Genomic DNA, 144,179 nt, shown 5'->3' on the forward strand with positions numbered 1-144,179 from the left:
GGGCCAGTGTGTTTCGTATTTCTCCAAGAGGGGATAAATATTAAATTTCATTCAGACTCCATTTTTGTTGCACTAATAATGTATCTGAGTATGAAGCTTTGATTTTGGGTCTCCAAATAGCACAAAAGAGGGATCAAATCCTTAAAGGTGCATGGAGACAATGAGTTGATTGTAAATTAGATTAAAGATCAGAGCACCACCAAGAACATCCTTCTCAAGCCCTAAAAACATAGAGCATGGGACCTAATTAAAGGTTTTGAGGCCTTCAATATTTCATGTCCCTATAATTCAAAATAAACATGTTGATAGATTAACAGAAATTGGTGCCCAACATGACATCCCATCTCATGTTGTAGCAAAAAAAGAACAACAGATCAAACTTGTAGTGAGACCTGCAATGCCTGATAATCAAGTAAATTGGCAGGTCTTTGACTCTACTCAGCAGATTGTGAGCTTCCTACAAGATGAAGCAGAGTTCTCACACAAAAAATAAGGCATGATGCAGGACCAGTATGGAGATCAAATTATGCAACTAAGCTCAAACAATTTGCCCAAGGGACTTATTACCTTGGAGGGTATCTTCAACACTGATGATTAGATTAAAGGGAGAGCAATGAACCTAGCCACAAAGAAAGGATCTCAAACATTCTGACCCTAGCTTAGCTCAGCATACCATAGAATTCGACCCTAATGCTAAGCCTTTTAGAAAAAAGCAAAGACCTATAAACCCCAAAGTTGAGCCTTTGGTGAGAAAGGAATTATCCAAGCTTATAGAATCTAGGATTATTTTTCCAATCAATCATTCTTCTTGGGTAGCTAATCTTGTTTCAGTTAGGAAGAAGAATAGGGAAATCAGATTGTGTGTAGACTTTAGGGACCTCAATAGAGCCTCCCTCAAAGATCATTATCATCTTCCTTCTATGGAACAAATTTTAGCCAAAGTTAGTGGCTCATAAAGATTTTCATTCTTGGATGGATACTCAAGGTATAATCAGATCCTAGTCCAATAATCAGACCAATTTAAGACTGCATTTACTACTAAGTGGGACACTTATGCCTATTGCAAAATTCCCTTTGGACTAACAAATGCAGGTGCAAATTTTCAAAGAGCCATGGATATGGCCTTTAAGGGAGTATTAGCAAAATTTATACTAGTATATCTTGATGATATTACTATGTACTCCAAGCATGCAGCGGACCATTTTTCTCACCTTGAGCAATTATTCAAAAAGTGTAGATAGTATGGTGTGTCTTTGAACCCCAACAAGTGTGTGTTTGCCATTGATCAGGGCAAACTTCTTGGACACATTGTATCCAAAGATGGTCTATACATAGACCCAAAGAGAGTGGAGGCCATTGTGTCTCTTCCACTTCCACATCACAAGAAAGGACTTCAAAGCTTCCTTGGAATAATCAACTTTGTTAGAAGGTTTATCCCAAACCTTGCAGCTTTGGTTAAGCCTCTCACAGCCATTCTAAAGAATGATTTTCCCTTCAAATGGACCAAATAAGGAAAGGAAAGCTTTGAGCATATCAAACAAGCTATTGCTCAAGATCCTACCCTGGTAAATCCAAACTATGAGAAGGATTTCATCCTTTACACCTTGGGAGGAGAATCAAGTATATCTATTGTCCTAACGTAGTTAAATCAAGATGATTTGGAGTAGCCTATAGCTTTTTTCAGTGAGGTCCTAAAGGATAATGAGCTCATGTATAGCTATGTGGAAAATAAAGTCATCACAGTGGTAAGATTATTAAAAACATCCTGATACATGCTTTCAAACAACAAGATTCAGCTCTTAGTCTTGCATGGAAGTGTGAAAGATTTCCTTCTCAACAAGGACATAGGTGAGAGGAGAGCTAAATGGACTATTAAGGTCATGGAGTATGACCTTGACATCAAAATTACCATGTTAGTGAGGGGAAGAGGAATCTATGAGCAGTTCAATTCATCTTTTGGAAAAGATTCACGGGTCTCCCTCTTGCTATAGGAGGAGGAACAAATAAAAAATCAAGAAAATGGGCAAGTTGATTGGTTCTAGAACATAACTTCCTTCCTAAGGGATGGAAGCTATCCTCCTCACTCTAATAGAACCAAGAGGAGACATCTTAGGTTGCATTCCATACCCTATGCTTTGGTGGATGGGATTTTATTCAAGAGGGATCTCACCAATGTCCTTCTAAGGTGCATCCAAGGAAATCAAACCTTCAAGTTGGTAGAAGAAATTCATAATGGGCCCTCAAGTGGCTATTTCTCATCAAGAACTACAACTATGAAATTCATAAGGGTGGGCTATTATAGGCCTTCTCTATTTGTTTATGCTCACAAGTGGGTTAGGGAGTGCAAAGAGTGTGCACTTTTTGCAGGTAAATAGAGATTAGCAACTTTGCCCCTTCATCCTATTTCTGTTGATCAGCCTTTTGCACAATGGGGGCTTGATTTTATTGGCCCTATCAATCCAGTGTCAAGTGCAAACAACAAGTGAATTTTGGCCACCACAAACTATTTCACAAGGTGGACAAAGATTGTTTCTTTCAAGGATGCAACTAAAAATTTGGTAGTTAAATTCCTTGAGGGGATTGCAACTATATTTGGAACCCCTTCCACAATTATATTAGATAATTCTAAGGCTTTTGTGGTATCTCAAATCAATATGTGGGCAGTCCACTGTCCAGCATGATGTGTTTCTGAAAACATCATCAAATTATTATCCCCAAGGCAACGGCTTAGATGAGTCTTCCAGCAAAAACCTCATTAGAATCATCAAGAGGACTCTTGAAGACAATCAAAGGTCATGGCACCTCAAGTTGGGAATAGCCCTATGGGTTGATAGAATAACTCACAAAAGAGCTTTAGGCAACTCACCTTTCATGCTAGTATATGAAAGGGAAGCAAGGCTTCCCTTATCCCTTGAGTTTCCATCTATAGACCTACCACGTCAATTGGAGCTCTTGGAAAATGATGCCCTATCAGTAAGATATGCAGAGCTTACAAAGCTTGAAGAGGTCAAAGATAGGGCTTTGCAAACCCTAAATGTCCATCAGGGATAGGTTATAAGGTATTTTGACAAGAAAGCCTTTTTGAGGACCTTCTAGGTTGGAGATTTTGTCCTAAAATGGGATGCTGACAGAGAAAAAGTAGGGAGAGACTCAAAATTTGATGCAATATGTGTTGGCATTTGCATGAAGATTGCATTAATGACATGTTATGTTGTCATTGATTTCAATTAACCGATAATGATATTGTTGTAATGTTCTTTCCTAACCGGTAGGAAGAGATAGTGAGAGGAACTGTAACTAGTGGGTAAGTTTGTGGAGTGAACCGGTATTGCTAAGTATTGGAGAGTTGAACCGGTAAACCCTACTTGTTGATTTGATAAACCCTAACTGATTAAGTTTGGTGAATTGGTTATATTAGTTTATGAGATGAGCGGTAATGATTATGAAACGTATGCATATTGTATGAAGAGAGTTTCAAAGTTTTTTTGGCATGTTGAGGTAACAATTTTTATCTAGGGAATGAGCAAGTATATTTCATGTAATGCAAAGCGCATGATGAGTTACTAAGTTCGATGAAGTAGTGAGCAGTCAAGGATTTCTTGAATGATGTGTAGAGATTGTTATGTAATCCAATGGTCATACTTGAACCGACTTGTTTGTAATCTCTATGAGAGAATTAGGTTTTTGTCATGTTACCGACCTAGTTGATTTGTTTAGTTTCAGACTTGGCAAAGTTTTAGTTAAGTGTGTGGTTGCCAAACCGGAAGATGTATCTGTGGTTTGAGTAAAGGTAGATAGGAGCATGAAAAGGATCTAAACAAGAAAGTGTAATGCTATTCAAATAGATCAGCAAATCCCTGTTGTTTTCTAACAATTACAGCAGTAAAATCCCCTAATCGAGTAAGCTCTAACAAGCTTGGTGTTATTCAAATCATCTAGCCAAGTGGTCCATTAGCTTGGATTTAAAATCCTCTATCGAGGTTATTCCTCATAGGGTATTGCTTCTAACAAGGCATTATAGTCAATCCCTTAACCGGGTGGTCCCTAACAGGATCTGTTCTTAACAAGACTTTTTGTAAAGCTTTAATAGGATTGACTCCTAATAGGGTGAACTTCAGAAGAGTTCAGATAGTTATCTTGTGAGTCTCATCTCACTGTGGTTTTTCCCATTTGGGTTTCCATGTCAAAAATATTGTGTCAAGTGGTGAATGTTTTTGTGGTTATGTTTTATTATGGTTGATTTGCTTAACTACTTAATCCACTTTGATAAGTCATGATAATCGGCAGCAATATGAAATGAAGTTTTACTTATGTCAGTTAAAGTATTTGAATGTTTATGAGTTTCAAGTTGTTTATTGTTAATCTATTGTAATAGACAATCGGTGTAACTTGACAGTGATATTGCATTGATAGTTCTAAGTTTACTTTGAGAAGTGCATTTTGAGATTGGTGAAGTTTATATCAATTTTTCTATCTACGGATTCACCTCCCCCCCCCACTCTCAGTAGTTGAGCGAATCCTTGTTCTTTCATCATACCATCAATTGGTATCAGAGCATCTCAGGTTCTCTAAGGTCTAAGCCTAACAACTTGAGGTAAAGATCTTGCAGAACATGATGAAGAAGGAAGGTCCTAAGTTTAATAGAGAGAACTATAGAATATGGAGTGATAGAATGAAAATTTATATCAAGTCTAGGAAATCAATACTAGGAACATGTCGGTACTCAATATGTTGCACCTAGTGGGATTATGACTGATGATCAAAAGAAAGAGCAACAAGAAAACAATCAAGCACTAGAGGCTATTATCAGTTCTTTTTCTGATGCAGAATTTGTTGATGTCCATGGTCTGGAGACTACATATGAGGTATGGAAGAAACTTGAAGAGATTTATAGCGGTGATGAACTGTGAAGATTGCCAAGGAAGAGAGTCTAAGAGGAAAGTTTGATAGCATACGGATGGCTAAAGGTGAGAATATCCAATAGTATGGTCAAAGGATAAAAGAGATAGTTGGTGAGATCAAGAGTGTTGGTGGTAAAGTGGAAGATACCATAGTGGTTAGTAAGGTATTGAGAACCCTACTACCGGTCTACGCTATCCGAGTTGCTGCCATTCAAGAGCTAAAGTCTATTGACAAAACTAAGGTAACCCTTGACTCCATCAATGGTATCTTACTACTTTTGAATTAAATGGTTATGATGGTAGTGTTCAGAAATCTGAGTCTGCATTTAGAGCTTCAGTTTCTAACCCATCTATGAGAAAAAGTAGAGATGTCAGTCACAGTTATGAACCTAGATCCAGCAGAAAAGTTGATGATGAAGATAGTTTGGTTGAGCTTGAAGCATTCTTGGCCAAGCGGTTGCCCAAAGGTACTGGTAAATATAAAGGTAAATTACCTTTGAAATTTTTTGCATGCAACAAGATTGGACACATTCCAGCTAATTGTCCTAATGGTGATAATGAGAACAACCGAGAGAAGTTCAAGAAGTACAAGGGAAAAGGCAAAAGAGATTGTCTTATTGTAGTTGATGGTGGTATCACTGATGAGGAATCTGATGGTGATGCTAATGAAGGCATTGTGTTTGTAGCCATTAAAGAAGAAACATCTAATCAAAAATCTTTAGTTTCTCGCATGGATAATTCTAATGATTGGATCATTGATATTGGTTGCTCACAACACATGACCGGTGACCAGAGAAAAATTATTTCTTTGATGGAATTTGATGGCGGAGTTGTAAGATTTGGTAATGACTCACCCTGCATAGTTAAAGGTAAGGGAGTTGTTTCTCTTAATGGCAAGAGCAGTGCAGATGATGTCTACTAGGTTGAAGGTCTAAAGGACAATATTTTGAGTGTTGCTCAACTCAATGACAAAGGATATCCATTGGATTTTAAGAATGGTATGTGCAAAATCTATGGGAGAAAAGGTGAACTAATTACAACCGGCAAGCAGACTAAAGGTAAGTTGTTTCACTTGAATCCTAAAGTCAGCAACTGTTTAATTGCTAAAGTATATGATAGTTGGCTTTAGCATAGGAGATTTTGTCATATAAATTTTGATAACATTATTAAAGTGAGTAAGTCCAAGAAAGTGAGAGGTTTGCCTCAATTGGACAAATTGTTTAATTCTATATGTAAGGAATGTTAGTTGGGAAAGATGACATCCTCAACTTTCAAAAAAAAATATTTTTCAACAGAAAATCTATTAGATTTGGTTCATACAGACCTTTGTGAACCAATAAGGACTAAAATTATTCAAGGTGACAGATACTTTATGATCTTCACTTATGATTTCTCAAGAATGATGTGGGTCACATTCTGGAAAGATAAAATAGAAGCATTTAATAAGTTCAAGGCATTCAAGGCCTTAGCTGAAAAGGAGAGTGGTAAGAAGATAAAGTGTCTGAGGACTGATCAAGGCAGTGAATTTACTTCTAAGGAATTCACTAGATATTGTGAAGAAAATGGTATCAAAAGGCATATTTATGCACCGAGGACACCACAATAGAATGGTATTGCAAAGAGGAACAACTGGTCAGTTGTTGAAGCAACTAGGATGATGTTGATACAAGGAGGTGTAGCGATAACTTTCTGGAGAGAAGTTGTCAGCACAGTTGTCTACACTATGAACTGGATTTTGGTAAAAAGAGGTAAGGACAAGACTCCTTATGAATACTGGTATGGTAGATCACCTAATGTTAGTTATTTCAAGATATTTGGCAGCAAATGTTTTATTAAGAGAGGTGACCATGTTAGCAAGTTTGAGGATAAAAGTGATGAAGGTATATTTCTTGGTTATTCCACCAAGAGTAAGGCCTACAAATGTTATAACAAACGGACACAGAGAATCATTAAGAGTGTTGATGTTCGAGTGGATGAATATCCTGAAGTCTCAGAGGAAACCAGTGTGGAGAAAAAAGATGAAGATCCTTGCATTTTGTTTTTGGAACTAGAACCTGTGAAACCTAAAATCAGTAAAGAGAATGTTGTTGTACCAGTTTAACCGGAATAGGTAGATTCAGAAGAAGATGATGATAATGAAGAAGATGAACTTGAAGATAATGATCATGTTATTCCAAGGTATGTGAGACTCAATCACAATCCTGACCATATTATTGGAGATAAGGAAGCTGGAGTGTTAACTAGAAGAAGAATCAGAGAATATTATTTCATGATCTCCACTATTGAACCTAGAACTGCTAAGGAAGCATTTGGAGATGATCATTGGGTTAAAGCTATGGAGGAAGAGCTTGAACAAATTGAGAAGAATAATACATGGACCCTAGTACCCTCACCGGTAAATAAAAAAATGATAGGTACTAAGTGGGTATTCAGGAACAACCTTAATGAAGATGGTGTTGTAGTTCGCAACAAAGCTAGATTGGTTTGCAAAGGTTATGCACAAGAAGAAGGAGAAGATTATGGTGAGACTTTTGCACCAGTGGCAAGACTGGAAGGTGTCAGAACTTTACTTGCATTTGTAGCACATAAGGGATTCAAAGTATATCAGATGGATGTGAAGTCAACATTTTTTAATGGAATACTGGAAGAGGAAGTATACATTGAGCAACCAGATGGTTATGCTTTGACTGATGAGAAAGATATGGTATGTAAGTTGCACAAAGAACAATATGGATTAAAGCAAGCATCGAGAGCATGGTATGAAAGGCTTCATACACACCTGATGAAGATAAGTTTTTAGAAAACCAGTGAAGATAGCAACATATATCTCAAATCTGAAGGAGATAAAATACTAGTTGGTGAAGTGTTTGTAGATGATATCATATTTGGAGGTAATGATGACATGAGAAATGACTTAGAAAATGAAATGAAAAGTGAGTTTGAAATGTCTCTAGTGGGAGAGATAAAATAAAATCCATAGGCTTGCAAATACAGCAAATGAAGAGTGGTATTTTCATCACACAGTCTAAGTATGTGAAAGAGGTATTAAAGACATTTGGTATGAGTGACTTTAAACTAGTTGGGACACCAATGGTTACAGGTTGTAAATTGTCTAAGGAAGATGAAGCCGCATCTTTTGATGAGAAGGAGTATAGGTCAATGATTGGAAAATTGTACTATGTTGTTCACAGCAGACCAGATATAGCTCATGCAATTGGTCTAGTTGCTAGATTTCAAAAGAATCCAAAGGAAACACATTTGATAGCAACCAAGAGGATTTTCAAATATTTGAAAGATACTGTTGACTATGGATTATGATATCCATATAAAGGAAACTTTAACTTGAAGGTGTACATAGATGCAGACTGGGCAAGTAATGTTGATGATAGGAAAAGCACAACCGGTCGAGCATTCTTTCTTGGAGGAAGACTTGTTTCATGGAGTAGCAAGAAGCAAAGTTGTATATCACAGTCTACTGTTGAAGTTGAGTATGTTGCAGCTTATATGAATTATACCCAGGCTATCTGGATGAGGCACATTTTAGAAGGTTTCAAGATGAAGTTTATAGAACCTGTAAAAATCTTATGTGACAATACTAGTGCCATAAATATTTCCAAGAACCCTATTTTGCACGCACGAACCAAGCATATTGAATTGAAGTATCATTTCTTGAGGGAAAAAGTGTAGAGTAAAGATGTGATCTTGGAGCATGTTTCTACCAAGGAGCAGCTTGTAGATATCTTTACTAAACCTCTGCCTAAGACTACTTTTGAGTATCTTAGAAGTAAGCTAGGGGTTGTACCCCTTCATGAGGTGAATTGAGCATGATGTAGAGTACATCAATCCTGGAGCTACTTATAGAATTTCATAGCAGGATTGGTGTAGAAGTAGAGTTATTCTACAGGGGGAGCATCAAGTTGCAGGGTGTTGATGCTGAATAGTGAAGTTTGATATTGCATGTTTTACTTTCAATTTGGCATTGTTGTCAAAGGGGGAGAAGAAATATGTGATTTTTGGGGAGATGAATTGTATGATTGACAGAGAGAAGGTATATAGCTGGTAGCTGAAGGAAGACAAGCTAAAGACAAGGAGAGTACATGGTAAAATGTAAACCAGGATTCCTATTCACAATCACAGCAATCAATGGTATTGATATTTTTAATCAATGGTATATATATTTGTATTGCCATCAATGCCAAATGGGGAGATTATTGGCATTTACATGAAGATTGCATTAATGATATGTTATGTTGTCATTGATGTCAATTAACTAGTAATGATATTGTTGTAATGTTGTTTTGTAACCGGTAGGAAGAGATAGTGAAAGGAACTGTAACTGGTAGGTAAGTTTGTGGAGTGAACCGATATTGCTAAGTATTGGAGAGTTAAGTCGGTAAACCCTACCTATTGATTTGATAAACCCTAACCGATTGTTTGGTGAATTAATTATATTGGTTTATGATCTAATGATGAGCGTATGCATATTGTATGAAGAGAGTTTCAAAGTGTTTTTGGTGCATTGAGGTAACAGTTTTTGTCTAGGGAATGAGCAAGTATATTGCATGTAATGCAAAGCAGGTGATGAGTTACTAAGTTCGATGAAGTGGTGATCAAGGAGCGGTCGAGGCTTTCTTGAATGATGTGTAGAGATTGTTATATAATCTAATGGTCATACTTGAACTGACTTGTTTGTCATCTCTATGAGAGAATCAAGTTTTTGTTGTGTTACCGACCTAGTTGATTTGTTTATAAGGTCGATGATTTGTTTAGTTTTAGAGTTGGCAAATTTTTAGTTAAGTGTGTGGTTGTCAAACCGGATGATGTATCTATAGTTTGAGTAAAGGCAGATAGGAGCATGAAAAGGATCTGAACAAGCTAGTGTAGTGCTATTCAAACAGATCAGCAAACCCCTATTGTTTTCTAACAATTACAGTTGTAAAATCCCTGAACCAGGTAAACTCTAACAAGCTTGGTGTTATTCAAATCCTCTAACCAGGTAGTCCATTAGCTTAGATTTCAAATCCTCTATCAAGGTTATTCCTCACAGGGTATTACTTCTAACAAGGCATTATAGTCAATCCCTTAACTAGGTGGTCTCTAACAGGATTTGTTCTTAACAGGACTTTTTGTAAAGCTTTAACAGGATTGGCTCCTAACAGGGCGAACTTCAGAAGAGTTCAGATAGTTGTCTTGTGAGTCTCATCTCACTGTGGTTTTTCCCATTTGGGTTTCCACGTCAAAAATATTGTGTCAAGTGGTGAATGTTTTTGTGGTTATGTTTTATTATGGTTGATTTGCTTAACTACTTAATCCACTTTGATAAGTCATGATAACCGGCAGCAATATGAAATGAAGTTTTACTTATGTTAGTAAAAGTATTTGGATGTTTATGAGTTTCAAGTTGTTTACTGTTAATCTATTGTAACGGACAACAGGTGTAACTTGACAGTTTAATCTTGACAGTGATATAGTATTGATAGTTCGAAGTTTACTTTGAGAAGTTGATTTTGAGATTGGTGAAGTTTATATCAGTTTTTCTATCTAGTGATTCACCTCCCTCTCAGTAGTTGACTAGATCCTTGTTCTTTCATCATACCATCAATATGGAGTGGTCTCTATGTGATTACAGGTTGCAAGGAGGATAATTCTTTCAATCTAGCAAGGCTAAATGGTGAGGACCTCCCTATTGCAGTAAATGGCATAAATCTCAAAGCATGTTCTTAAGAGATTTGCATATCCTTTTGTAAATACTATGAATATCTATAATTTATGTTCTTTTTCTTTCCATAAGTGCTCGTGCATAGGTTAGTCCCTTCTAATTGGCCAATTTTTTATCTTTTACGGATGTAGGGAGGGTTTCTTTTTTTTCTCCTTTTGTGACTCTATGCCTAATGGATACTTTTCAGACATCTGGTCTTTCCCTAAGAAATCTTAGAGCCCCCTCTGAGTCGCCAAAATATTGACCTTTCTTTGTCAGCTTAGTTGCAGATCCCATCTGAGAGAGTTCATTTTGTTGGCATATGTGCAGAGTGTAATGACATGATGATACTGTATGTTGTCATTGATGTCAATATGCTGAAGTGTGAACCAGTATATGTGAAAAAGTTAAGCGGTATGTTGGTTCAAGTGAAGCGGTATGTTGAAGTGTGAACTGGTATGTGGAAAGTTTTGTATCGGGGTTTCATTTGGTATGACTACCGGTTGGTAGTCTCAACTTCAAGGTTTCCGGTTGATGCATTCCAAGTCTGTGTGATTTGACCAACGATATCCTGTGATGAGTTAGCAATCTAATGAAGATCAAATTGTGTTACCACATCAGCCTTGTGCGCATGAAGGATTTCCTTGAGGATCTTGCATGAAGAAGATTGATTCTATCTACCTCGGGAATGTGCGAAGTCTCAGTAAATGGTGGAGAGCGCGTGATGGGTTATCAGCTTCCAGAAGTGACAAAGAACGAATGATGGAGAATGTCTTGAGATTTGTTCTAGATCATTTTACTCTATGAAATGTGATTAAACGTTTAGGATTGAAACAACTATATTGATAACCTAAATGTTTAGGGTTTAGGGTTTATGCCACCGACCTATCTGTTGTCTATAAGGTCAATGATGATTTGCATTGTCAAGTTGTTGGCAAATGTTATGTGTGTATCCAAGTGAAGAGATAATTGATTCTTGCCAGACCGGAGAAGTATGTTGATACCTACAAGAGTGTGATTGCAGAAGCAAAGGAACTAAAGTGGATCTGCATTGACATTGAGTGTTGTTATCAGATCAGAGTTTTACCTGTTGACTTCTAACCATTTCAGCAATTGGAAAATCCCTTAACCAGGTAGCTTTAATAGGATTTCTATAAATTCTTTAATAGGGTGACTCAAATTCATTGAGTTCTTCAAATCCTCTTGTGAGGTAACCTTTAATAGGGTTTTAATCTTTAACTGGGTATTTAGCCATCCCTTAACCAGGTGATCCCTAGCAGGATCGGTTCCTAGCAGAACCTATTGTAAAGTCCTTAACTGGACTAGGCTTCTAACAGATCAAACTTCAAAAGAGTTCAAAGAACAACTTGTGGGTATTCATCCCCACCGTGGTTTTTCCTAGTTGGGTTTCCACGTGAAAAATCAGTGTGTTATGTGATGCTTTTTCATGTGATGTCTTAGTGTTTTCTATCAAGTGGTAAAACATGTTGATCCAATGGTCATTATATTTCTGATGATGTATTACTTGTCTAAGCATATGGGTGAAGTGGAAATGAGATATTAGGTTGTGTGAAGATCTAGGTGTTACCATTTTATGTCTTTCATTGTCTTACTGCGTTTTACCGATGGTGCCCTGTTTTAGATTGGTGATATTGTTTACCAGTTAGTGCAATCTTTATAGTCAAAGTGGTTTAAGGAAGCTTTTGTCTATACTGATTCACCCCCCCCCTCTTAGTATTTGTTGAGTACTTACTATTCATCATTATTCATCAATTGGTATTAGAGTGTCCTCCAGGTCCTCTGTGTTGTAAGCTTAACCACTTGAGGAAAAGATCCTATTCTAATGATGAAGAGGGAAGGTCCTAAGTTCAACAAAGATAACTTTAAGATATGGAAGGATAGAATGAAAATATACATTAAAAGCATGGGTGCTCAACATTGGAGTTATGTTGAGAATACTTATGTTGTCCCTACCGGTACTCTCACCAATGATCAAAGAAGAGAAATTCAGGAGAATGGGCAAGTAATGCAAGCTCTTATCAACAGCCTATCTGATGTTGAGTTTATAGATGTTCAGGAAAAAGACAATCCCAAAGATGTATGGGATACTCTGGAGTCTATCTATGGCAGTGATGAGCATGTGAAGCAAGCTAAGGAAGAAAGCCTTAAAGGAAAGTTTGAAGACATGCGGATGGTTGAAGGAGAGACCATTCAACAATATGGGATAAGGATTAAAACTGTTGTTGGAGACATCAAGAGTGCAGGAGGTACAATGGATGACTCTACCATTGTTAGCAAAGTTTTGAGAACCTTATTACGGGTCTATGCAATAAGGGTTGCTGCTATTCAGGAGTTGAGATCTATTAACAAGACAAAGGTGTCCCTTGATTCTATCATTGCTAAGTTGACCACATATGAGCTAAACAGTTATGATGGCAGTGTTCAGAAGACTGATCCAGCCTTTAAAGCATCTGTTGCACTATCTAGAAAGGGTAAAGAAGCCAGTACCAGTTTTGAACCAAGACAAAGTAGAGATATGGATGATGAGGAGATCCTGATGGAATTTGAAGCTCTTCTAGCCAAGAAACTTCTTAAGGGAACTGGAAAATACAGAGGTAAGCTCCCTTTGAAATGCTTTTCTTGCAGTAGGATAGGACACATTGTTGTAAACTATCCTAATGGTGATAATAAGGACAAACCGGAGAGGTTCAAAAAGTTCAAAGGAGTAAATAGGCGAAACTATCTTGTTGCAGTTGATGAAGGTGTCACTGATGATGAATCAAAAGATGAAGAAAGCGAAGACATAGTATTTGTAGATGTTAAGGAAGATGTGTCAGACAAGAAGGCTCTTGTCTCCCACTTTGATAATTCCAATGAGTGGATTATTGGCAGTGGTTGTTCTCACCACATGAGTGGTGACCGGAGAAATTTTTTGTCTCTGGAAGAGTATGATGGAGGTGTAGTCCGATTTGGTAATGATGCACCTTGTATGGTAAAAGGCAAAGGGTCCATCTCTCTAAATGGAAAAAGCAGTGCTGATAATGTGTATTGCGTAGAAGGTCTCAAGCATAACCTTTTGAGTGTTGCTCAGCTAAATGATAATGGACACTCTAGAATTCAAAGATGGAGTATGCAAAATAAAAGGAAAAAGTGGTGAACTGATGGCCACCAGTATGCAGACCAAAGGTAACTTATTTCAGTTAAATGCAAACATCAGTCAATGTCTAATGGCTAAGTATGATGACAGTTGGATATGGCATTAGAGACTCTACCATGTAAATTTTTATAACATTGTGAAGGTCGGTAAGATCAAGGCAGTTAGGGGATTGCCTGTGCTGAACAAACCGGAGAATCCTTTGTGCAAAGAATGTCAACTGGGGAAAATTTCTTCCTCAACCTTCAAAGGTAAATCTTTCACAGCAAATAATTTACTTGATCTTGTGCATACTGATTTGTGTGGTCCTGTAATGCCCCTACCTTAGTCGGACTTTTAAAACCCGTTTGACCTTGATTGACTTCCTATGTGGCATTCTTGAATGGTAGGTTAACCGATATGCAATGTGTAGTTTAGATAATATAAATAAATTGTGCATACTTATTATTGTGCTTTTGCATCGATCCTTGTGTAAATGTAATTGTTTCCTAACTCCTGTGACAAATCTTGAGCTAACGCCTTCATTGAATATGTATATGTATATGTATGCTTGCGTGATTCATGAGTGCAGGAGATTGCAGGTACGACTCCGCCTAAGGCAAGGTTCATCTCCTTTGGGATTTGCAAGGTTGAGTATGCCTCCTTTATCTTTAGAATTTGGATTTGGTACTCATAAAACTCTCGTCTTGCCTTAGCCATGGTCAGGTGAGCGTCGTGTGTGGTTCGTGGGGCTCTCACTTTTCATTGGATTTCATGTCATGTGATTTGGTGGACTTCCTCGTGTTGTGTGCCTTGCACGAGGTAAGTGGAGTCTGTTGTTCTAAGTATTAAATTCAAATTTATGAGTAGACGTGCACATTAGTAATTTAGAAATTTAAATGGGTAGCTTCCTTTATATGATTAATCACTAATTTAAGGGATTGCTTTAATTATTATTGTAGCAAGCTTAAGGTATTTAACTTGGGTTAGTGTGTTCATTTACGCATTTGTAACATTTACGCATTTGTAATTGAGAAATTAGAATAAATAAGACTCTTGCATTAGATTAGTCATTTATTTAAAAATGTCGCTTTATTATGTTATAGCGAGTTAATTTAATAGCTAATTTTAAAATAATGAATTTAATGAGTTATGCGTTTTGGAAAGGAAAAAAATTTAAAGTCATTTGGGAGATAGAAATAAATTACTCATTTTTGCATTTTGGAAGAAAAAGAGTAAAATTTTATTATTTAAAAGGAAATTATTTTCTTTTCACTTGTAAAGTCGATATAGTATAAAAGTTTGATTTTTAGAAAATTAAATTAATCAAAACGCCCTACCCGGGTCAATAGTTTCGAAATGAGAAGTAGGCCTAAAATTTATAGTGAGAAATTAAAATTTAAAACACAATAAGAAATGGAAGCTTTTTAATTTTAAAGGAAAAATGAATAAGAAGGATTGAATAATGGTTTCCATTTGGACTTTCATTTATTTTATTTTAAAAATAAATGCCTAAATTCGAAATTGAAAATTAGGTCAAAATTAGGGTTTCTCATTTTTAACCTAGCTTGGGAAACATTTTGGGGGTTCTCTCTTTGGGGGATTTTTTTTTTGGAAAAAAAAGATGGAGGTGGGAAGGAGAATGTTGAAAAAAAAATGAAGTTCTCTTGCTTGGAGTTGCAGGTGGAGCTCTTCATCAAGATTCTTGCCCGGAATGCATTATGAGGTAGGAATTCGAATCTACCTTTTTATTTCTTGTTGGATAAAAAAAAGAGGATATTATCCATGGATGTTTTGTTGAAAGGTAGTTTCAGTTTTCTTTTAAAAGTTTGGTTGTTCTTGAAACAAATTTCCGTTTCTTAATAAATTTAGTGGCTTCAAACCTGATGTGGAGATATTTGTCCCATAATGGAGTTTTGGGTAAATCTGGAAATTGAATAGATCTGTGAAACACAAAAAAAAATTTTAAAAAAAAAATGAATGAGGCAATAATGGAGGATTTCATTCTTGTTAAATTTTTATGCAAAAAAAAAAAAAAATGGTTATTTCGGACTGTGAATCGAATCAAAAAATTAAACAAAAAAAAAATAACATAAAATTTGGGGTTTCGGGGGGGCAGCCGAAGCTCAACCCGCCCCTCCCCGCGCGCCGCTCACTGTTCCTTTCGGTGCCCACACACAGTGGGGGCCGAGGGGACTGCGTCTCCCATGGAGGCCACAGTCCCTCCCGGCGCCACTGTGTGGGGAGCTGAAGGGCCTGCGACCCCCACGGAAGGCGCAGAACCCCCGACTCCACTATAAGTGGAGGCCGAGGGGCCTGCGTCCTCCGTGGAGGCCGCAGCCTCTTCGGCTCAGGCTCGGCCGCCCTAGGGTTTCGCCGCCTAGGGTTTCGCCGCCCTTTGCTTTGTTTTTAAAATGTTTTTTTTTTTTTTTAAATCTTATTAGTATAGTTAAACATGAAATGGGGGTTTTCATTTTATAAAATGGGGAGATGTTATTGGTGTAAAATCTGTTTTAAGTAATATATTGTATTTTCAAAATGAGTTGGGATTTTATATTAGTATATATAATGTTTAAAATAAAAGAAAAGGGGATTTTACTTATTAGTATAAAGTTATCATAAGAACTAGTTTGGTATTAAAAAATAATGAGATGTAGTTTATACTCTAGCAAGTATGTTTAACCAAAAGGGGATAAAGGTATATATTTAAAATATATGCTAATATGGGTAACACCTATTTAGCATGTATTATTAAATATATATATACAGAATTATGGGCCTTAATATAGCAATGACCTTCATTGTAATTTTTAAACCCAAATGATAAATAACTATATGATAAAGGGTAAATTTAATGGAGGTGATGGTTTTTGATCCTTAAATGTATGCAATAGAAGCTAATTTAGCTCGGAAATGATTTCTTTCCTTTTCTTCATTCACTCATTATGTATTTGTTCTTCATAGAAAAAGGGGAAATTTTGTTTTGTGTCGTTAGAAAGGGGGCTAGACTATTGTTGTAAACCAACTTGTCATTAGTGGGTATCTAAGGGTTAATTAATCTGATTAGACGTTTATGTCAACTTGAGAAACTGTTGTAATTACCCGTTAACGCTTGAGCATGGCTTATTATTTTGGGAAAATTTGTTGTGTCTGTTATAATAGCACGGCTTAGCTAGACATGTTGGGCCCCCGTCATCTGATTGCTTTTGTCTGACCAACGTCGGTCAAGTCTCCATTTAGGATACCACCAGTTAAGAAACCCTTGCTCTTTTTGTTTTGATGTATTTGGTAAGATCCGCTTCAAAAGGGATCATTATGTAATTAACGTCTGAGGTGGTTGTTGTATATTGGTTGTATTCGCCTAAGTGGCAAAGATGTAAAGACTTATAAATTTTGTATTCCTAACGATATAATACCAAAGGGGTCTTGCAGTTGAGCAGACCCGGAGATGTAGCCCTTTAGGGGTGAACTCCGAGATCATATCTGTGTTATGCGATGTTGTTAGCTTACTTTGTTTTATGCTTTAAATTATCATGGATGGTTGTATCATTGTATAAGTATATGGTGGAAATTTAATGAATTTAAATCTAAGTGCTTAACATTATTTGTCTTGATAAATGTAGTTATTAGGTTCACAAAACATTGTAATTATGATTATGGAAAAAAGTATTTTGATAATGTGAATTAAAAGTTGTAATAGTGGAAAGAATCTTGCTAGATTACATCATTGGATTAACTTGTTATTAAGCATGTAAATTGAGCAAATGAGTAGGGGAAACCAAGATAGAATTAATGTTATAATTTCTAAGTTGGAATTTAAAGGGGTGATCAACATATAGGTAATTACTTTTATCTTCTTAAATGGGCAACGCCATGTTAATTAAATTCCACTATATGGGATGAATATATTTAGTTAATTATGTTGTAATTGTAACCAATAATCCTCACCAGATTAATTTTATAATTGGGTGAACTCAAGTAGATATCCATATTTTAACCCTTATAAAAAGAATCCCCTTATGATTGCTAAAATTGAACTAAAATGGGAAATAGTTGATTGGTTGCTTATACATTAAATCTTAGTAAAAGTATCTCTCTCATATTAACTTCATTTAACAAAAAAAGGAGTAATGTGTAATAAGATAATTGTATTTCAATCCTAATGGAAGAACGTCTCTATGAACTTATAATTCTAATCTTGAAATGATTAATATCACCTTGCTAAATATATCTTAATTTAAAGGATGAACTCATGTGTTCCTAATACATTTTCATCTTAATGAATTTATCCATCTATTAGTACTATCAAAACTTCAAATGAATTCTATGGCTACTCACATTTTATCTTTCATATAAGAATTACAACTCATTAGTTGGCTATGCACGAAATCAAATGAAGGGATGTCACTCTATTAATTGTAGTTAATTCTTAATGAATGAATCTCATCTGATTGACCATACTTTTAATATTAAAGGATGAAATCGATTGTGAATGGATACCTTAAACCCAATAGAATGAACTTCATTATATTAAACGCATGAACCTTTTGGAGGCCTCTTAATGTAATTATGAATTAAAGTGCAATGAATAAATAACCCCTCAATGGCCCCCTAACCACCCAAAGTAATTGAACGCTTCCTAAAGTTATAAGATGTCAAACCATTGAACACATATATAATCTAGATCTATGCATTATCTCGTAAGTAAGATATCCAGTTTAATGGATCTAATGACGCAAGTTGAGTTAGGTGTAAGGTTATGTAATCGCGTTGGGAAACCTCTTAGGATCATTTAACCTTCCGTTGTGTTATCTAGTTAGAGATAACTTTGAGATAACTTCAATCTATCTTAATATTGTAACGTTTCATTAACGCTCTTAATTATTATTTTTAAAAAAAAAAATTTACACTCTAATTGAGTGTTTTTAACTTAAACCCTTAGGGGTTTCCTGGCGGGGCATTACAGGTCCTATAAAAACTAGGAGTGTTCAGGGAGATAGGCACTTTATGATTCTTACTGATGATTGCTCAAGAATGATGTGGGTCACATTCTTGAAAGACAAGTCTGAATCTTTTAGAAAGTTTAAAGCCTTCAAAGCACTTGTTGAAAAAGAATGTGGTAAGAGAATCAAATGCCTTAGAACTGTCCAAGGAGGTGAGTTCACTTCTAGTGAGTTCAATATGTACTTTGAATACAATGGCATCAAGAGGCAACTATATGCCCCTCAAACTCCATAGCAGAATGGCCTAGCAAAAAGAAACAACCGAACTATAGTTGAAGCAGCCAGAATGATGTTGATTCAAGGGAAGGTTTCTCACACCTTTTGGAGAGAAGCGGTGAGCACTGCAGTCTACACTTTGAACCAGGTACTCGTCAAGAAAGGTAAGGATAAAACTCCTAATGAGTATTGGACCGGTAAGACTCCTATAGTGAGCTACTTTAGAGTGTTTGGTAGCAGATGTCATATCAAGAGGATTTAACACCAGAGGAAGTTTGATGCAAAATGTGATGAGGGAATATTCCTAGGATATTCCACCAAGAGCAAATCTCTCAAGTGTTTTAACAATAGGACACAGAGAATTGTCGAAAGTATCAATGTTAGAGTTGATGAAACCTCTAAGAAACCTGAGGAAACTGGCAGTAAGTAAGTGGTAGATGAATCAGTTGTAACCTTCTGGGAACCGGTTGCAAAATAGCCCAGTACTGCTCCTACACCGGTAGATGTTGATGCTGATGAAGATGAGGATGAAGAGGAAAAGCAAGAGGAAACAGTTAAGATCATTCCTAGGTATGAAAGTTGAATCATGATCCAAAGCAAATCATAGGAGATAAGGATGCAGGAATTCTTACAAGAAGAACGGTCAGAGAAAATTCTTGCATGATCTCTGAATTTGAGCCTAAAACATTTAAAGAGGCACATAAAGATGAAGACTAGATCAAGGCTATGGAAGAGGAACTTGACCAGATAGAAAAGAATGGTACATGGTCTTTGGTACCCAGACCTGAGCATAAAAATGTTATTGGCACCAAATGGGTTTTTAGAAACAAGCTGAATGAAGATGGAACAGTGGTAAGAAACAAAGCCAGACTGGTATGTAAGGGATATGATCAAGAATAAGGAGAAGAATATGGAGAAACTTTTGCTCCAGTAGCTATATTGGAAGGAGTTTGAATGCTTCTTGCATATGCAGCCTTCAAGGGATTCAAAGTGTATCAGATGGATGTAAAATCTGCATTCCTGAATGGAATACTTGAAGAGGAAGTGTATATAGAGCAACTAGATGGGTTTGCCCTATCAGAAGACAATGATATGGTGTGTAGGCTACAAAAATCCTTGTATGGATTGAAGCAGGCACCTAGAGCATGGTATGAATGTTTACACTCCCATCTTGTGAATATTAGATTTTAAAGAACAAGTGAAGATAGAAATATCTATCTAAAGTCAGAAGGAGATCAGATTCTGATCTTTGAAGTGTTTGTCGATGACATAATTTTTGGTGGAGATGACAAGATGAGTCATGATTTTGCAGATGAGATGAAGAAAGAATTTGAGATGTCACTAATCGGAGAGATTAAGTTCTTCATTGGACTACATATACAACAAATGAAAGACCGTATCTTTATCACTCAGTCTAAGTATGTCAAAGAGGTGTTGAAGACCTTTGGCATGGAAGATAGCAAACTGGTTGGTACACCGACGGTGATCAGTTGTAAATTGTCAAAAGAAGATAACTCAGTGTTGGTGAATGAGAAGGAATACCGATCAATGATTGGTAAGTTGCACTATGTAGTACACAATAGACCGGACATTGCACATGCAGTGGGCATTGCTACACATTTCCAGAAAAGTCCAAGAGAATCCCACTTGGTCGTAGTCAAGCGGATTCTTAGATATTTGAAGGGAACTATAGATTATGGATTGTGGTATCCTTACAGTAATGATTTCAATCTCAAAGTGTTTATAGATGTCGATTGGGTTGGTAATGTCAACGATCGGAAGAGCACAATCGGTGGTGCGTTCTTTCTTGGTGGTAGACTAGTCTCATGGATGAGTAAGAAGCAGAGTTGTATCTCTCATTCTACAGTAGAAGCAGAATATGTAGTAGCATTTATGAACTGTACTCAGACAATTTGGATGAAGCATGTATTAAGTGATTTCAAAGTCCCTGTATCTGAACTGGTGAGCATATTTTGTGATAACAAAAGTGCAATTAATATTTCCAAGAATCTGATATTACATGCTAGAACCAAGCACTTCGATCTCAAGTATCATTTCTTGAGGGAGAAAGTTCAGAACAAAGAAGTTGTATTGGAACATGTTTCCAGTAAGGAGCAGTTAGCAGATATATTCACCAAGCCTCTATCGAAGGCTACATTTACCTATTTAAGAGGTCAATTAGGGGTGTTGCCCCTTCAAGAGGTGAACTAAAGGTATGTGCTCCACATCAGTCAAGTATTGCATTGTCAAATCTTTTCAGGATTGGTGTGTTGAAGGATGCTACTCCTCAGGGGGAGCAGCATAGTGGAACATGGATGTTTGTGCCTCCACTTTGGCATTGTTGTCAAAGGGGGAGAAGATGTCAAGCGGAGAGATATCTTTGTATATTGCCATCAATGCCAAAGGGGGAGATTGTTGGCATATGTGCAGAGTGTGATGACATGATGATACTGTATGTTGTCATTGATGTCAATATGCAGAAGTGTGAACCGGTATATGTGAAAAATTGAAGCGGTATGTTGGTTCAAGTGAAGTGGTATGTTGAACTATGAACCGGTATGTGGAAATTTTTGTATTACGGTTTCATTTGGTATGACTATCAGTTGGTAGTCTCAGCTTCAGGGTTTTCGGTTGATGCATTCCAAGTTTGTGTGATTCGACCGATGACATTTTGTGATGAGTTAGTATTGCAATGAAGATTAGATCATGTTGCCACGTCATCCTTGTGCATGTGAAGGATTTCCTTGAGGATCTTGCATGAAGAAGATTGATTCTATCTACCTCGGGAATGTGTGAAGTCTCAATAAACGGTGGAGAGCGCGTGATGGGTTATCAGCTTCCAGAAGAGGCAAAGAATGAATGATGGAGAATTCCTTGAGATTTGTTCAAGATCATTTTACTATGTGCAATGTGATTAAACGGTCAGGATTGAACCGACTGTATTGATAACCTAAATGTTTAGGGTTTAGGGTTTATGCCACCGACCTATCTATTGTCTATAAGGTTGATGATGATTTGCATTGTGAAATTGTTGGAAAATGTTATGTGTGTATCCAAGTGAACAGATACTTGATTCTTGCCAGACCGGAGAAGTGTGTTGATACCTGCAAGAGTGTGATTGCAGAAGAAAAAGAACTAAAGTGGATCTGCATTGGCATTGAGTGATGTTATCAGATCAAAGTTTTACCTGTTGACTTCTAACCATTTCAGCAATTGGAAAATCCCTTAACTGAGTAGCTAAAATAGGCTTTCTGTAAATCCTTTAATAGGGTGACTTGAATTCATTGAGTTCTTCAAATCCTCTTGTGAGGTAACCTTTAACAGGGTTCTAACCTTTAACCGGGTATTTAGTCATACCTTAACCGGGTGATCCCTAGCAAGATCGATTCCTAGCAGAACCTATTGTAAATTCCTTAACCGGACTAGGCTTCTAACAGAGAGGTCTTCAGAAGAGTTCAAAGAATAACTTGTGGATATTCATCCCCACCGTGGTTTTTCCCAGTTCGGTTTCCACATGAAAAATCAGTGTGTTATGTGTGATGCTTTTTCATGTGATGTCTTAGTGTTTTCTGTCAAGTGGTAAAGCATGTTGATCCAATGGTCATTATATTTCTGATGATGTATTACTTGTCTAAGCATATGGGTGAAGTGGAAATGAGATATTAGGTTGTGTGAAGATCTAAGTGTTACCGGTTTATGTCTTTCACAGTCTTACTATGTTTTAGCGATAGTGCCCTGTTTTAGATCGGTGATACTGTTTACCAGTTGGTGCAGTCTTTGCAGTCAAAGTTGTTTAAGGAAGCTTTTGTCTATACTGATTCACCCCCCCTCTTAGTATTTGTTGAGTACTTACTATTCATCATTATTCATCACATTTTTTGCATATCCTACATGTTTTGCGCACTTGCATAACCTGTGTGTTATGTGCACCTGCATAACCTGCGTGTTATGCGCACTTGCATAACTTGTACATTATGCGAACTATATTGGTTGCATGCGGAGGGAGTATTTCATCTTTCAAGATCCATTTTCTATTTTTAGGTTGACTAGTTGCGGCAGTCAAATCACTTAAGTTTTTACCAGTTGGAGGGTCTTCTATCATTGGCAAGTCGGTTTCCCCTTGTCTATCCATCGGTTGGAGATATTTTTTAGGCCCAGCTACTCTCAGAGATAAAATGACTTTTGGGTCTTGTCAAAAGGCATTCTCTCAATGAAAATGATGACTTCCCCGCCACCCCACAGACATTTCAATGTGCCTAAGGGCGACTTGAGGGGTAGGAGACAAAGAGGCGGGTGATGTTCCCACTATCCTGCACAAGCAAATGACCAAGTGGAAAAGGCTCGTGGGATAGAAAAACAAGAGAATCAACAAGTCATCTCGCCATCCCTTAGGGAGTTTTGTGAGACAATTTGGCTGCAAGGCGGAAGGGCGAAGTTGCACACGTGATAGCGAGGGAACAATGAGGAAGTCTCTTCCCTGCTACCCCACAAGGAAGGATAAGGCACACAAGGGATCCTGTAGGGTAAACAAAGCTAAGGGAAGATAGTCATCCTGCCATCCCGCATTCCATTCTAAGGTGCCAAGGGGGCCTTGCAGGCTAAGAGCCACAAAGAGCGAAGGTGTTCCCCGTCACCCCATAGGCATTTCAATGTACCTCGAGAGGTTTTGCAGGGTAAGTAAACAATGGTAGGCAGATAGATCCCCACCATCTCGCAGGGTAAAGTAAAGGCCAAAGTGATGTGCGTGGGATAAGAGATGGGTAAGGGGCATGGTTATCCCGCCATTCCACACCGGTCAGAATACAAGGGATGATATCATGCGAGATAATAAAAGGAATTACAAGGGTAGTTTCCCCGCCATCCCGTGTGGTATGGGGGGAAACTTGGCGGTCAAGCATAGCAAAGAAAGTGTGGGCCCGGGGTGTCACGTTAGATATCCTTAGTCGTTAGATTTTCATAGGATGGGCAATTTAACGGTGATGTTTTAATCCTCTGTTGGGCCTATTGGGCACGTATGTGGCAAGATCTCATGTGTCCATCTGCGTGCGAGATCTCTTGATCGACGATGGATGTTCAAACTGTGGTGATCGTTAGAAATTTAAAGCTCTACAGGTGGGTGGTTGCCAACCCAACGGTCGACGATATTTTTTGCTCAGTCGATGCCTAATATCTGATCCTTTTTGCATATAACCACTGGAGATTTTCACCATTAGTCCAAATTGGAATCTATGGCTCGTTCTAAGACAAAATCCATGCTCATTCTTGGTAGATCCGATACTTTTTCACCCAAGAGTGTACTTGACTATGCTTATATGCCGGTGTTGCTTCATCGGCAGAGTAGTTTTGTTTCCTCCCGAATGATTAGAAATTCATAGATGAGATTTTGCACACAATTTGATCCCTTATGTTGATCATATCATTTGACCTGGTCTTCCTCCCTTTTGCAAATATTTTGTAACCTAACCCTAGGGGGGTTAGGGTTTTCAGTTGTAGTTTTAATTTGAGCTATGTCTCAACTATAAAGGCAATTTCTCTAAACTTTCTAGAGATCGTCTTCTTTCTTTCTGTAACAGAAAATTATGTTTCTCTGCGACTCTAAATTTTGTCTTGCCTTCGTATCAATAGATTTTCTTGTCTTACCTTTCTTCAGTTCTTTCAATTTGTGTAATATTTTTACCTTATTGTTTGAATGAATCCTACTTATTTCTTTGAGTTGGAGGTGATTGTGTTAATCCCTCTTCAGGTGTCATCTGTGAAGTATCTTGGTTCCTCTTTTTAGTTGTAGTTTTAAGTTGAGCTATGTCTCAACTATAAAGGCAATTTCTCTAAACTTTCCAGAGATCGTCTTCTTTCTTTCTCTAGCAGAAAACTATGTTTCTCTGCGACTCTAAATTTTGTCTTGCCTTCATATCAATAGATTTTCTTGTCTTACCTTTCTTCAGTTCTTTCAATTTGTGTAATATTTTTACCTTATTGTTTGAATGAATCCTACTTATTTCTTTGAGTTGGAGGTGATTGTGTTAATCCCTCTTCAGGTTTCATCTGTGAAGTATCTTGGTTCCTCTTTTCATCTTGCAAGAATTCTAACCTCCACTCACACTTGGATGATCAATTGGGATAAAATTTTGTCTATATCTTGGGTGGCTCTATTGATGTTTTGTGTAGTTATAGGCAGGGAGATCAAACTTTCAATCTAGGTGTGAACCTCATTTCCCTTCTTTCAAGCATCCTGTATTTCTCCCTTTTCCCTGTCAGACCAAGAGAATAGATATTTTAGTGTTGGGTTAGTCCAACACTTGCATCAACTTGAAGAGGAAGTCGGCCTTCTCCAAAGACTCAACCTCACTTCTACATGTCCCACAATTGGAGGTTTTTCAATGTTGCACTAGGTTGATGACTAGGATTTCTCATCAAGCGGGCGAACTTTTGTGACAACAAATCCTACAATCAAGTCAGATCTATCAAACCTAACAATAAAGATGGATGATAAAATTCTTAAATTTATGAAAACTCTAGAGAAGGTTCTATCAATTCAGGAAGAATATTTAGAAGATTTAGCCAATGGAAGCATAAGAAAATTAAGGGGAGAAATAATAGAAAAAGAAGAGAAAATTAGATTTAATTTGGGCAAAAAAAACTTTTCACTAACAAATAAAATGTCATTGACAAATGAGAAAATGAAGTGATGTTTTGAAGAGTACCAAGCCCCTGACTAAGACCCATCCCCTGAGTTGTATATGAGTAGCATAATTTTAGTAGAAGAAATATTGAAAAACAAAGAGACAAGAGAGAAAGAAAAAATAGTAGTGGTGTGGGAAGGAATTATTTAGAAAGAGTACTTTGGCATAAAATTAGCAAGAGACAAGTGCAGAGAGCATAAGCCTCATATAGTTGAGAGTCTAAACAAATAAAACAATGGGAAAAGTAGTTCACAAATGTGCAAACCTAGAACCAAAAGATGACAAAACAAAATGGAGTCATCAATCAAGATACTGGTATTATGAAAAGAAACAACAAAGGCTACAAAGCATGTATTCCTATTGGAATCACTATGGGAAAGATGAGAAATCAAAGAATACAAATCACGGTTGTAGACATCTAAAATTAATTAAATTAATATTTAATTAATTTAAGCCTATCCACGTAATTAATAAATTTAACTGTGTTGGTCCCTTTCTTCTTAAAATTAATTAAATCAAATTTAATTAATTTAATCACTATAGTCCTATAACTAATTTGTCAATAAATTAATTATTCCCCCATTCTTCTAAACTCATCTCAATCATTATTTCTTCCAAATCCCTACTTAATTAATTTCAATTAACTAAGCTAATCATGTGATTCCTACAAATCACCTTCTTAACCCTATCATTTAGCCTAATTAATACTTTCATAATCATGTTTATCATTATCCTCCAATTTTATATTCATCCACTCATTCTCTCTCCTCATGTCACATCCTCCTAACTTTCCCACTTACACCCTAATCCTTCATTAAGCCACCTAATCAATATCCTTAATCATTTGCACGTCCCTAATCACCTTGATTAGGGATGAGTCAACTCTTGTCATAAATGGTTTTTCCATCTCATCCTCCAATCTTAAATGCTACCCACTTTGATCCTTTCAAATAAATTCAAATTCTTTGAATCTCCCCATGCATCCTCTTCCCAAGGAATTTTTTATTCATTTTCTCATTTAGTCTTCCCACACATCTTTTAGTTTGGGATTTTTAATTCCTCACCCCTTTCTCCAAGGAATTTTTAATTACTTTTTCTCTTCCCAATGTACTTGAGGAGCTCTTCCCCATGTACCTTGAGAAGTGTGGAGACAAGAAATGGCTTTATGAAAAATCACTTGGATCTCCCACTTTATCCTCTCAATCCTCTTCCACTCTTTCTTTCAATCCTAGCCCTCCATTTCAAGATCAATCTTGGCCCTCCATTTTGGTCTCCTCCAATATGTAAATTGGAGTCTCCTTTCCCCACAAATCATCCACTTTTCATACATTCTTATGCTATCCATTTGATCCCATATCCACTTCTCATGCATTGTCATGTTGTCAATTTTAGTCCCAAGATCATCGATAGCACCATCATAATGTCCAAATCTTGCCTCACTTAGCCAATCCATTTTATCCTCACTTATCATTTGATTCAATCTCTTGTTGTGAAGTTTTAGGTATAATGGTTGTATTTGAATGTTTGTTGTTTTATGATTTATCTTACTAACCATTGCACTTGGATTTTCTTTTCCTCTTCATTTGGGCATGCACGGTGGGACCCATCTCATGTTTACTAATCTTGCTTTTTAGTGTTTTTGAAGTTTTTAGCCACAGGTCTCAGATCAGTGTCTACGTCTGCAAAAAGACGTCTCCAAGAGGAATTGACGTCTCCGCCAAAAAAAAATTGAATTTTTAACCCGCCTTTTTTGCATGTTTTGCAATTTAGCGTCTCCACCCAGTGTCTTTGGACACTTAACTTAGAACATTATTTTTGCATTTTAATATCTTAAAACATTAGAAATTGGTTAAAAAGAACAAAAACAACTAATTAGGCACTTTTGCTTTCTGGTTTTTAGAAGGATTTGCAATTTTTTAAGTTAATTAGTTAATTTTTGGGTAAATCGACACATCAACGTCTGCGCAGATGGTCGATATTTGCGCTCTGGTTCAACATTTGCATCAAACCAGATTTCCTTCTTAGATTTAAAATTCAAAAATTTAATTTTTTTGTCTTAGTCATTCTGTACTTTGGATATTTTGACGTCTGTGCAGATGCTTAATGTATGTACTTTAGAACAACGTCTGTGTGGATAATAAATTTGGTAGTTAGAATTTCAAATTTCAAATTTTCAAGTTCCTACATTTTATAATTTTGTTTCACAATGGGGCCTACTACGACGTCTGCGTAGAAGTTTGACGTTTGCACAGACATTCGGCGTCTACGCTTGTGCTTTGGCATTTGCACTGAGTCTTTAGGAATTTTTGGTTACTGATCTTAATTTTAGTTTTTGCAAGCACTCTCGTGTGTCCAAGGCATAATTTTGAAACTACTAATATGTTTGTTGCAACACGTTTATCCAAGACATAATTTTTTTTCCCACTAGCATTCGTTCATTTTCTTGTTTCCCTAGATTAAATAACATTTTATTTGTGGGATTAAAAAGAATCATTGTCTTCAGTGTCTTGTGTGCTTGCACACATGTAGGGTGGACCCATCATTGCACTATCCTCTCCCCTTGCCTTCGTGGACCTTGGGTGAAGAGAAAAGTGATCAACAACACCCACTTTTTTCTTTTTGTAGAGAGGGCTATTCTTGATTGGGGATTTCATCACCCCACAAGGGTAGTTCAAATTAGGACACATCAGGGATATCGACTCCCCCGACGTAATTTCAAGCGGGTTTTTTTGAGCTGCTATATAAATTAGTTGTTCAAGCGAGTGAAGTGTTGAGTAAATTCGACGTATGTGGAGGCCCCCTCTGCACCGATAAGCTCAATTAAAGCCTTAAGTGGCTTGCTTCAAGAATTTGTTGTTGTATTAGTGATCCCTTGAAATTACACTAAGAATTTTTTTGTAGTAGCCCAAATCCCACATTTGATGGTGCAAAGAGTTTAGAATGTACCCTAAAGTAACCTCGCATGTACCCTCTCAAGATAAGATAGGAACCCCTCGATTAAAAGATCTTCAGATCTTAAGGGTAAGAGAATCTGGTATTCTCGAGAAGTGAGTGTCGTGGAGTGGATCCACTGCTACCAAAATCTCTATCTATCTGCTTGTTTAAGGTATCACTTTGTGCGTGAGGCCCCATTGAATGGTTTCCACTTTCCAGCCTAGGTTGTATACTTTCAAGTGTCTTCATTTGTGCAAATCCAGTAATTTTGTTTGGGCTATTCTAGGCCCCCCCTCTTTCACATTTGTTATAAAGTGTTACGTTGGCCAAAGTGTATTCATTGCTTGATATCTCTTGCCAAGTCAAAAAATTCTAAAACTTCCCAAATTTAACTAAACATTTGACCAAACCCTTCAATTTTTACTTTGTCATTGTCAAACACCTATTTCATCATCTTTGTTCAAGCTAAATACCCAATCAATTTTCATTCATCCAAATGATCATCAATCCCCAATCAATATCTCTGGACAACCCTCCATCTAGTCTTGGGTAACCTTCCCCTTCTTCAACCTATCATCAATCCATTCTCCCATTATCATTTTCATTCCATCCTCAAGGAATTAGCACATCAAATTAATCAACTTTCCAATCCAAAGTCCCAATCAATCAATCATCAAACTTAATCAAACAATCAAATCAAATCATCGAATCAATCAATAAACCTCATTCTAAGGCTCACACTTTGTGAAAGTTTGATTTAGACCTTTATCTTTAATCAGTCATCAATTGGCTCTTGTGCTTGGGAAAGAATCTCCCTCAAGTACCTTTGCTTAATCATTTTGGGTTTATCAAAACCCTAATCCTTTTACCTTCTTTTGCTTAGGAATGTAAGGCTATCCTAAGTAGAAGAAAGCTTGATCAATTGTACCTTAATCCAAGGGTCTGAATTTTACCTAGCTTGGTTTTCACCTTGCTTTGTGGTCCACATCATCAATTTCACACCTCGTATAAGTCCTAATAAAAGGATCAAGGTGTCATCCTAATCCAAATCAATCTTGTTTTAATCCAAGGACCAATCCAATCCAATTAAATCAAACCCAATCCAATCCAAGAAAATCAAATCAAATCCAATCAATCCTCAATCCAATCCAAATTTGCTAAGTCCTAATGAATCTTTATCTAGCATCATCTCATCACTTTTCTTGATCAAGTCCATTCATCGAATTCCAACTTATCATCCCATTCTCATCATTTTAAGGTTACACTTGCATAGTCTGCACACGCTCACAAAAGCAAAAGTTGGCTATTATAAACCCACATTCAAGCATCATGGGTTGGTTTGAAGAAATGGTTATGGAAGTTCAAGGATCACCATATCAACCATGCCCATCTAGCTCATTCATGCCTCAAAGCTATCCAACTTCCACCTATTCATGTCTCCCACCCCAACCCCCTTACCAAGTCAATCCCAATTCATCTCACATTCCTTATCCTTCCCCTACCTTTGACAAGGGGAATTCATCTTATTCCCCATCCATGTCTTCATATTATCCCTCATCCACATACCCCTCTGATCCAATATGTGTATCTCTATCTTTCCACCCATCCACATCTCAATCGCCATCCTTTTATAACACCTCCATCATATCCACTCCCCATCTAAGTCCCTTGCACCATAGTCCTTCAAGCCTTAATCCCAATCCCCTAATCCATAATCCCAATCTTCCATCTAATACCAAACCTTTACATAATCGTAATCCTTCAAAATACACATCATCTCCAACCTCCAAGTCCTTTCTTCATAATCTTATCCAAGGAATACTAGCAAAGGAGACTAAATCCCCACCTCAAAACAAAGTTGCCCACTCCCCAAGTCCTCCATCCCCTATGAATCAATACAACCCTCAATCCGCTAAGCTTCATGATACCACCTTCCACCTATCTGCCCAAGTTGAAGAATCCACCTCTTCCTCCATCACACCATCCCCCCAACCCCAACCATGTCAAGCACTTGTTCCAGAGCATGCTAGCATAAATTCCTCTCCACCTCAGTATAAAAGCATCACTCCATCTCATTATCCCTTTCCATCTCAAATCCATGTATCCCCTCCATCCCATTGCATGATCCCCTTCCATCTCAAGATTCAATAATCCCTCCCACTCCACCAAATGATCCCATCTGAAGTCAAGATCAAGGTGTCCACTCCTCTCCATGTCATGATCCGAATCCATCTCATGATCCTAACATTCTTCTTAATCCCACACATGAGACTAATCCCCCACAAAATCCCACTCCCACACAAGATCCCATCACCCCTATCCATGCTATTCATGAATCCCATACCTATCAAATTGGCTCTTCCACCTTCATCCACTCTGGTTTCCTCCAAGAGCTTACGATCCCTTCTACATCCCATCCCCCTCAAAATAGACTCGCATCCTGTTTCCAAAATAATAAGTATCCCATTGGAAAAATAATTTTTTTTTAAATGAATTATCAAGGAAAAGGGTTAGGCCTCCATGAACAAGGCATATTGGAACCCCACCAAGTCAAAGAAAATACATATGGCCTTGGATACAAATCTCATGCTCAAGATGTTGGTGTATCTTCCATCCCTCCCAAATCCACAATTTCTTCATACAAATCAAAATCATACCATCCCCCATCTTCCACACCCATTTTGGGTCCTTGTGTTCCAACGCTAAACCCTTCAACCCTTCCATCCATCTTGGGTCCTTACATCCCTCCATCCACCACTCCATCACCTCAAATGATCCCTAAGAAAGATCCACAAAGGCACACATCCTTGAATTCCTTCCAACATTCTCCCTCTGTCATCCCATCCATAAAACCTCCAAGTCATCCATCCTCATGCACCCGTACCATTGCTGTTGGAAACAATTTGGATGCCAAATCTTAAATGCATAAATCCATAAATACACAAAAATCTAAGGATTGACATGTCCCCTCAAAAAGACATGCTCAGGAAAAGAAAAATATGATGCAAAAGAAAGAAAAATCCAAAAGGCCACAAAGGCCCAAAAAGGAAAAATCAAAAACTATGTGGATTCCCACACTACTCATAGAAGCAATGAATCTAACAAAGAAAAATCCAAATTAGCATCCAAACTAGCTAATCCAAAATCTTCCTCCATTCATAAGTCCTCCAGTCCTCCAGTCCTCCATCTAAAAATCCTCCCTCTACAAAATCCATTTTTAGCTCTTACATCTCAAAATCCACTATCTTAAGTCCCTCTCATCCCCTTCATCTATTTGGGTCTTCATGTCCCAAAATACACATTTTATCCTCCATCTAATTTAAAATCTTCTCCTCCATCTCTCCATTACCCTTCAAGGTGTGTGCCAATGTTGATCTTCCCAACATCCCCATCCATTTATCCACAAGTCTTCCAAAACCCCATCCATTATCCAACATCCATTTTCCATAATCCCATCCTTTTAATCCAATCCTTTTCATAAATCCTTATCCTCCTCCATCTCCTCATCTATTTCTACCAACATCTATAAGCATACCTCCATTTATCTCGGCTCAATGAAGCATATATTTAAGGGATATCATCAATGGAACTTGATGCTTGAGTTCTTCCTCTATCTTATCACCCATCCACTATCCTCCAAATCAGCTTATATACATCCACTTATCCTCATCCTTATCTATCCAAACTAATCCAAAAAAAAAAAAGGAAGCGAAAAAAAAAAGTAAAGAAAAGAAAAAATCCATCCAATGGTGAAAACCACTTCTTGTGGTGCCTTGGGTAAGTATCATGATGAAAACCTGGCAAACAAGCATCGTGAGTAATCTCCTCATTCGATCTTGCACTCTACACTTGAGGGAAAGCTTCATCCAGGCCATCCTACTATTCACATCATCAATACCCCTTTATCCTCTATCCACATCTTATCAAAGTTCATCATCCTTCCCTATCTTTGATCTTGACTATCGTATCCATATCGTCCATCTCATATCCCTCATCCTATCCAAATCCATCATCCATTCCTACCAATGATCTTGATTTAGCTAGAGGAAAAAATAATGTCCATGCATGCTTTAGAAACTACAAGCTTTAATTCCTCTACCATCCATATCCCTTACACATTATTCTTCCATCTCATACATTTTTATCCACCTTCCTTCCACCCTTAATTCCACTACCTCTAGTGTGGAGCATTTCCCTCCTTTGAAAGATAGTCCTTGAATCATAATCCACATGTCCTTCCTCCTTTCATCTTCCATCTCCTATACATGTCTATCCCCTCGATCCATCCATCTCTTATCCAATAAATCTCTCCATCCATTATATCCTTTTACCAAGCCTTGGTCCTCCCTTGTCATTGGTTCCCATTCATTTTTCTATCTAATCCATTTATCCACCATGCAATCCTATCATCTCCAATTCATTTAATTCCCTCCCATATTGTCCAATCCATTTATGAACCCCATCACACTGAGCTTTATCCAATCAAACTGAGATTTATCCCATTTACATTGAGTTTTTCCCATCTTTCTGAGCTTATATTGAATTGTGTGTCATCCAAACACCCATCCATGTTGTGCTAACCAAATCTCAATGGAAATCCTCTCGTCTGCAAACCCCGCACAACCAGCTTGTCTATTGTCATCAATCAATCTATCCAGACCTTGCCCATCGGGATGCATCCTTCCCATGTCTGGCAGTTTATCCAAATCCATCACCTACCCATCGGTATGTATCCTTCCCATGTTCAGCAGTCTATCCAAATCCATGTCCTACTCTTGGCAAGAGATATCAGTTAGCCATGTGCATTTTGTTTGCATGATTGAGCTTTTCGCTTTGATTTTTATCTTGTGTCCCAGGACTATATCTGTTAAGGGCTGCCTTGATCGTCCTATATCTTGGTATGTCTTGGTTGGTGTATAATGGGGCATAGTTTTGTGGTGTGGCGTGTTTGATGGTTTCTCTTATGTGATCCTATAGTCTCGCATTTACATCATCATGGTGTTTGAAAACCTATGTGCATTGAGATAACCTATTGTCTAAGAGTCTAGTCCACGCATCGGATATTCACAACATCCTGACTTCTATAGTTAGTTGTGTAGATAGTCTGTTGCAAAATCAAAACTAGGTTTTCTCTCCACATCTATACAACAAGAAATTCCATCCACTTACTTTCTTTCGTTCATTCATCTCATTTAATCCATTGATCTTGGAGACTCCAATTCATTCATTCCCCCTTCATCATTCTTATCATTTTTGTGTCCTTTCATCCTCAATCCTCTAGTCCTCTAATCTGTTTCGAGAGCACACCCGTGTTCTTTGAACCCTCATGTCCTCTAGAGGGGGCATACCACTACCTCCTCGTCATCCTTCCTCATCTCACCTATGACGGGGGCATCATGCTACTAGTCATTATCCTTTCCATCCACTATGTTTTATTCTTCTTTGATATAACATCACTTCATGACACTATATCAAAGAGAGGCAAAATGTAGACATCTAAAATTAATTAAATTAATATTTAATTAATTTAAGCTTGTCCACATAATTAATTTAATTGTGCTGGTCATTTTCTTCTTAAAATTAATTAAATCAAATTTAATTAATTTTATCACTATAGTCCTATAATTAATTTGTCAATAAATTAATTATATTCCCCCATTTTTCTAATGTCATCTCAATCATTATTTCTTCTAAATCTCTACTTAATTAATTTTAATTAACTAATCTAATCATGTGATTCCTACAAATCATCTTCCTAGTCCTATCATTTAGCCAAATTAATTCTTCCATAATCATTCTTATCATTATCCTCCAATTTTATATTCCTCCACCCATTCTCTCTCCTCATGTCGCATCCTCCTAACTTTCTTACTTACATCATAATCCTTCATTAAGCCACTTAATCAATCTCCTTAATCATTTGAGTCAACTATTTGCCATAAATGGCTTTCCCATCTCATCCTTTAATCTTAAATGCTACCCACTTTGATCCTTTCAAAGAAATTCAAATTCTTTGAATCTCCCTATGCATCCTCCTCCCAAGGAATTTTTAATTCCTTTTCTCATTTAGTCTTCCCACATATATCTTATTTTGGGATTTTCAATTCCTCTCCCCTTTCTCCAAGGAATTTTTAATTCCTTTTTCTCTTCCCAATGTACTTCAGGAGCTCTTCCCCATGTACCTTGAGAAGTGTGGAGACAAGAAATGCCTTTATGTCAAATCTCTTGGTTCTCCCACTTTGTCCTCTCAATTATCTTCCAATCTTTCTTTCAATCATAGCCCTCCATTTCAAGATCAATCTTGGCTCTCCATTTTGGCCTCCTCCAATCTATAAATTGGAGTCTCCTCTCCTCACAAATAATCCACTTTTCATACATTCTTATGTTGTCCATTTGATCCCATATCTACTTCTCATGCATTATCATGCTGCCCATTTTAGTCTCAAGATCATCCATAGCACCATCATAATGCCCAAATCTTACCTCACTTAGCCAGTCCATTTCATCCTCACTTATCATTTGATCCAATCTCTTAGCGTGTAGTGGAGAGCAATCCACACCAATCCACAATCCTACAAGGAACCAATCCAAACAAGCTAAGGAGGGGTGCATCCTTGGCTTCACTGAAGGCTCAAACTGAGGAAGAAAACAAGAAGTTTTAGGTATAATTGTTGTATTTGAATGTTTTATTGTTTTATGATTTATCTTACTAACCATCGCACTTGGATTTTCTTTTCCTCTTCAACGATTACTAGATTTTGCATATTACTTGCAGAAAGAGGGACTAGACTGGTATAAGAAAACCTATTTGAAGCATGAATATAGTTGGGATGAATTTAAACAATAAATTTTGGCAACCTTTGACACTATGCATATCCCTATAGAGAGTGTTAGAGAGTGTTGGCAAAATGAGGGATCTGCTGAAAGGAGAAGATGAATTTGTGAAAGCTTGTGACAAGAGATTTAAATAAGTTTTTCACAAATTGGAGGAACCCTAATAGAATGGCAAAACATTGAATGGTTTCTCTCTAGATTCCAGAGGGACATAAGAGTGGCATTAGATGGGAGAATATTTGATATTTACACAAATCTGATCACATTGGCATCGCATAGAAGCTCAGACATGGCGTAGACCAAATAAGGATAACATTAAAAAAACATTTTGAAAAAGTTTATAGTTAGTGATAGAGCAGTTAACAATACAAAATGGTATTCTAGCCAATGGAGAGATAAATAAAGCTAAAGAGATTTGGTGTACCTATTTCTCAAGAGAAGTCCATGTCTAAAGCAATTTCCCTAAAGTTCAAGGGGAGAGGACAATAGTTGCAGTGGAAGTGGAACTTAAAACAAAACTAGTTAAGACAAATCCATTATACTATGGAACGTACTGGGAATGGCCAAAAACACCTTACTAAAGGCTACCCTGCAAATCAGTTTCAAGTCCAAAAAAATGCAAATCCTCTAAACGCAAGGTGTCTCTTAAACCACAATTGTAATGTGGAAGATGGTAGAAACATGGCATATGTCAAAGGACATGCATAAGGTCCCTTATATAGTAATGATGCAGGATATAAACAGCCACAATGGAGAGATAACAGAAACGTTTATGCATTACAAAATAACCCATTGCAATGGTACATTTAAGATAATAGAAATGCTTATGCATTACAAACTAAGCCACCACAATGATACTACTAAGGAGGAAGAGGATGTGGAAAAAACAATCGTTAGAGAAATGATGCAACATGTTATAGTTGTGGGAAGGTTGGACATTATGCTACTGACTGTTGTACAAAGAAAAGGAAATGTCCATTTTACATAGATGATTCTTATGATATATGTCAAAGGACTTGTGTAATAATGATGGAGGATATAGATAGCCACCATTGAGAGATAATAGAAATGCTCATGCCTTGCAAAATAACTCACCACAATGATGCATTGAATACAATAGAAATTTTTATGCATTACAAAATAACCCACTGCAACGATAATACTGAGGAGGAAGAGGATGCAGTAGAAACAATCGCTAGAGAAATGACGCAACATATTTTTAACTATGGGAAGGTTGGACATTATGCTATTGAATATTGGACAAAGAACAAGAAACGTTCATTTTGTGGAGATAATTCTCATGATATATTTAAATGTCATGTAGCACAACAATATTTCCAAAATGCAAAACTGTGATAATGAAGTAATAATTTACAAGGACATAGACGAGGAAGGGTGATTAGAAGAATGCTACCACAAGGAATAAGAAGCTTTCAGTTAATAGATATTTGATCATCTAATTCATCTAATGAATAATATTTTGGAAAAGAACAACAACTATAAACCAAGTAAAGGAAAAAGTCTGGAACTAAAACTAATAAGGCTACAATACTAACTAGACAGGAGATTGATAATGGAAAGAATAAGAAAAGATAATTTGAAGAAGTTGGTGAGGAGTCAGGTCCAGAAGAAGATGATAATGTCTACTTTGTTATGAGCAAATAGCAACATGATAGAGTGGTGTAAAATTCTAAACAACAAATTATATAACAAAAAAATGATTCTATAGACTTCTTTTCTGAGGAAGAAGTAATGATGCTAAATAATTTGGCCTCTCTGGTCCAACAAAAAAATATCCTATTAAACTAATTGGGAAGTACTTGAATAAGCAAAAATAGAAACAAGTCCAACTCACGGAGGACTAAAATTGGAAGAATGGCCCTCTTTGAATTACCATACACCTTAATAATAGCATAGTTAATATCACTTTGGCAACCACTTGGGAGAGATTGGGCAGCCCCAAGTTGGCTAAAACACCAATGGATATCTTTTTGGTGCATCGATCTACAATGGAGACACAAGGGATTTAACAAAATATAGAAGTAAATATCAACGAACTTAAACAAATTGTAGATTTTGAAGTGGTTGAGATGGAAGAGCCTTTTAATACTTTTAGGGTATTGTTAGGCGTGAAGTGGTTTGCCAATTCTAATGATATTGTAGATTCAAGAAAAGAAGAGATATTGTGTTTGGCAATAAGATAATAGATATTCCATTAGGTCAAAGAGAAGACGAAACATATGTTGAAGAAATTTCAAAAGAAATAGAGAGAAGATCCAAGAATCATTTACTCTATATCAAATCTTTTTTACCCTAGAAGAAGAAGACCTCAATAGCTTCATTGAGCTCACATTGGATAGTCACAATGATAGCACTAATAGTGATGAAGTTCTTGATGCATGGATGCAAGGAGAATAGGAATTAACTTCTTGAAAGGTTTATGGGTTCCAAACCCACAAGCCCTCCATAAACCACTACAAGTAAATATAAGATACCACAAAAGAGGAAAAGAAACAAAAACCATTGCCCAAGTATAATGTCACCATATCCAAACCTAGAGAGCCCAAATCTGCACTATATCATAAACCGTCACTAGCCAAAAAATAAAGAATACATCTAAGACATAATCATGAGGGCATCCAGTCAATAATATACAAAATGCAAGTTCACTATAAAGCTTTACCATATTATCGAACAAGTCTGAGCTATCAAAGAATATCAAATAGGCCTCAATTTGAACACCAATGTCCTTGACCTAATAAAATGGGGGATTGGAAAAGAATAATTTAAAAATACCTCCACATAGTAAATTCTAGAGTTAGACCAATTATATTATATTGTCTCATAAATAGAGAAAAAATAGAAAGAGCTCACCAGAAAAAGAGCTTTAAGAGAATAAGGGGTAGAAGAAGATGGGAAAATAGTTATGACATTCAATGTACTCAACTAGAAAAAATCAATAAATATATTATATAACTATATTTCTCACTTTCACTCACTCTCTTATACTCTTGCTATTCTCACACACTCAAATCTCTACCCTCCCCATGAAACCCTAGCAAACCACCATCACACTACTACAATTTATATCCTTCGAGGATGGTTGCACCTATCTTTCTTGATATTTCTCAAAATCTTAGGCCCAAGTCTAAGAAATTCCCATACAAGGCAATGGAGATAATCCCTATAGAGGCATTTTCTAAAGTGCCTGCAAAGATGATATATAAGACATAAGAAAAAACATTAATTCCCCTCTCATAGAAATTGACCCCACTAAATTTGAAGCCTCGGGCTCACTCTATTCCAACCCAATACAAAACCTATCGGGTCTAATACAGTCACATCACAGAGAAAAAAATGGACATAAGGCAAGAATTCTCAAACTTCACCATACAAGAGGATTGGCTTTGCATCATACTTAGTATTGTGCACAATAAGTGCCTATATCTATACTGGACCCAAGGAATAACAAAATAATAATTTAGGGCGGTTACAGGCCTATAGGCGCAAGGAGAGGTCCCACTAAAGAAGGAAATCAAAAATGTGGAGGTCACAAAGCTAATAGGAACCACATATGATGGGTGAAACTTGAAGAACACAATCCAGTGGTCAAATATGCAACAATTAGCATCGCCTATAAGCTGTACTACATGAATAGAGAAGACTCCACCATCGTAACATCTATATACGTTGCTTACCAAATAGTCACGGAAGGAAAAATATTGACTTCTATGAAGTCTTGAGCCAAGAGTTGATAAAGAGCCTAGATTCGACAAAAAGGTCACACTAATAGTTTCGATATGGCATCTTTAATCATATCTGTATCATTTTACTTTATGAATTCATTATCAACCTTTACAGAAAAGGTGAGGCCTCCATCTCGACTAATAACAACTTAGATTCAAGATCGTCTCTAGCACTTCAAGGATGCCACATCATACACTTTAATATATTGGGGATTCTTCAAACCATTTCAATAAAAGATGTAGCAAAGAGAACATGTTTCATATGATATGGTCCAAAAATATATGAATATCATTATCTTCTTGGTCGATAAGGACTACATTGTTAGCAACAATCAAGAAGGGAGACTGAGAGGGGGGGGTGAATCAGTCTTCACTAAATCAAAGCAAATTAAACTTCAAAACATAAACTGATAGACTGCAACAATAACTGATAAGAAAATTAATAGCACAACACACAATACCAAGATTTTTGATGTGGAAAACCTGGTTAAGGGAAAAACCACGGTGGGAACCTACCCACAGTAAGATGATACTATGCAGTAGTATGTGAAAATATTACAATGGGGAATGCACATGCATTCAGGCACACTTCCTAGAGCTCACTGCTCAAAAGATATATGCCCAGAAGGCTACAACCCTTAGGGAAGTCTCATTGACTTATAATATAATTTGTACACAATCCAAAAGAAATAAACTGCAATGATAGCATCTACAAATGCCTGATGACAGCTTCGGTTAAGCACAATTATCTGCTCTGCAACACCAATCTCACCTCAACACTTCACTGAATGATAGCTCTCTTGTTCACACAATCATCTCTCTCTAATAATCCAGACATAATACCGACACCTAAATTACATAAGCATCTCACCTATATATACAAATAATCAACCTTGATAACAAGGTCAGCTAAACCCTCAACCCTCAACTTACAATTAAAAAAATTACATCACACGATACAAAGATTGACCATCGGACCAATATTATGATTTACATTACATAGCATGGACCTAATTCAAATTTCCAAATGATCAAATCCACTAGAATTCATGCCAAGATCAACCGTGACACACTACACCGCCAGAAACGTGCCGCATAACATAGAAATCATCACCAAATCATAGAAATCATAAAAAACTTGCACAACGATCAATGTGGATCGCCAAAATAAATAGGACACGACTAGGAAACACCAGCAAGCTCGTTAGAATCATTCGAAACAGTTGCACCAACACCTCTTTTCAAATCTTCATCGGTCAACATCTCAAACCTCAAGAACACAACCAATCAGCAACTGTCACAATGAAAGATAACTTGTGGAGCACCAAATCACAAACCATCTGAAATAAAGATTCACAAAATCATCCCAAACAATATTCCAAAGTCTCAACACAAGATCTGATCACATTGGAATATACAGGAGGAAATACCGAATTCTGGAAAACAGTGATCAGTAAAATCAAACTACAAAACTGGATCAAAAAATCTTCCCAAGCTCACCGAAATAAACCACAAGAATATGTTGACATCAATGACAACAAAATATCCTAGCAGCAACAATGATCAACCAAATCCAACAATCTCCCCAAAAATCCAACAATCTCCACCTTTGGCATTGATGGCAACATATGAATGTAAAAAATAGACAATGCAAAGAAAGAAGATATCACCAGCAAACTCCCCCTAAGATCAAGATAGATAAAGCAGTTTTTCACATGATCTCTCTCCCCCTTTGACAGCAATGCCAAAGAAAAAAGAAAAATCAAACTCTCAATACAAAATCATGAATCTCTCTCCCTAGGATAAAACCAAATCAACAGACTACTCTAGCAGAGGAGCAACATCAACTCATCAATCCGAATAAAAAAATAAGGCTCTGAATTCCACTAGATCGATGCAACTCAATGCATCTAATTCTCATCAGGAGGGATGGATACCCCTAACTTGTCTCTTAAATAGACAAATGTATCTACATGCAAAGGCTTAGTGAAAATATCAGCAATTTGTTCCTTTGTAGATACATATTCCAGCTTCACCTTCTGTTCACTGACTTTCTCTCTCAAGTAATTATATTTGATTGATATATGCTTAGTCTTTGAATGTTGCACCGGATTCTTAGACATGTTTATAGCACTGGAATTGTCACGGTATATAATAGTAGGTTCATCATGAATAACTTTGATTTCTCTCAACATTTACTTCATCCGAACTATCTGAGTGCAATTACTAACAGTAGCAATGTACTCATCTTTAGCAGTAGATAAAAATATTGAATCTTGTTTCTTGCTAGCCCATGAAACCAACATCTTGCCTAAGAAGAATGCTCCACTGGTAGTACTCTTCTAGTCATCAACATCACCAACCTAATTTGCATCAGTGTAGGCACACAGCATGAAATCATTATTCTTTGGATACCATAGGTCATAATTCACAGTTCCCTTTAGATATCTGAATATTCTTTTAACAGTAGTGACATGACTCTCCTTCGGATTGGCTTGATATCTAGCAGCCATACACACAACATGCATAATGTCAGGCCTAGTCTGAGTAAGATATAGCAGTCCACCAACCATGGATCTGTACAAACTCTGATTAGCTTTAGGAGACTCATCATTTTTAGACATTTACAACCAGTTACCATAGGAGTTCCAACTGGTTTGGAATCATCTAATCCAAACCTCTTCAACAGTTCCTTCACATACTTAGTTTGAGTTATAAAGATACCTTTTTCTTGTATGTGCAATCTGCAAACCTAAGAAACATTTCATCTCACCAATCATAGACATCTCAAATTTTTTTTGCATATCACCAACAAACTTCATACTCATATCATCATCACCATGAAAGATAATGCCATCAGCAAAGACTTCAACAATCAAAATGTTATCTTTTTCAATCTTAAAGTACAAAGTATTGTCAACAGCACCTTTGATAAATCCCAATTTTAGCAAGTATTTGTCTAACCTAGCATATCAGGCTCCAGGAGCTTGTTTCAATCCATAAAGTGCTTTCTTCAACTTACATACCATGTATCCATCATCCAACAATGAAAATCCATCAGGTTGTTCAATGTAAACTTCTTCTTCTAGATCACCATTCAAAAATGCAAATTTGGCATCCATCTGATATACCTTGAAATATTTATAAGTAGCATAAGCAAGCAACAATCTAACAGCTTCAATTTTGGCAACCGGAACAAAATTTTCTTCATAATCAATCTCTTCTTACTATGAATATCCTTTGCAGACCAGTCTGGCTTTATTTCTGACTACTTCACCAGCTTCATTCAATTTGTTCCTAAAAACCCATTTAGTACCAATAACATTTGTATCCTTAGGTCTAGGCACAAGTTCCCAAGTGTTGTTCTTTTCAATCTAGTATAACTCTTCTTCCATGGCTCTTATCCAACTATCATCTTTACAGGCTTCAACAACATCTTTAGGTTCAACTTTAGAAATCAAACATACTTCTTATGCAACTAACCTTCTTCTAGTCATCACAACTTTATTCATATCACCAATAATATAATTCTTTGAATGATTTAGTCTGACATACCTCGGAGTCTTCTAATTGTTCTGATCCTCGGGTTCCTGTACATTATTACTAGCAGCAGCAACATCCGGATTAATAGTCTCTACCGGATCATTTAGCTTAGGCTCTCCAGGCTGAATAGGAGCTAAAACATGTTGACCATCATCATAAGCTTTGATCTCCTTCCCAAGGTTCTCATCCACCTTCACATTTGCACTCTCAACTATCTTTCTTAGTCTCTTATTATAGCGCTGGTAGGCTTTTCTATTTGTAGAATATCCCAAAAAGATACCTTCATCACTTCTAGCATCAAACTTTCCAATATCCTCATCTCTCTTAAAATAGCATTTGCTACCAAAAACTTTGAAATATTTCACAGTAGGAACATGACCAAACCAAATCTCATAAGGGGTCTTACCGGTATCACCTTTGATATGAACTCTATTAAATGTATAGACTGCGGTGCTAATAGCTTCTCTCTAGTAGACCTTTGGAACATTTCCTTCAATCAACATGGTTCTTGCAGCATCCATAACAGTTTGGTTCTTCCAGTCAACAATCCCATTCTATTGTGGAGTCCTAGGAGCAGATAGTTGTCTTCTGATTACATGTACCTCACAGAAAGAATTAAATTCACTGGAACAGAATTCTCCACCTCTATCAGATCTCAGACACTTAAGCTTCAATCCGGACTCAATTTCAACTTTAGCTTTGAATATCTTGAATTTCTCAAATGCTTCTAATTTTTCCTTCAAAAAGACAACCCACATAATTCTAGAATAAGCATCAATTAGTAGCATAAATTATCTATCACCTTGTACACTTCTAACATTTGTAGGTCCACACAGGTCAGTATGCACAAGATCTAATAATCCATCAAATGTATAATGTTTACTCTTGAAATAAATTCTTGTTTGCTTACCCAACTGACATTCCTTACATACTGGATTAACAAGTTTAACAATCTTAGGCAGATCCCTAACAGCTTGTGTATAACTGATCTTGATCAATGAATCAAAGTTTACATGACACATTCTTCTATGCCACAACCAACTCTCATCTATCTTATCAATCAAACAACTTTTCTCACCAAAATTCAAATGAAAAATGTTACCTTCAATCTTAGTTCCAGATGCAATCTCTATACCAGAGGCACTCAAGATCTTGCATTTGTCATCTTTGAATTTTAGATCATAACCCTTATCAACCATCTATCCAACACTCAAGATATTATGCTTCAAACCTTCAATATACAATACATCATCAGTTTTATTCTTACCATCAAAATAAATAGAACCTCTCCCACAGATTACGTGGGCTTTGTCATCTCCAAATATAACTATTCCACCACCATACATTTCCATGCTTACAAATTTGCTTTTGTCATCGGTCATATAATGTGAACAACCGTTGTCAATCACCCATTCACCCTTCTCTTCTACCTTTGTGGCCAAAGATTTATCCTCAGCAGAACAGCTAGTGGAGTCAGTAGGCATGGGTCTATCCTTTTTAATGGCATTAAACACAACTTCATCTCCTTATGATTCATCTTTTGTAACACCTTCATCTGCAGCATAATAATAGTTCTTCTAGTTCCTAAACTTTTGATTAAACTTATAAGGCTTATCATACTTTTCATGCTTCTCATATCTATCATTCATATCATGCTTATCAAACTTATCATTCTTAGCCATTCTCTCTGGGCCTCTAGAAGCAAAATGTCCTATCTTATTACAAGAAAAACATTTCAAGGGCAACTTTCCATCATACTTATTAGCACATTTAGGCAATCTTCGGGCAATCAGTGCTTCAAGCTCATCAAGCTCTCTTTCTTGCGAGTTGCTATCTCTTTTCTTTCTCTTTCATATCTAGATATCCTGCACTCATTAGGATCATATTTTTGCTTACCAAATACCAACGTTGATGCTTTGAATGTTGTCTCAGACTTTCCATGTGATTCTCCAAATTTGCTCAGCTCAAATGTAGCAAGTTTTCCAACCAAAACATCTCTTGTCACTATAGTCACACTCTGGATCTCATCAATAGCGGCAACCTTGTGTTTATAAGTGGGAGGCAAAGATCTCAGCACCTTAGCAACAATATGATCTTCTTCAATCTTTCCACTGGCAAATCTGATACCAAGGATAAGTTCATTCATCTTAGCCATGTATGAATGTATGTTCTCCTCATCTCCCATCTTCAATGTCTCATACTTTCCTTTTAAACTCGGCAACTTAGCAACTTTCACTTGACTATCACCTTCATACAGGATCTCAAGCTTCTCCCAGATATCATGTGTGGTTTGAAGTTCCATAACATTTGTCATTTCAGAATCAGTCAGGGCCCTAAGAAATGCTTCCTTTGCTTTGATGTTATATTCAACTTCCTTAACCTCGTCAGGAGTGAATGGTTCATTCTGAGGAACAACATAGGCATTCTTAGTAATCCTCCCCAATACATTTCAAATGCACCTCCATCCATCTCTTCCACATAGTATAGTTGTTTCCATCAAACCTTGGACTGTCTTTCTTGAAAAGAATACCTTGAGCTACCAACCAGGATCTCCTCAAGCGATTAAGCTTCTACTAGAGGATCTAGCTCTAATACCAATTGTTAGCAGCAATCAAGAAGGAAGACTGAGAGGGGGGGGTGAATCAGTATTCACCGGATCAAAGCAAATTAAACTTCAAAACATAAATTGATAGACTGCAGAAATAACAGATAAGAAAATTAACAACACAACACACAACACCAATATTTTTGACATGGAAAACCCGGTTAAGGGAAAAACCATGGTGGGAACCTTACCCGCAATAAGATGATACTCTATAGTAGTATGTGAAAATATTACAATGGGGAATGCACATGCATTCAGGTATATTGCCTAGAACTCACTTCTCAAAAGATATATGCCTGGAAGGCTACAAACCTCAGGGAACTCTCACTGACTTACAATATAATTCGGACTATAATCTGGAAGAAATGAATTACAATGATAGCATCTACAAATGCTTGATAACAGTTTCGGTTAAGCACAATTTTCAGCTCTGCAACACCAATCTCACCTCAACACTTCACCGAATGATAACTCTCTTGTTTGCACAATCACCTCTCTCTAATAATGCAGAAATAATACCAACACCTAAATTACATAAGCATCTCACCTATATATACAAATCATCAACCTTGATAACAAGGTCGGCTAAACCCTCAACCCTCAGCTTACAATTACAAAAATTACATCACACGATACAAAGATTGACCATCGGACCAATATTATGATTTGCATTACATAGAATGGACCTAATTCAAATTTTCAAATGATCAAATCCACCGGAATTCATGCCAAGATCAACCGCAACACGCTAAACCGCCTGAAATACCACCTAACACAAAAATCATCACTGGTTCATAGAAATAACCAAAAACTCGCACAACGATCAATGCGGATCGCCAATAGGAAACGAATAGGAAACACCAGCAAGCTCATTAGAATCATCTGGAACAATTGCACCAACACCTCTTTTCAAATCTTCATCGATCAACGTCTCAAACCTCAAGAATACAACCAATCAGCAACTGTCACAATGAAAGAGAACTTGCAGAGAACCAAATCATGAACCATCTGAAATTAAGATTCACAAGATCGTCCCAAATAATATTTCAAAGTCTCAGCACAAGATCTGATCACACTGAAATATATCGAAGGAAATATCAGATTCTGCAAAATAGTGATCAGCAAAATCAAGCTACAAAACCGGATCAAAAAATATTCCCAAGCTCACTGAAATAAACCATAGGAATATGTTGACATCAATGAAAATAACATATCCTAGTATCAACAATGATCAACCAAATCCAACAATCTCCCCAACAATCCAACATACATCACCTTGATGGAAGCCAATGAACCACAAACTTCCTAGATACCATAGTTGTCTTATGAGGTCATCATACATAGATAGATTCTTTCATGACAACCCTATTGAGTCCCCTTAAGAACCCTAAGGAAAAAAAAGTTCTCAACATATTGAGAATTTGTGGATACAGTTTTCAAGACCAAGTCAATAGAACATTTGAAAAACAATCGATAGAATCTACATGAAAAGTGGGTTATAGCTAGAAAGGAAATAGAAGAATAAAGCACATCTACCTTGCAAAGGTCCAAAGACACCACTTCGGCACTCCTCTTGTAGAGTTCACGTAAGGAGAAATTGGCTGACCCAAAAATGAAGACTCCCCACTATACGTTTGAGAAAGGAATAATCAGAAGAAGAGGCATTTGAAGCCTTGCTTCATATGAGTGCGAAAAAGAGGCAAAAAACAAAGAAAGAAAGGCATAAAAACAAGTATCCTTTCAAATCATAGATACCAAAGAGGAGGAACAAATTACAAAAAAGATACTTCCCTCCTATAGGACACATCCATCCTATAAGTCTCGTTGTAGGTGTATGAAGATCAGTTGTTTAGTGGCTTATTCCAACAAGAATTCTTGGATATGACACTCCCAAATAAATTGATAACAAAAAGGGTAGTAATAAAATACATAGTTGTATTCAAATACAACATTAGAGGACCTAATTGATAACCTCCTAGACTCCTTGGCCACCATGTTAAGAATAAGGAGGTAGAAAGATACAAAAGGTGAGAAGTTAAGGGGTTTAGCTATAAAATAAATAGCCCTTCCAATCACTGTGGAGTAAATTAGATTTTTTCTATTTACTCTAATTAAGTTTACTTGGGATAGCTTTATTTGTCACATGACACAATCATTTAATATTGTTCATGTTAGATATCTTAGGTATCATTCTAGATAGAGATGAGTTATTTTTATGCATTTAATTTTGTTATAGGGTAGTTGTACCTACTCCTACCTACTCTCTCATCTCATTGAGCCACATGGAACTGCCTATGCTCTCAATTGTCTAGCCTCTTGCCTGTATAAGCAAGCCCATCTATACATTGTAATATATTAATTCATAGCAATTCATTGCAAGTTAATATCAAGCTTTTCTCTTCGATCTCCATTGTTCTTCATTTCTCAAGTTGCAACATTCTCTTGTGTGGTTGGATAGTTTCTTGGTTGATCCATTGAAGTGTGCATAGCTTCCTGGGCTCATAATTTCTTCAACATAGTATCAAAGCTTTGTCCAGACAAATTATCTTCCTGATCAAAGAATTGAGTAGTTGATAAGAGATCTGATATTTATCTTCCTATAGACTAGTTTACAAAGTTGATATCAGTTTGCCGTTGAAAAATCTTGGAATTTTTAAAAGTCACCTCATTCTATTGTTCTTGAATGTGGCAACATTTTTTCTCTTTACATCTATCAGTTGTAGCGACATATACACCTGCAGTGACTAGAAAGGGTGATTTATTATTCAATCTCCCATAGTCATGTTTGCAAATTTAACTTCATTTTGGAATTGAAAATTCTCAAAATTTGTAGAATTCCCCTCCATTCAATTTGTCATAACAATTGCGGTGATATTATTTTTCTTGTTTGCAATGACAAATCCACATGCTCAAAGTGACATACATTACTTGCAACAATTATTATTGTTTGTGTTGCAACAATATCAATATTCTCCTCTTTTCATTTGTTTGTGGCAATAACATACATACCTATAGCAACTATCATGTTGTAGTTCCAATGATACATATCAACCTAAAGTGATATATCAACTAGTATGATCATTCAGATCTTTTTTAGGTTGCAATAATACACTAAGTTATTTTAAATTTTTCATAGTTGTGATTGTATTCACTTGGCAAATTTGACATGCGGAATTATATAATTATCTCTTCTAGGGGTGTGTCCTTTTGATTTCATCCTGTTGTGCTCTTGTATATTATGACAGACTCAAGGATTGAATTGCTTGAAAAGGAAAATCATGAGTTTCAACAATTACTAAAGCTACATAACATTTTTGTTTCTTCGTCAATTTTATCTCCAAAACATGAGGACAAATCTCTTGATTGCAAAAAAGAGGGTTATGCCTTGATTACCACTCATGCCCCTAGAAAAATTGATTGTGAGCCTTTGTAGTTTTTTGACACTTCAATCGAGGTTGATTTAGAGGTTCCTGATTCTTCATCAAGGATAGTTGATCCACCTTGAACACTCTCATTGACCTCTTCTCCAAAGTCACTTATTGAGACTTCCATCATTCCTAACCAACGGGACTATCATTGTCCTTCCCATTTAGTTGGAGGAAATATTTCATTATATTCGTCTTTGGATCTTGCCCCATATTAGATTTTACAAATTTTTAGCTTGTCACTTTCTTATATGTTTGAGTGTGTAGCTGATTGGAGTGTGGCATCATCATCTTTCATGGACAACGAGACACATGAGAAGCTTTTAGAGACATCATCTTCATTCTTCATGCTTCCATCTTTCTTTGCATATCCAGAATGGGAAGCATACTTGCATCTATATATGGTTTTATTTCTTCCTAAGGGGGGACAAGTTTGTAAGAATTGGATCATGTTTTGTTTTCAAATGCTTACCATTTTTGCAAGTGATTATTTATCATGGGGAGCTACATAGTCTCTCACTTTCCCTCTTATGGGTGGGATATTAATCAAATTCCATGATGGATGTAGTTCTTGGGTGGTATTGATGTGAGACCTCCATACATTATATGATCTATCACTTGTATATATCTTTCATATCTCTTTTTTGGAGAGGAGTTTTGTCCCATGAGGTTTTCTCCTTTTCTGCATTTTTAAGAGATTAGTTTCATGATTAATTGTACATGGGTACCTAACATGGCCTAGTTGTCAAGACCCATATATTGCATCTTCTTAAGTAGTCTTGCATCATATGCATAATAATTTTGCTCCCTAAGTTACAAATTAACGGGGGCATTGGAGTAAATTAGATTTATTCTATCTACTTTAATTAAGTTTACTTAGGATAGCTTTATTTGTCACGTGAGAATAACTTAATATTGTTCATGTTAGTTATGTTAGGTGTCATTATATATAGAGGAGTTAATTTTATGCATTTAATTTTGTTATAGGGTAGTTGTACCTACTCCTACCTACTCTCTCATCTCATTGAGCCACATGGCATTACCTATGCTCTCAATTGTCTAGTCTCTTGCCTATATAAGAAAGCTCATTTGTACATTGTAATATATCAATTCATAGCAATTCATTCCAAGTTAATCCAGCTTTTCCCCTCATCTCCATTGTTCTTCATTACTCAATTTGCAACATTCTTGTGTGTGGTTGGATAGTTTCTTGGTTGATCCATTGAAGTGTTTGCAACTTCATGGGCTCATAATTTCTTCAACAATCACACCTGTACAAAAGAAGATGATAGAAATACAAACAAAGGAGCTCCAATCCAAGCAAGGATTGGACAAGTGATTGTTGGAAAAACCAGAGGTTACTCAAACTATTCAACTAGAAATAAGGGAAACAAAAACAAAGACATATCAACAATTGTGCAAGGAAGAATTAAAATATGAAGAACCTTATTTGGATCCAACTCATCCCCAGTGGGAATAGTCATCAAATCATGTGTAGTCAAACACTCCTCCCATGCAATCTATTAGGGATTTTTTGGCAAGGAAAAAGCATATACAATTGGTGGCATCCCTACACTTGTTGCTACTTCCATTGGTGGGTTCAAAGGTAGATATTGGGAATGTCTCACCTCTCCATAAGTTCCAACTAGGAGACATCCTACATCAAATAACAAGAGAGGAGATCCTCAAACAACTTGTGCAGAGCGAAAATCAATTAGAGAATGTGATAAAGGAGATACAAACCAATTTTCCAAAAATTCAATGGGACTCATCCCAACCCCGATCAGTGCAACTCAAAATTTTGATTAATTGGGTGATTAAGGATATGCAATTAAAAAATTAAAAAGGGTAGTAAACAATTTTGTCTACAATGACCAACAATGACAACCTCAACTCTCGATATCAATTTTGTCTACAATGGCCAACGGTGATACCATGCATCCAATTTGAGGGGAAACATATCTTATACATATAAAAACTAAAGTGATTCCATCATGAGACCTACATCATGCAATTATTAGAGTCACTCTTTTATGGGTCCCACTTCTTATAATGGTTATAGTGATTCTATCAAAGGTCTACACTATATATTGGTTGAGTGATTCCTCTGTGGGTCCCACATCTGACAATGATTATAGTGATCCCTTATGAGTCCTACACTATAATATTTAAAGTGATGGGGTCCTATATTTACAAATAATTTTTGAAGTGCTCTATCATGTGGGTCATACACCAAGTTTATATGATTTGATAGGGAAACTACATGATATATCCCATGTCTTCATCTCTCATGCTCAAATTATTGTTAAACATAATGTTACCTTGTACTTATTTCATTTCATGCTCGGTTATTTGTAAATTGCGATTCTTTTCATATTGTGGACATAAATTGGTGATAATTATGCATGTAGATTTCCAATGCACTTCAACTAAGGACATGGAGAAAGTGTGAGGCGTCATCCAAACATATATCCTTTTCTAATATGTACTTATTTCAACTATCATCTTCATTACCCTAGCATGCATGATTCATGTGGTTCACATGCATGTCAATGTTAAAGCAAAATGAGAGGAGAAAAGTGCATGCATTACCCTTTTCCCTTCTTGTTTTCCATTTGCTTTAGGCCTTGTCATAAATAAATATCATGGTACTTCGTCCTAGACTAATCAAAAGCACCATCTTGTCCTCTTCAAATCATTTTTGTATTTCTTCCAATCTAAAAATTTAATCATTACCTATCAACTTGCCATGCCAAATGTTTCAAATTGAGCACACAGGATGTCATATTTAAGGACAAGCCATAGGATATTAGTCATCATCCAAAGATTATCGAATTGTTAGATTATCTTCTCAATCACTAACCACATCACTTGGAATCATTAAAAAGAATTGCATTAACATCTTGCATCATTAATACTACACTTGGCATCATTTAAGCATTCTTCATATTAGTCTTACGTATCTCCAAACTTGTACAATCAAAAACAAAGGCTTGATTGGCATATCGAATAGTCAATTTTATCCTCCCAATTCAAATCCCCATCTTTTTCCCTCAAGCCAACTCTTTCGTGTAACTTAACTATCACCTATCTACTTGCCACACCAAATGTTTTGAATTAAGCACCTAAAATGTCATGTTTGAGGACAAGTTATATGATGCCCCTATCATCAAGAAATTATATATTTACTCAACTATCTTGCCCATCATCAATCACATCGCTTGGAAAGTATAAAATATTAAAAAGAATTGCTTCAACATTATCATCTAAACATTTTGCATTTTGTTTTTTTTCTTTCACGTATTTGAAATTTTACAATTAACAAGAAGGGCTTGACCAATAACAGGATCCTCAACGTGCTTCCTAGCAACATCAAGGCCCAAAACCAAATAGATTTGTGTGCATGTATGTCAAATAAAAAAACAAAAATGCGGCCAAAAGAAAGAATCGTGTCATTCTAAGACTAAACCTCATGCAATCCCATCCCGAAGCACAATAGAATTCAAAGGCAAGTCTGATAATATTTACAATTGTCTTCTTGATCTTACATCAGAAGACAACCCAATGCTCTACAAACAACTACAATTTTTATTTTTATTTTATCAGTAAAGGCAAAGCCGAGATTTATATTAATTTTGCATTAATTACAGTATTGACAAGGTTGAGTGGTGTTGCCTCAAAAACCATTCTCAGCATATTCCAAAAAAGGGTTTTTGAGAAGACTGGAGCCATAAGCACCAGAGTAACCAGAGTATCTAATTTCAAAACCTAGCAAGATTATGTAGTCTAGGCAAATAAAATTATAAAGAGTTTAGATAGCAGATTCTCAACTGCCAATACAAAGATTTTAAACATAAATATGTAGCCAAAATTAACTATAACCAAAGTCTTAGATTAAGCAGTCAAAAAAGTAATTATTTTTAACAGGGCCAAATTGGGGAACCTAGCTTACAGTTTCACTTGGGGGTTCGGATTGAGGCGATCCAATTATCGCGCTCCCACAGCCTCTACCCATGGACGGTCGCGTCCACAACCAAACCCTTGACGGCCTCTTCTAGCACCACCCCGACCTTCTTGTTCGGCTTGGAGCTCCTCATCATCAGCTTTCAGGGGCAGGATTCCATTGAGTCTTGCAAATTGGATGAGGTCCTCCTCTCTACTCGGATCCTCCGGATTTTCCCCTAAGAACCACCACTTGAGATACCTCAGGCCAACTCCAGCGAAAGCTCTGTGTCTATCCAGGTCCTTCCCATTCAAGTCCAACAGAAAAGGGTAATATTTGATGAGTTCTCCATGAGCATTGAACAGAATCCTCTCACTTGGCCGAGGGGCCCCTCAGTCATGGAGTGCCTTGTTCAGAATTTCTTGGAATTCCTAAAGGATTTCCTTTGGAAAAATCTCTTTGGTGAGGCTCCATACGGCTTGCTTCGCTAATTTTTGGTCCAACAGAGAGGCAACGAATCTGGAAGAGATGTTGGTGTTGTCTCGCGGATACTCCTCCCTGTTCAAGTGGCCACTTCCCAGAATAATTTTTACTGCTAAAAGGACAAGAGGCTCCTAGTGAAGGAGGAGGCGCTTAAGCCTCAAATCTGTAATTCTTCTAAATGAAACTTGGTGCGTCGAAGCCGAGAAGGAGATGGGAGTGTCTGCACCAAAGCAGGAAGATGGCCTCGGGTATACACTCATAATGAAACCATGCGGACTCTCGGTCGACATGGATGGCAAAAAAGGTTTCTGACAAGGAGGAATGAAACAAAGAGAGCTTTGGGAAGAATCTAGCAAGAAAATGATGAAGGCAACTTGCAGGATACACATAAGGCAAGAACATCAAACGCGCTCTTTAATGCCTAATAATGAGAAGTGGGTATGCATTAAAAGCTCCAGCTAAGGTGGCAGAGAATATTTGTCCTAGGCGTGCCAAATCTCCCTGACCCAGTTGAGAAGGCTTACCTACGAACAACTCATACGAGTACAAAATGACAACTCTAGCCAGCTGGAACTATGGGAAACAAGGTAAAGGAAAGGCAAATTTTGGAGTTGCATTTAGATGACATGACTGGATCCGGGCCCACATCTTACCGAAATAAGGAGAGATTTAAATTCAAAAAAGAGATGGTCATTTCCACAAGACCGCCAAAGATATGCATTTAAACCGTTGCTTAAAATTAGGATGCAACTACAGCTGAATTTTGCCCTCCTCTTTAAAAAACATCTCATTTTTATTTTATTAATTTTGTTGATTATTCTTATCTGCTTGACCACTCAACCGAACATCCTGATCCCACCAATGAATGAAAGTGCATTGAGCTACTAGTTTTGAAAGGGCATCTGCCACTGAATTTGCTTCCCTGTAAATATGCTTCACTTCAAAATGCTCTATTCTAGCCAAATTTTCTAATATTTTATCTAAGATTGCTTGAAGTCTCCAATTTGGAGTTTGTTTCCTCTTAATTGCATTTATTTCTATTTTTGAATCTCCCTCCACTAAGACATTTCTTAGACCATGCTTGATGCAGTCCATCAGACCAAGTTGCAATGCTTTGAATTCAGCTATATTATTAGTGTCAGGTGGGATCGGCTTTGTCATTTTTCCTATGATTACTCCTGAGTGGTCTCTTATTACATATCCTATTCTAGAGGGGCTTGGATTACGCTAGAGGCACCATCAAAGTTTAGTTTTAACCAGCTAGGCTTTGGAGGGGTCCAGGCGACATCCTTTCTGAAGTTACTTTTTTGCCCGAAGGATGGAGAAATCATGATCCCTTGCCAGTTTTTCCTAATACTTTCATCCCATGAAGAGAAGACTTTGGATTGTTCGCGACATAAAGCTAATTTGCAATTTACTGTGTCCACTATTGCCGATTCAATTGAGTCAAGGATTGATTCTTGCCTCCTAGCTTTGCCTTCAAATAATCTGTGGTTCCTTTCTTTTCAAATTTCCCAGACTAAGCATGATGGGGACACTTCCATGATTTGACTTAAGGTGCTCTCCTTAAGTGGGAGGGGCCAACTTTGGAATAAAGATCTTATATCATTCGACAGGGCAGTAATCAACCCCAACTTAGCACAGAGCCATCTCCAACATTTGGAAGCAAAGGGCAATTTAGAAGGAGGTGGTCCATTGTCTCAGACTGAGCTTTGCACAAAATGCACCTTGATGGTCCTTCATACCCCATTTTTGTAAACTTTTCTGCTGTAAGAATTTTTTTTTTGTAGGCTAGCCATGCGAAAATACTTGCTTTTGGGATGTCATGCTTGACCTGATCTGCATTACTGACTAAAAATCTGTAACCATCTTTTGAGTTATACTGACCTGATTTGGAGGGTGCCCAAATTAAAGAGTACTCTCCTCTTCTGGGGCTGATATTTCTTGTTTCTAGAAGTGCTAGGAGTTGGTCTATGTCTTCCCCTGGGATTGGCAAACCCTCCATTGATTTCCACCTCCAACTTTGAGTATTTGGCGAATCATCCATTTCCCAGTAGTCTCTTACTAGAATACCGTAATGTTGTTTAAACCAGAGTTATGTCGCAGGAATGTTGATGGAGTTTGCCACAGGTGGATAGCCACCCCAAGAGTCCTCCCAAAAAAGATTGGATGCTCCATCATGAATATCCTATGAGATCGATTCTAAAACCAATTTTTTGCAGGAGATGATAAAGTTCCAGGTTCTAGACCCTTTGGGGAAATTGCCTGTTTTAAGTAAGTTGAGATGATCCTGATCTGGTAAATACTTAGTTGCCAACATTCTGACCCAAGTATCATTAGGGTTTCTTATGAACTTCCAGACTAGTTTGGCCCCTAGGGCTATGTTTTGCAATTTAAGATCCTTGATGCCTAGTCCCCCATTGTCTTGGGCTTGATTATTTTGTCCCAAGCTATTAAGGCATTTTTGTGCTTTTCCTCAATATTTTGCCAAAAGAAATTTATCATCTTCTTGATTACGAAGGAGTTAGCACTTGATGATAGGGATAATATGGATAGAAGATAAATAGGGAGGACTGAAACTACTGCTTGGATCATCACTAGCCTTCTAGCCCAAGAGAGCCACTTTTCCTTCCAAGAATTTGAACTTTGTTCCACTTTTAACTTTAAGGGGTCCCAAAATTTAGTGTTCCTTAGACCTCGGTCTATTGGAATGCCCAAATGTATGCAAGGGAGAAATCCTTCTCTGCAATCCAAAATTCTAAGAATTTTGGCATGTAGTAGATTTGAGGTAGTGAAGAAATAAACCTTAGTTTTGTCCTTATTTCTTATTTGGCTTGATGCCTTTCCATAGGATTCTAATAGCTGGTTTAGGAGGGTTGCTTCCCTAATTTTTGCTGCCCCCAAGAGGAGGTTATCATCTATAAACTGCTGGCGTGTGACTGCAAAATTCTTGGTTACTTTGATTCCCTCTAAAAGGTTATTAGCCTGACTAGCTTTGATTGCCCTTCCCAAAGCCTCCCCCATTATAATATAGAGGAAAGGAGATAAAGGATCTCCTTGTCTGATACCCCTTGAGGAGGAAAAAAAGTCCATTGGCTTTCCATTTATCAAAATTGAAAATTTGGGAGTTGATATGCACTCAAACACCCAATTGACCCATTGTTTGTCATAGCCAAAGGCTTGCATTATTTTGCAGAGAAATCGCCAATCTACACTATCATAAGCTTTTGTTATGTCTAGTTTAATTATCATACCTAGTTTGTTTGTGCTTTGAAGGGTGTGGATAGCTTCTTGCACTATTATCACCCCATCTAGGATTGAGCGGCCAAGGACAAAGTCTGTCTGTTCTTCTGATATGATGTTATCCATGAGAGGCTTCATTCTGTTTGTCATGACTTTTGAGAGAATTTTATAAACTGTATTGCATAGAGAGATAGGTCTAAAGTCGCCTAGATTTGTTGTCTTCTCCTTCTTTGGAATGAGCGTTATAAACGTGTTATTTACTTCTTTAAGAATTCTCCCTAATCTTCTTGAGCATTCTAGAGCTTCTGAAAGATCCTAACCTAAGATATTCCAACATTTCTTGAAAAAATCCACAAGGAAACCATCCGGGTCGGGAGCCTTACCAGAGGGAAGTTGATTAAGAGCTTGGAATACTTCCTCCAACTTAATTTTCTCATTGAGCCTTTGATTTTGCTCATCTGTTATGATCTTGGGGATCCCTTTGAGTAACTTATTTTGATCCAACAATTGAGACCCTTCAATGTTGTTTAAGAGATTAGAGTAAAAGGTGATGATCTCATTCTTTATCTCTTCCGGGTCTTCTAAGATTTGGTTATGCTTAATCTCCAGTTTTGATATCCAATTCTTGTTTCTTCTGAGCTTTGTTACGTTATGAAAAAACTTAGTATTTTTATCCCCCATTCTGAACCAGTTCTCTCTAGATTTTTGCTTCCAAAAGATTTCTTCTTTAGAAAGAATATCCTCATACTCTAAAAGGAGGTTCCTTTCCTGATGAAAGGAATCTTGGTCCATTCTCACCAAGATGATCTTGTCATTAAGGGTTGTCATTCTCTCGTCTAGTGATCTTTTTGTTGAGAATATTATTTTGAAGTGCTGAGAATTCCATTGGAGCAATTTCTGTTTTACAAATTTTAACTTTGCAATAAAGCAGAAGAGTTTTGATCCCTCAAATGTTCCTTCTTTCCACCAATTCTCTATCAAGGTTAGAAAATTTGGATCCTTCATCCACATATTCTCAAATCTAAATGGAGTTCTGGAAATTTTCTGAATGCCTTGCAGAGAAAGCAAAATGGGGTAGTGGTTTGAACCTGAACAAGGGAGAACGGCACGAGAAGGAGTAAAGGGGAAGAGTCTCAAATCCCCTTGCCAGAAAAATCTATCTATTTTTTCCGCTATGTTGTTGAATCCTTTCCTTCTATTTGTCCATGTGAAGGTATCCCCTGAATCTATTTCCAAAAGGCCATTCCTTTCAATTCAATCATTGAAGTCCTGTTGGGATCCACCTAGCCGATTGACTCCTCCCCTTTTGTCGGAAGCACTCCTGATGGAATTTAAGTCACCCCCAATGAAAACTTGTTCCTTGGCTAAAGAAGACAAAATTCCATCTAAAGAAGACCATAAGAGTCGCTTTTTGTGAGGGGACACTGGGCCATAAGTATTTATGATAAAAAAAGGAAGTATTTGTCTGGAGATGAGTGATTTTGACAAGAAGCCAATTCCTGGTGGATGCAATACCCTCAACTTTGACTTGGGAAGGCTTCCAGATTATCATTAATCCTCCAGAAGCCCCTTCTGAGGCTATTGTCAATTGTAGAGATGTCTAAAACAAAGGGCTAATTCCACTTCCAAAAGAGATTGCTTGATTGCCTTCCAGTTTAGATTCTTGCAAAAAGATTATGTCTGCACTGACCAAAAGAATCCTTCTTTTGATCACCCTCTGTTTGTTAGGGGCGTTGAGGCCCCTAACATTCCATGATAGGATTTTTATTGTTGTTCAGGAAGGGGATTTCCCTTCCCTACTTTCCAAAGGTATGATAGTTTTGATTGATTCTCTGTCGCACCATCCTGGGATCTAGCTCAAATAGAGCTACGCACCCCTTCTTCTCAAGCACTTTATCATTCATTTATCTTCCCTCGTGTTTATCTAAGTCAGTTAGTATTATCTGATGTACTATTTAATTAGGTTTAGATAACGTGGGATATTTTTTCATCTCCACGTTATACCTCTTACAATATTTTTTAAATTCAAAAATTCCAACTCAAGTAACATGTAATCGTGCAATGTTTTGTGTTCTTGCTTTGTATCACTTTTTATTGACCCTTGAAAATAAAATTATCCTCCAATGCCAAACTCCAAGAAATTACCAATAAACTTGTTTTAGGAGACAATGGTTCAACACACTGCCACCTCCTTGAAAGTAAAGAAAAGAAAAAACCTTATTGTTGAGCATAAAATTCAAATAAATTTGCCACATTTACTTTATATACTGAAGCAAGCATAGCTCAGGTATCCATCCCATGGCACAATTAAAATTATGTTGAAGAAAATTTGAATTAGACTATAGCTAATTTTATATCAAAGTTTAAAATCAACATCTACAATTGTCTCTTGTTGCACAATCATGTATAGTTTGATTGTATGAGCTAAATCAAAAAACATCCATCGAGAAAATTATTTCAAGTGTTGCATGGGTACCTGTACCCAACCCCCTAGAACACGTACCGGAGATTAGTATGCATCTCCCGTACCAGAGACCTGTTAGGAGACGTCTCTACACATAGGAGACTCCACATCAACGAACCCTCCCATCTCCACCATAAATAACACGCGCAAAAGTCAAAAAGTTTGATGCGATGCATGGGCAGAAGCAAAAACCACCGACGTCAACCCCATTTTCAGACATTTGTATGACATTTTGATTTGACTCATTTCACATTTGTGTACTTAAACTTCAAAGTGAATGTTAATTCTTGCTTTGAAAGTTCAATGTCATTATATTTTCAGATTTTCTATAAATTATTAAATTATATTTTAAAAAAATTGGCGACTCCAAGTACCCCCCGTCTCCTATTTTGAAAAAATAGCCGTACCGGTACCGGTACCAGTCTCCAACATCTCTGAGTACCACCGTACCCATGCAACCTTGCTAATATTACGATAAAATAATGTGTGCTCCAGTTGACTAGATTGACAACTGCTTGTTCTGCGTAAGTTATTTTTTGTTTGAGCTCAGGTCGGTCGTGGAACATTGGAGAATTTAGGGCTCGCCAAACTTCGCCTAATGATAACATAGCCATTAGAGAAAAGAAAAAAATGTCGCCATCAAATAGGGTGGCTTATGAATTTAAATCTTTTTTTTTTTTTTTAAATGAATTTAAGTCTTTACATGCATAACTCTGTCAAACGCATGCATCAAGATACCCATTGCACACAATTATGGCACAATTTCCGATCTCCCATGCCGAAGTGCACAGGTCAATTGGATTGGATAACCTTACAAGAAAGCTTTACATTCTCAAGAGAGGTAATCTCCGATTCATGATCAAAATTTGGACCAATGGTGTCCAGACCTGACACTTTCACACATTAGATATATATATGATTACATCAAAAGCTCATGAGGCTAATCAGAAGCGGGGTAGATGTGTATCTACCAAGGTCACACATTCAATTGAGGCGACAATACATGTGATAATGAAATATGAATTTTGTTCCATCTAGAAATACCAGAACCCAAAATCATGGGTTAGTTAAGACTAATGTACATAAGATACATCTGCCTTCCATTTACGACTGCAAATGGGCAATGATTCTGAAAAGATGTAAATATGGTGGTGTACCATAAAAATAGATGCATCAACGCATCATTGTATCACTTTTCAATGGATGGTGTGGATTCTCATCTTGGCTTCTCACTATCTTTACCTCCAGTAAGAACCCTAACAGTGCAGCGGGGGCATATGTACTCACGGCCATCGGTCTTGGCATAATCCTGCACAGATAAAAATTCATCAGCATCGACTCATCAGTACATATAGATGACAACATGATGACAAAGTCAACACGTCTATATTAACAGAAAATATTCTCCACTCCATATCCCGATTTTCAGATATTAATAGATTTCTACCATATTACTCATGCATATTTATTTCATTAAATATTCTCCTGCATGATTTAGTGTAACAAATCACGGAAAGAGTTTCACGGCCACAATTAAAGCATGACATAATTATGGAGGGTGATATTGCTGCTGTAAACACATAATAGTACAAAGTTCCATAGTAGCCAAAATCGTTTGTGGAAAAAATTGGCAAAACCAAAAAGTATAAGATTTTTTGAAAAATCAGGAAAAAAACGGCAAAAAATCGGGGAAAGTCGGATTTAAAAAAAAACATAAAAAATTGTAGAAAAAGAGACTTTTTTTTTTTAAAACTTAAGGGCATTTCCATAGCATAGAGATATAAAGCAAATAAAATAGAGTTTAACCCATGAATTGTAGAAAACATTTTGTTGTTTATATTCATATTGCTGATTACATAGGCAAATATTCAGTTAACTTTTTAAGAGGGCAGTCACCAAATACACAAAAATATTAGCCAAGTCAATGAAGTAACTGAGATCAAAAGTTAACAAACACATAGTAAAAGTGGAAGCCATTTTGCAGTGATCCAAGAATTTCATTGTGATCGAGGCAAGGATTTTGTAGGATTAATTCATATCATATTCCACAATTGCAATGCTTTATATCATAGCAACAAAATCGTTTAGGGAAAAAATTGGCAAACCAAAAGTATAAGATGTTGAAAAAATGGGTAAAAATTTGGATTTCAAAAAATCATAAAAAATGTAGAAAAATAGACACAAACTACTTTTTTTCATAGAGATATATAGAGTAATAAAATAGAGTTTAGCCCTTGAATTGTAGAAAATAGATTTTTGTTGTTTATATATATTGCTGATTACATAGGCAAGTATTCATTTAACTTTTTATAAGGGCAGTCACCAAATACACCAAATAGTTGTCTAAGTCTGAGATCAAAGATTAGCCAAGTCTAAGAAGTAGCTGAGATCAAACTTTATCAGAAAGAGATCCAGCTATTGTTAGGAATTTAGTAAAAGTGGAAGCCATTTTGAAGAGATCCAAGACATTCATTGTGATTAAGACAAGGAGTTTTCTAGGGGTAGTTCAATATTTGAGAAAGCTTATCAAATCATATTCCACAGTTGCAATGCTTTAAATCCCTGATGGCAATTCGTAAGTCTTTTATATGGGGTAGAATTCAACAAAAGGCATTTGTTTAGCTAAAGCAAAAGATTAGCAAGCCACTGGTTTTGGCAATACCTAGCTTGCAACTACTACTTTAGGTAGAGACAAATTTTAATGATTGTGTGTTGGAGGCTCTTTTATTACAACTATGTACACTTGTTTGTTGTCATTCAGATTTATATTGCTCACATAATGAATTGTTTGTCTTTGTTTGAGCAAAAATTAACTATATCAATTATAAATTAAGAATCATAAATCTATATCTATATATATTATATATGTCTTCCGATGTTTACTGTTGTGGTAGAAACACTACATTGGTGAGGCAGCCATTGAGCTCGTGGGCTTTCTGCCTTTGTTGGGTCGTTGAGCTCGTGGGTTTTAACAAGTGAAGTGCAGGGAATGACAAACCCCCCAAAAATGAACAAAATAACAAACTTTTTCAATGTTGATTCAACATTGACTTTGATTCCATCTCGGGTCAACCTTATTTCTAAGCAATTCAGCAATTTCACGAGTTTTTCTAGGGTTTTGCAAGTTTTTACAACGAAATTTTTTACTTTTTTTGCCATTTTTGGGGGTTTTTAACATGATTTAAATGCAAAAAAATCATTGAAAATTCGGTCAACGATTTTTTCATGAATTGGGATTTTTTCAGGGAATTAATTGGCTGGCTCCACGATTCAGGATTATTAGGGTATAATAGTGATTTTTTGCAGACTATTGCTTCTATGGACTACAAACAACTTGGAATTCATAACTAGAATCATGGATAACCACAATGAATTAAAAGGAAAAGCTTATGTTTCTTCCATATTCATCAATCCAGCTACAGGCCCAGGTTCCCAAACTCCCACCTTAATAAATGTCCTATATGCAAATACTTGCACATTTGCTGGACCATACACGCCTTCAAAGCCATCTACAGTGTAGATGAGCCATTCACAAATGCAATCTATATCTGTATCTCAAAAAATATATTCTTGAATAAAGTAAACAACTGGGTCAAATTACAGCCCAGTTCAGGTTAAAAAAATTCTGTGAATTCTTAAAGTATTGCATCAAGAGCAGATGTGAAGGTTATTGAAACAGCTATCCTGCATCATTCACATAGTTCAATTCCTTATTGCTTGTTGTACTTAAGCCACCAACTATGCCTTTGGCAAAATATCAACATGCTTACTGCATTTCCACTGTCAAGAAACACACACTACAGCTCCTCCTACTAAGCAAGGTAAGCAAATGAATCACCACTAAGTTGCATTCAAATCTGATATTCATCTGGAAATCCTCAGAACCAGTGACGAGAGTTATCAGCCATTATGCACCTTATTCATCAGAACTCTGAATCGTACCTTGTGACCTTCATTTTTGCTCTTGTACCATGGCTGATTGATAACTCATAGTTACATTCCATTAACACAGCAATGAATAGTGTGGCAAAATTGTAAAATGGAATTTTAATTTCCTGAGTTTGATATGAGGAAATTTTGGGAAACTAAAAAAAGATGTGATATCCGGAAAAATGCAAGAATAAAACAAAAAAATGTCTGATTGTGTTATTTGATGTCACACCAAAAAGCCTCGAACATTAAAAATGTCAATCACCAAAATCAATTAGTGTTAAAAATCTATCGTATGTTTTGCCTAAGAGGGTTTGCATTGATAACAGAGAGCTTGTCTCCAAGTGCCCGTCTGCAACCTTTTTTGAAAATGGCATTACAGTACCTATCCCCATCTCCTAAGGAACCTGCAATCTTTGAAATCTTTAAAAAATCCTATATACAAGCACTACACTATATCGATGATGATTATCATATATTAATATTAATTAATCTTTGTGTTCGTTAATACTTTAAAATATCAGTTCCAGTCCCCATCTCCTAAGGAGCCTGCAATCGTTGGAATCTTTACTCTCCACGAGCCTATATACAAGCACTACACTGATAAAAATTGGTACCTAACCATAGAACCATGGTCAAGAGCCTTACATTCCACAAAATAAGGATCAACAAGAAGGATGACAACACTGAAATTTATGATCTGGAACCAGAATAGGAAAAGGCAGTGGTAAATCTTTATAAAAATGTTCCACAGTTACCCAAAGACTCACACCCCTGACCCTTAGTACTAATCTCCCTTAACAGAAATGTGCCCCCATCTCAAAGACCAATATGGGTAGGTCTCCAAACATCAAGAGACTTCAGATGAATTTTGTATCTTAGAAGCATCCATTGAAAATTAGGAAACGTCCCATCTTTCCCAAATATAGCATATAAATTACACTAATAGACTTGTAATTTTCTATCTTTTGCATGAAAAATTACAAGTTCTTTTGTAGCAGAAAATTTTCATATCAAATCCAATTGAGGTAAATAGTATTAAGAGAAACAGTAATAAGGATTAGCATGTCACATGCATTGATGTTTTATCAATTAATTGAAAAAATAGCCATCTCCAAAGACCTCTGTACAATGTTTTTAAAATAATGGTATTCTCCACCTCGGTCACCGCATTTGGCGAATTTCAGTCATGAAGTTCAAAATTCAGTGGATTTCAAAACATTAATAAAAATTTGTTGAAATTCGCCAATATATTCGGTAGGGTAAAGGGCAAAATTTGTTCTGATAAAATATATTCTAAAAAACCCTGCCAAGGTTAAGCAATGCCCAAGAGACGGAAGAAAGCTCTGTCAAGGTTAAGAAGCTCTGCCAGTCGCCGGGAGTTTAGCAGTGCCCACATGGCAGAAGAAAGTTCTGTCAAGGAAAAGAAGCTCGGCCAGGTGCCGGGAGTTTAGCGGTTCATCCATTTTTTATTTTACGAATGAGTTGGCTTAGTTAGGGCTTTTCACGAAGAGGCAGGCTTAATAATTTATTAAGTTTTGTTCTTGCTTTAATTTTTCGCTTTTTCAAATTAAATTAAAATTATTTGTGTCTTATGTTTTACATCATGTTCATTTGTTATATAATTTTGTTTATTATTCAATAGGTTAAAACTCAAAATTTTAAAATATTTAAATTAAAACTTTTCTTATTATATATTTATTATTTAATATATAAATTTAATATATTTTTATATATTAATAATATTTAAAATTAAATTTTTAAAAATTATTTATTATTTATTTTCTTTTATGTTTAACTATATTAGTATATTTAAATATATTAGCATACTAATATTGTTTTATTACTCATTTTCAAATTATTACTTATATTTAAAAAATATATATATATAAGGTGAATTTAATGCCGAATTTTTTTTTGAACTTTTTGCCCTTGCCAAACTTCAACCGAATTTTATGGTTCTGGAATTCGAATTCAAACATGGTGACTTAGTTCTCCACACTTTGCCCACCCAGTCCGTGTCTGCTATCTCCAGTTGATTATGGTTTAAAATTTATTCTTTATTTATTGATGATGATTATCATATATTAATATAGTTAATCTTTGTTTTATTGAAATCTATTTCAATATGACATGTTAATTTTTAATCTATAACCATCACCAGCTTTTTTTGGAAATGGCATACCAGTACCCATCCCCATCTCCTGCACCAGTTCCAGTTCCAGTTCCCATTTCCTAGTAACTATATCAAAAACAGATTGGAACAGACAAATTTTCACATGACCTTGAAAACAAAATCAAAACAGAGTAACAAATTGATTTGTATAAGATACAAGAAATCTGATGGAACAAGAAGACAACCCCAGTAAGTTTCCTACAATCACTCCAAAATGACACAAGAAAGTACAATATCTGTGGATTAAGAACTACTAGCTTTAATGGCCCAAACTCTAATAAGATGGAATGCAATCAACACTAGAAAATGTAGGCTGGAGACCAGGTGCCAAAGAATCTTCCTATAAAATGCACATTGTGTTGCTTATAATCAATAAACTGGGCAAAATATTTTGCAGAAATGTTTCTATAATATTCATTTATGTTCAATTACATACCGAACCAAGATATTATTTATGATTCTTACATAATGAACAAAAATATTATGTGTGGTTCCCAGCCACAAGTCAGCCAAGAAATTATGCTGCTTAAAAAGCAATGGGGCGAACTCATACACAAATTTCATGTTCCCTAGGAAAAGCCTCAATCCATTTTTCTCAAAGTTTCCTAACTTAGAAACAAATTTCAAATTTTATTTCTACACCATACATAGTTAACAAAAATATTTTTGAAAATTCCACATGACAAATTACATATTGCTAATTAAAGAAACAATAGACTCAATAACGTTGGTACAAAGAAAGTAGATCACACATGGGAAAAGAGTTTAACACGGAAAATGTTAGAAATAAACTTGAATCTCCAGTGCAATACAGTAGACCTGTGACAAATTTCGATTTATGAAACATTGAGGCTACTGTCCTGATGAAAAAATTTAATCATCAAGAAATAAATTAAAAAGAATGATCTAGTAAGCAATGCTGACCTTAAATGCACCTAGACCAGTTCGTCTGTCACAACCAAAATGTGCCCACTGACGACAAATACCACAGTTGACCCAATCACCCTCAGCACCACTGTAAAGGCCAGCAAAGTATTTTGCATTAATGAGATACAGAAAAGGTTGTGTGTATAATCACTAAGGAATTCTGCAACAACTTGTTGATTCATATATAATCTGTTCTAATATGTCCTATAAAAAGGGGAAGTCTTACCTGTAGCAAAGTACGCAGCATTCGCCACCGACATCATCATGAGCTAGTTCGTACTCCAAGAGGTAAGTCTCATAATGTCTTTTTAAAGTGTTTCCAACACCCTGAAGGAATATATATGGTTTCAATGTATTGTTTCTGAATCTAGATTTTAGTCCATAGTAATTAATGTTGATTTGACAGTTTAAATTGCCAAAAAATTATTTAACAGTTTACCGTTATTCGATTTGCCATTGTGTGATTGCGCATCTTTGGAAAAATTTGCCCCTTCCAATTAATACCATTACCAACATAGAAACCTCCCCTTGTGACCACCTACAACAGACAAAAAATATTCAATCATTAATTGCTATTTATTCAAAGCTATAACTCTAGCATCCATGGAATACTTATTATTTTGAACAGCCAATGTTAGAATTTCAAAATGATGCACACCTCACGATACAGGTTATAAAGGTCTAGCCTCTTTCCATTTAAAACAACATTAGGGAATTGATCTATTCCTGTTAGTGGAATAAGTCGTCCATGCCCTCTAGAGACCAAGAATTGTGTTAGATCTTCTAAAAACTCCACCTGCAAAAAAGCATAATGTAAACTATATTTAACACCGTGCACTAGAATTTCCAACAATTCACATAATATATAAAACAGAAAATATGTAAGCAAAGATTTGGAACTGTACTCTCAATGGTCATGATAGTTGCTGGGAAATTATCAAACAGTTCATACTTTGAAGATGAGCAGGTGTTATATCCTATCTTAAGTATATTTTAGCATTTAATAGTGTCCCTGATCTCTTATATTTCTCATGTTTACAATGGTTTTCTGGAAGACCTAGGTAAGTTGCTTCCTCCAAAAAACATAAAATGAAATCCATTTATTAACAGCTTGCAGTAGGGTTGAAAAAAATGGGATTTGATACTTTTTTCATAAAGATATTCCAAAGAAATATTCATGTTAAGAAATAACAGCTTATGAAGGTGCAGGTTGCCAAGCAAGATCATATAGGCAAATGATATTATCCTCTAAAAATAGACACCTCTTTTAACTTTAAATAAATTCTTTATACATGAACAGTCCAGAAATTGTTCTAACTGTCGATATAGATTAGAACAAAGAAACCCTTTAATACATGAACAGCAAAGTTGCATGGACACAGATACGGATACAAATACGGATATGGCATCGGATACGGATACGGCCACTTTTTAAGAGCCCCAATATGGATACGGCTGAAAACGACATTCATATAAAAGTTAAAACACATACATAAATTTAACATTAGAGGAGATTTTCATTACTTCAAAAGCAATATAGACACATAATCATTACATAAATAATTATAAGATGATTTAACAATTTACAATATGCAAAATTAGTATAGTTGCATTGGAAGATAACCCAAAAATTGGGTCACTGAAATAGAAAAACATTTCATTTGTCTTTCTCATTTGGTGTAGGTTTTGTTTATACTAAATTTTTTGATTTGAAAATGTATGAATGAAGTTTTTTTTAATTAACTTTAGGAAGATTTATGTCAAATTTTTAAAAAATCAAATCACATAGTATCCAGCATGGTTGGAAAATTAAGATTTTTTGGGCACACGTGTACAGTATCAGATACATATCCAGGCCATATCGGATACGCATCTGTTTTGGATATGGGGATATGCATGCCCAGGAGGGACAAAGAAGTTTCTGGCTACTCTGATGAACAGCCAAGAAATTATTCTATGGTCATATATGCATCATGATTTCAACTCACATTAGAATAGCTTTATAACTGGGATATGCATGGGGATGGTGGAATGCTTGGAATGTCATGCTAAAAATAGTATGGATTAGTGGGTAAGTTACAGCCATCCAATGCTTGCAAAGGAGGATGCCATGTGAATTTTTACAAACTTCTAACAACGATAATTCTTAAAACTAAATAAACCATTTGTTGTTTTTGTAACTAGGGTGAAAATAAATAGGAGATGGGTTCTAATTGCCGCAAGGCAACATTAGAACCCATCCAAAAGGACTGGGCCCTTTTCTTTGTAAATCGCACCTATTCATTTAGGTGGCGTGGAAACTTAAATAGGGCTGGGCCCTCTAATCTTTGCCAAACTCGTAATACTCCAGCTCAGTGCCCAAGGATAGGGCTTCACCGATATGTAACGTGCAAACCTCATTGTAGGGCCGACCCTATAACCGTTACTTTGTAGCGTGTGAAGGATATAGGCCCCAAGTTGGGCAGCAATAAATGTGGTTCAAATAAACCTTGGCGCCAAAACCTCCTAGCCAACTTGGAGGGTGATTAAGGGAGTTTAATCATATATAAATGCAAGCAAATGAAGTATCATTTGAAATATACACCACACACAATCAGCGAACTATCTCTGCTCCTCCATATGCGAAATCTGACTGAAGGAGGACATCATCTGCTGTGCTGGTATGAATACACCTTGAGGATAGAGAACTTGTTCTCCATGACAGCAAAGACGAGAAGATGACTGCGAAGACAATTAGAGGACAACAAACCACCATTGAAGGGCAGTGAAGCACAATCAAAAGGACAACGGATTTCTGTGTAAAGGCTTGAAAATCAGCACTGTGATTTCATGTATTCTAAGGACTGAGATAAGTCTGATCTTATCTATTATCTCCTGCTGTTGTATTCTGCCCTAGCTGGGTAAGTGAATCTACATTTTCAGAATAATAACTAGATCTGAGGATCTGTTGTTGCTGGGTTTTTCCTCCAAGAGGGAGGTTTTCCCAGGGTAGCTTTTGTGTGGTGTGATCCTCTATTTGTATGCTTTACTGTGCAACTTTAGTTTTCTGTTTATTGTGGTTAATCTGATCATGAAAACTAACACCATTCATGCATGTACATCCGTCTATACAAAGGCCACTTCCTTAGTAGTGTGCATTATTAATATATCCTTGCAGTTTTTATTTTGTCAAAGAAATGATCGTAGAGAGGCTGCGGTAGGAAGAATCCATAGATGTCCACCTCCATGCAAGCAGAACAATGTCATTGCTGGATTCACTACTCACAGAGACTCATTGTAGTTTATGGTGGAAGATGAATACAGAAAACAAATGATTGAGCCCAAAATTGTAGGTTTCACAAACAACACAGATAGAAAGAAGTAAGAACATTTATAAGGTTATTTTGTTTTTTACATCGTAACAATCCAAATTCTAATTTACCACCTGTGGAAGCTCAATGGGATTTCTTTCCAATTAGTTTATATATTGTTAAATGTTGAAATAGTAGCTAGCTCGGATACCTATCTATTGAATTTTAATGTTGTCAATGACAATTTAAATACACATGTATTATCTATTATGTAAATTGAACTTAGGGCTGGGCCCAAATACATGTAACTTGTAATTATGTCTTGTTTGGGAAAGACCTATATATAATGTAACTTGTGGATAGGACAGGCCCTATAAATGTAACTTGCAATTTGGTCTGACCCTAATTGGGCGATGTAACTTGTGGTCCTATATTGAATGTAACTTGTAGATAGGGTAGACCCAAATGTAACAATTAAACTATGTTTTGGGCTGGGCTCAATTGTAACGTGGTGGCTATTGGGCTGGACCCAACACCTAACGTGGGAAAATGTATGATATTAATTATTTATCTTGCAAGCCTACTTGAGGATGTTTAGCACCAAAAAGGATGGTATATAATCCACTTGAAGATGAAGTCATTTATACAATCATTCTTAGCAAATGCAATCTGCTCTCCTACATTTTAGCGAACTCTTCACTTGTGCGAATTCAGTCAAGGATATTGTTGGGCAAAGTTGTCAAGATCTTCTGCAATTTTGCTCCAGCCTATTGTTGTCATCTGCTGATGATCCTCTCTTTTGGTCATCTACTGTTGATTAGAGCTGCATCCTTTATTACCTTGTCAACTTGCTGTTTGGATAGCAATCTGAGATAAGTTTGCTATATTGTAATTGCCTACAATTGAGATAATACATATCATATTTAAGGCTGGTTTTTTCACCTCCAAGAAGGAGGTTTTCCCAGGGTATTGGCGTCTTGTGTCTTGTGTTTTATTACTATTACTGTTTATTCACAGTCTGATTATAATTAATTGGTTAGATTAACATCTGATTGCTTGAAATTAACATTGTATCGGAGCTAGGTTCATACTAACCAGTGATCAGATTTAATCATGCATTTTGTTATTTCATCTTTGTGTGCCCTCGAGCTAGGGCAACTAGGGCTTGTGGCATCATGATGGTAGTTTGGAGATGGTTACCTACAGTATGAGCACAACATGAAACATGAGGTGATTTCAGGTGTTTTCGTTTCCCTAAACTTTATCGTTGTTTGTATAATCTTGAAAAAGGTTATTGTGTTAGTAGAGTTGCGTGTTGTTGTTTATCTCTGCATTATTGTGGTTTTGCTTGTGTTAAACTTATATTTTGAAAAACAAGTTTAGCTGTGTATTAAGGAAAGATTATTTGCAACTGTTTGTAAAACCCTAGTATGGGTTTCGCCTCTGAAGTAACATTTTTGTTAAATGTATTTAGTTTTGTTTTTGTAAGCCCTTGTTAGGGCTTGTTGCAAGAAAAGTTACATGATCTTTGTTATGGAGCTAAACCCGTATGTTGTCCTCAAGACTTACTATGTTAAAAGTTATGACCAGTATTCAAACCCTTGTTCAGGTATACTGTTTGGAATAGACAGTGGTTAATGTTGTTCATGTAAACCCTAGTTCAAGTTCCCTTTTATATTGCGTATACCCCAGTATTATGAATTGAGGGTTTGATTATTGTAATCTATGTTTATCATAGTTTTGCATACCCCTGTTCCAATTGGTTATTTAAAAGCATACTTTTTTTTTTAATTCTTAACCCTTGTTCGATGTCTCCGGCCTATGGTTTAGTTTGATCATTCAAGGATTTGTGGTTATATTCACAGTGGATTTGAAAAGGAAGTACTATTTGTTAAGGTATTCAAGGACGCATTTGTATATTTTATTTCAGTTTTTGAATAAAGAACATTATATATGCATATTGTTGTAGGCATTCTTTGAGATGAGTTTAGTTGTATCAGAAAGTGATATCATTCTTGATTATACTCTATTGAGAGTTATTGATTTGCAGTGATTCAAATGCATGATTATTCTACTTTGTATATCAGCATATTGTGAAAATTTATACGGCACTACAGTGCATTATTTCACTATACTATATCATTATATGTATAATGCATATGCTATAAGTTAACTTGCATTATATATGTTGTACCTTTGCTTCTGAATCTCAAGTGATACGAGATTAGAAGATGTTATGAAAGTGATAGAGATGATACTTTGTATTTGTGTCATAACTATGATATGTACATAGTCTATCAAGGCATAATGGAAATGTTGACTAATCTGTTGTGCAGGGTCCAAACCAAGCTTAGTTGACAATAGTGTTCCCATATTGTAATCACTATGCACAGATCTTAATATAAGAGGGTCCCATTAGGGGACATTACACACACACACACACACATATATATATACATATACCACCAGCAGTTGTTGGAATTTGGAGTGCTAAAAAGGGCAAATCTGAAAATAATATTAGACTGTTGTTTTATGCTTGATCCGAAGATTAATTCCTTTGATGTGTTTGTTGTTGGATGACTAGAGGTTTGGTCTGAAATACCTTTATATCCTTTATCAGAATTATGTTGATTATACTGCAACTTACTAATTGCTATTGATTCATGGAAGTATAGTTCTCTTTCAGGCTGTAACTATCATTGCTTGGTTAGTATCTTCATTGGTAAAAGTATACTTCACTCTCCTTGTAAACATTCTATGTCACCATCATGTGGTACTTCACTATTAAAAGGTATTAGTAATTCCTCGACTATGATCTGATTGAGTTTTTGTTATAACCTGTATGGTGATGTACAAGTTTCAGGTTGTAAGCTACAGGCTGGTTTTTTTTTTTTAATTTGTGTCACATAGGTATTGTCTCGGCATTCTATGTATCATTGGTTATATTGTTAAAGGGATGCATCTAACTTATCATGAATGTTGTGATCTTCACCCAAGATTGTTTTTATATAACCTCATATAGTAGGTGATGCATGTCGAGGGCCAAGGCCATACTGACATCAGAAATCCATAAGCTTGGATTGATGTGACTTCAGAGGGAGCTTTGAAATAAGGCATAAGGATCTTCACACTCAATTAGAAGAAGTTTGAAGATATGTCATGATCATAATTGCACCATGTGTCCAATTCATAAAAGGTGAAGTTGGAATTTCTCATCCTTGTTTATGAATACTTATGATACTATGATGCTTGGCTATCAGTCTAACATTGAGGATTAAGAGGGAGCCCTATGATCTTCAATAAAACTCTTGGTATGAAAGAGTACTTGATAAGCCTAGGGTTTTGTAAAACTTGTTCCTTATAGTATTTGAAATGCTAATTCTAATTCCTTATGTGGATGATCTTACTCTGACTAATAAAGATAGTCTCATGATTTGATATAAGAAAGAATTAGCTCAGAATTGAGATGGAAGATCTAAACTAAAATGCATTACTTCTAGGTTAGAAGTGTGGCAAGGATCTAATGAAATTATTCTAAGTCAAGTTTTCTATTGTTATAGAATTATGGATTGTAAACTTACATGGAAACTAACTTGAAGAAGTTGAGTATGTTTGCAACCAACTATGATCTTGCAAATTCATCTGAATGAGGCAGGTTGATTGGTGAGTGTCTCGGCTAATCAAAGCTAAGCATATTTTAATATATTTGGAAGACACAATTGATTATGGGCTGAAGCTGCCATCATTAGAAGACTACTTAGGTTCAGATTGGTCAAGAAGTGTTACGGACAAGGAAAACACTTCAAGCATTCACCCGCTACGATCTCTTGAACCTACAGGAATAGTCCTCAATTGCATTGAGTATTGCTGAAGCTAAATATATTGTTGCAAGTGTTAAATCAAGAGAAGTTGTGTGGTTTCTCAAAATTCTAGTTATGTTGCTTTGATTTATCATCAGGGTTGTGTAGAGATACCTGACAATTCAGTGTTTTATGGCAGGACAATGTTGTGTTGCAGATGTTCTCACCGAGTCTCTTAAAGCTTGAGTACTTCAAAAGATAGACTTGGAACTGTGGAGAACACCGCCTTGGTTGAGAGGGAGTCTCAACCTCAGTGATACATTATGTTGTATCAACCACCCTCTGCGGGCAATGTAAGGTGGCAGTGTAATCTTCTCAGGGAGAAGAGTAATTGTTACCATCCTCTGCGGGCAATGTAAGATGGTAGAAAAGATCCTCTCCACCCTCTGCGGGCAATGTAAGGTGGATCCAATCTATGCTTGTGTGCGAGCTGGAAGATTATGTTATGTAGTTTCATTCTATGCTTGTGTGCAAGATGGAAGACTACAATATTCTGATTATGTTTATTCCATTCTTTGCTTGTGTGCAAGATGGAGGATTATGTTTATTAGATTCCATTCTATGCTTGTGTGCAAGATGGAGGACTATGTTTTCATTCTATGCTTGTGTGCAAGATGAAGGACAATGGCTATGTAACTCCACTCTATGCTTGGGTGCAAGATGGAAGATTATGACAGTGTATCCCTCTCTGGGAGAAGGCTGAGGTGTAAGACCTCTTCCACCCTCTGCGGGCAATGCAAGGTGGATCCATCCTCTGCGGGCAATGCAAGATGGACATCATGAAATGAGTTCATGATATTTATGTGTTTTATTGCAAGTATACTCTATGGAGCTTATACATTCATCCTTGCGAGCAATGCAAGATGAAGGTCATGAATGGATAATGACAAGTGGCAGCTATCCTCTCTAGCTAAGAGGGAGTGTTGAAATAGTAGCTAGCTCGGATACCTATCTATTGTATTTTAATGTTGTCAATGACAATTAAAATACACATGTATTATCTATTATGTAAATTGAACTTAGGGCTGGGCCCAAATACATGTAACTTGTAATTATGTCTTGTTTGGGAAAGACCTATATATAATGTAACTTGTGGATAGGACAGGCCCTATAAATGTAACTTGCAATTTGGTCTGACCCTAATTGGGCGATGTAACTTGTGGTCCTATATTGAATGTAACTTGTAGATAGGGTAGACCCAAATGTAACAATTAAACTATGTTTTGGGCTGGGCTCAATTGTAACGTGGTGGCTATTGGGCTGGACCCAACACCTAACGTGGGAAAATGTATAATATTAATTATTTATCTTGCAAGCCGACTTGAGGATGTTTAACGCCAAAAAGGATGGTATATAATCCACTTGAAGATGAAGTCATTTATACAATCATTCTTAGCAAATGCAATCTGCTCTCCTACATTTTAGCGAACTCTTCACTTGTGCGAATTCAGTCAAGGATATTGTTGGGCGAAGTTGTCAAGATCTTCTGCAATTCTGCTCCAGCCTATTGTTGTCATCTGCTAATGATCCTCTCTTTTGGTCATCTACTGTTGATTAGGGCTGCATCCTTCATTACCTTGTCAACTTGTTGTTTGGATAGCAATCTGAGATAAGTTTGCTATATTGTAATTGCCTACAATTGAGATAATACATATCATATTTAAGGCTGGGTTTTTCACCTCCAGGAGGGAGGTTTTCCCAGGGTATTGGCGTCTTGTGTCTTGTGTTTTATTACTATTACTGTTTATTCACAGTCTGATTATAATTAATTGGTTAGATTAACATCTGATTGCTTGAAATTAACATTAACACTTGTACCTTGTCTTTCAACAATTCGACTAATAGTATGATAAATTTAACTTCCAAGCTTTGTGAACCCATCTAAGACAGATGTTTTCAGCTCATAAAAAACCAGGTGCCCATTTTGTGAAAGCTAACAGGGGTATTTCTTTGCATCTATCATATGTATGGTTCATAATTTGGACCCCTAGATTTTGACCTCATGAACAAGCTCAGGGGTAGACCAATAAAGAGAACATGTTATGAATGGCTGAATTTCTGATTTATTGCACAGGCATTAAATTTAACAGAATGAATTGTAAGAAATCATGGTAAATATATGATAAAATTAGTCTGCTCACATTTTCAATCAACAATTTTATTTAAATTTTGTAAGAGACATGATGCTCTGTGGAATGGGAACCTAATCATGATATGCATGAGTACAATAAGTGTTTAGACCCAAGAACTAAAGCTCCAAATAAACTCCAGGCATAAAAATGCTTCCGATGAGGCTTTCCCCTATGCTAAACTAGTTATATCTACCTTGCTTTTACAAACTGGGGCTCTGGTTGATTTGAGTGCATACCACAACAAGCTGATTTGAGGTAAGATTAACATCTACTTACAAGTGTTATACATAACTTAGTTGCAAAGGAGCGGATTAGAAAGTACACACGGTATGTTTGTGGTACTGGGATATCAAATTTATTATGCTTTTTTAGTTTCAGAAGTGCTTGATAAGAATAGACAGATGTCTTGAACACAAGGTTACATCACAAGTTTTCTGCTGTGTTGGAGATGTGTTGTATATCATTCATGTCTAATGGTTGAATGGAGCTAGTCGCTATTTCAAAAAAAAGATGGGTGATTTATTAGGCTTACTTTTTGCCTATAGTTTTAAATTTGGAAATGTTTATGCTGAATTTGAATCCTATTTGTAAACCCTAAATAAGCCAGCCACTACACCCTAGATCTACAAACTAATTCAACACAACATCAATAGAGATCTACAAATACATGCAAATAACATAAAATAAACAAAGCTATACCTTCACATGCAAGAGAGGCTTGTCTCCATTGTTCTCCTATCCTCCATTATTTTGCATTGACGATGTTGCTCTTAGATTTGTGTTGCACTTGCACAAGAGCTCAATGAAGAATGGATGTGGTTGTGATGATGTATGCTTGTGATTAAGTATGCTAAAATGATTTTGACAGAATGTAAGTATGATTTCTTGATTATGGATCGATAAGCTTCAAATGAAAGGAAGAATCATCTTTTATAGAAATCTCAAAGAGAATAAAAGGATTAGATTAAGAGGTTCAATGATCAATGGCCAGGATCACATATAGATGAAAGAAACTCAATAAGATTTGAAGGTAGGTAACGATGAAAGGAGGAGATTAACAGGTGGAAAGGTAAAAGATAAGAATGAATAAGATTAAAAGGTTAAATTGAAATGAAGGGCTAAGATTAGAGAGTAGGTAATTTAGGGAGACGTTGTCATGTATATAAGAAGAAAAAGGTCAATGAATTAATTAAATAATAAAAAGTATTTATTTAATTAATAGAAAAAAGGCCACATAAATTAAATAAATCAAATATTTATTTTAATTTGGGAAAGAGGGATGGGATTAAATAAATAATAAATATTTATTTAATTTATTTTTTTTTAATTTATGCCTAGTAAACTTTTTAATGTGACTGGCGACGCTGGCATGACACGCCCTCCAGCTCCACGTGAAACGCTTTTGACCCGGAGCTATGAACCGGTGAGGTCACAATAGGGGGACCTCATCCCCACACTTCACTTGTTCAAACCCACGAGCACAGCGGCCCAACGAAGACACAAGGCCTACGAGCACAATGGCCCAGCAGGGGTTTGAACCTTGGTGGCCGCTTCACCAACAAAGTGTTTTAACCGCGACACTACATGTCTGAAGACCTATTTATTTAAATTAGAAAGAAAAGGCTTAGTGAATTAATTAGATAAATTAAAATATTTATTTAATTAATAGTGGAAAAGGCTAATGAATTAATTAAATAAATTAAAAATATTTTTTTAATTAATAGAAGATATTATAATAGAATAATTAAATAAATAATAAATATTTATTTAATTAAATGACAATTTTAGGTGTCAACAGAAAACATTCGTGCAAATTGTAAAACCACTTTTTCATCTGCCTAAATATTCGCATATGCTTAAGAGTTGAGTATGAGCTTTGTTACTGTATTGTGAAAAGTTGAATTTTTATGCAATAGTGAAGAACACTATGGCGTTGGTTTTTTTAACCAAGGGTTTTTATCAGGCGATATACTGTGTATTGTGTGTTTCTTTTTTCAATTATGTTGTTTGCTTCAGATTCTGTATGTATTGTTTCTATAGTACAAGTTTATCAGGCTTCTTTTTCCTACATGCTGATCACCCTGTTGCCTTCTTTTGGACCATATTTTTTGCAGATTTTAATAACTTGCATACTCAGATTATTTTTCCAAAAGAAATATCCAGCACTATCAACCACTTTAAGTCAACTTGCATTTGATTTAATTTCTTTGTTCTCTTTCTTCCTTTATAAAAACAGGAATGCAAAAGATAACATCTACAGCCACCTACATACTTTATGCATCCAGTAACTTTTGTAATGAGAAAGCAACATTTTGTGGCAGAGATTTTCAGGCCCACGTTTTTCAACCACAATTTACTATTGCATCCATGCTCGTGTGTGGTTTTGTTTGGTTATGTAATAGCCATTATTGTATGCATAGAAGCATTAATCCCCAAAAACTCGTGATTTTCGCAATTTTTACCCAGAACAAATTATGATTTTTTCAAACAAGTTGACTGGGCAAAAACCATTGAAATCACAATTTTATCGCATTTAAATTGCTCGTCACACTCCCGCCCAAAAAACCTAAAAAAACATATTTTCACTATACATTTGCAGTTGTACTATATCCTGTGTATATTTCGCTGACGACTGCAAGCTGGGATGCAAAGGAAGGTGCTGGGACGTGGAGTCAGACTGCCTATTACAGGTTGGTCTTTTCCTTATTCACCAGAATTTTCTTACTGTTACCAAGAGAAATTGTTGAAATAGTAGCTAGCTTGGATACCTATCTATTGTATTTTAATGTTGTCAATGACAATTAAAATACACATGTATTATCTATTATGTAAATCGGATCGGACTTAGGGCTGGGCCCAAATACATGTAACTTGTAATTATGTCTTGCTTGTGCAAGACCTATATATAATGTAACTTGTGGATAGGACAGGCCCTATAAATGTAACTTGTAATTTGGTCTGACCCTAATTGGGCGATGTAACTTGTGATCCTATATTGAATGTAACTTGTAGATAGGGTAGGCCAAATATGTATTTTGAGCAAAGAAACGGGACTTGGACTCGGCTCCAAACTTGGCTGGACTCGGGAAAGTGAAAAACTCAAGAAATTTAGAGATTTTTAAAGATTTAAAACTTGTTTCAGGCACCCTTTATTGAATACACCTTAAAGACACAATAACATCATCAAACTCGGCTCATTTGATTACATACACAAGTATACATCAATCACACAAGCATAAACGCAAATTGTAGCTGAAGGAAATAACAAACATAGATATATAAATATTGTCAAATGTATACAATATTACAAAACTCATGGAATAAAAAATCCATGTCATCATATGATCATCATCAAATGTTTCATACAAATACCAAAGGTAAATACAACTACAAGCCTATGGCTCAGAGGAGCCTGCACCCTCCAGCCCCACCCCCCTGCGAAGGCATCTAAGGTAGGTCCTGGATGATTCAACAGCCATAGCCGCTCCCCGTGACACCATGCCATGCTCACCAACATCAGGAACATCCGTGTCACTATCTGCCTCTGAATCTCCTGTCTGTGCTCGTGCTCTCCGCTCCTCCTCTGCCATGGCTACAGTCTCAGCCTCTATATCTACCTGGTCGATCCAATCAGTGTCAGACTCGGAGTTTAAATTTTCCCTACTTCTATCGACGCAGTTTCCCCCCATATTTTTCGACGGGGGTTTGGGGGCAGCCAAAAAAACTTATTATTTAGTAAAGGTGTCGGTTGTTATTTTTCTATTGGCTGACATGTTGTAACCCTAATTTTTCTCATTCTCAGGCGAAGGTTATAGTGAACAAAGACGATACCGTTCATTTAAAAAAAACTTTTTAAAATGTATTTTTTTTGTCATTTTACTAACCCAGCCAGTAGCCGAGTTTGGGGCTCGGGACTCGCCGAGTTTGGCGAGTTTGAGCCAAACTCGCCGACTCGGATGAGTCCAAGTCTGAGTCCCAGAGACTCGGCGAGCATGACTCGGAATCGGACTCGCCGAATTTAGGCGAGTCCGGGTGAGTCCGGTTCTATGATTTTGAGCGATTATGTAATTGGCCTGGGCCCAAACTCATGTAGCATGTGGTAAAGGCAATCAAGCAATAACGTCTTAATAGGTCAAGACCTATTTGGACGATATACATAATATTATTATTAAATTAACAAGGCAGGCCGACTTGAGACTTTGACACCACAAGTCAAGTATATAAGCAAGTCATTTGCAAGGCATAATGAATCAATATATATACAAGGCGAATCATTCTTAAGGCTGTCAACACATGTAATCTGCTCTCCAACATTTTGGCGATCTCTCTCTCTCTCTTGTGCAAACTTGCTCCTCATCCATTGTGTGAAGACTGGCTGTTAGGTGATGCTATCAAGATCTTGCGAAGCTAATGAAGACTTGCCTTGAGCAAAATTGATGCTGATGATAAGGGCTGCAATCTCCATTATCATATAAAGAGGAATTCAGATCTGCTATCTTGCTGGTTGAACAGCAATCTGAGATAAGCACACTTGCCTTGTAATTGCCTACATTTGAGATAATACACATTGTACTTTGTGGCTGGGTTTTTCACCTCCAAGAGGGAGGTTTTCCCAGGGTATTGCTGTGTCTTGTTTTGTGTTTTTATTGCTGTTACTGTTCTGTTATAACCTGATTATTTAAGATTAACATCTGATTGCTTAAAATTTACAGAAATGATGTCTCAGTCAGAAAGATAAGAGTATGGTTGGTCTAACTCATTTAGGTGATAAGGCCCATGATGATGATTATCTGTTTTGGATACCATGCAGCACACATCACTGTCACCCTTCTCTTTCCATTTCTATGATTAAACCCACTCTGAATTGTCCGATCTCCAATAAATCCAACGGTTTCCATTCAGTGGAATAGGATTGAAAAGCATTTGTAATTGTCTATTTAGGCCATACACTCCACTTGAAGAGAAATTGCCTCTACCAATTGGGTTTCCATGGCTTATCTTGTGTGGTGTTGAGTTTCCAGGAAGTTGAATGTCCAGGTAGAATGGTAATTTATTTGCTTGATTCCCTAGTTTCTAACCAAATTTGGTGGAAATTATGCAACATTTTGGTTTCAGTATTCTTCTTGCTTAGAATTTTTTTGCTGAGCTATTTAAAAAATTGTAGACAACATTAATCTTTTGAGATCAGTGTAATGTCCACCATCCATTGACTCATATAAACTGTTTTCACGCAGGTTAGATGAAGCCTCACAACTTTCACTGCTAAACATTTGTATTTACCTTTTCCAGTCGACAATAATAAGATAAATTTGTCAGTGGACAACTTCGTCATTACATTTGTTTGTTGGTGAATATCATTTGTGTTTCTCCCTATCTAAATCATCTTCTTTATTTTCAAGAGATCATTGTTATACTTAGTTTTAGTCTAATTAAAACATGACTCTGATTATAAAAATATCCAAAGGTAATCAATCAAAATTTAATCATTACCTACGTAGTGCCCACAAGATATTTAGGGGCAAAATATCAACCTTTTGTATAAACAAAAATCTCACATCAGTGATTACATTACATAGTCAAAGTTTGACTGTGTAACCTGATCTGGTTTAATCAATTTAATTTCAATTGCTTTCTTAGTTTAGCAGTTTAGAGAAAGTCCTCCCTTTCTGAACCCTACACAAACACCTAAGATATACTACATTACAACCAATTCAGATTATATTTCCCATGCAATTGAGCAAGCAATCACATGCAGACACAAAGTTGTAGCAAGAATGAAATAGTAATATATTATGATGATATGAATGCCATGTAAATTATGAAAGTTGATTTTGTACATGGCATTCTTATTAGCCTGGAACTTGAAGTCTCCATTCTTAAGAAATACCATGTAGGACTCAATATGCTTTAGGAAGACTTAAAAGACATAATTATTACATATAGTGATAAACAAGTCAAGACCACCGTTTTACAGATTATTACTTAATCAATTGCAAGTAAAACATTTAAACACTAATGACTCCAAGTTGTGAAAGCTATCTCCAAGGATGTAACCAAAGTTACCGATTCTTCTCAGAAAACCCTGGGTCCTGATTCTGATTCTGCCCCACTTCTGGTCCAAGCCTGATTCTGGGTGGATTCCTCCCGGGTCTGGGAGGAATCCACGGGGAACCCAGGTGGACCAAGGCCCATGGGTTCCCAAAAACAGGGCCCACGGATCATAAAGCTGCAAAAAACAATAAAAAAACACTTTCTGTATATTTCATATTTGTATGGATTGTATCATTGTAATAATCAATAATGGTAGTGATAGTTTATAAATTATATAATTATATTTTATAATTTTGATGTTTGAACATATATATAATATATGTATACATACATAAAATTAAAATACATACATACATATAAAATTAAAGCAAAACATTCAAGAAAACCTGCTATTTTTTTCAATAAATTTGAAAACATTAGGTTGAGTAAATTACAGCCTGCTATTTTTTTTCAAATTAAAGGTTATGATGTTCAATATGATTTGTTAAGAGAAAAATGTCCCTTGTTTTTCAAACATTACTGCTAAGTGCATTTTACCCCTAAATTTTAATATTTGATATTAATTGAAACTTAAAAGAATTCTTATATTCACATCATAAAAAGTTTAACTAACAGATCCATTTTCAAAAAAAGGGTTCCAGTTGAGCATTTACCTCCGAACACTCATCCAAACTCTGTCGGGAGCACCCATGCTTCCTAGTGGCTGAAAATCCTAGGGAAAGAGCATGCTGCGGTGGAACAACTCCAGCTGCTGGATAGTTGCCATCATTGCCAGGAGCTACAGGAGATGCCGGCACATTAAAATGGTTGCCTTTTACAACTCCCCCATTTGACAGAACAGCTTTTCTTGACAAGCAACCTGGAGGACCTCCAATCATTGTCCCAAATGGTACAAGCTTCTCTTTATTGGAATGTGGTACAGGCTTCATTGCTTCTAGCAAACGCAGCCTTTGCTTGCTTGAGCTCCCAGTTTTTATCAATGACTTCTTTTCTTGACCTGATCTTTTCCTGCCCAGATCATCCAAATTGGAGATCATTTGCTTCCCGTCACCATTGGAGTAATCAATGTTAGTATTGTCCCATCTGACCCTCTTCCTGCTTCCCACAGGTATGGCAAACCAGACAGGCAATGTAGATCTGCTAGTTAGTTCAGAACGAAATTTTTTATCAACTTCATCATGATCTTTCTGCTTCAAGGATGCAATGGAGTTACTATCATCTCTGTGGAAAGCAGCAACAGGGACCCCATCAACACCAGCTATTCCCAGTGAAACCAAATTCCAGTAGGCTGGCTGAAGTGCAAGCTGGCGCAGAATCTGTAAAAATGGAAAGGAAAAAAATACTTAGTGAACCCTCAATCAGTTGTTCCTCTAAAAGTAACTGCAAAATACAACAGTTATGGAATCAAAGTTTTTAAAAAATACCTGTCCTGCCCAAGTGGAAGCTTTGATGCAAGCTTCCACTGTAGAAGCACCAGATGCAACACACACAGTCTGTCGCATGCCAGGTCGTAATGCTGACTTATTATCCCCTGAACTGATAAACTGCACAAACGGGCTTCTATTTACTAGTTGCTTTCTGATGCAATGCTCCAGTACCTGTTCCATAGCAAAGAAAATAAATGTCAGTAAACAATATCTAACATTAAGATCAGTTAACAAATAGAATATGCAAATCAATTATACATGTGAACCAACCCGCCTTTCCTGATGAATTATCCTGATTAATACAAGCCATAAAGGAGAAGACATCTTCACATGAGAAAATATAAAAAATTCAAAAAGATAAAGAATATAAATGTGTGACTAACAATACTATATAACACCCTGTAACATAAAAATTAACAGTGAATAAGCACTAGATACTGTGGCATCTCACAATGAAATTGAAAGAACAGGAAATGGGATAGAATAATAACTCGGAATGAAAAAAGAATTGATAGAGAGCAGAGCCAGGCCTACACATCTAGACATTATAATTAACAAGGGAGTGAAATGAGTGAGAAATATTTGAAAAGTAGCTTACGTATGCAGTAGTACATAGATGAGCTTACTCCCAAGTCAAATAAAAGTTTATAAACCCAGAGAGATGATATCCTTTGACCCAAAAAGCCATGCACCGGGCACATTACAGTACTAATTACATCTACTTGGATACCTTTTCTAAAGACGTTCATCATATAGAACATTATAAATGCAATTCGTGTTAATGCTGTTAAGTCTACAATCATAAGTGCAAACTGATAATATGCATGGCCATTATATACTGATAATTCTCATCAAGTGATAAATAATATGGCACATGTTGTTTGAAGCCACTAACCTCATCCTTCAGACATATCTCTGCACTACCAGAGACGACGAGTGATATTCGAGCAAAACTGGAAGAGCAAACATCACATCGCATTGCTACCATACCCCGCACTAGGGCAGAGGCTGCTGCAGGTGGCAAGGGTGCACTGTAATAAACATAAAACAAAATAAGTCTTTTGTTACTTATGGAAACTGGCAGTATAAAGTTGAAATTTCAAACTAATTTTATATGATTGGTAATGTGAAGAACATCACAGTAATATCCATGTTATCGTCATCAAGAATGTTTAAAAAATTAAATATAGTCCAAAGAAGCTTCGCACACCCCTTTTAAAAAACCTTTTGGTGCTTTTTCTCATTGATTTGTGTCTGTCTGTCTATCTTTTAATATAATCCAGTTAAAATTGAAACAACAGAACTGTGAAGATATTATGGGATGATACGTTTTACTATGTGCGGATTAATCGGCTGGTACCTTCCTAACTAACGTGTGAATGCACTCAAATTAATTTATTAAAGCAAGCTACAGAATGTGAGAGACTTGTAATATCATACTCATCATACTCTCCTAACTACAGGCAACAAACTATGATAACAATTGAAATTGATCCCACCTCTTTGTTAAATTGCAAATAGAATAGGCTGTTCTTTCTCAATACTATATATAATTATATGAATGCATCCCTTCTAGCGTCAGCAGTACAGAGATAGATTATTTATGTGCTAATACATCAAATTTATCTCAGCTGATTTTATGATTAGTTTTTTTATTATCAAATCATTCTCAGCAACAGAGATAAGGAAGGACTATTGCAAAAATGAAAAATCCTATATGCTAAGCATGTAAGTGGGCAACATGATAGACATGACACATAGCATGGCCTCAATTTTATGATGGCTGTTGAGTATCATTGTAAAAAATATGGATAAATGTTAATGTAATAAAAATTGACAATGGTATTTTTTATACAACTTTTGGAGGAATCTAATGTAAATACACAAAAAATAGTTAGGTGTAAGCATGATTTATTTGAATGCTTTCTAGCATACAACAATTTAAATAAATTTGTTTTCTAATGTCAATGTGTGCCAAATATGACTATCAAGAAACAACTTTTGTTTAAGAAAATAAAAGTCATGGCCATGTGAGCAGATCCAAGATATTGCACGTCAGCTCCTCATGATAGTAAATACTCTTTGAACTTAATCTGGCAGTAATTTTTATATTTAGATTACTGATGAAGGCAACTTCATTATGTTACATGCACATCCTAGTTTTTTTCCCTAATTACAGAGTCCTTATACATAGAATATTTAAGGAATGATGTTTTCTTTGGTCAATACATTGTGACCCTAGCCATAGGACCAACTCAATTTGGCTAGGACTAATGAGCCCTGAGTTATGCCCATACAGCTCAAGAAGACTGACTCAACAAAAGAAGCCAAGTCTCAGAATATCTGATATGAGAACTAAAACATGTGACAAAGCATCTCAAAAAAATAAAATGAGATTAAAAAAACACTCGAATTTTTTTCTAATATAGTTGAGGAGGTCATCCTATATCAGAGAGCATATTGAACGTAAAAAATAATAGAATGAAGGATTATAAAAGCAAAGTTCACAGGTGGAAATTTCATAAAATCAATTTTTCTGTTACAGAATTGATTTGGACTTTAAGTCTTAATAAAATTTTCGCAGGTTGCACATGAAGAAGGAAGACGCTGGTAATTTTCTCATTTTCATCGTACAAAAGATTTGGGAGGCTCTTTCAAATAGATGTTGAGATTCTTCTTGAATTTTGAAGGTGTTTCTAAGGGTTGTTTTCAAATTTTCTACTGTCAAACCCTGACTGATTAATTTTACCCAAAAACCATCTAGACTCCATAAATTTTAAGTTAAAACCTTACAGATTACATAAACAAGAAAAATAAAATGATTTGGTATGGAAACTTTGTAGGGAAATTAAATAGCGAGAATCAGAATGCAGTTATCAGAGCAGGCATTTTGCCACAAGGTAACTCTGAGTGATGAGACCAATGATGTTAATATGATTGGACCAAATAATGGTCCCATCTACAACCTATAAGAGTTGTGCATAGTAGAAATCCAACCTGGGGCTGAGAGGATGCATAGGGGATGTCCCAGTGACCTAGATGTACTGACAACAAATGTTCTCTCTAACTGATCTATTGAGCACCTCTTTCCCTGGAAGAAGATGAGGGGGAGCACATAAGGACTACCTTAAAGGACAAATCTAGTCAAAAGAAATACTAATAGACAAGAAGACTAGATGGACCTTGGAGAAACTAGTGACACCAACCCCCAAGGGTTCCTAAAGATGCAATCTCCTCTAAGTAACATATGCTAAAATAAGTATATCTCCCATAACACAAACAAGAACCACCCATGATCTCAGCCCGTAAATAAACCAAGTGAATCTAAAGATTGTCTTGAGGTAAAGAGGTTGCACAGAAAACTCAACTTATGCAATACACTAAGGAACCATCTATTTGCACCAGATCATAAGTTGAACCGTAATTGTCTAAACCCTCACACCCTGAACTCCATCACAAGAACCCAAACTACGGCCCCAAACCTCAGAACCATGCATGTTATAGGCTTACTTTTTGCATCAAAGAGAAGCAACTTTGAAGAGATATCCCAGAAATGTACCTAAAAGCATTGACCCTCACGAACAAAAAGCAAGGTGTATTCCTTGCAAAATTGAGACTATGAGGGCAAACAAAAGGAGAGAGGACTTGTAACCTAAACTCCCAGACAAGTATAATTCTATTAGTAGTTACCTCTGCACTGCTACCTTGTAAAAGAAATGAAACCTAGAAGGAGCACCCTTGATGGTGTTAAAGAATGTGACCTTAGTTTTATTAAGGTTGACCATAAGTTGGCAATGATCAGAAATCCTGAAAAGTGCATCAAGTTGTCTCTGCAGAATATCAAGAGAACAAGACAGGACCATGTCAACAGCAAAGAACAAAACAACAATCACAACATGGTGAACCAAGCAACCACCATTGATATAGGTATGTTGTCTAAGAAAATCCTGAAGCTCATCAATATAGATGCCAGCAGCCAAAGAGAGAGAAACACCGACTGACAGTCTCATAAAGTTGCATGATGACGATAATAAGAGCATAAAAAATATCAATTCCCCACAGTTTTTGGAACAGTAGAATGTCAGGGGATAGTCCAAAGGCCTTATTAAAGTCCACAAAACAATAGAAAACCTTAGAAGATAAATGATGAGCCTCCTCAATAATAGCACAAAGTACAAAATGTGCTCACTAGTCTAGAAATCTTTCTTGAAACGAACTTGAGCCCTAGCCCTCAAATTCTTGTCGTCCAGCACCTCAAAAAGCAACTTGACCAACACTGTAGCATAAAGTTCCGCAAAAGCATGCCCAATCATAATTTTACTTCAACCATTTGGATTGAAGCGGTATCCAAATTTGTGAATTGGGTGGATGATATGTTGTGAGCACTCAAAAGAGAACAAAGAGCACACAACCTTATTGAATAGCTATGAAATGGAGTAAACAAGTGAATCCTCATCATATTTAAGAAACTCAGACTGGAGCCCCCCACAATCAGCCACTTTGCTCAGGCAAGGCTTCAAAATAGCTCTCTAAAAACACCCTATAAAATAACAAGTGATAGGACAAGCTGAGAGGTGAAGCTAGCGGTAGGCTGCAGAATTAGGATGGGATATCCAAGCAAAAAGGGTGATCTAAACAATAGGGAAGTTCCTTGGCAGGAGGGTACACCAAAAGACCTTAGAGGAGTGATGGAGGGCAGCAAGGTGTTCTTTTTGGCTTGACACATGAATCTCACATTTTTTGCACCTAAAAGGAGATAACAATAATCCTAATGGAAGATGGAAATCAAGTGAGGGTGATCTGAACAATAGGGAAGTTCCTTGAAAGGAGGGTATGCCAAAAGACCTCAGAGGAGTGATGGAGGGCAGCCAGGATTTCGTTTTGCCTTCACACAAGAATCTCACATGTCTTACACCTAAGGAGATAACAAATATCCTAATGGGAGATGGAAATGAAGTAAGGGTCATGCACATGCATATATTAAAATCTCAAATGCATGGCTTTACACGAGTCATCAGACCAAAGAATTTTAATCGTCATTTTAGCTTTCCCTTTGACTTCTAGTTTAGTTTGCTTACATGGTTGTAGAGTTATTAAATAAATAATATATCACCAATTTCAAGACTTTTTCCTTGAGTCCTCAATTTTCAGGCTGCTTCATTCTGATTATGGCCATAGTTAAATTATCCTAAAAGATATTGACAGTATCCCATATTTAATTAAATTGTGTCATCAATCACTGTTGTTATGGACTGATGCAAGTATCTATTGAAATTTCTTCCAAAGCATATTTATAAAGCTGGACTTCCTTAGAAAAAAAGCATATTTATCAAGCATCTTCTTGAATTCCATCAGTCATCTTTTCTTTTTATGTTACTAGATCCACTTGCAGATTGGTTGAATCATTTCATCTAGGACAAACTTGGGCGAACTCGAGTAAGATCCAAGGGAAACCATGTAAACCTAGGGGGGGATTCCATCCATTGTTCTAGCTTCTTAATTTTATTTTTTTAAAATATATACACTTTTGATGTTTCATTTTAAAAAATTATGAAAATGGTGTGCATCATGAAGATCTATGTAGTTTTGGAGGTCTTCATTTGGGCTTGGTGGTGGAGGCTTTGCCCTTTGACCCCACCTTGTATACTATGTCACAAGTTTTGTGTTTGTGTTCGTCTTCTGCAACAATAAAGTTTGGATGAAGTTCAGCAAGGGGAAAAAATTGGAAAAAAAATCGTCAATAAATTTGCCTTATATAAATTTGATTTTTTTTAAATTAACTAATAAGTTTATAAGTTTAATTTAAATACCTAAATTTGTTAATTTTTATATATATAATAAATTAAAATTATTAGAGGTTGACCCCACAATATGATGGTGAAGTTGTGGCATTGTTAATGGTGCCAAGAAGGTTCAAACTCCACAGAGGATGGAGAGAAGAGGAAGAAGAGGAGGAGGATGACGACATGTAGGAGAAAGGAGGAGGACGTGTAAGAGGAAGAAGTGCGTTAATGTCGGGGATGAGGTCCCCCGTTTGTGGCCTCACCAAGAGCAAGGGCCACGCTAAAAATCCTTGTGCTTCACTAATAAAAAAATAAATTAATTAAAATTATTAAATTTAAATTAACATTATTAAAATTAAAATAATATTATATTAAATTTAAATAATATTATAATAAATTTAAATTTGATTTTAAAATAAAACATGTTAACTTTAGCGATCAAAATTAAGTAAACTCAGAAATTAAATGAAAAGCATACACACACAGCACAAGAGACACCAAAATACCCTGGGAAAACCTCCCTCTTGGAGGGAAAAAAACCCAGCATCAAATATTCAGATCAAATCTTTAATTCATAAGCAAATTACAAGTATAGTTCAGATCAGATTACTTATCTGATTCAAACATCCAGTTAGTGCAGAACTTTGTCCAATTCAAATCACAGAAGTGCAGACTTATTGCTGATTGATCTTGTAGAGATTTGGCGCTACAATGAGGGAGAGTTCGCTGCTCTAATTTGTCCAGCAACACAACTCGCACAAAGATGACCAAGTTCAGATCTGACTGGAGTTCGCTCAGGTAGACTGATTTGTCCAGCCACAAAAATCAGTTAAGAATGACAAATTCACTAGAAGAAGATTGCTGAATGGCAGAGCAAATATTCGCTCAAGATGAATTCGCTTCATGATTGTATATGATGCCTAGGATGAATCTTGTTTATATACAAGATTCATCCTCATAATTTGCTCAAGTCAGCTAATACATATTCAAATTATATTTTATAATCTGCCTTTAGCGCCCAATTTTGGGCCTCTATTAATAAGCATGTTTCATGTGCTTTAGTATGATTACAAGGTATGTTATTTTTCACTTTGGGCCCAGCCCAATACATTACAAGTAATTTGCTCATGATTACAATATGTGTTTATATTTTAATTGCCACATATAATCTGATTCTAGCTATCGAATTCCAACAAAACAATACTATATTTATTAAATTTAATTTAAATATTTGAATTTGTTAAGTTTTATATGTTAATAATCTAAAATCAAATTTAAATATCCAAATTTGTTTATTTAATATTAATATTAAAAAATAAGAAATTATAAAAAAATACAACAATAAATAGCTAGCAAATATTGATGAGCAAATCACTATAGGCTCAATCCATTGCGGAAACACATGCAACAACAGACTCAAGTATGCCCTTCAACAACTCTGGCAACCATCCTCCACTACAATTTATGCCGATTGAGAAGCAACAACAATCTTAAAAAACGTAAATAAAAAACCCTAAAAACAACTACCCACGTCATGGAAGTTTGTAGGCGGGTGGCAGTAGCCACACAAGTGACAGAGGCTAAACCACACCCTCTACTATGCTCATTGGCTAGACCTCAACTGTGACCTCTTCAACTACATTTTTGAACAAATTTATAATGAATTTTTACGATTTTTATATAAAAAATTAATGTTTGCCAAATTTTGAACTTCATGGCTGAAATTCAGCAAACATTATGACTTATCATGTATCTTGACAAGAGGCGTGCTAGGGCTGGTGCCCCTCGACCCCACTAGGCACACTGCCCCCAAACCCCCATGAAGCTATGAATATGGAACCAGAGCAAACTGACTTGGATGCTTCCAGTTTCCAACATGTTACACTTGAGTCAGTAGTGAGTACAATTGTAGTGTGAATAGCAATGGCCTTACATGTGGTTCTTCAAATGTTCCTACATCATCCAATGTTGATGATGATGCTGGTGTTGATGATTTAGGAAATCCTTATGACACTAAAAATTGATTGTTAAACTTGATACTATTATTTTAATATTGAACTTGAATTTTGAATAATGAATATTTTATAATATTTATGTTTTAATTGACATTAAAGCTTCTGGTGATTTTGCTGATTAGATTATGCTATGTGCTATTCTAAACTTAATTCCTATCTGTAGAGATAGAGTGTTTGTGTGTGTGTGTGATTTTTACTTTTTTGTACAAAGAACCCAAAACGTACCTAGCCGCAAAAAACAATTTGCTGGATCCACAAATTGGATCCATGAACCTGAACTAGGATCCATGCCAGAACAGGTAATATAGTATTCTTCCAATCACTCTCATGTAAATTGCTTCATTTGGGTGTATGTAGCATATTATTTCTGTACTTCCTCATCCCATGTTGATTTATCATGGTGAAGACATTTAATGTACGTATTTCACCTCTTTGAGAGAGCACTGACAACCTCATGTTATTTTCCCATTTTATATATTATATTAAAATCAGAGGTTTTAAGCTTGTCAATCCATTTCTTTTAAAAAGATTGCTTCATACATTTGGGCTCATAAACTCCATTAACATCATTTAGTCACAACTCACAAGTATACTACAATAATGAGAACTTCTCACATCACATCATTTGAATTTGAAGAAAAAGGAACATAGGAATTCTACGCATATTCATCAATAAGATATGATTGTTCTTACCCACAAAGATAAATCATAAAACCAAGCATTTTCTCGTCTGCTGCTACAACTTGTGCACTTACATGAACATGTCAATCTATGACTAACATCCACCACAGCAAAAAGCTTTCCATCTTACAGTGAATCAAACCAAATGTTGCCACTACTACTAATCGATTTCCAGTTTATTCTGATGTAGATGTTTCTCATGAAATCTTTTGACTAATATTTACGCTCAATTCCTAAAAATATGTACAACAATATTTTAGCATGCCTTTCTCACCAGCTCTATCTTTGCAAATCTCTGCAGTAACATTGAGTTACTTCTTAGCAGAATGGTCTAACATCTGTCATGCTTTTAGAAAAAATAAATCAAGCACACGCCATATGACTTAAACTTGCAAAATCATGAAATATGAACTAAAGAAAAACTTCACGAAAACTTGAGATATTAAAGTAAAAACTTTCCTTAACATTTTATGTATTCTTTGTACCCAAATATTTTGTCAGCTTTTTTGGTGTTTCTGTAAAAATTCCACAAATTTTTGCCTACTCAATGATATAAAACTCCCCAATTCATACAAGTCATCTCAACAGGGATTTGAGCTAAATATGAATCAAATGTTTCCTAGTTTTTGGCATGTCCTTTGAGTATGGACAAGCACAAATGACCAACCAGTAAAAAGAAAAAGCTATTCAGATGAAATGGATATTTGCAATAACGTCACATAGCAAAAATATAGCCTACAATGAATGGATAAGTGTAAAACTAAATTTCAAGATACAAGTAAGAAAGTGATTAATGAGTTGAGAAGATCTTTCTTTGTACAAAGAAGTTGAACACCATATAAAAAAATTATCTTTTAGAAAGGTTATCAACCCCACACAATGCATAAAATATAAATGGTATATAAAAGAGACAAATAGAATCAAAAAAGAGTTAAAAGTGTGGAAAACTCATTTACCTATTTCGATGCATAAGTCGTGTTCCCCTAACCTGCAAAAGGAAAAAACCAAAAACAATATTAGAAGGGCCAAGTGAACAAACATGAACAATAAAAAGGAATGACACTAGAGTTAAAATACAGAAGTTCAGGACATTGTTTCAACCCCAAAATACACAGTTGAGGATAAAAGTACAATGTTTGTTGCTCCTCCCTAGATCTAGTTGACAACCAATCTACAGAAATTTTTTTAAATTACTTTGAAAGATTGACAATTATACAATAAGAAATGGAAACATTTAACTCATCCTGCACTATACATTATCAAAGAAGAAATCAATTTGTTAAGATATTCATTATTTGATAAATGAAATGATTTTGGCCCGTTCAAGGGCCTTGCCAGGTGAATCCGGTTCCGAGCGAGAAAACTGCAGTAAATTGGGAAGCACCAAAATATGGGTGGTATAAGGCAATCCAGGTATATCGGGAACAGGGTTTGTCATTAGAGATTGGCTGGGGAATATTATGGTGATGGGAGCTCAAAGACTTGCTCATGGCTCAAATATCGAGGCCGAGGTACAAGCAGCCCCTCTGGTGGTTTAGTGGGGGATTAAAATGGGTGTGCAGAATTTACACCTAGAAAGGGACTCACAAATTGTTATCAATGCAATTATGAAGGGTGAAACAAATGCTTGGTTTTAAAACAAATTCATTGCCAAAATTAAAAATGATTTAAATCTGCTCAGCAATTATGTCATTTTGCATGAGAGAAGAGGTGGAAATGAGGTGGCTGATGCACTATCAAAGTGGGCAACATCATTCAGAGAAGTGCACGAGTCACATGTCGAAGATTTTAGTAATCTAAATGAGGACTATTTGGATAGTGTAGTACAAGGGAATTTTTAATTCGTGTTATTACTTGGTATGGCTGCAATTGGGAGATGTGACGGGCGGTTATTTAGGACCCAGGCACATTTTGGATGTATCTGTTGCTGGCTGTTTGTTGTGCTGCCAAGTATAGAGGCGACACTCACATTGTACACCAAAAGGCAGCAGCTGGCCTTTGTGGGTGACGTCTCAGACGAGACTCAAGTGCATTTTCAAGCACTGCAATGATGGGTTTGTGGAGATCATGAAGACACTGCTGGGGGAGAGTTTTCTCAAGACAATGCACAAATATCGGACGAATGTGGACGTGGTGACAATGGTCCTGGCATGGGGTTTTGAACTTGGTGTGCTGAAGGAAGAGTTGATTCTTGTTCTGTTACAATGTGTTGATGATGAATGACTCTGCAGTCTGGAGGAACTTTTAGATTTGCAATTGCCCAGGGCTAGGTTTGATGTGGGAGAAGGAGCTGGAATCTCAGGGCTCAGTAGATGGCGGTCCTGCAAAAAAGAGCAGCAGAGGCAAGGGTAAGCGGCAAACGTCAGGCGGGCGACTGGTTATTTTGGCCAAGGCGAGGAGGTTAAATGCGGTGGTTGTTATGGAAGGTGGTGAAGGCTGCAGTGCAGGTGAGAGGCCAAGTGATGCTGCAGAAAATTTGCCCTAATTGTGGAATGGAAGTTTTTTCTTTCATCCAGAAGGGGTGCTTCCTTTGCTCTCCTCTGTTTTATAATTGTGTAATAATTTTATGATTTGAACTGTTTTTTGTGTCGGAGTCTATGGGCTGTTGGTTTTGGACCAGGTTTTTCTCTGGGTGTGATGATGTGCGGGTTTCAGTTTTGGCAACTTTGTTGGAAACCCTGTTTTTTGTCATATTGGCAATTTTGTAAAGAATGCCAACCAGTAATATGTATATGCTTGGTGGTCTCTGGGCGTAGGGCTTGTTGATAATGTCTGGTGAAGTCAGGTTTTCATGTTTATTTCCATGATTGTTCTCCTGATATGGTGGCGGTAGCCTAAAGAAATGCCACCTAGTAGATGTAGGAGCTGTAAGAATGGTATTCACAGGAGGTAGGGTTTGTCCATGACTGCCTGTAAACTCAGGCATTTTGAAATTTTGAGATGTAATATTTTCTTGATATATTAATATACAAAAATTATTACCGACCAAAAAAAATATGAAATGAATTTTTACCAAATTGGGTTCTTGCTCATTATGATAAGATTCCCAAAATTACAGATTTATATGACCATGACTAGAGGAAACAGACAAAATGCAGTATGCATAGGAAATGCTGATCGCATAGCAGATGGTAAGAATCTTTTTAAAAACCCACATTAACCTGTAGGAGAGTAGAAATAGAATCAGCAAACAGAACTGTGCTCCTAAGATAGAAATCATGTAACATTTTCAAGCAGCATCTTGAATCCGTATCTGATCAAGGAGTAAAGCTCATCCTCAAGGAGAAAGACACTTCAGCGCAAAGCCCATATTCATATGGCAGAAAAAGTTGAATATAATTACATATTCACATTCCTCACAAAATTCTATGTAATTTTTTTTTAAAATGGCACCTCATTTCGAGTCCATATGCATAGCCTCCAAAAATCAGTGTTTAAAATTGTCAAGAGTAGCAGTTTCGGAATTGACACTGGTGGTTTTGCTATTGCCTCCTGTCAAAAGGTGTGAATCTACCCAAGCCAGGAAAAAAGAGTAGAATTTTAAATGAGCCACCATCCCTATCTCTTCAGTTATTGACTAGAAGGCTTAGAACAAGCAAGGGGAGTCTTCTTACACTCTATAAGAACCATCTGGGGGTCCAAAAGAAAGGAAGAGGGCCATTGAAGGTTGTATCTCCCAGAAGTAAACACTGGAGAAGTCGTCGACTTGACAAAGGATTGGAATCTCTTTGTAGTTGTCCATTCTGAGTAATACACTCTTGTAGACAGCAGTTGCTCCAACCAACTCATATGCTTGTGTTCTGTTGCATTTTACACTTCTGTATGTTTATTTCTGTATGTAGCAGGATTCTAATTACTCCATTAATAATTGTTATTTGGACTCCAAATAGAACAGTAGCTTTATTATTTTGATTCCCTAATTGCTAACCTGTTTTAAGAGAAAATTATGGATCACACCTATATCAAGAGTTATAGTTTCCATCACCATAGATGAAATGTAAATTTAGAGACTAACAGACAGGCATGACTCGATGCATGTTAACTTATTACATTTTATGATTGTTCCAGTAGGGTCTGGGTAACATCCCGACGATGGGCGGAAGGGAAGTGGGATGTACCCCTCAAGGACATTTTTTAAAATAAGTTCAACGTGTCTGAATATGTTCCCTGTTTATAAGAACATCCAGGGATGCCTTGATGTCTGCAGGATGGCCAAGGGGTTATCATGATGTCCTTCAACTGTCCCAGGGACATTAGAGCATTACCCAGATAGTCAGAAACATTGGTGCATTAAAAAAGTTAAAAGTAGCTTGCCATAAGCAGATACCCTTTACATACATATCTCATTGCTTTGGATTCTTATTTCATATTTATAGTCCCACTGGATGCTGGATGTTTGAAACATAAGAGTTAGAATAATATGCATTTTTTAACCATGATTTGACATATTTGATGATCTATGCAAGAGAGAGAACAGAAAATCAACTCTAGTAAGGATCCTAAATCATCTTCATTTCCATCTATTAGTTATCTAGTCCTGACTTTTTATCACTGGTGAGAGAAGAGTCCACATAACAAGGCACAAACGTTGCTTTAGTTTATTGCATTTGCTAATAGACAGAGGCCAGGCTCTCACACATTCTGTAATAGAACTCTGAAGAAAAATGCTTCCCTTTTAAATAGCCTTTTCATTTTAAATGACACAATGAAAACAGAAATATATTAGAAGTCAACAACATTTACAATCTTTGTATGCATGCCATAACTACGATATGACTAATGAATGAGACCCAATGCTCAATGTCAATGATGTTTATAAATCATAAAATACAATAGCTAATACTTGAACATTTACATACTATTTTAAATTTATACCTTTACAATATTTATATATTATTTTCATAGCCATCCCCAAAATCTGGGAACCAAAATCTTGCTGCCCCCAAAACTCAATCCCACATCCCCGTCCCAGAAACTCAGATAAGCATCGCATTACTTCTAGATGATCGCTAGTTATTTATTTTTAATATTTACAAACTCTTGTATAAGAGATTGTCATGGTCTATGCTCAAATGGGTTTCAATTGTAATGCTTACAATTTACACCATGGTCATTTATATGTGCCATAGTCGACAACTATCTGACTACATCTACCAATTTAATATCATGCATACACTAAGCTAACTGCTCTCTTAAATCTTCAAATAAAGATATGCTCAAATGTATCTCATTCGGGTGGTAAAGGACATATCATAGAAACTATGTTACTCCGAATTTCGGGGACGGGGACGGGGACGGCAGGGAACGGAGGGTCGAGTTTCTGGGACGACAATTTTTTTTGCCAATTTTGGGGATGGCAAAGGGGCCAGCTATATAAAAATAGGGAAATTTAAAATATTCATATGAAAACATGGATAAAACATGCACATATACATTATATAACCTTAACATATAAGAACCAGCAGAGTTCTTATGCCAAATTTCTGTTAAATTGATCGTCAAAATCAAATTGCTTACATAATTCATTGTCAAAATTCACTGTCAATATGCAGAATTTATAGGGAAGTCCCCTAGGCATCCCCTGTCCCCAGGATGGGGACGCCTGAAAAAAAACTTGGGGACACGTCCCCGGGTTACTCTGCATACAAATAGCAGCTAGAGCATTATAATCTTGATAAACCGGTTTCTGTTATAGTTTGTGGAAATGCAAAAATCCTTCCTATGAAACCACATATACCTTACAATAATTGAATATAGAAACTAACATGAAAGTTTTATCCTCGTACTATTTCACCTAGTCTTGAAAAAACAATTTCAACAGAAAAAGAAGAAATTCAAGCATAAACGATAGAAGTGCCTTCAAGAGATCCAAATGGTTCTGATTTCTATGCACATTTCAGATAATTCCAATCAAATTAAATACTATAGCCAATATACTCACTTCAGCAGTCAATAGAGCATTAATTCCATCTTGCAATGCTGACAATTGAATTGGTTCCTATGAACGACATAAACAATTTGTCAGAACATTTTTCCAAGATATTGTATTAATAACAATAAAGTTTATTATATATAGTTAATTTAACTAGTAACTATTAGCAAGATTACAATCAGTAATAGGCTAATAGCAGTGTGAAAATCGAATACCTCAGCACCAATCTCTGTGCGTAGAAGAAGACGAATTTCTGTGTTGTCCTCAAAAATTTGTACAGCCCCAGAAGTTATAGAAGCAACCCCTTCCTCGCTAACCTCTTTATATATTGAGTGATTATACATGACAGAAGGCGGTTTCCCAAGTAAAGTGGGGCAACATATTGAGCTCGCCTTATATTTCCCATTTCTAAATGACTGCAAATGTAATCGTGAAGAGTGAAACTGAAAAGATGCTTTGGCAACTTGGAAAGAATCCCATACTTCGCCTCCACTACAGAATTATGAGATGCAATATAATCGAATCAGTACAGGTAAATCAGAAAGATACAAAGTAGAGATGAATTTCAATTCTTATCAAGTAGAGATCCCCAATATAGCCTTAAATAATTTAATTTTCAAAAATTATTTCAGGAAAATTTATTTCATGATCCATGAGACAGAGGCATTAAACTATTCTACAAAAAACTAAGTTGCAGGGTTCGGCCCTGTAGGCACCTGGTACCAGTCCAGTCAGGTCCGGGTCTGGATCGTGGTCTGGTTCGCCTGCGGGTCTGGCCAGAGTCCATGCCTGGGCAGGCCAGTTCAGCCTGGGAGAACCCGGGCAAACCTCAGAGTCCAGCTGGCCAAAAAGTTCATTTTTTATGCAAAATTTTAAAAAAATTTGGCTTCCACCGCTTGGAGAAGGCAAATATAAACCTAAAATTGACATCCAAAACACAAACTAAGTTCATTTTCCCTCATTTTTTTGGCAAACATCAAGTTGAGCAAAGTTTGGCTTCCAAAATCAAATACGAGTTGAAGATCGATTTTTGAAGCTTGAACAAGCGTTGCAGCATCATTTTTACACATTTGCAAGCTGAAAGAGGTAGGTTTTTGTACATTTTTTTCAACCTTTTTTGTTTCACAAATTGTCAAACATGAAACATTATTTGTTTAGTTTACCTTTTCTTTTTCATCATTTTACTTTTGTTTTTGAATGTGTTCATATATTTTTTTGCTATAGGAACTAGAATGGCATCTACCTCTTCCTCCATAGGCACAAATGAACAAACAAAACAGAGATCAGATCCAAATTCTCCCCTATGGAAGTATGTTGACATTATACGACCGCTTCCAGGAGGTGGGGGATTCCATTGGAAATGCCAAGGATATGCTAAAGAACATAATAGTTCATATTATCAAGTGGTGGGCCATTTGTGTGGAATACCAAGAAGAGGCATCAAAAAATGCCCTAGAAAAAATGGTGTGCCTATACCACAAGAGACAGTGTTGAAATATATTAGGGAGCATGAAGAAGCAAAAGAGAGAGAAGCTCGTAGATTAAATCAAACCGTTCCAAAAAAAACAAAGGGAATGCAGGCCCCCTCTAATCTCAATATTGTGGTAGAAAACCACCCCTTTTTTTCCACAACTAAGCTTGAAAGTGAAGCACCCATTGCACACAAAAGATCAAAGGGGCCTTTAAAAACTGCATTTCAAAATGAGAGTCAAGACATTCCCGACCAAGATGGAGCAAGATGCATATATGCAAATGGGTTGGCTCTAAGTTACCGATTCTTCTCAGAAAACCCTGGGTCTTGATTCTGATTCTACCCCGGTCCTGGTCCGAGCCTGATTTCGGGTGGAGTCCTCCCAAGTCCTTCCCAAGTGGCTGGGTCCTCTATGGGTCCTGCCAAGTAGGACCCACAGAGGACCCACAGAGGACCCAGCCACTTAGGAAGGACCCGGGAGGAATCCACGAGGAACACGGGCTGACCAAGGCCCATGGGTTCCCAAAAATGAGGCACACGGGTCATAAAACTGCAAAAAACAATTAAAAAAACGCTTTTTGTATATTTCATATTTGTATGGATTGTATCATTGTAATAATCAATAATGGTAGTGATAGTTTATAAATTATATAATTATATTTTATAATTTTGATGTTTGAAAATATATATATATATATATATATATATATATATATATATATATAAACGTACTTGTACCCGTACCCATACCCTAAGTCACAAAGTTTGAATTCGGCGACAATGAAATTCGACAAGGATAAAAATTCGAAAAAAAATCGAAATCAGATTCGCTTTATATAAATTTGAATTTTTAAAACTATATAAATAATTTAATATTGCTAAATGATTTTTAAATAATATTATAAAATATAATAGATTTCAAATAAAATGATCAAATTTATTATTTATTAAAATAAAATACTATTATATTATATTAAATTGAAAATTAGTATAAATATGTTATATTTGTTAAATCAAAATACATAAAAATAAACCAATGTCTTATTAAATTTTGGATACATTATAATAAATTCAAAAATCATTACAATATAATTGTATTTAAAATTTTAATTTTAATTTATTAATATATAAATATAAAACATGTTAAATATTATATATTAAATAATAAATATATTATAAGCTCTGAAACTCCATCGCAACCTTATAATATATTTATTATTTAATATATATACATGCCTCGAAAACTTTTCTCTACGGGCTAGGCTTCGACAACTACAATCCAATATTGCTTCAAAATCCTTGCGATGGTATTCATCGGGTCGATAGCAGAACCTTAGGCTTCGAGAATACCCTGCTATTATGGCATTTTCTGTGACCATTTTAATCGGGTTTTTGGGAAAAAAACCTATGTTCCAGCATTACGTCAAAGGATGACGGAGGTCAAGAACCTCATTGACAGCTTTCTTTATTTCCACCTGAAGTTCTCACTTCTTCCTCCACAATGTGTAACAGACAGCCGAAAAAAACCCTAGCCTTATTTCACATGAACTTAGGGCGAATTAAAACGAATTTTTTAAATTCTATTGGAATTTGCCAAATTTCGAATTTTATGTATGAAATTCAGCAAACGCCGTGACACAGCCCGTACCCAAGGAAAAAAGAAATTGCCGAATCCGCGAATCCATACCAAATTCTATATTTGTATCCATACTCGAATCTGTAACTTAGGGTTGGCTTTCAATGTTGTTCGCTCCTCATATTAGAAAAAGATGTTGAAAAGTGTTAATGAAGCTCGAAGAGGGTATAAAGGCCCAGGTTATGAGAAGGTATGTGGAACCTTGTTGGAAAGAGAGGTGAAGGGGGTTGAAGATGCATTGAAGCCCATAAGGGATTCATGGGCTGAGACAAATGTATCCATTGTTTCAAATGGGTGGAAAGATTCCAAAAATTGTCCCTTGATCAATGTCATAGCGGTGTCCCCTAAAGGGGCAATGTTTTTGAAAGTTGTGAATTGTGAGGGTCAGGTAAGAGATGGGCAATTTATTGCAAATATTCTCATCTCTGCCATTAAGATAGTGGGACCCCATGATGTTGTTCAAGTCATAACAGACAATGCAAAAAATTGTAGAGCTACCGGTTTGTTGGTTGAAGAATGTTGGACACCTTGTGCGGTCCATTCACTACATTTTATGCTACAAAAGATTGGGTATAAAATTGATTGGATCAAACAAGCGTATGCAGAGGCTGAGGACATCTAGATGTTCATCACAAACCACCACATGTCTCAAGGGATTTTTAGATCTTTTTAGAGTTTGGAGCTATTGTAGGTAAGTGAAATAGTAATTTAATTTTACATTTTCTGATTTTTTTATTTTCAATGTTCATAATTTGATTGTGTAAGCTATGATGTGTATTCTTCTTTAAAGTTTGTCTTTATTTTTTAATCATTTTGGCTTTAATTTCTGTTATAGGTTGCTGAGACCCATTTTGGATCAAACACAATCGTCTTGAAACGACTTGTGAAAGTTAAAGTGGCACTTTGTAATATGGTAATCAGCCAAAATTGGACTATATGAAAGCAAAGCAACACAGAGAGGGCAACAAGAATTAGGGCAAGAATACTTATGGTAGGATCTTGTGAAATATCTCCTTAGTTTCACCGAGCCCATTATGAGAATGATTCGCTACACTGCCATGGATAGGCCTTGCATTGGAGAGATTTATGACGGCATTGACTCAATGCTTGAGCAAATGAAGTGCATTATAAATGCAAAAGAGCAAGACCTCGAGGAAAAATTCTTCAAACAAGTGGAAGCGATTGTTGTAGAAAGGTGGAATAAGATGACCACTCTTTTACATCTTCTTGCCTATGCCTTGACACCAAAGTACTATAGCAATCAATTTCTTGATCAACTAGGAAGGCTTGCACCATGGAGAGATTTAGAAGTGTTTGAAGGGTAAAAGGTAGCATTCCTTTGACTCTACCCTAAAGATGATGTGCAAGACGTGATTACAAATGAGTTCATAGAATTTGCAAACGGAAATGGTCTAAGTGTTGACGCTCTTCATCATAGATTCAAGAAGGATGCTCATAATTGGTAATATTTCCATGGCACATGGTTCCAAAACCTATAACCCCTCGCAGTCAAAATTTTATCACAAGTTTAATTAATTTTATTTTATCACAGGTAAGTTTTATTTATAGTTTACTTTGTCTTCATGGGTTGCTAGTAATTTTTAATTTTATAAATTTATAACTTTGATTGTTTACTTTGTCTTCATAGGTTGCTAGTTCATCTACATCAAAAAGAAATTGGAACACATACTCTTTCATCCACTCAGTAAAATGCAATAGATTGCAATCAAAAAATGCGGAGAATTTAGCATATGTCTTCTTTTACACAAGCAACATGACTACAAGCAAGGGGAGTCGAAGATGTGGGATATAGTGCCAGAGCATTCTGACTTGGATGCTTCCACTTCACAGCTTGTTCCATTTGATGACTCAAAAACAAGCAAACTAATAGTGCAAGTGCAAGTGGCATTGGCATTGCTTCATCTAATGTCAATGTCAATGATGAGGAGGATGAGGATGAGAATGATGATGTTGATGATTTAGAGAATCCATTTGATGATTAAACTTTACAATTAGAACTATAGTTCCAATTGTTGAAACAACGATACTTGAACTCGATATTATTATTTTGTCATTTTGATATTGAACTTGATGTATATGATGCTATGATGATATGACCGTGATGCTATGATGGTATGATCATGATGCTATGATTACAAGTTTAAGTTGGTTTTGTTGTTTATATGATGCTATGTGACATTCTAACCTTAATTCATGCTTCTAGACTGCAAATATATATAATTTTTACATTGTTTTTGTAAAAACAAACCCAAACCCCTTTTCAAAATTTTGCCGTACCAGGTTCTCCAACCCAAACCAATGCCTGAACCTGAACCGGCAACTTAGGCAAAAAACAATGAACAATCATTCTAGAGATTTCACAAGAAAGTTAGAAGGAATGATAAAATTAATAAATAAAAAAAAATCAAATATCAAATAAGACAAACAGAGTACAAATTGGCACCAAAAATGAATTTATTTCCTATATTGATTATACAAAGTATTTTCTATTATTCCCATGTGAAAAAATGAACTATATCGAGACCCCCATTAAAGGGTTAAAAGTTACTAAAATTGGCAATAAAAGGGGGGCCCAATTGTTCTCATTCATATGTAATGGACAAGATTGAAGAATCCCATCCTGAAAATATTGTAAAATTGAATTTTGATGGAACACCCCGCAATAATCCAGCTAACGCAGGTGCAGATTTCTTAGTCAGAGATGAAGGATTGCTTTTTTGCATGGTGGTTCTCTCTTTCTTGGGGTTAGAACCAACAATGAAGCAGAATGGGAAGATTTGGTGTCGTATGGCTGACGCAGCATACAAAGGAGTGCAAAATGTGATAATTGAAGGGGATTCCTTGTTGGTAATCAATGCGTTGAAGAAAGGTTCATGCCTAAATTGGCATCTTAGACAGTATGCAGAATAAACATTTAATACCATCATTGTAATTGGATGGCTAGTACTGCAGCAGATTTCTTAGCTGTCTGTGTAGTAGACCAAGACCCTTTAAAAGCACTTTACAATCATCTTCCTTCAACATGGAATGGGATGGAGTCCCATATTATTTTCAAGCCCCCGTGGAGTTCTAATACCCTTATTTCTTATAACCTTATGATCTTTGGTTGCCAGTGGGGTGCATTTATTATAAGTGTGTGGTGTTTTATAGTATTATTAAGGATCTCCATTGTCATATCCAGAGCTTAATTCCTTGATGAGGCACATGTGATGTCTATATGTGCATTGGGCAGTACTAATACGTTTCTGTTTACTTAGTGTTTTGTGGTAGGCTGTCTGGCAGGTTGGCTCTGTGTATGGTGTCTTTTGGCTCTCAACGAGATAGGTAACTGCATGGCTCACAAGTGGAATGGTCTGTGTTCAAGGGACCCAGTAAGAAAGGGTATTATTAGAATATTTACTTCTATGTTAGTCACCTATATTTAGTTCCTTGTTTAATGGTCATTTAGCTTTTTAGTTAATTAGCTTTTAAGCTTTATTTAGCATTTAGCTTTTTCTTTTTAGTTAATTAGCTTTTAAGATTTATTTAGCGTTTAGCTTTTTAGTTGTTCACTTTAAACCTAGGTTACCGGTACGTCTAGGTTTTCCCCCAAATCCGGATGCGATTCGTCTTGGATTCAGATTCGAAGTGGAATCCCTGTGGAATCGAACAGGGTACCTCCATTTTGATCGTGAAACATATCCGCGTTTTTACCCACGCATACCGACGAATCCAATGTCAATGTGGCGTATTTCTCGCGTTTTTTCGACGAATCTGCTTCAAGTGCGAATTTCGAGAGGTTTTTTGTTGACTTTTGCGGAAGGGAAATGGGTCATTTAAGCCCTAAAACAAAATAAGAAGACGTATTTTTTATTTCGCTTCCACGACGGCATGAGCAGACAGAAAACACATTCGGATTTGTCTTCGGCACGCAGGTCTTCGTTTGTCTTCGGCGACGGCTCACAGACAGGCGGCGACTCACGGCAGACAAGCAACGTGAGGGCTCACGGTAGACAAGCGACACTCACGGCTCACATGAGGGCTCACAGACAGGCAACGCGAGGGTGAACAGGTGCGACGTCAACGGCAGGCTCAGGCAACACAGGCTCAGGTATGAAGGTTTTTTATTTCTTTCAAAATAATTCTATAGTTTTTTTATTAATTTTACTAGTATGTTTATTATTTTAGAATATATAGTTTGTTTATTAATTTTTAGTAGTTTGTTTATTATTTAAGAATCTATAGTTTGTTTATTATTTAAGAATCTATAGTTTGTTTATTAATTTTTAGTAGTTTGTTTATTAATTTAAAAAAATTTAGTAGTTTGTTTAAGTTTATTTGTTAATTAATGATAAAAAATTTAATTTATATAAATTATTAAATAATAAATGTTAAATATTTAAATTCCATTTAATGGGAAAATGAAATTATTCATAACGTTTAAGTAAACATATATACGATAATACTATTTTTACAAATTTTTAAATTACAAAATTGAAAATAGTTAAAACATTCATATTTATAATTTATGATATTTAATTTTAATTTGTATTATTATTATTATTTTAAAATTTAAATATGGATATTTTAATTATTGTGTAACTATTATTATTTTAAAATTTAAATATGGATATTTTAATTATTGTGTAATTTAGAAGTTTGTAAATATATTAATATCGTTATAGGTTACTTTCATAATTATTAATAATTTCACTTTCACTTTAAATTAAATTTAAATGTTTAACATTTATAATTTTATTATTTATATAAAATTAAATTTACTGTTAAATATTTAAATTTTAATAATTATTGTTTAACTTGTTGTAGATAGTATAATGGCAACGAGTGCTAGCTCAAATCCTCAACAGACTTTCAAAACCGACCCAAATTCACCTTTATGGAAATATGTCAAAATAACAAACCAAGTAAAAGGTGGTGGAACATTTAATTGGATATGCAACTTGTGTAGTGTGAAAAAAACTAGCTCCTACAGCCATGTCAAAGCCCATTTTTGTGTCAATCCCCAACAAGGAATCAAACCATGTCCAGGAAGGGATGGAAATGGGTTGCCACCTCAACAAATAGCAGGATTTATTAGAGAGCAAGAGGAAGCAGATGCAAGAGTTGGTAATGCCTCAAACCATCCTTTGTTGAAAGGAAGAGGAAGTAGATCAAAGAGGCCCCCTACTTCTCCATCTCAGAGTACAGAGCCACCCATTCTTGGGCATAACTGATGAAGAAGAGCCTATTATTGTGAAGAGAAGCAGGGGACCATTAGAGAGAGCATTTAAAAATGATGCTAGAGAGATTGCAGATCAATATGTTGGAAGATGTCTATATGCAAATGGTTTGTCATTTAATGTGGTACGATCACCATATTGGTAGGATATGTTGAGAAAGGTAAATGAGGCTCCACAAGGGTACACAGGGCCAGGTTATGAGAAGGTGTGTTGCACCTTACTAGCAAAGAAGGTAAAAAGCTTAGAAAATGCATTGGCTCCCATTAGAAATTCATGGAAACAAACAGGGGTGTCCATCATTTCTGATGGATGGAAGGATACTAAAAACCAACCATTAATTAATGTCATTGCAGTGTGTCCTAAAGGGGTAATGTTTCTGAAAGCCGTGGATTGTGAGGGACAGGTGAAGGATGCACAATTTATTGCTAACATCCTTATACAATGCATTCAAGATGTGGGACGTCAAAATGTTGTCCAAGTAATAACACACAATGCAAAGAATTGTAGAGCTCCAGGTATGTTGATTGAGACAAGGTTTGAACACATATATTGGACACCTTGTGCTGTCCACTCTCTCAACCTCATGCTACAAAAGATGGGCAGGAAGATAAATTGGATCAAACCAATTTATGCTGAGGCTAAAGAGATCCAAATGTTCATCACAAACCATAGCATGTCACAAGGCCATTTTCAAATCATTTTCAAAGTTGGAGTTGCTAAAGGTAATTGAAACACTTCAATTTCTAAAATCTACATTTCACTTTAGTAATCCTTAATTTATTTTTTAAATTTGATCATGTCTTCTTTGTATTCTAATTTTATTTTTATTTTTTTTAATAGGTTGTCGAGACTCAATTTGCATCCAACACAATCGTCTTGAGGCGACTTGTGAAGGTGCAGGAGCCACTTGCTAGGATGGTAATTAGTCAAAGTTGGTCCCTATGGAGGCAATCCAATACTGAAAGGGCAACAAATGTAAAACACATGATCTTAGATGACACTTGGTGGGATCGAGTGGAATATCTTTTGAGTTTCACTGAGCCCATCATGAGTATGATCCATTATACTGACACGGATCACCCATGTTTGGGAGAGGCATATGATGGCATCGACTCGATGATTGAGGAAATGAAAGTCATCATCAATGCAAAAGAGCAAGATCCCGAAGAAACTTTCTTCAAAGAGGTTCAATCTATTTGTGTTGAGCGGTGGAACAAAATGACCGCCCCACTACATCTTGCATTTGCATTGACTCCCAAATTTTATAGTGATGAAATGCTTGCTAAGCCATCAAGGGTACCACCATATAGAGATTCAAAAGTTAGTGAAGGGTGTGGGACAGCACTTACTAAACTCTTCCCCGATTCTGAAATGGAGGATTTAATGTCAAGTGAGTTTGCTGATTTTGTAGCCTCCAACGGTCAAAGTGTTGCCGCTCTCCGTGACAAGTATAAGAAGGATGCTCATGCTTGGTGGTACCTTAATGGCCATACATCACCAAACCTCCAAACTCTTGCAATCAAACTTTTATCGCAAGTGAGTTTCTTAATTTTTATTGCTCTCTAAATTTATATTTTTTACTATTGTCACCCTCTAACTTTGTGTCAATTATTCAATAGGTTGCTAGTTCCTCTTCATCTGAGCGAAGTTGGAGCACATACTCCTTTATACACTCAGTGAAACGCAACCGATTGGCAGCAAGTAAGGCGGAAGAGCTAGTTTATGTGCATTCAAACTTGCGCCTTCTTATTCATAAACAAAAAGAGTACTAGCAGCAAATTGGCTATTGGTATTTGCTGCTAGTGCAAGTAGCAGTGAGGCTGCATGTGGTTCCACTACTCTAGCTACATCATCTAATGTCAATGATGATGTTGATCTTGATCTTCCTAGTGATCCATATGATGCTGATTATTAATTGTGTTATTTTATTGTTGAACCAGAGCAAACTGATTTGGATTTTTCAGCTGCCACACAATCTTTACATTCTGGGGAGTCCAATAGCCAATTTGCTGCTAGTGCAAGTAGCAGTGAGGTTGCATGTGGTTCCACTACTCTAGCTACATCATCTAATGTCAATGATGATGTTGATCTTGATCTTCCTAGTGATCCATATGATGTTGATTATTAATTGTGTTATTTTATTGTTGAACCAATGAACAATGAATTTGATATATCGATCATAACTGATTCAAATTTTGACAAATGGAAATTAGATGAGACTTCCAGTAAATTTGTTATATTTATATCATATATGATAGTTCCAAGTTTTGTTTAGCATATGGATGATATTTGGGATTCTAAATTTAATTTTTGTTTCTACTTTTTAGGCTGCATATATGTATATATTTATGATTTTTACATTTTTTTGTACGGACGTACCCAAACGTACCCAAACCTCCCCCAAAATATTTGCCGTACCGGCGTATCGTACCCACGTACCCGTACCCGTACCGGCAACTTAGCTTTCAACGACTTGTTCTTAATTTAGAACATTGTCCTTGTAATCTCTTTATATATGTTTGTATATTGTTAAATAGATTATCCGATTATTGAATCATTCATTCAATTTATTTTTCAGGTATTACTTAAGACAGCAGGCTTGCCTCCATATTTTATGTGTCCAGATGATATCAAAATGGAAGAGATGGTTGGGGAAGAGCAAATCCTTTTGGTGTTGGGTGGTGGATTGTAGTTTGAAGTGTTTTTGTTTGCACGGAGGGATGTCGACTTTGGTTCTGCAGGTGGTTCTTCTGTCAGCAATTTTTGGGTGGTTCTTATGTCATGTTGGAGTTCTATGTGTGGTGGTTTTTTGCTGCTTTCAGATGCTACCAGCCTTTGGTTATTTTATTGTGATTTAATAGTTTGTATTTTCTTTCATGGTTGATGTTATTCAATACAGTCCTCACTTTTAATTTCAGGGGTGGGGGGCCCTATAGATACTCCCAGCTAATTAATCTAAAAAAATCCATATCTAGACAACATAATTCTACTGACAAAAGAAATTAGAAACTAAATTGAATATGTCATATATGCATTCTATAAAATATGTAACTCAAGAAGTTATACTTGCACAAGACCATAAAACACCTTATTTGCTTATTGGACATTAAAATCAAAAATTTTACACCCAGCTGCAACAAGAATATACCAACTGCTTCAAACTTTAGATGAGAACTAGCATATCAGCGTTCCTAATTCCAGTTGCAATTATTGGACATAAACCTGAATATAAAATAGAGGAAATATAACAAGGAATACCTTTGTATAGCAGGCAAAAATGCTTGACGAAATAATATTGCAAATGTCATTGTCAGACAACCTTTCCAAACAACAACATATGGTATTCCCTACAGCAAAGTAAAATCTTTGATTAGTTGACGACAGAATAAATCATTCAGTTCAATTCTTTATAAATTATTCGAAAGTTCAAAAAAATGACTGAATAGCCACATTAAGTTTTAACAATTCTGGACTGAAATTCAAATAGTCCTAACACCTTAGAGCATAATCCTTCTCCCAACTTGATGCCATCAGAAATCTCCATACAAACCTATGATCAAAAAAGGAAGTTAATAAAACAGAAAGGGACACATGTTCCTTAGCAATGTATATCATTTATTTTTAACTAGTATTTCCTTTCCAATCACTCCCAGCAATGCATATCATATGCTTTTAACTAGCATTATATCCCAATTCTCATTCAAATTGCATGCATAGCAACTATGGAATAAACTCTCTGCTTAATCCACATGATTTTGTTTGAAGCTGATAATTTAATTACAATAGCAACAGAGAGGTGTCAAAATATAAGGAATAATTTTAAAAGTAAATCCCCAAAGGTGGCCTATAGAATATTTCAAGCTGTGGATGATCCAGACTTACAGCCATTGGACATTAGTTGAGTTTTATCCATAGCATTAGTTAAATGTATTTGAAACTTAGCCATCTCTACGTTTTTTGTTTTACTGTAACAAATTCCAAGGAAAATGTTTGATCTTCAAATGCAGTTACACATTTAGGGTAATCTGCTCTCATCCAATCTGTCATCAAAACTTCATATACTTTCAGTAAAAATCCTGATATAACTGCAAATCTTACTTTACCTAAGCCAAAAACCATTTAATATGTATGTCTAATTTTATATTCAATGTAAATTTGACTATTTAGTAATCTATAAACCATTTAATATGTATGTCTAATTTTATATTCAATGTAAATTTGACTATTTAGTAATCTATAAACCATTTAATATGTATGTCTAATTTTATATTCAATGTAAATTTGACTATTGAGTAATCTATGTCTATTATTGTCATCAAACATAAACTCCATTTTTTTGTGAAATTCTTAATATTGTATATATTTTTTAAATTTACAAGTTATTGCCAAGTGGTGTACTGAAAATTATTCCCCATCTTACAGAATCATTTTCAAATTCAAGTCACTTCCAATGTCAAGTTATACATCAACGAAGTTCCAGTATGTTAGTTATATAGTTGTGATTTTGCACAAAAATTCCAAATGGCCTTAGTCCTTCACCAGCTATAGAAGGAAGGGCCATTTTTTATAATTATTATGGAAAATTGTAAATAATACCAAAAAAATAATAATCAAACAAATATATCCATTTTCTTCACAAAAAGTAAAACACTTTTTTTGAGCTAGAGAAAAGATCTTTACATGAAATTTCAAACTAATTAGTTTACAAATTGTGACAAACTATTCACAGAATGAAGTTATGCAGCAGATATATCAGAATCTTTGTAAAATAATACACTGTCCTTGCCTGATCACCTACCAAATTGGGGAGCTTTCCTTTGAAAAGTGAGGCAATATCATCAGCATTACAAAGTTCCAAATCACCAACAAAAAGTGGCCCAAATTCTTGTCTTGAAGGGTCAACTTCCCCTGTAAAATATACAGCAGCCGGTTGCAAAAATTCCAACCTCTGTTGCAATTCATCCTTACTTAAAGGTTCCAAAACTTGTACCTGTATTAACATAAAGAGGTGATTTACATTAGAATTAATTATGTCCACATTAACATCTCCCTTAGCTGTTAACTACTATACAAAATGCAAAAAATTTATATGGTAACTAGCCTGAGACTATAACATTGTCTGGTCTGAACATATTGGAAAAAACATCACACAATTAGAATTACAATCTTTCCCTTTGGAATATTCAGGGCCAGCCAGGTCTTAAGTAATTCACCGTCTAACCTCTTCATTGAGGAAATCCACTATACAGGTCTAGAAGATATTATGCAGCATAATATAGAATTCTAAATTGAGTATCTGATCAATCACTTGACAATCATCATGGTACAATGGAGAATCTCAAGCTGTAGACCACATCTCTGCAGTATTGAATTTTTCTATTGACATATCCTCAACTAATGGTAGCTAGAAAGATGAAAAAAAAATACAATTCAACTCCTTCCGTCAAAGCTTAGAGATAATAACTAAGCATGAGAAGTTAGAGACAAAATTATTGCTTTCCAAGTCTCCCGAAATCCCAATCATAGCATCAGAAATTGTCATAGTTGCTCAGAAACTTATATCCTGACCCCATACTTGTCTCCAGCTTTGGAAACACATCCGCATCACAAGAGATGCATCAGGGTATGTCTCTGCCTATCAAGAGACTTCACTAGACAAAGTCATAAGATAAATGAGGGCACTTGCACAAAAAGAGGCATACTGCACCTGCAAATCCAAAAAAGGGAGGGAAGGACAAATAAATATCTTCTGTTTAAACAAAGAGCAGCTTCTCACACGAGGCTCCTACATAATCACATTGACTAGATACAATGGACCTTCTAAGGGTGCAATGTTTACATATAACATATATTGGGTGGGACAAACATTGTTTCTTGACGACATTAGAAAAACATGAATTAAAAGACAAGATTGTTCATTATATAATAGCAAAATTGTTGTGCTTAGCCACGCAACAGTCTCCTGTAAATGTCAATTGAAAACAGAAAATTTCCTATAGATTAATAGAAGTTTCATAAATATATCAGGAACCAAATAGTTTGTTTCTTCTTCAGCTAATAGCTAAATAAAAAGAATTGAAAAAACTTTAAAGGAAAAGAAACATATTTTACTCTTATCTGAAGGAAAATATATGACAGAATTTTCTGCTTAAACCAAAATGTGGTATACTTATGAAGAGAAAACAATGAGAGGGGGGAAAATATGTAATCCATATCAGTAGCTTGTGCAAATGAAGTATAACATTTCCTGATTTGCATTTGCAATTTTCTTGCAACTATTTCAAAAATACACAAATGAATATGTTTCTTAGTCAAATATGTCTGCAAAAGAATTAAAGCTTGATGTCAGTATAGATTAAGTAGTATTGTCACATATGATGAAGCATTGGAACGACGTTACGACAGTTATGGTTGGAGATTTCTAGGTGTATGATCTATCACTCTGTGGACTAAAGCTATTCTCCACGAACCTCATGAATGATAGAGTCTTCTGAATTGATATAAGCTCTTGAACCGGCTCAGTTTCTGATGTCTCCTGACCTTTCATGTAGAGAACTAACCACGGATAGACTTAATACAGAACTTAAAGCATTGCTCAGGTGAAACAGAAGAAACGAGTAAACATATTGAATGGCAATTCAGGTTAAACTTGAATCAAAAAACCCGCATTTAAACTTCGGAAAAGTTAAAAAGTGTCAAACTTACAATCAGTATGTATAACTGAGAACAATTACGTTTAAATTTGAATGAAAATGCCCGTACGCTTGAAAGACATCTTATACACATACAGTAAATATAGAGAATAACAATTACAGTTAAATTTGAACCAAAAACGCTCTACATTTCGGATTCAAAACAGTTAAACGTCCGAAATTCGCAGTTGCTATACGTAATTGAAGAGTCTGTAGAGGCTTAAGAGCAAATTTATACGATTCAGTAAAGCGCTAACGAATTGAAAAACGAAAAACCAAACAAAATGATCAAACCAAAATGCTTCTTCGCATCCATTTTCAGAAGAAAAAAAATAGAGCAAACAAAAATAAAACTCGGAGCAGCACGTCAAAGATATTAAAGAATTTGAAGGAAAATAAAGTTCACAGCAAAGCTACCTCTACAGATGAGCGCAGTGCAATATCAGCAAACGCGTTGGCCGTCTTATATAACTCATCGGCGAGCGCGGGCTTTTGGAAACCATTTGGCTCCTCGGCCTTCAAACCCTGCGAAGACGAAACCCTGCGCCGTCTGCAAATGACGACGAGCACATTACACCCCGGCCTGACGCGCTTCGGCGACACCTGAAAATTCGACATTGGCACGAAAATCTCGAGAGCCTCCGGCGAGATCAAGTCAAAACAGCCTAATTACTCCACGGCGGGCACAGCAAAAACAGTTGCAGAGCCTAATCATGGCCGCAGAACTCTAATCTGAGGGGTGTAAACACACAAATCACCATACAAATCCAAATCGGAACGTTAGGGTTTGATCATTGCTCTTCTTCGGCGTCTTCGTCTTACTTTGGTGGTGTTGGTATTGTGTTTTTTGTTATCTTTTTTTTCTTCATCTGATTTTTTGCCTCGGAATTCATTCACAATCAAAGTCAATTCCATTTGATCCAATTCAATTACTCTCTTTCTTGCGCCTTCAAATCCTTCCTTTCTTTTCCTTTCTCTAGTTTGTTCATGCACTTTTTTAAATTCAATTCACGCAAATTCTCATTCCTCTATATATTTGGACCACGGCAAAAAGATGTGGAAGACGGAAATTTTGAGTAAACAAAAACAAAATGGAATTTGTGCTGAGATTGTTAGACAAAGGTTTTTATCTATTGCCGTCATTTGTGGTCAAACAACTGTTTGACTTGTGAGCCCCGTCATTTTAAAGGTGTGACGTTCATAAAAACAAACAAATGCTCGTCATTTTAAAGGTGTGACGTTCACAAAAACAAACAAATGCTCGCTCCACTTAACACCTTTTATACCCCTTGTGTCCGATCGAGTGCTCTACTCCTAATTTCAATTGACAAAGGCCTCCTTAATTTTCCCCCAAGATCTAGCAGATATAATACAAGATGTTAATACAACTAATTATATTGGAAAGAAGGAAAGCCATTTAATTATATTTCAACTGTATATAAATTTTAATATAAATTTTGAATTTCAAAAACATCAAATTTTTATTGTAGTTAATCAAAAATATAATTATCAATTATGAATGCGAAATTAATTATCAATTATATATAATCGTGGTTGATTAAAAATATAATTGTGAATTGAGTAGGAAATTAATTAGAAGTATAATTGCATTGAGAACCCACCCAAAAATTAAATAAGTGTTTAAGAAGAATCCTAAGTTTTATGAATGATGACTAACCCATGATTCAGTTTTTTAGGGAATGTGTTTACTTTTGGATTACAGTAATATGAATCAATGAAATGTAGTTAAGAAATTTGATCGGTTAGTTGATTTATTTCCTTTTCTAGTGGGTAAGGTATGTATACCTCGTTTGTAGCATAGTTAGGTGTCTCTTGCAAGAAGTACAGGGTAGTCCCATATTGTTATAAGCCATATGTAGACCCATATACAGACCGGCATCGTGGACTATAAAAGAATCAATCTTTATTTCTTTCTTTCTTTCTTTCTTTCTTTTAGTTTTTTGTTTTCTTTATTATTTGACACTCGTGTTTTTTTATTAAGGAGTGTGCAAGATGTAGGTAAGAAATTTCATTAGTTAATTTATTTATTTCTTCTTTTATTGATTTAAGTTTTCTCTATGTCCAGCAAATTTAATACAAGATGTTAATACAATTGATTATATTAGAAAGAAAGAAAGAAAGGTATTCAATTATAATTCAAATGTATATAAATTTTGAATTTCAAAAACATCAATTTTTATCATAATTAATGAAAAATATAATTATAAATTATGAGTAGGAAATTAGTTAGAAGTATAATTGCATGAGAACCTACCTAGAAATTGAATGAGTGTTTAAGAAGAATCCTAATTTTAATGAATGATGAGTGGTCCGCAATGCAATTTTTTGAAGGAATGTGTTTACTTTTGCATTGCATTAATATGAGTCAATGAGATATTGGTAAGAAATTTGATTGGTTAGTTGATTTATTTCCTCTATTTGTTTTTTGTTTTCTTTATGTCTTATGTATGTTTGTGTAATTATTTGAAATATTTATGTTTTTTATTGAGAAATGTGCAAAATGTAGATAAGAAATTTGATTAGTTAATTTATTTATTTTCTCTTCTATTGATTTAAGTTTTCTTTTTGACATGTATATCTACATAATTATTTAAAATATTTGTATTTCTTCATTGAGAAATATGTGAGATGTACGTAAGAAGTTTGATTAGTTATGTTGGCATTTTTTATGTTTATGTTGTGATTGTCATTGATGGACACACACTTGTATTGAGATCCCCTTTATATGTATGAGCTAGAGCTCAACCGGTATTTGTTTCAACCGGTATGTTGTATTCTAGTCTTTAGACTATTGGTGATTTTGCAGAATGTGTTTCCCGGTCTGGAGCGGCATGTCGACCCCAAGCGGTTCGTAGATCTCAAGCGGTACGAGGGAGCAAAGCGGCATAACACATTCTTACCAGTCTTCATTTTTGTCAAACCGGCAACCGGTATTTTGTATGAACCAGTAATACTCTGTGATGAGTTACCAACCGGCATTTTGTGATGAGTTACCAATCCACCAACTAATTGACGGTGCCGACACACTGACGGTGCTTTTTGTGTCGTGTTACTGAGTATGTCTAGATTCATTGAACCTAAGAAATTGTAATGTAATCCTATTGGACCGACATGAAATCAGATTCCTTTAAAAGGACATCATGTTTAGAGTTTTAGGTTGTTGTTGTTGTTGTTGTTGTTGTTGCTGAAAGGGTTTATGTTGTGGCTAGGGTTTAAGGTGGTTGTTGAGTTGTTGTAAGAGCGATCTTATCTGAGAAGATCAAGTTGTAACAGAGAGAGATAGAGTAGACTGAAGTAATGCTGAAACGCATTAGCAGTGAGCTATACTGGATCTAACCAAGCAGTTTGTGCTATTAGATAGATCAAACACTTGTTGATTACTCACATCTTTGACAAGTCTGTAGCCCTTAACCAGGTATGCCCAAAAGCCTTTTGTCAAATCCTCTAACAAGGTGGTTCACTTCTGTGAATCTAAAATCCTCTAACAAGGTAGTCTTTAATCGGACTTATCTCCTAACAGAGATTGAGATTCCTAACAAGATATGTTATGGTGAAGAACATTGTAAGACCTTAACCAATCTGACCTTAACCGATCTGGTTTCTATTCTGCAGATAGTGACTTGTGAGTTCCATCTCACCGTGGTTTTTCCCAGTTGAGTTTCCACGTCAAACATCTTGTGTTATGGTTGTATTGCTTTTGTGGGTGAATGCTTTATTTGCTTTTTGGTTTGCATGTGTGATAATCGGTCTATCTGTTAGACTATTTTACCGGTTTATCTTCAGACTGTTTAAGTGTTTAAGTACAAATATTTTTGGCATACTAATTCACCCCCCCCCCTCTTAGTATTCATCGATTGGTATCAGAGCCTACCTTTCTATAAGTTTAACCACTTGGAAAGAGATATGGGGGAATACACCTTGAGGGAACTTACTCAACGGCTCACTCAGTCTGAGCAAGCCTATGATGATCTTATGGTCGAATACAAGGCATCTCAAGCAAAAAGGAGAGAACATGCAGAGAAGTTGATGGAGCTATCTGAAAGTAGTTCTAAAGATGAAGCAAATATGGAAGCCATGATTGCAGAAGTAAATAAGCTGAATGATTCAAACTCCAATCTAAGAAAGGAGTAGGAAGGACTGACTATCTGGTTTAGTCAAGAGCTTGAGAACTGGAGGAAAGTTGAAGATCCGGTAAAGGGCAGAGATCATGAGATCTCCAAGTTGAAAAAAGAGATTAGTGCACTGACTGCTCGCCTTCATGAGAGCAAAATGGAAAAAGAAGGAGTACAAGATGAACTGAACATAGCCATCTCTGAAAATGCAAGCCTAATGGAGACAAATACTGCTATTTCCAAAGAACTCTTTGAGTCAAAGGAAATACTTGCTAAGTTTAGCAAAAGTACTGTTAAGCTAGAGCAAAAGCTTGAGTCATCTAGACCGGTAAAGAATACCAATGGTCTTGGTTTCTCTAGACATGAGGAAGGAGAATCCTCAGGAACAAATGTCGAAGCATCAAAGAAGCAACCGACACTCAAAGGAAAAGGTAAGCAAAAATTCAAACCTATTTGCTTTAATTGTCTGAAAGAAGGACACACTGCCAATGTATGTAGGAGCAAAGCCTACAATAATTTTCCTTATTTTATCAACAATGTACCTAGATCCAATAAGTTCAATGGTCATTGTTATGCATGCAACAAGTTTGGGCATAGAGCATCTGAATGCAGGTCTGTCATGAACAATACCGGAAGATATCCTCAGAGGACCCAAGGAGCTGGTCCAGAATCTTTTGTAAACCGGAACCCTAACCGATTTAATGCCTACAATTATCAATCAGGCAACAAAGGTTATCAACCAGCAACCGGATGGAGAGCAAACTGTTGGATTTGTCATGGACATGGTCACATTGCTGCTACATGCAGAAGGAAGAATGGAAATATGAACAATGGACCTTGGAGAGCACCTGGATTGGTTTGCTATCACTGCAACAAACCGGGTCACATTGCAAGATTCTGCAGAAGCAGAAAGAGTATATCTAATGATATACCGGTCACTCAGAAAGGAGAAGTTGATGTTGAAAAATTTCAAGTGGACATGAACAAAACCTAGAGGAAGAAACCAACAATGTTGGAAGAGGAACCGATTTTTGCACCTAGTGTGGAAATATCGGAACCGGCAAACTAAGCTCCAAAGAGGCTCAGGGGGAGCAAACGGCGAAATGATTGTGAACCCCCGGTTACACCGGTAAAAGACCTTAACCGGTATGTGATACCTGTCGCTTGGCAGAAGATCGGAAACGGTAAAAAGGCAAAATTAAGGTTTACACCCTAATAGAGAAGCATTAATGGCGGTAGGTGAGAGACATGTATAAAAGCATATTTCAAACCATTTCTCACTATCTGTTTTCGAGCAAAGAAAAGTTTTCAAAGTGAAGAGCGAAGAAAAGGCGATTTGAGCTAAGATTTCAAGAAATTGACAAATCTTGAAGGAGATTCAAATCCAATTTGCAAGTGGTCGTGGAGAACACAAAGTGGTGATTTGGCAATCGACGAAGAGTGGAGTGAAGCAGAATCAGAAAGCCCTAAATTCGCATTGTAAAGGTATTTTTCATGTTCTTGAAATACTCTACAATTGCTTCTGCATCTCATACCAGTTCTAGTACATCCATTGAGTCGGAAAGTTTTATTCAAAGGAAGTCCAAATATAATGCCTTATCACAAGTTCCTACTGGAGTCATAGTTGAAGAGGAAATTTCAGATTATATTGATTGCAAAATTGAAGACCTAGGGTCTTTAGCTATTCACACCCAGTTAGGTTTATTTTGCGGCAAGGTCAAGAAGATCAAACCGGAATTTAGTATCCTAGAGAAGAAGAAACTCCATAATGCAGTATACTTTCTGGAAGATTTTACGGAGGATCATATCAGGATCATTTTGAGCAGAGTCCATGGTGACAAAATGTACCTGGAAAGGACGCATGATATCACGCCACAAGCAATTCATGCAATCACCGGTTTCTGTAACACAGGGGAAGTGCCAGCCCTAAGAACGATAAGCAAAACGGAAATGGCCAAGCTCACCGGTTCAACAAGTGACTCACGGGGTATGACAGTTAATCCTATCAAGGATGATCTAGTGAAATACGCCTGCATGGTGATAGGCTACAGAACATTCTCATCCAACAGGATTAATTATGTATCTGTTGCAGTGGTAAATGCCGCTTACCGGATGATTAAAGAAGACGCATCATTTGACCTATGCACCGGTATGCAAAGGCAACTCCTGTCTAATCTGAAGTCGATTAAACAGGATAATGCACTGAGATTCAAATTTGGACAACTATTGGTTGGGTTGTTTTTCTATTTCCAAGGCTACTTTCCTGGACTAGGAGATGTCCAGTGGTCTCCTGACCAACCGGTAACCAAGAAGATCAAGGAAAGCATACAAGCCATTGGAACCGGTTACCCTGAAGTGCTGAACAAATATTTTGATGAGTTCAGAAGGAAGATGAGTCAAAGGGTAAGGATCTCAGGTGATATCGTTAAGAAATACGAAGATGACATATGTTTCACCTTTCAGGTGGACAAATGCTTAATGGAGGTTGTTGAGCCTAGAATGGAGGAAGTGGAGCCAATGGGCTATGAGGTTATGTATGATATGCTAGAAGGGTATGCCTCAACCCTTATTGCCTCGCCTCTTGATCCTAAGGCTAAAAGGACTGGAACCTACTTGAAGAGGATCGCACTGGCCGAGGAACCGTCTATTAAGAAAGGAAAAGAATCGGTAGCAAAGAAAGCCAAGGCAGTGCCTGCAACATCGGCACCAGCTACCACTGCAACTCCAAGAGTGACCAAGCGGTCACCTGCAAAGAAGAAACCGGAAGTGACACTGGCAAAAGTCTTTGAAAGAAAAAGGAAGACTAAGACAAATGAACCGGACTCTAAAGAGACCAAGTTTGATGAAAAGCCAAAGAAGGCCAGACAGACAAAGAAAATGAAGAAGAATGAACTGGCAGCATCCACACCGGTAAATATTGATATCTCCTCATACAAACCTTTGACACATTTTCAAAGGATAGTTAAGAATATTAGGAGAAAATTACTTCATGATTTAGTAGATTATTATGATGATTTTAGTGATGAGGAGAAAGAAGAAATATTACAGGAAATCATTATTTATTTGTGTAAAAATGACCGGGCGCCATCAGAGATTAAATCTCAGACACCGGATTCTTTATTTAAAGCATTAGATAATAAATGGTGCATTGCCATTGAAAAAGAATAAGAGATTAGGGAGAAAGTCTTTGCACAGTACTTTCTCGACCTCTCAAATTCAGAATTATTTGATGTGTTGGACCAAAATAAAGGACTCTTCTTCACAAGGAGGAGAAGACTATGGTTGTTCGAAGGAAGAGTTGATGATGTTGAAAAAGACACTCATCAGTATATGAATCATGCTATTCAAGCTCACAAAGCACGAATGGTCAACCGACAACCTGAAAAAGAACCGGTCATATCCAAACCGGATGAAGTCTTTGATGAAGAAGGAAACCCGGTTGAAGAACCAATCGACACTATTGATGTTGATGCCCTGGACGTAGAAGATGTCACTCAGGACATACCTTCTGAGGGAACAGAACAGGGGCAACAAGCTGAACAGGGCAGTGAGCAAGCCAAGGACACACAGGAAGCGGCTAAGGAACAGGAAGAGAAGAAGAAGAGGGATGAAGATGAGAAAAAGAGAAAAGAGGAAGAGGAGAAATGAAAAGATGAAGAGAAGAAGAAGCAAGAAGATGATAGGAAGAAGAAAGAAGAAGAGGACAAGGAAGAAAAGAAGAAGAAGGAAGAGGAAGAAGAGAAGAAGAAGGAAGAGGAAGAAAAGAAGAAGGAAGAGGAAGAGAAAGAAGAGGAGAAGAGGAAAGAAGCAGAGAGGAAAAAGAAAGAAGAGGAAGACAAGGAACAAGGAACAAGAACAGAAGAAAGAAGCAGAGAAAAGGAAGAAGGAAGAAGCAGACAAGGCAACGAAAGCAATGAAGAGGACACAGATGGAGACTCTGAAGGCAACCGGGAGTCAAGCCAAACCGGCTTATATCTCCAGTCCTATCGATCTCCAATCTGCAAGTGAGTCAGAGCTTATGCAAAGCATCAAGGTTGCTCAAGAGCGCCTTGAGATCATTCGCAGGAAAAAGGAGCAGGACATAATTCAGGCCGCTGTAGACACCCTTACCGATTTAATCCTCGGTACCAATCTTCCTAACACTGAATCATCACTAGAATAGCTCAAACTACTATGTACTGTAGTGGATGATCAGGTGTAGAGCCTGGAAGAAGCAGCTGAGGCAAATGTCAAGAAAGAGAATCAAAAGGCTCTTAACATTGCTCTGGTGAAAAAGTTGAATAAGCTCCGGTCTGAACTTTTGAAAGACCAAAAGGATATAAGGAATGCTTTGGATGAGGGAAACTTGCTACTAAGCAAAATCTGTCAACCTCATCTGTTCTGCGATGATGTGCTAGCTCAAAAGCAAAAGCTTCAAACGAACTTACAGTCCTACTTGAGCACATTTAAGCCTCCTTATGGTTCCAGATCCAGTCAGCCAAAATGGAGCAAGAGATCAGTACACGATCTAGAGATTTGCAGGAGCTACAACTGGTTTTACTTCCACGTCTGCAAATTCTTCAGAAGTGTTATCTGAACCTAGATGCCTTGACAGTTACACAGGAGCTGAGCACAGTTGACGCCATGGAGGAATAGGTATCCCAGATGCAAACAAAGAAAGAAGTGGCCACCTCCCTACTTGATTCCTGGTCTCTATCCATGAAACAAGTTTTGCAGGACTATAAATCAGTTTTTGACAAGTATTATTCATTGTTGTCATAAACTTTTATTATTTCAATATCAAATGGAAACAGGGTTGTTCAGTGGTACTTTGTCATTATTGGCAAAGGGGGAGAAGTACTCTATCTATTTTGGAGACAAATAGGGAGAAGTATCTGTTTTAAAATTTTGATCAATATATGTTTTGATATATGCTATGTGCTTTGATATCTCAATGTTTATGCTCTGTATGCAAAATTGCTATACATTGTGTTGATTAAGGGATAGTGTATATGCTTAGGGGGAGCAATTTTGTTAATGGCATGTTTTTGTTGTAAAACACTTAGATGTCAAAATTTTATTTTCCTAAGTTTTTCCATCAATGCCAAAGGGGGAGACTGTTGGCATTTTTGATGTTTATGTTGTGATTGTCATTGATGGACACACCCTTGTATTGAAATCCCCTTTATATATATGAGCTAGAGCTCAACCAGTATTTGTTTCAACTGGTATGTTGTATTCTAGTCTTTAGACTATTGGTGATTTTGCAGAATGTGTTTCCCGGTCTGGAGCGGCATGTCGACCCCAAGCGGTTCGTAGATCTCAAGCGGTACGAGGGAGCAAAGCGGCATAACACATTCTTACCAGTCTTCATTTTTGTCAAACCGGCAACCGGTATTTTGTATGAACCGGTAATACTCTATGATGAGTTGCCAACCGACATTTTGTGATTAGTTACCAATCCACCGACTGATTGACGGTGCCGACACACTGATGATGCTCTTTGTGTCGTGTTACTTAGTATGTCTAGATTCATTGAACCTAGGAAATTGTAATGTAATCCTATTGGACCGACATGAAATCAGATTCCTTTAAAAGGACATCATGTCTAGGGTTTTAGGTGGTTGTTGTTGTTGTTGTTGTTGTTGAAAGGATTTATGTTGTGGCTAGGGTTTAAGGTGGTTGTTGAGTTGTTGTAAGAGCGATCTTATCTAAGAAGATCAAGTTGTAACAGAGAGAGATAGAGTAGACTGAAGTAATGCTGAAACGCATTAGCAGTGAGCTATACTGGATCTAACCAAGCAGTTTGTGCTATTAGATAGATCAAACACTTGTTGATTACTCACATCTTTGACAAGTCTGTAGCCCTTAACCGGGTAGGCCCAAAAGCCTTTTGTAAAATCCTCTAACAAGGTGGTTCACTTCTGTGAATCTAAAATCCTCTAACAAGGTAGTCTTTAATCAGACTTATCTCCTAACAGAGATTGAGATTCCTAACAGGATCTGTTCTGGTGAAGAACATTGTAAGACCTTAACTGATCTAACCTTAACCGGTCTGGTTTCTATTCTGCAAATAGTGACTTGTGAGTTCCATCTCACCGTGGTTTTTCCCAGTTGGGTTTCCACGTCAAATATCTTGTGTTATGGTTGTATTGCTTTTGTGGGTGAATACTTTATTCGCTTTTTGGTTTGCATGTGTGATAACCGGTCTATCTATTAGACTGTTTTACTGGTTTATCTTCAGACTGTTTAAGTGTTTAAGTACAGAGATTTTTGGCATACTAATTCACCCCCCCCGCTCTTAGTATTCATCAAGTTAGTTGATTATTTCATCTTCCATGAATTTTTATTTTCTCTAAGTCTTATGTATATTATGTAATTATTTAAAAGATTTGTGTTTCTTCTTTAAGAAATGTTCAGTTTCAAAACAAGTTTATGATTGTGTTTTATTCTTTGAATTATGCTTAGAGATTATTAGAAAAAATAGAAAAGAGAGAGAAGAGATTGTTTTACACTAATGATGTGTAATATAAGTACATGAATTTTATTTGGGTTTAAATCTTCATAAAATTTGATGGGAGTATATAATCATTGTGTATAATTAAAGAGGTAAAAAAAATCTAAATGCATCTCAATTAATATATGTAATAGTTAACTATCGGACCTCAATACTACAACAACACTAGAAGATTGTAATAGGGGCCAATTTCTTTAAAAAGTTATAGGATTGGTGGATGTGGATGGTGTGGAATGGCTACAAGAGTTTGTGGAGGCTTCACTCACTAGGCAATATGATATCATGTGTGTTCATATTGGCGAGCTTAATATCTCAAAAATTCAAAGCAATATATTGCAAATATATTAAGGATGTAGGGGTTTTATAAATTGTTATCCCGAATATGATTATTCAGAGGTATTTTTATTTATCAAATGCTAGAAGTAGGGGTTGGACATAAGACTTCTACATGTGTCATCATTGGTGGATCACAAGAGTAGAAAATTTCTTATAACGATCCCACATGTTTGTCATGGTCAAGCAACCTCTTCCATTGTTGAGTCATCGAGACATGTGAGAAGCATCACTAACATTTCAAGAATCATCTTCGCCATCTACTATATGCATGTGTACATCCACGTGGGATTCGTTTTCTACAACCAAGTCATTTGCAACCTTCTCGCTTGGTTATTAAGGGTATTTCAAAAGCATTAGCTATAACAAAAGATTTTGTCGATGGTCATCCCTTCTAATTTGTGCATCCACATATGCATTGTCAAGTCGGCAAGATGAGATTTGAACTTTGTCGGAACTCAAAATTTCATCGGCGAGTTTCATTTTACTGTGTATTTCACTCAAAAGTAAGGGCAAAAAGCGAGAACAATTTCAGCATAGCCACGAATTAGTGCCACCGAGGATAAGTTGGATGCACTAAATGCGTATTTCAATTCAAATAATATTCATTTCGAGTCAAAAAGTGTTCATTTAGAAGGCACGAAGTGGCTAAGTAGAGAAGTGGAAGGAAACCACATGGAAACCTACAACTTCAAACCATTATCAAGATTTACAGTTGAAGAGGACCAAGGAACAATACTTAAATTAAGTATTTAGAAAAATTATTGTCCCCTCCATTGAACTATTATTCTCATTCATCTATTTTAATTTATTAATGTCGATCATGGAAAGCACTATTCTATCTATGAAAACAATTAGTAAACTAGGGTGAAGAACACGTGAAGAACCATCATTTGATCTATAACCAAGAGTTAGTGAAGACTAATTACAGTTTACAATATATCTAACAATACCAATAGAAAAACACCAGAAAAAATATTCATGAGCGAGTCTGGAGACCTCAAATAGAGCAAAAGAAACTGTAACAACAACATAATATATTAGAAAACTATAAGGTTTTTTTTTCACATAAGTACTGCCATAAGGGGCAGCTCCCATATGTTTAAAAACAAAAAATAAGTGCATAGATATTAAGAGGGGGGACACCACGGGGACACGAGGGGATTAGTGATAAGAGGGGGGACACCGGGGGGATCAGGGATATAGATAACCAATTCCCTTTCCAATCACTTTTAACCTTTCTACGATCTCTCGAGGGAACAGATCACCATTATCACTCACGAAGGCCTCAAACTCATCCAAGTTGTATTTTTGGCCTACCCCAACTTTGAATAACTTTCATGCTATAGTCATTTTGGTCTTTATGCCTTCTACATTAAGATCAAAAAAATCAAGCATGATCTTTGATTGTGGCACAATCTCAAGGGTCTCCAATGTAGTCTTGACACCTTCAACATTCTCCTCCATCACTATGTCATTCACAATACCATAGGCGTTAAGAGCATATCCCAAAATCTGGATGATGGGGGAGAACGTGTTCTCATAAACAATTCCATCATGTACAACCTGTTAGCCCATAAATTAATCCCTAAAATGTTTATCACAAACATCTTCTCCTCCTCATTCCATTTGTTGAATAAGCGAGCAATCTACTCCTTCGGATATTCTCTGAGATTGTTCGTGCATACACACAAACACTTAACACCAAAGGATTTTGCCATTTTATGTACATGAACTTGATGAAGGAATCACTGCTTTATTGACTTCATATCCTAACAATTGAAACAAATCTCAAAACATAGCTTTTTGGGATCTATTTCTAAAATGTGTGCCCAAATCTTTAGTTTGTTGCAGATTGTCGATATTTTGTTGAAAAGGATAAGACCCTTTCATCCATCACTCATCCATCTGCCACTTGTTATGTTCAAACCTAAATTTTGGACCTTTGATTGCAAAAAGTAAATACGATTGGAGAATTTGATCAATTACTTTTCAATTATGGCAGAAAATCAACTCATTGAGCTCCAATGTAATCTTTATTTTATCCCTTTTGTGGCCTCACGGATGGCATACTCTATCGCTAAAATGGATATTTACAATCTTACGTAATGGAATTGCAATTCCATGTGAATCCATGCCATTCTTTCCAAGTAACCAATGTTGATTTACACTTATCAGAAACAAAAAGATCTCATAAATCATGCCTCGATAACTCCAATTGGAATAGCAAGGAAAAGAAACAATTCCTCGGGGCAACTGCCAAGGAAAAGAAACACCTTCATTGACTCTTAATTTCCCCATTTTCAAATTAGCCCCTTCATGTGTAAATTTGACTTTCTTTTTTCAATTACTCATGGATGCACCAGGATGAACATACACATCATTTCATAGCAATATTATAACCAGACTTCTAAATTTTTTATTATAATTTTATCCATTACTTAACCAACTGATAGGTACATGTGAATTGAAATGCAGATGGATCCAATTGTAGATCTGGAATATGTAATTGTTACCGATGAAGAAAATTTTTGGCACAATCATTTGTCAAAAAGTTTGTACACTTGCTGACATCCGTCATGAAATTGTGGATGATGAACTCATTGAATATTCTTTAGATTTTATCAATGGACTTGGGAATCCTTTAAATATAAAGCAAGAACAAAAAAAGGAAAGCTACAACAACACTTATAGGCATTAAGAGGAAACATGACATAGTGGATGTTGGTATGCTTGAGTAAAATATAATGGAAAGTGCACCAAACCCACAACACAATAGAAAGAGTGTGGAGGTAGGTATGCATAAACATCCAAGAGTTGGAGATGGGTCTGAGTCAGTGGAATAAACCATAGTTGTTGATCCTGATGTATTGGCAGCTTGGAATAAAAAAGTGAATAGTTTAATGGAATATTTTGTCAATGAGAAACGTACTCTTAAAGTATATTCAGAAAAGGGAGAACCTAAAATAAAGATCCATTGTGAAAGTTGTGGCATTGAATATGGAACAGGGGAAGTATCCATGGGAGCATGAATAGTTTGTAACTTCAGGAACAATCAATGTCACATTTTATTGGAGGGAAATGGTGAAAATCATTCAAGTAGCATAGAAAAGCAGACAACAGTGGTTAGAGATCGATTTGAGATTGATCAGGCAATTAAACTTCTAGATGATTTCAACAAAGACACAAGAACCTAATTTGTTCACGGTGGTGGAAGCAACACTTGCAGGCTATGAGGATAAGAAAAAAGTAAGAGTGGAATTTACATGATGCAATAAATGGTTTTGTTTGGTGCTAGCAAGTGGTAATATTGTTAGTTCTCTAAATGAACGCATGAAATCAAAGAAGCACGCCACTACTACAAATGAGGCTTCACATGATACAATTGCTTTAAGGAGTGGCACAATCAGGAGACCCAAGAAGCCTACCAATGATAATTCCCAACAAAGTTTGACTAGGTTGTTAGTCCCATCATCACCATCTGTATTACAAAGAGGTTCTACAAGTGCAGATCCTTCTACTTCAGGTGTTTTAACTAGATTAGTTGTAATTTATTTTGAATATGATTTATTGTACTTTATCCATTATTTATTTTATCATCTTATTAAAGGTCATTCATTGCCATTGATGTTGCATTATTGGGGGTATTAGTATTTCCATATCAATAAAATTGAAGAGAGATTAGACACAATGGTCTTAATGGATGATCAAAGGGGTGGAAAATTATGGACCATAGAGAAGCATACCAAGGTGATGCTATGTTATGAGGGTAATGAATATTGTATTGATGGCACATACAGGCATATTCATTTTGAGAGGGATTCTAAGATAAGGATCCCATTTGAATCATTAGCATGCAACTTTTGTAAGATGATTCTATAATGTGATGACTTTAGGATGTGTTTATATCATGAATCAAAATGTGCCAATAAAAGACATGTGAGGTATATAGGGGGAGGGATAAGAATAGACTATTTGACTCATAATGAACTCAAAATAGCTACTAGGGTTTCAAATTCTAGCCAAAGATTAAAAATGTGATCTCTTTGGTGGGAAAAGACAAAGGTTGCTATACTCTTTGTTAGAATGATATCCCTAAAGGAAAAGTTGTTTGAATTGACTGAAAGGAAGGATGTCTTTAGGTTTTGCAAGGATGTGTGTGAGGCACATAAACAAGGAAAATTATAAGGTAAAGATGCAGTTTGGGATTTTATCAAGGATATCTTTCACAACCCGATGCATCCAAAGGTGGGGATAAGGTATAGTGCATCCACTAAATCCATTTATGAGATGATCAAGTTATGGGGAGGTCCTAGCTTGCATAGCTTTATTAGCTTTAATCTAGATGGTCCTTCAATTTCTACAACTTTGAGGCAAGTTAGAAAGTCATTGGCATACATCCAGGGGAGCACGACTACATTTTTGAGGTAGTAGGAAAAGTGTATGCTTCTTATAAAACCAAACATGAAATAGATGGCTCAATTCTTGTCTACCTTGTTGAAGATGAAATTGTTGTGAGAAAGTATGTTAGGTGGGTTAAAAAAAGCGATACATTGGTGGGTTTTTGTGGTAATAAAGAAGAACATCAATGCCAATCACATTTCTTGGTGACAATTGGTGAGGAAGTTGTAGGCTATGATATAATAACAGATTTTTAAGAACAATGTTATTGGCCACTATTCGCGTGTTATTATTGCAAACCCTTTACATGAAAAGCTTCCTTGCGTGGTTGTGGTTTCCCATCCAACATGTAGTAGGTTCAATGCAAATTTTGTTCGTTAACAATGGGAAAGAATATAATTTTTGTGGAAGAGACATGTACAAAATAATTTGGGACCTCTTGTTGGTCATTCCTCAGATGAGGATAGTAGAAGAAGACAACTTATGTTGATGGACTATTGTTCAATAGAAGGAGACTAAGTGGATTGTCCAATGGTTGCAATGTAATAGGATTGCATGAACAAGATTACATCCACAATGATAAAAAGCTAATGAATCCTTTATTTAGTGGTCGACAAGATTTGATTTTAGGAAAAGAGTTGATAAGTTTTAATCATGTTAGGATGGTTTATAACACTTTTAAGTGGATGATCGCAAGCTTAAAAGTGAATATATAGAGAGGATAGATCGACAAGATTGGGGTTTGGCACAATGCATTGCTTTGAGGCATGTTCAAGGTTGTTTGAAAGAGATGAGAAGTACATCCAGTGGAAGGGTAGAGATAACACTAGGTACAAAGACATATCTAATGATTGTTGCTAACTACATTGACATTTTTATGTCTCAGAGTTTGACTCTTTGAGAAAGAGTGTGAAATGCTTCATGAGTTCATCATTTCTTCATGTTATGGTTATGTTGGCTATGAAAAGAATCTAATAATAATGTCAACATAAATTTCATCAGTAGAGAGGCATATCAAGACATGAAAATTTCTTGCCACTTTGTAGTTTTGTTGTTGAGATTGTTTTGAGATCAATACTCTCACTTTCCATGTGTTATGTACATGACTGGGTCAGTTTTATGTGAGAACTTCTTTAGCAAAGTTGGTGAGATGGTTGGAGCATAAAGGACCTATGATTTCACTAACTTGCTTTGTGTCATTAGAACCCTTAATAGATTGCATAAGAAGAATCAAATCCCCAAGGGCTTCATTTTAATAAATCTCATAAGAAGCAAGAAAGTATCTAGAATAGATTACACCAAGAAAGGGTACAAAATGTTAACATATTACCAGAGTATGATTCAATATAGATATAGATGATAAAATTATAGAAACCTTAAAGATAGGATTGAAGGATGCACAAGATATTTTATCATCTCTTTGCATGCGACCGAAGCTTCCCACACCATCCTCTTATTGGGTTAAACCATGGATGGAGGACCAAAATTATCCAACATTCCAAGTTGTGGATGAAGTAGTTGATGACTCTCCACCAACTCATTTCAACTCTATATTCTAATCTATGTCTTCAATGGCATATAATCATGGTGAATTTCAAATAATGGAAAGTGAGTGGAGGCATGAGTTAGATGAAATTTTAGATTCCATTGATGAAAATGTAAAAAAAAATTGTAAAACCAGTGGTGGAGCTTGATGGTAAGGATATGTTCAAAGCTTGTTTGGTTAGTCAGTTGAATGGAAATATGACGTTATCCAAAGATAGGTTGACTAAATCGAGGAATGGGGTCTACTTTAGGTGAGATGAGAGGGACCCACAAAAGGGTGTTTCAATTAGCTTTGGAATTTGATCATATTGCGGGATGTTGTTTGAGAGCAATTCAATACCTCCCACTGAACATACTACAAGAAAAGGTGTTTCTCAAAGTACAAGACAAGGTGTTTCTTGTGGAACCTAGTACATTGGAAGGGTTCAAAGAATATGGAGGAAGGATGGTAATAGGGTGTTTGATTACCATAATGGCATTAACCTTCTGGATAGGCCAGAAGGCTCTGAGCTTCAATTATATTGGTACAATAGAATAAAGGGGCAATGCATGTACAAGTATGATTTGACATATCATTCTTTTGTGGAACTTGATTTTGTCATAGCAACAACCAACTTATATTACAATGCTAGGAATGATACATACAAATTAGAAGAAAGAGATCTCAAAATTCTTTTAGATTTTTTTAAAAATTTGAACAAGGTGTATTTTCAAAATATTCTACTTTCTTCTTCCCTATGTAATCCCATATGTTACATTGTTTAAAAATAATTTTTTTTATCAAATCTAATATTGGTTTTATACTTTTTGGCTTCAGGTGCAATGAATATTCTCGATGGTGAATGTTTGGGTTAACTCAACCAATTAGTTGCTACCTACTTCTTGGAGTAAGTTTCTTTCACCGACCATTCATATTTTGTAGTGAAATGAGAGAAAAGATAAAATATGTTCTAAATGAAATTTCAATACAAATTTGGGTCTCACATGGTGATCCAAATGTGCAAGTACATGGGTTGAAGAAAAGTCATATGTCATTCATGATGTCAATGGGGTTTTCAAATCAAATTTAAAGGTGCTAGAAGGTCATCAATCAAATAGCTTGGCAGAGTGCATGTTCTATACAACTCAATAGACTTTATATTTGCATTATTTAAAATCAAGGCAATGCCCTCTATGAACTCGAATGAGACCAATTATGTTGTCCCATTATAAGTTGATTATTGGTGTTAACTATTGAAGGTAGACGTGACTTTGTCTAGCCCTCCATTGCACCATTAATTTGTATCCTATTTTAACTTTGTATAATAATAAAGAAATTGATAAATTGTAGAAGCTTCCTCATGGATTTGTTGTCTTTACTTAAGAATCACTAAAAGTTATGTCTACCTTACTGCAATATAATTACAGATTTTATTTTTTTCTTTGAAATAAACTTGTAATTCATACTACACATTCACAATTGATTGTGAAGACAAATTAATGCACCTTAGACACATCCATTCATATAAGTAAACACATAAATTAGGAGACAATTTGAATTTGCTTGTAGTCATTTCATTCAACTCAATTGTGTATACAATTTCGTATAGCAATAAATACTTTGCAACTATCTTCTATTATCAAAAAGCTCAAACATAATACACTCTACCCGCCTAATAGAATTTTCATAACACCTTGCAAATGGCCTTGAATTACTTTTTATAATAACAAAGGATCCAAACAAACTTCGGGCCATCTGCACATGTGTCAAAATCTGATAAGCCTCAACCAGAATATGCTCTTCATAAGCAATCATGTCTCCTTTTGCAAGAATCCATTGTAGGTCTTTATATGCTCTTCACAAGCTTGAGTAGCCACTGAAGTATTTTGTTTATTCAAGATCCTCACACTGAACTCCAATTGTAACATTCCTTCTAGCTACTTATGAAGGTTTTCTTCTTCTTTGTCATCATTATCAAACACAATATTAATTATGTCCTGGAGAAATACTTTCCCAATATCTTCTTTCCACTCAGCTTCATTTTTATCTTCTCTCATGTCCTTGAAAAATGTCGGTGGTTGTGTTCCTTGCAATTGATTGAATTTTTTGAAAGCTTTCCCTACATGTCCATGATATTTATGATGTTCATTCAACAATAGATTGATCTTTGACAATATAGCCTTTGTCACATCCATTATATTTATTAATTGCAGTTGAACATCACTATCAAAACGACTTCCATTTTTTCTCAAAATTTTGTAACAATTGTTGCTTTCTCTTTATGTACTTATGAGTCAATTTCAATCCAAACTCTGCTTTCCTTTGTCTTTTGACAAGACCAACAATATCTTAGTACCCATTCCATATTATTTGCAAATGAGGTAGCATCTTTTAAAATTTAGCTTCGATCAATTTCTGAGCCATTTTGAACTTATAAATTCTTAGATCGTTACTAAGCCTTTGGGTTTCTTCTTGAGCCTTTTCCAGTTGTCTTTCTACTTCTATCCTCTTTTCCTTATCAATGGCCAGGTCAATATTCACTTGAGTAGCATAATATTATGCAGATAATAGAAGACCTTGTTGTGGAGAGGTACTTAATCTCTCATTTAGCTTACAATTCTTCCTCTCCAACTCCTCGTTCGTAATTGTGAGCTTCTCTATTGCACCCCTAGTAAATAATGTAGTATTTACATTCAAATCTGCAACTTTTTTTGCAATGACATCTTCCACCCTATAAATAATAAAGTTTCCCAAAATCTATATTGGATATACAATGGTGATAGGCCTCTTATTAGGTGGACACAAACACCATGTAGCCAACATTGTCATTAGGCCTAAAATCTAAACCATAGCACAACTTATCTATTCCTTCATCACTTAACTTCAGATCCAAATATTGATATCTCCTAAGATTATCAAAGGAAATGCAAGAGGACATATATGTCGCTAGAAGTAGCATACATCTTTCTTCTTTTAGCAATTCTCTTCCCTTCTCTAGGGTCGGACCTCTGCCCAAAATTGTTGGACAACCTCACCTGTTTTCTCTAGGGGGTATTAAGAGTTCTTTCATTCAATTTACTTCCCTTGAATTTATTAATAAACATTTTGAACTCACTTGTATTGATGAAATCATAATTAAATACAAACTTCTTAGAAGCCAGAGCTCTGACTTCATCTGTTAATAAATCAACAATTTCATCAATTTAACCATCTCGATCATTTGGGGGCTGGTAAGCTAGAACATGCACTTTCATTTGCATTTGTTTCATAACCTCTTCTTCTTCCTCGTTCGGTGTTGCACTTTCTCCCACATCTTGTGATACTTCCATTCTAACTGATGGAGTGGGAGACATTTGTGTTGGCATATGGACACTCCAATGAGACATTGTGTGTGATTGAAGGTTTTGTCATTGATGGCAACCTTGCAATCCTATGGCACCGGCAAGACATTATACTGACAAAGCATTACTCAGGCAACCTTGCAATCCTATGGCATCGGCAAGAGATTATACAGGTAAAGCATTACTCAAACAAGACAGTGCACCGACATCAGCAAGATCAATCTACACCGGCACCGGCACAAAAGATGTACACTAGCATAGAAAAGAACATGTATACCGGCACTGAGGCCAACAGGATTTTTGATATGTAATATTTTCTTTATTATTGTAAGCCGACTTGGCAAATTGTAAAATGACTCTTGTATATAAAAGAGATCATTGTAGGCATTTGTAGGATATGGATGGGAAGCATATAATAAATTATAAGGCAGACCTAATGTGTGAATTGTAGGTCAAGGGTATATGTAACAAACAGAGCAAGAACCGGTACTGAATCTGGCATTGAAGATGCTATTGTTAAGCAGTACAGAATATTGGATTTGTGTAAATCCTCATTGTAAGTCAGTGTGACTTCTTATTGAGCAGTGAGCTCTAGGCAGTTGGCCTTCTTGCATGTGCAGGCCCCTATTGTAAGTAATATTCTCTTATTGGCCAGTAAGTGAATATTGTGGGTCACAAATCCCACCAAGGTTTTTCCCACACTGGTTTTCCTCGTTAAACATCTTGTGTTATGGTGTTCTTTTCATGTGGATGTTTTTGATTCTGTTATTTACATTAATTCTTGCATACTGGTATACTATTACTTTATGTTCTGCATATTCAGTTTCAAGAAAATTACATTACCGGTCAGATAATGATTCACCCCCCCCTCTCAGTATCTGTGGGAACCCTAACAATTGGTATCAGAGCCTGGTCCTCTATTTTCAGAAGCCTAACAGCTTGAGGAAGATCTTGACACCGGTAAAGATGGAAAATCTGATGAAGCAACTTGAAGGAGCTCTTACTGACTATGATGCAGAGAAGTTAAAAAATATCAAATTAGAAGATGATTTAAAAGCAGCTCAGGACATTATTCAGGCACTTCAAGAAAATCTTACTGTTACAAGGAATAAGAGAAGAGAACTTTGTGAAAAATAGCAAAATGAGAATGATGAAAAGGAATCACTAAATGATATGATAAGAAAATTGAAACAAGAGATCATGACAACAAAAAATGAAATGCAGGATATGACTATGAGATTTTGCAAAGAGATTGAGGACAGAAAGAAGAATGAAGAAGAATTGACCAGAAGACTAAGTGATGCAGCAAATGAGAACACAAGACTTAGCTATGAAAATGACATGTTGAAGACATATCTGATGCATACTCAGAATGAATCAAATGAACTAATGAGACAAAAAGAAATCTTGGAAAGGGAATTGGAAACTGCAAATCAACACAAAGAAAAATTCAAGAAAAGCTCAGAAGAACTTGGTACCTTATTGAAGAATCAAAAACCCAAAGGTGACACTTCTGGATTTGGATTTGAAGTTGGAGAAAGCTCTGGTACTACAAATACCCAGGATCACAGCAAACCGGTAAGACCTTCTAATACTTACAAATTCAATGGAAAATGCTTTAACTATAATAAATATGATCATAGGGCGAATGAATGTAGATCTAGGAATTATCAAAACATCAATCCTCCCACCGGTCAATGCACCAAATGCAACAAAATTGGTCATAACTCTGAAAATTGTAGAATGAATGTAAGATGTTATGTTTGTGGAAGATTTGGTCATTTATCAAATAAATGCAGAACACAAACCGGCATAGGTTATGGGAAAGCTATTCAGAAAAATAATGTAACCTATTATGCATGTAACAAGATTGGTCATATTGCTAAATTTTGTAGAAGTAAAGGTACACTGGTAGATAACAGAAGTACTAACTTGAAAGGTAAAGAAAAGGTTGAAGAGGTTAAGCAAGAATTTTCAAAGCAAAGGATTAGAAAAGGTGATCTAAATATTGGGGTTACTCCTCCACCGGTAGAACCAACAAATGCTTCACCGGTAGGACAATATGATGCTCCACCGGCAGGACAGAGCAATGCTCCACCGACAGGATGTTCTTCATCAAATTGAAGAAAATTATCTTGAGGGTTTGGCAATCAAATGACACGTGTGCTATTATTCCCTCGGTTAGAGAAAAGAAGTTGAAAATCTTTCATTACCGGCAGATAAAGTTGAGCTAATACATTACCGGCAAGCAATTAATGTGGTAGGTAGCAGAAAAGACTTTATAAAATAAGGTTTTTGGCTCCATTTCATTTCACCATGAATTCAAACTTTCAGAGAGCGTGAAGATTTCCGAGCTAAGGCATTCCGAGCAAAGAGGCAAAGCACTTCAGCAATCAATCCATCCAAAGGCAAAAAAAGGTATTTATCATCATGGCATCCTCCTCTGCACCTGAATTCATAGAAAACTCTACAGTAGTCGAAGTTATAAAAAGACCTAGGCCCGTGTTTCAGCTAGTTCCCGAGGTAGCTAAGAAAGATGACAACACAGGTGCTTTTTCAAAAATTCCAAAAGGTGTTGTTTATGTAGAAGACCCTAGAATGTATATTCATTGCAACATAGAGGAATTAGGTGATGAAGAAATCAAAAACATGTATAAGTCTGTTATATGTGACAACTCCGGGAATGTGAAACCTGAACATAAAATTGTTGAAACCCTAGGATTCATTGAAATCCTCTGCATTCTTGAATTTTCCAAGGAAGTGGTTAGGATAGTTCTGAGTAGGGTACATGGTTCATTCTTTTGGCTTGAATCAGTGCATAAAATTACAAAGGAAGCTGTGAAAGCAGTAACAGGGTTACCTTCCATCGGTAACAGACTCGACAAAACCAAGATGGTCTCCAATGACTTGGTAACAAACTTAATTGGTGCAACATCCGACAAGAGATCATTGAGGGTTAATGATGTGACCGATACAAATATTAGATTTGTTAGCATGATTCTAGGTTACAAAGCAACTCATGCTAATAGGCTTAACTCAGTTTCTAGTTTATGCATAAAGAGTGCTTATGACATGGTTAGGGACAATGTGAAAATTGATATCTGTGAATGGTTAAAAGATGAGTTAATTGACAATTTAGCAAAAATCAAGAAGGATAAGAAAGGAACCTTTAGATTTGGAAATTTACTTGTATGCTTAATGCTACATATAACCAAACAGGCTCCCGGTATAGGCAACAAGGATTTTGGATTCGACATGCCGGTAGGAAAACAATTGTCTGACTTATTCAACAACATGGGTGAAAATAGAGAAAAGAATATCAATGAGTATTTTCAAGCACTAAAGGTCAGAATGAATAAAAGAATCAGACTATCACAGGAAATTGTCAACAAATAAAAGGATGATATATGTTTTGTAATAAAAAAGGATGAGATATGGATGGAAGCAGTCATCCCAAGGACAGTCTGGGTTACTGAGATGGGGTATGAAACAGATGACCACATAGTGGAAACTTATGCCAAAGCACTTCTGGAAGCCCCCAATGAACCAAAGGAAGAAGTATTTGGTAGTGCTGAGACCATTGAAAGTCAAATTCAATCTAAAAAGAGAGTGAAAAAGGTTGAGGCATTTGTGAGGAAAGGAACCAGACAAGCAAAAGCCATAAACGAAGATGTACTAAAGAAAACCGGCATAACAGAAGATGAGTTGGCAGCCCAACAACCTGAAACTCATCTATCACCGGTAGATACTTCCTCAGAAGGAGATATGCCAGCAACTTTCAAAAGAGTTGTTAGGAAAAGAGACCCCTCACCGGTATCCACTACTTCACCTAGAAGAACAAGACAGAAGTAACAAGCTATGAGGTCTCTAGTCAAGAAAGCCACACCTAAGAAGAAGCTGACCCCCCAAAAGAAGAAGAAGACAAACATTGACTTTGCCCCTCTCGACATACTACTGAATGAGATCACAGAGGAAGGTAAATTGAAAAACATAGGGAAAATCTATGACACCCTATCAGATGATGAGAAAGGACAACTTGAGGAGAGTGTTATATTACACATGGACATGTATAAAAAGTTTTTGATGCAAGTCCTAAATGAAATTCCCGATGAACTATATAAAAGACTTGAGGCCAGAAGGCAAGGAATAATTGAGTTGGATAAGAAAATAAAAAATAGAGAAATTACTTGCAGTATACCCGGTCAACTCACCTAAGGAAATTGATGATTTGATAGCTCAGGCCAACCAGACAGTTTTTTCCACTGCACACCGGCAAATATCACTAATGGTAGGTAGAGTTATTGAAGTTTCAGAGGAAACAGAAAATGGTTGGGATACATTCTTGGTTGAAAAAGAAAAACAAGAAGAATATAGGAATCCCAAGCCCATTCTGGTATATCAAAAGGATAAAGGGAAAGGTAAAGTTGGTGGACCACCAAGTATCAAGATTAGAGACAACTTACCCCCACCTCCTTTAAATACTCCACCGGTAAAAACAACAATTGCAGAAGATCAACTGACAGCTGAGAGCATGGACACAGAGAATAATAATCCTAATCCTGAAGTCCTATATACTGTGAATGTTGATACACAGAAAATCAACATAATGGTAGATAAGGATACAACAGATAAAACAAGAAACAAAGAGCAACCGACAGCAGATTCAGAGAAAAATATGGAATCTGGAACACAAACAGAAAAACCAATAGAGCTAAAGGCTCCAGAACAGATGCCACCAGTAAGAAATGATGCAGGAAAACCAATGCTTAAAGAGATGGAGACACAAACAGACCTACCAGAGGTCAATACTAGCATGGTCACTTCCACCGGCACTCAGTTTGTTGGGTCACCATCAAATGCAACAGAGGTATTTCTCGAATCTATCAAGAAAATAACTGATTATAGCTCACAAGACTATAAAGTGATAGATAATTCAATTCCAATTTTGAAATCAATAGCTCCCAATTGTAATATAGCCAACAAAGATTCTTTAGGCCAGTTGGATACACTTTGTAAATATATTTCTGGAAATTTTGAGCAAACAAAGGTAGAAACTGTAGAGGAAAGTGTAGAAAAAGAGAAACATAAATTCTTTGAGGAAGGAATAAAGAAGTGTAATAGGGAATTTGACACACTTCTACCGAAACTGTGCAATTTATTGAAAGAGTACAAAACTCAATACAAAGACACCTGTAAGATAAACTTTTTGACCATAGATGTAGACAAAAAGATGAGCAAGGTACATGAAGAGATCAATAAACTTGCTGATAATTTTGTTAACTCACCCGATACATTATCAGTTTTTGAGGAAAAGATGACAAATTTTGAGGAAGAATTGCTCAAATTAGAAAGAGAGAAAGAGAAAATAATAAACAAGGCAAAATTCTTGAGATCTAAACTAAGTCCAAGATTGGACTATTTAGCATCTCTATGGAAGGAAATCTCAGAGGCACTAACACAGGGTAGCAAAACACCAGCAGAGCACTTGCAACATCTCACCGATATAGTATACAGAACTGAGATAGCAATAAAGGAGAGCAAGAAGTTTATGGATGGCATAAACTTAATTTTGGGAGATATTCTTCAGATAATAACCACCCAACTACAAGGTTGAGGTTATGAATTGGTACAACTACAAAATCTACTAACCTTTGTCATTAATGCCAAAGGGGGAGTAGTAGATGAGAAAATTCAAAACACAGGGATCACATGCTCAGGGGGAGCTCTCACATTTTTGGTAACATTTTTGGTCTACACATTTTTGGATATCTTTTTGAATTTTCTCATGAGTGTTTCCATCAATGCCAAAGGGGGAGATTGTTGGCATATGGACACTCCAATGAGACATTGTGTGTGATTGAAGGTTTTGTCATTGATGGCAACCTTACAATCCGATGGCACCGGCAAGACATTATACCGGCAAAGCATTACTCAGGCAACCTTGAAATCCTATGGCACCGACAAGATATTATACCGGTAAAGCATTACTCAAACAAGATAGTGCAGCGACATCAACAAGATCAATCTACATCAGCACCGGCACAGAAAAGAACATGTATACTGGCATTGAGGCCGACAGGATTTTTGATATGTAATATTTTGTTTATTATTGTAAGCCGACTTGGCAAATTGTAAAATGACTCTTGTATATAAAAGAGATCATTGTAGGCATTTGTAGGATATGGATGGGAAGCATATAATAAATTATAAGGCAGACCTAATGTGCGAATTGTAGGTCAAGGGTATATGTAAAGAACAGAGCAAGAATTGGTACTGAATCTGGCATTGAAGATGCTATTGTAAAGCAGTACATAATATTGGATTTGTGTAAATCCTCATTGTAAGTCAGTGTGACTTCTTATTGAGCAGTGAGCTCTAGGTAGTTGGCCTTTCTGCATGTGCAGGCCCCTATTGTAAGTAATATTCTCTTTTTGGCCAGTAAGTGAATACTGTGGGTCACAAATCCCACCGAGGTTTTTCCCACACCGGGTTTCCTCGTTAAACATCTTGTGTTATGGTGTTCTTTTCATGTGGATGTTTTTTATTCTGTTATTTACATTAATTCTTGCATACTGGTATACTGTTACTTTATGTTTTGCATATTCAGTTTCAAGAAAATTACATTACCGGTCAGATACTGATTCACCCCCCCCTCTCAGTATCTGTGGGAACCCTAACAATTTGAGCTAAAGGAGCAACACCCCTATGTCCTTCTACCCCAATGGACGAGGCACTAGGTGAAGATGGGGAAATGATTGGCACATTTTATGTCAACCTAGATTCATGTTGGAGTAACAACTCCATTCTTTTGACATTATCATCCACATCTACAAATGCACCCTTGTATGTAGGGCAACCACCTTTCTTGCTTTCTTAGTTTGTTAGAATTTTGTCCATTCTTTAACCCTTTCTATAGTGGCTTCATAAGTGGGGCAATTCCTTGTTAATTCTCTTTTTAGTACAAACATGTGACTGTATTGTTATAGATATGTTGATGATTATGAGTGGTTGCCATTGATGTCTCTAATGTTCTTGGTGCTGGTGATCCATAATATGTGTTCCTAGAATCTTTGATGCTCTGGAAGATGTGTTGATAGATCAGATATTTCTAGTTATTATATATGGTGTTGATTGATTCTATTTAGGAGTATCTTGGTTCCATTCTTATTTTTGGTGTTTTGGGTAATGATGTTTGGGTCTGGATTAAGTCCAAAATTCGAGGATGTGTAGTGACATTGATGTAGCATGTGAGTCATGTTTTGGGTCTAGAATTTGTAATGGTTGTAACGTATTGATAATTTGATCTAACTATTGATGTGCATTGTGATATGGTCTACTTATCATTCCTTTCCACCACTGGAATGTTTAGTGTTGACCTATTTTTAGATCCCTGTCTTGTCTGACTTAAAAGATTATGCTTCCCGAAAGATAGTATATATATAAGGATGATTTGATTATGTTAATATGAAAAAGTGTGATATTGTTATTGAAGATATGCAAAACTGGAAAGGAAAGATCTGACTTTTGGTGATATGTGAGAGTGTTGGTATTAAGACACTAAAAGAAGTCCGGTTTCGCAAATTGTGTTTCAATGGTGGATTCTTTCTTTCTTTCTCTCTTTCTTCAGTAGTGAGCCTTTTTCTGGGTAGTGAGCCCTCCTGCAATGAGAATTCTGGTAGTGAGCCACCCTTTATAAAAATCACCTTAACCGATGTTTTATATTGATAACTAACATTCTCCATGGTTTTTTCCCTTCTTGGGTTTTCCATGTCATATCTGGTGTTCATTGTGTGATTTGTTGTATGTTTATGTTTTCATGCTATATTTGTCTCAGTTAATTATGTTCGTTGGTTCGGATGTGAGAAGGATAAAAGAAATTGATTTAAATTATCAATTGATTCACCCCCCCTCTCAGTTGCTTGGATATTCAACACATGTTCGTGAAAACCTACAAACTTTCTTGCAAATGTGATGTATCCTCATAGATAAATTTTCAGCCCACTGAATGTAGGGGAGACTTATATCTATCCAAGAGATTGATGATTTTTGCAAAGCCATTTGATGAAGAAACCTGAAAATCTCCAATATGAAGATAAGAAGGGAGAAAAGAACCCTTATGTGACATCAAAAGGAGCATCTTCGCCACACATTTGACTAATTATTTCTAGAGATGTCAATATGTCAAGAACAATTAAAGGCAATAGATGTTGTTGTCCCTCAGATCCATAGATTATTATGTAAGTATGCTTCTCTATTATGTACCAATCAAACCAATTAAGGTTTATTTTAACCTTTATATCATGTTCCCTTCCTTTAGGCCTCAAGAATTTCATGATCTTATTTGACAACCTTAGAGGGTCCAAATAAACCATATACTTTTTGAACAAAATGCTCCTCAAAACATAAATATTGGGCATGCATATTGTAGCGTCCTAAAATTGCGACACTTGCAATTTCGACTGCATTTGGGTCTTCACGATGGTGATGCGACACAGAACCTGAATGGAGACCCCGAAACTTGTTCATGACAACAAAAACTGCATTTCTCAGCACCCTGCCTTGATCCTCCTTGCACCCTGCTGTCCCTGGAGGTGGGACCATGGCGCCCAGCGCCTTGGTCCTTCTGGACTAGGGCGCCCAGCGCCCTGGTCCCTGGCCCTATTTTTTGGGCCCGGTCTCTTTTGGGTCTCAGGTCTTTATGTTTGCAAATTGGAAAATAACATTTCCTGGTCGGCCTAAGGTCGAGAAAATCAGTCTTTTAACCCTAATTGGCAAGTATATAAACTACATTTCCTCTCTCAAAAAGGGAGGAGGACATATGTGAGCAAGGCGCGAAAGCAATATTCAAACATCCAAGCATTCAAGCATTCCTTCAAGCAATTGATCATTCTAAGTCTCCATTTAAGGCTAAGTGTTGCATTCAAGACAAGGATTCAACCATTGAAGAGGAGATCACATACTACAACATACAACATACAACATACAACAACATCTATACCTTCGCATATAAGGATACAAACATCCTTACAACAAGGTATTAGTACTTGTTTTACATTACATTTACAACATTTCTCATTTCTTGGTTAATTCCAAAACTGGGGTTTGACCTAAAGGCAAACCCCTCATCCCTAACCCCCCAATCGTCCTCTCTTTTCTGTGTGTAGGTTGCAGGTACGCGGCTGTAATTGAAGATCTGGAATCCTTGTGCAGAGACGAACAGATCCCCCTTCGTTTTGCGGATTTTTTGGAGGACCGTGTGCACGCCGGGCGCCATCGTCCTGTCAACTTTCGCTCAAATTTGCAGAGCAGCTCCGTCTCGACATTTTACTGCTAATTCCAGGTCCGCAGCTTCATCCTATATCCCTATCTCAGTTTATAAGTGAATCTTTCTCACTTTTCTATGCATTCCTAGCTTAATTAGTCTATCTACATTCTTTACAAAAGAGGGTATCCTTGATGTCTTAACCCTTGAAACTCATATAGAATCCAATCTTGCATTGCGTGGGATTGGATCTTATGGGTTTCAACCCCTCTTTTGAATGTAAAGTCTCCCCTAAGTGAAAACCATCAACCCTAGTGACTCTCCCTTCTCTCTCCTCGGAGTTGGGGAGGGGAGAACGACTAGGGTTTGATTTTTCCGCTTTACATTTTGGTGAACCCGACGTGAACATCCTCATTCTGATTATTCATGGTTAGATCTAAAAAATTTGCTTCCTTAATTATATTTCCATGTTTGATCTTTTGCAAATTTTAGAGGCTAATTGCATAAAAACCCTAAAATTTTATTTTTAGTAATTAAACTTGTGAAATGTTTAATTGTTAATGCTTGTTTCAGATCTACCCCTCTATTGCAAATTATCAATTCATATTTGTGCTTTAATTTTGAAAATTAAGTGGTTAAGTGTCAAAACCCTAATTTTTGAAACCCTCTTGATTCAACCTTTGTCCAACAATTTCACTGATCAAAACATCTCCAAATCAGCTGTAACTTTGGATTCCGCAACAAAATCATAATATCTTTCATCCCCGAAAATTTGGAAAAAAGTTGCGAGGACCGTGTGCACTCCGAGTGCCATCGTCCCCGACATTTTTTCCGAAATTTCGGGAGCTAGATCTTACTGTATTTTTTTGCTAAAATCCAGAATTTTGGCTGATTTTATCAATTCTAACACTTTCAAAATTAAGGTCAAAGTTGGTCTTGTGATTGCTTGGATTAAGGCTTCTGATCATTCAAAAATTATTGAAATTGAAATTTTGTGTCAAAATTGTGTTTTTTACAGTCCTAAATCTAAAAAGTGTGTTAACATTCATTCGAAATTTCAGTGTTTTATTCAAATTCTTGCAATTTGTGATTTTTGAAATTAAGTGTCTAATTGCGATAACCTTGATTTCCACTTTCAAATTTGAATTTTGCGTGAAATTGAGTCAACTTTTAAATTTCAAAACTTGCATTGCTTTCAGTATTCCATCCAAAATCATAAAATTCAAAATTTTAGTTTCCCTCTCTTTTTCAAAATTCAAAATTTGCATTTTTCAACAATCTTGGTAGGGTTCAATTTTGAGATTGCAACTTTAATTTGGCCTATCTACAGATCGTAAAATCACTCAATTTTTTCAGATTAGCTTTAAAATCATCATAACTTTCATCCCTGAAAATTTCGGAAAAAGTTGCGAGGACCGTGTGCACTCCGAGCGCCACGGTCCCGGACATTTTTTTCGAAATTTCGGGAGATTGTCCTGATTGCATTTTACAGCTTAAATCTAGGAGATTGGCTGATTTTATTGAAATTTGCTACCTCTAAATTCAAAATCTTCTCTCTCTCTTTAGTGCATGAGTTTTACAACAATAAGCCCTACTTACACTATTCCCGTTAGACGAAGCCTTAGAATTAAGTCTTTCCAAGGTGTTATTACCGAGGAGATGGAACCTAATTTGAATGGCCTTTTTAATGAGGACATGGGTAATTCCTCTAATCCTCCTAATGATGAAGAAGCTCTCCATGAGGTTTCTGTAGAACAACTTGCGAAATTGGATAACCAATTTGACGATTTTCGACAATGGATGTCTCAAGAATACCCCGATAGTCAAGCTCTTCCTTTAATTGAGGGTCTAAAACATATGCTTCAAAGTGATAAGAATGGAATTGATATTTTGCGTGGTATTGCAAACATTGTGGATTCGAATGTGATGCCTATGAAGAGTTGTGCTGAAACTTTAGGTTATACACAACCTCCTACTCAAGTCAATCATTCTATTCCTTTAACAACTTCTATTGCTAGCATACCTACTTTTACATCAAACATAATGACTACTTCAACACAAGGCATTCCTCCTATGATCACCAGTCATGGGGGCAATCCCTCTTCTTCAATCAACCCTCTTCCTTCATTCAATCTGACTGCTTCATTCATTCCTTCAATGAGTGTTCCTATTATATCTCCACAAATGAACACGACGCAAGGGGGCAATTCGTTTAATCATTTCATTCCTCCTTGTAGTGTTCCTCCTGTCCAATCATCTCCTATGACTAACTATCATAGTGTCCCACCACCTTACTCTCTACCTTCTTTCAATAACATAACACCTCCATCACAATCTAACACGTCTAATATGAGCTCTTCGACTGAAGCGACCTTTAACAATCTTGCACAAACTGTCTCCTCTTTACAGCAACAAATTGCCTCTATGAATCAATCTAAGTTTAGTGTGCCCACATTTGATGTTGCGAGCCCACTTTCTCTTGACATTGTCCGAGCTATTCCCCCTAAACATGTTGAAATCCCGCATTTGGAGCTTTATAATGGTAAGGGTGATCCTCTAACACATGTTAAGACTTTTCAAACAATATGTACCAA

At 36.2% G+C, this 144,179-nt stretch overlaps 1 protein-coding gene across 1 annotated transcript; it reads right to left on the minus strand.

The window, feature by feature from the left end:
- Window positions 1-59,602: 59,602 nt before the first annotated feature.
- Window positions 59,603-113,135, minus strand: LOC131069302 (AT-rich interactive domain-containing protein 4). The gene is made up of 15 exons (XM_059213830.1): window positions 112,512-113,135; window positions 110,201-110,392; window positions 108,899-108,952; window positions 108,661-108,749; window positions 97,271-97,547; window positions 97,065-97,121; window positions 92,080-92,111; window positions 83,540-83,675; window positions 82,642-82,815; window positions 81,871-82,533; window positions 66,543-66,680; window positions 66,324-66,422; window positions 66,111-66,211; window positions 65,882-65,972; window positions 59,603-60,160 (listed from the first exon to the last, which is right to left on the minus strand). Exons 1-15 carry the CDS (start codon window positions 112,710-112,712, stop codon window positions 60,068-60,070), a joined length of 2,397 nt encoding a protein of 798 aa, XP_059069813.1. The 5' UTR covers window positions 112,713-113,135; the 3' UTR covers window positions 59,603-60,067.
- Window positions 113,136-144,179: the final 31,044 nt, after the last annotated feature.

The sequence above is a fragment of the Cryptomeria japonica genome, chromosome 11 (assembly GCF_030272615.1).
Source record: "Cryptomeria japonica chromosome 11, Sugi_1.0, whole genome shotgun sequence".
Lineage (NCBI taxonomy): Eukaryota > Viridiplantae > Streptophyta > Pinopsida > Cupressales > Cupressaceae > Cryptomeria > Cryptomeria japonica.

Bases quoted from the DNA above. Each gene is read 5' to 3' on its own strand.
- LOC131069302 (XM_059213830.1), bottom strand. From the start codon at position 112,712: ATGTCGAATTTTCAGGTGTCGCCGAAGCGCGTCAGGCCGGGGTGTAAT. The intron at 83,676-92,079 runs GTAAATGAGTTT...TGTTTATTACAG, and splicing joins CGACTTATGCATCGAAATAG to TGCACCCTTGCCACCTGCAG. The intron at 82,816-83,539 runs GTTAGTGGCTTC...GCTATGGAACAG, and splicing joins AGATATGTCTGAAGGATGAG to GTACTGGAGCATTGCATCAG.